Consider the following 144,179-nt stretch of genomic DNA (forward strand, 5'->3'; position numbering starts at 1 on the left):
ATGAAGGGGAAATCATGTTTAATCATTTACTGGAATTCTTTGAGGATATAACGAGCATGGTGGATCGAGGTGTACCGATGGATGTGGTGTATTTGGATTTCCAAAAGGCATTCGATAAGGTGCCACACAAAATATTACTGCAGAAGATAAAGGTATGCGGAGTCAGAGGAAATGTTTTAGCATGGATAGAAAATTGGCAAACTAACAGAAAGCAGAGAGTCGGGATAAATGGGTCCTTTTAAGGCTGGCAATAAGTGGTTAGTGGTGTGCCACAGGGATCAGTGCTGGGACTACAACTGTTTACAATATACATAGATGACCTGGAAGACGGGACAGAGTGTAGTGTAACAAAATTTGCAGATGACACAAAGATTAGTGGGAAAGCGGGTTGTGTAGAAGACACAGAGAGGCTGCAAAGAGATTCAGATAGGTTAAGCGAATAGGCTAAGCTTTGACAGATGGAATACAATGTCGGAAAATGTGAGGTCATCCACCTTGGAAAAAAAAAACAGTAAAAGGGAATATTATTTGAATGGGGAGAAATTACAACATGCTGCAGCACAGAGGGACCTGGGGGTCCTCATGCATGAATCTCAAAAAGTTAGTTTGCAGGTGCAGCAGGGAATCAGGAAGGTGAATGGAATGTTGGCCTTCATTGTGAGAGGGATGGAGTACAAAAGCAGGGAGGTCCTGCTGCAACTTTACAGGGTATTGGTGAGGCCGCACCTTGAGTACTGCGTGCAGTTTTGGTCACCTTACTTATGGAAGAATATGTTAGCTTTGGAGGGGGTACAGAGATGATTCACTAAGTTGATTCCAGCGATGAGGGGGTAACCTTATGATGATAGATTGAGTCGACTGGGTCTTTACTCGTTGGAGTTCAGAAGGATGAGGGGTGATCTTATAGAAATATTTAAAATAATGAAAGGGATAGACAAAATAGAGGCAGAGAGGTTGTTTCCACTGGTCGCGGAGACTAGAACTAGGGGGCACATCCTCGAAATACGGGGGAGCCAATTTAAAACTGAGTTGTGAAGGAATTTCTTCTCCCAGAGGGTTGCGAATCTGGAATTCTCTGCCCAAGGAAGCAGTTAAGGCTAGCTCATTGAATGTATTCAAATCACAAATTGATAGATTTTTAACCAATAAGGGAATTAAGGTTATGGGAAGCGGGCGGGTAAGTGGAGCTGAGTCCACGGCCAGATCAGCCATGATCTTGTTGAATGGCAGATCAGGCTCTAGGGGCTGTTCCTAATTCTCATGTTCTTATGTTCTAACAGAAGACAGAGTCGGGATAAATGGGTCAGTTTCCGGTTGTCAAATGGCAACTAGTTGGCGGTCATAGGGATTACTGCTGGGGCTGCAACTATTTACAATCTATATTGATGACTTGGATGAAGGGAACGAGTGTAATGTTTCCAAGTTTGCTGATGATACAAAGATGGGTGTGAAAGCACATTGTGTGGAGGACAGAAATAATCTGCAACGGTATGCAGACAGGCTAATTGAGTGGACCAATTGAGTGTAATGTGGGAAAGTGTGAGGTTATCCACTTTGGTAGAAAAAATAAAAATACAATTTATTATTTAAATGGAGAGATATTACAAAATGCTGCAGTACAGAGGGACCTGGAGGTCCTTGTGCATGAAACACAAAAAGTCAGGCACAGGAAATAATTATGAAGGCAAAGAAATGTTGGCCTTTATTGCAAGGAGGATGGAGTATAAAGGCAGGGAAGTCCTGCTATGATTGAACAGAGTATTGGTGAGACCACACCTGGAGTACTGCGTACAATTTTGATCTCCTTATTTAAGGAGTGATATACTTGCATTGGAGACAGTTCAGAGAATCTTCACTAGTTTAATTTCTGAGATGAAGGAGTTGACTTCGGAAGATTGGCTGAGCCTGTACTCATTGGAGTTTAGAAGTATGAGAGAAGATCTTATTGAATCATATGATACTGAGGCGGCTCAACAAGGTAGATGTAGAGAGGATGTTTCCACTCGTGGGGAATCTGGAACTAGGGGGCAGAGTTTAAAATAACAGGTAGCCGATTTAGAACTGAGATGAAGAGAATTTTCTTCTCTTGGAGTGTCGTAAAACTTTGGAGTTTCCTACCCCAGAGAGCTGTGGAGCCAGGGTCATTGAAAATATTTAAAGTGGAGATAGCCAGACTTTAGAGCGATAATGGACTGAAGGGCTATGGTGATCAGTAGGGAAGTGGAGCTAAGCCAAGATCAGATCAGCTATGATCTTATTATACGGCAGAACAGGTTCGAGTGGACAATGGCCTACCCCTGCTCCTATTTCTTATGTTTTTTAAAGGATGAATTATGGATGCAAACACAATCAGCATTATTTTTTTATCTGACCCTTTTCCCGTTGATTATTTTGTCAAATATCCCGAATATTAAACTCCAGTCCAGTTATAGGGGTAATCAGTATCAGCAGAATGAAAGCCCAACTGTCAGAATGGACACGATTCAGTCTGGAACAACAGCGAATCCAAACCCTGGAGTCACTTGTGAACTCGCTGGTGTGTCAGCAGGTTGGATGATGTAGTGAATCCATTCCCACACTCAGAGCAGATGAACGGCCTCTCCCTGGTGTGAACTTGCTGGTGTATCAGCAGGTGGGATGACCGAGTGAATCCCTTCCCACACTCAGAACAGATGAACGGCCTCTCTCCAGTGTGAACTCGCTGGTGCATCAGCAGGTGTGATGACCGAGTGAATCCCTTCCCACACTCGAAGCAGGTGAACGGCCTCTCCCCAGTGTGAACTCGCTGGTGTGTTAGCAGGTGGGATGACCGAGTGAATGCTTTGCCACAGTCAGAGCAGGTGAACGGCCTCTCCCCAGTGTGAACTCGCTGATGTCTCAGCAGGTGGGATGATGTAGTGAATCCCTCCCCACACTCAGAGCAGCTGAATGGCCTCTCCCCAGTATGAACTCGCTGGTGAATTAGAAGATGGGATGACTGAGTGAATCCCTGCCCACATTCAGAGCAGGTGAATGGCTTCTCCCCTGTGTGAACTCGCTGGTGTTTCAACAGGTTGGAATGGGCAATGAATCCTTTCCCACACTTGGAGCAGGTGAATGGTCGCTCCCCAGTGTGAACTCGCTGGTGTTTCAACAGGTTGGAATGGGCAGTGAATCCCTTCCCACAATCAGAGCAGGTGAACGGCCTCTCTCCAGTGTGGCAGCGCCGATGAACTTCCAGATTAGATGGGTAATTGAATCCCTTCCCACAGTCCTCACATTCCCACGGTTTCTCTGTGGTGGGGGTGTCCTTGTGTCTCTCCAGGTTGGACGATCAGTTGAAGCCTGGTACACACAGATCACCTTTACGGGTTCTCCCCGCTGTTAATGGTGTGATGTTTTGTCAGTCTGTGTAACTGGTTAAAGCTCTTTCCACAGTCAGTGCACTGGAACACTCTCACTCGGGTGTGTGTGTCTCGTGCTTTTCCAGTATCACTGATGTTTGAAACCTGTTCCCACAGACAGAACAGACAAACTTTTCTCCTTCCACATTGAAACGCCGATGATACTCAGGTCCTGAGGAATCGAGTGATTCCGTCAGATCTTGATGTGATGTTTGGTTTGAGTTCCCCGCCTGCAAATCCTGCCCCTCGAATAACCTGGAAAAGGAGTTTACAAAAATCATTACTGCAAGAAGAGGACAGAAATTCAGAACAGACAATTCTAGATTCTAGAGAACATTCTTTCCTCTCTTATTCCAGAAAGCAGAAAATCCCCACTCCATACTCTTCCTCATTCCTGTCCTGAAATTCAGCTTGTCCTCTGCTCCCAATTTTCATCACCATCTCTGGCTGGGTTCAGTTCTACACTCATTGGTTCCCCTCCCCTAAAGGTGCTGACTCTGGCTGGGTTCAGTTCTGCACTCACTGGTTCCCCTCCCCTGAAGGTGCTGACTCTGGCTGGGTTCAGTTCTACACTCACTGGTTCCCCTCCCCTGAAGGTGCTGACTCTGGCTGGGTTCAGTTCTACACTCACTGGTTCCCCTCCCCTGAAGGTACTGACTCTGGCTGGGTTCAGTTCTACACCAACTGGTTCCCCTCCCCTGAAGGTGCTGACTCTGGCTGGGTTCAGTTCTACACTCACTGGTTCCCCTCTCCTGAAGGTGCTGACTCTGGCTGGGTTCAGTTCTACACTCACTGGTTCCCCTCTCCTGAAGGTGCTGACTCTGGCTGGGTTCAGTTCTACACTCACTGATTCCCCTCCCCTGAAGGTACTGACTCTGGCTGGGTACAGTTCTACACTCACTGGTTCCCCTCCCCTGAAGGTACTGACTCTGGCTGGCTTCAGTTCTCCACTCACTGGTTCCCCTCCCCTGAAGGTACTGACTCTGGCTGGGTACAGTTCTACACTCACTGGTTCCCCTCACCTGAATGTGCTGACTCTGGCTGGGTACAGTTCTACACTCATTGGTTCCCCTCCCCTGAAGGTGCTGACTCTGGCTGGGTTCAGTTCTACATTCACTGGATCCCCTCCCCTAAAGGTGCTGACTCTGGCTGGGTTAATAGAAACACAGAAAATAGGTGCAGGAGTAGGCCATTCGGCCCTTCGAGCTTGCACCACCATTCAATAAGATCATGCTGATTATTCACCTCAGTATCCATTTCCTGCTTTCTCTCCATACCACTTGATCCCTTTAGCCATAAGGGCCATATCCTACTCCCTCTTGAATATATCTAATGACCTGGCATCAACAACTCTCTGCAGAAGAGAATGCCACAGGTTCACAACTCTGAGTGAAGAAGTTTCTCCTCAACTAATTGCTAAATGGCCTACCCCTTATCCTTAGACTGTGTCCCCTGGTTCTGGAACTCCCAAATATCGGGAACATTCTTCCCGCATCTAACCTGTACAGTCGTGTCAGAATGTTATTTGTTTCTATGAGATCCCCTCTCATTCTTCTAAACTCCAGTGAATACAGGCCCAGTTGATCCAAACTCTCCTCATATGTCAGTCCTGCCATCCCTGGCATCAGTCTAGTGAACCTTCGCTGCATTCCCTCAATAGCAAGAATGTCCTTCCTCAGATTATGAGACCAAAACTGAACACAATATTCCAGGTGAGGCCTCAGCAAGACTCTGTACAACTGCAGTAAGACCTCCCTGGTCCTATACTCAAATCCCCTAGCTATGAAGGCCAACATGCCTTTTGCCTTCTTCACCAGCTGTGCCAAACTGTATGCCAATCTTCAATGCCTGATGTACCATGCCACCCAGATCTCGTTGCACCTCCACTTTTCCTAATTTGCCGCCGTTCAGTTAATATTCCGCCTTCATGTTTTTGCCACCGAATTGGATAAGCTCACATTTAACCACATTATACAGCATCTGCCATGCACTTGCCCATTCACCTAACCTGTCCAAGTCAACCTGCAGCCTCTTCGCATCCTCCTCACAGCTCACACCACCACCCAGCTTTAGTGCCATCTGCAAATTTGGAGATATTACTCTCGATTCCTTCCTCTTAATCATTGATGTATATTGTAAATAGCTGGGTTCCCTGCACTGAGCCCTGCGGCACCTAACTAGTCTCTGCCTGCCATTCTGAAATGACCCATTTATCCTGACTCTCTGCTTCCTGTCTAAAAACCAGTTCTCTATCCACGTCAAACCATTACCCCCAATACCATGTTCTACACTCACTGGTCCGGTGATATTGTTTCTGTCACTTAATGGGAAAATGGGGCAGTTTCAAATTGCTTGGTTAGGGTAGACTAGATACTTTATGAATCACTCTCTGGTACTGTGTGTCAGTGTGTGATCGACAGGTGTGTATAGGACAGATACTGTCACTCACTCTCTGGTACTGTGTGTCAATGTGTGATTGACAGGTGTGTATAGGACAGATACTGTCACTCACTCTCTGGTACTGTGTATCAGCGTGTGATTGCCAGATGTGTATAGGACAGACACTATCACTCACTTTCTGGTACTGTGTGTCAGGGTGTGATTGACAGGTGTGTATAGGACAGACACTGTTACTCACTCTCTGGTACTGTGTGTCAGTGTGTGATTGACAGGTGTGTATAGGACAGACACTGTCACTCACTTTCTGGTACTGTGTGTCAGTGTGTAATTGACAGGTGTAAAAAGGACAGACACTGTCACTCAATCTCTGCTCCTGTGTGTCAGTGTGAGATTGACAAGTGTGTATAGGACAGACACTGTCATTCACTCTCTGCTCCTGTGTGTCAGTGTGTGATTGACAGATGTGTATAGGACAGACACTGCCACTCATTCTCTGCTCCTGTGTGTCAGTGTGAGATTGACAGGTGTGGAAAGGACAGACACTATCACTCACTTTCTGGTACTGTGTGTCAGTGTGTGATTGACAGGTGTGTACAGGACAGACACTGTCACTCACTCTCTGGTACTGTGTGTCAGTGTGTGATTGACTGTTGTGTACAACAAATAGCTGCCACTCATTCTCTGCTCCTGTGTGTCAGTGTGAGATTGACAGGTGTGTATAGGACAGACACTGTCACTCACTCTCTGCTCCTGTGTGCCAGTCTGGGATTGACAGTTGTGTACAACAAATAGCTGCCACTCACTCTCTGGTCATACATATCAGTTTAGGTATTGTTGTTGACTATAGAATAGATTGTGTACCTGTCACTCTCTGTTACTGTGTGGCAGTGTTTGATTGTCAGCGGAATACAAAATGCAGATACTTTAACTCCCATTCTGTAATACAGATTGACCAAACTGATAAATATATTATTTTTCCAAAAACGACCGATATTTTACTCTCTGCAAAAATGCGTCAGTGTGGGATAGAGGGAGAATATACGAAAGACCCTGTCACTCACTCTCTGGTACTGTGTGTCAGTGTGTGATTGACAGGTGTGTATAGGACAGACACTGCCACTCACTCTCTGGTACTGTGTGTCAGTGTGAGATTGACTGCTGAACATGGGATAGACGCTGTACATTTCATTCTGTGACATTGCTATCAGTTTGGGATAGAAACATAGAAACATAGAAACATAGAAAATAGATGCAGGTGTAAGCCATTTGGCCCTTCTAGCCTGCACCGCAATTCAATGGGTTCATGGCTGAACATGCAACTTCAGTACCCCATTCCTGCTTTCTCGCCGTACCCCTTGATCCCCCTAATAGGAAGGACTACATCTAACTCCTTTTTGAATGTATTTAGTGAATTGGCCTCAACTACTTTCTGTGGTAGAGAATTCCACAGGTTCACCACTCTCTGGGTGAAGAAGTTTCTCCTCATCTCGGTCCTAAATGGCTAACCCCTTATCCTTAGACTGTGACCCCTGGTTCTGGACTTCCCCAACATTGGGAACATTCTTCCTGCATCTAACCTGTCTAAACCTGTCAGAATTATAAATGTTTCTATGAGATCCCCTCTCATTCGTCTGAACTCCAGTGAATACAAGCCCAGTTGATCCAGTCTTTCTTGTGATGTCAGTCCTGCCATCCCGGGAATCAGTTTTGTGAACCTTCGCTGCACTCCCTCAATAGCAAGAATGTCCTTTCTCAAGTTAGGAGACCTAAACTGTACACAATACTCCACGTGTGGCCTCACCAAGGCTCTGTACAACTGTAGTAAAACCTCCCTGCCCCTGTACATAAAATCCCCTCGCTATGAAGGCCAACTTGCCATTTGCTTTCTTAACCGCCTGCAATACCTGCATGCCAACCTTCAATGACTGATGTACCATGACACCCAGGTCTCATTGCACCTCCCCTTTTCTGACTCTGTCACCATTCAGATATCTTGGTTGACATAGGACAGGTATTGCATCTCTCAATCTCTGGTACAGTGAGGCAGAGTTGGATTGCCAGTTGAGTTTTTTTTTTACAGATACTGCTCCTGTTTTTCGCTCATTCCACGTGACAAATTCTGATGACAGCTCAGTGTTGGAGAGATACTGCCTCTCTCATTCTCTAACACTATGTGACAGGTGAGTGTTGGATAGATACTGCCTCTCTCATTCTCTGACACGATGTGACAGGTCAGTGTTGGAGAGATACTGCCTCTCTCATTCTCTGACACTATGTGACAAGTGAGTGTTGGATAGATACTGCCTCTCTCATTCTCTGACACTATGTGACAGGTGAGTGTTGGATAGATACTGCCTCTCTCATTCTCTGACACTATGTGACAGTTGAGTGTTTGATAGATACTGCCTCTCTCATTCCCTGACACTAAGTGACAGGTAAGTGTTGGATAGATACTGCCTCTCTCATTCTCTGACACTATGTGACAGGCGAGTGTTGGAGAGATACTGCCTCTCTCATTCTCTGACACTATGTGACAGGTGAGTGTTGGATAGATACTGCCTCTCTCATTCTCTGAGACAGTGTAACAGGTAAGTGTTGGATAGATACTGCCTCTCTCATTCTCTGTCACTATGTGACAGGTGAGTGTTGGATAGATACTGCCTCTCTCATTCTCTGACACTATGTGACAGGTGAATGTTGGATAGATACTGCCTCTCTCATTCTCTGACACGATGTGACAGGTGAGTGTTGGATAGATACTGCCTCTCTCATTCTCTGACACTATGTGACAGGTGAGTGTTGGATAGATACTGCCTCTCTCATTCTCTGATAATATGAGACAGGTGAGTGTTGGATAGATACTGCCTCTCTCATTCTCTGATATTATGAGACAGGTGAGTGTTGGATAGATACTGCCTCACTCATTCTCTGACACTATGTGACAGGTGAGTGTTGGATAGATACTGCAACTCTCATTCTCTGATATTATGAGACAGGTAAGTTTTGGATAGATACTGCCTCTCTCATTCTCTGATACTATGTGAAAGATGAGTGTTGGATAGATACTGCCTCTGTCATTCTCTGACACTTTGTGACAGGTGAGTTTTGGATAGATACAGCCTCTCTCATTCTCTGACACTATGTGACAGGTAAGTGTTGGATTTATACTGCCTCTGTCATTCTCTGACACTATGTGACAGGTGACTGTAGGATAGCTACTGCCTCTCCCATTCTCTGACACTATGTGACAGGTTAGTGTTGGACAGACACTGCCTCTCTCATTCTCTGACACTATGTGACAGGTGAGTGTTGGATAGATACTGTCTCTCCCATTCTCTGACACTATGTGACAGGTGAGTTTTGCATAGAGACTGTCTGTCATTCTTTCACACAATGTGACAGGTGAGTGTTGTATAGATTAGTGCATCTCTCATTCATTGACACCATCCCACAGGTGAGTGTTGGATAGATACTGTCTCTCTCATTCTCTGACACTATGTGACAGGTGAGTTTTGCATAGAGACTGTCTCTGTCATTCTTTCACAAAATGTGACATGTGAGTGTTGGATAGATTAGTGCATCACTCTTTCTCTGTCAATATGTGACAGGTAAGTGTTGGAGAGGTACTGCCTCTCTCATTCTCTGACACTATGTGACAGGTGACTGTAGGATAGATACTGCCTCTCTCATTCTTTCAAACTTTGTGACAGCTAAGTTTTGGATAGATACTGCCTCTCTCATTCTCTGATACCATGTGACAGATGAGTGATGGATAGATACTGCCTCTCTCATTCGCTGATACAGTGTGACAGGTGAGTGGAGGGTAGATACTGCCTCTCACATTCTCTGACACTGTGTGACAGGTGAGTGTTGGATAGATACTGCCTCTCTCATTCTATGACACTATGTGACAGGTAAGTGTTGGATAGACACTGCCTCTGTCATTCTCTGACACTTTGTGACAGGTGAGTGTTGGATAGATACAGCCTCTCTCATTCTCTGACACTCTGCGACAGGTAAGTGTTGGATAGATACTGCCTCTGTCATTCTCTGATACTATGTGACAGGTGAGTGTTGGATAGATACTGCCTCTCTCATTCTCTGTGACTATGTGACAGGTGAGTGTTGGATAGATACTGTCTCTCTCATTCTCTGACACTATGTGACAGGTGAGTGTTGGATAGATTAGTGCATCGCTCATTCTCTGACACTATCTCACAGGTAAGTGTTGGATGGATACTGCCTCTCACATTCTCTGACACTATGTGACAGGTGACTGATGGATAGATACAGCCTCTGCCATTCTCTGACACTATGTGACAGGTGAGTGTTGGATAGATACTGCCTCTCTCATTCTCTGACACGAAGTGACAGGCAAGTGTTGGATAGATACTGCCTCTCTCATTCTCTGACACGAAGTGACAGGTAAGTGTTGGATAGTAACTGCCTCCCTCATTCTCTGATACTGTGACACGTGTGTGTTGGATAGATACTGCCTCTTTCATTCTCTGACACTATTTGACAGGTGATTGTTGGATAGATACTGCCTCTCACATTCTCTGACACTGTGTGACAGGTGAGTGTTGGATAGATACTGTCTCTCTCATTCTCTGACACTATGTAACAGGTGAGTGTTGGATAGATACTGTCTCTTTCATTCTCTGAAATTTTGTGACAGGTGAGTGTTGGACAGTTACTGCCTCCCTCATTCTCTGATACTGTGACACGTGTGTGTTGGATAGATACTGCTTCTTTCATTCTCTGATATTATGAGACAAGTGAGTGTTGGATAGATACTGCCTCTCTCATTCTCTGATATTATGAGACAGGTGAGTGTAGGATAGATACTGCTTCTCTCATTCTCTGACACTATGTGACAGGTGAGTGTTGGATAGATGCTGCCTCTCCCTTCTCTGACACTATGTGACAGGTGAGTGTTGGATAGATACTGTCTCTCTCATTCTCTGACACTATGTGACAGGTGAGTTTTGCATAGATACTGTCTCTGTCATTCTTTCACACCATGTGACAGGTGAGTGTTGGATAGATTGGTGCATCTCTCATTCACTGACACCATCCCACAGGTCAGTGTTGGATAGATACTGCCTCTGTCATTCTTTCACACAATGTGACATGTGAGTGTTGGATAGATTAGTGCATCACTCTTTCTCTGACAATATGTGACAGGTAAGTTTTGGAGAGGTACTGCCTCTCTCATTCTCTTGCACGAAGTGACAGGTGAGTGTTGTATAGATTCTGCCTCTCATTCTCTGACACTATGAGACAAGGGAGTGTTGGATAGATACTGTCTCTGTCATTCTTTCACACTATGTGACAGGTGAATGTTGGATAGATTAGTGCATCTCTCATTCTCTGACATCATCGCACAGGTAAGTGTTGGATAGATACTGCCACTCTCATTCTCTGATACTATGTGACAGGTAAGTGTTGGATAGATACTGCCTCTCTCATTCTCTGATACTATGTGACAGGTGAGTGTTGGACAGATTCTGCCTCTCTCATTCTCTGACACTAAGTGACAGGTAAGTGTTGGATAGATACGGCCTCTCTCATTCTCTGACACTATGTGACAGGCGAGTGTTGGAGAGATACTGCCTCTCTCATTCTCTGACACTATGTGACAGGTGAGTGTTGGATAGATACTGCCTCTCTCATTCTCTGAGACAGTGTAACAGGTAAGTGTTGGATAGATACTGCCTCTCTCATTCTCTGACACTATGTGACAGGTGAGTGTTGGATAGATACTGCCTCTCTCATTCTCTGACACTATGTGACAGGTGAGTGTTGGATAGATACTGCCTCTCTCATTCTCTGACACTATGTGACAGGTGAGTGTTGGATAGATACTGCCTCTCTCATTCTCTGACACTATGTGACAGGTGAGTGTTGGATAGATACTGCCTCTCTCATTCTCTGATAATATGAGACAGATGAGTGTTGGATAGATACTGCCTCTCTCATTCTCTGACACTATGTGACAGGTGAGTGTTGGATAGATACTGCCTCTCTCATTCTCTGACACTATGTGACAGGTGAGTGTTGGATAGATACTGTCTCTCTCATTCTCTGACACTATGTGACAGGTGAGTTTTGCATAGATACTGTCTCTGTCATTCTTTCACACTATGTGACAGGTGAGTGTTGGATAGATTGGTGCATCTCTCATTCACTGACACCATCCCACAGGTCAGTGTTGGATAGATACTGCCTCTGTCATTCTTTCACACAATGTGACATGTGAGTGTTGGATAGATTAGTGCATCACTCTTTCTCTGACAATATGTGACAGGTAAGTGTTGGAGAGGTACTGCCTCTCTCATTCTCTTGCACGTAGTGACAGGTGAGTGTTGTATAGATTCTGCCTCTCATTATATGACACTATGAGACAAGTGAGTGTTGGATAGATACTGTCTCTGTCATTCTTTCACACTATGTGACAGGTGAATGTTGGATAGATTAGTGCATCTCTCATTCTCTGACATCATCGCACAGGTAAGTGTTGGATAGATACTGCCACTCTCATTCTCTGATACTATGTGACAGGTAAGTGTTGGATAGATACTGCCTCTCTCATTCTCTGATACTATGTGACAGGTGAGTGTTGGACAGATTCTGCCTCTCTCATTCTCTGACACTAAGTGACAGGTAAGTGTTGGATAGATACTGCCTCTCTCATTCTCTGACACTATGTGACAGGCGAGTGTTGGAGAGATACTGCCTCTCTCATTCTCTGACACTATGTGACAGGTGAGTGTTGGATAGATACTGCCTCTCTCATTCTCTGACACTATGTGACAGGTGAGTGTTGGATAGATACTGCCTCTCTCATTCTCTGACACTATGTGACAGGTGAGTGTTGGATAGATACTGCCTCTCTCATTCTCTGACACTATGTGACAGGTGAGTGTTGGATAGATACTGCCTCTCTCATTCTCTGATAATATGAGACAGGTGAGTGTTGGATAGATACTGCCTCTCTCATTCTCTGATATTATGAGACAGGTGAGTGTTGGATAGATACTGCCTCTCTCATTCTCTGACACTATGTGACAGGTGAGTGTTGGATAGATACTGCCTCTCTCATTCTCTGATATTATGAGACAGGTAAGTTTTGGATAGATACTGCCTCTCTCATTCTCTGATACTATGTGAAAGATGAGTGTTGGATAGATACTGCCTCTGTCATTCTCTGACACTTTGTGACAGGTGAGTGTTGGATAGATACAGCCTCTCTCATTCTCTGACACTATGTGACAGGTAAGTGTTGGATTTATAGTGCCTCTGTCATTCTCTGACACTATGTGACAGGTGACTGTTGGATAGCTGCTGCCTCTCCCATTCTCTGACACTATGTGACAGGTTAGTGTTGGACAGATACTGCCTCTCTCATTCTCTGACACTATGTGACAGGTGAGTGTTGGATAGATACTGTCTCTCCCATTCTCTGACACTATGTGACAGGTGAGTTTTGCATAGAGACTGTCTCTGTCATTCTTTCACACTATGTGACAGGTGAGTGTTGGATAGATTAGTGCATCTCTCATTCATTGACACCATCCCACAGGTGAGTGTTGGATAGATACTGTCTCTCTCATTCTCTGACACTATGTGACAGGTGAGTTTTGCATAGAGACTGTCTCTGTCATTCTTTCACAAAATGTGACATGTGAGTGTTGGATAGATTAGTGCATCACTCTTTCTCTGTCAATATGTGACAGGTAAGTGTTGGAGAGGTACTGCCTCTCTCATTCTCTGACACTATGTTACAGGTGACTGTAGGATAGATACTGCCTCTCTCATTCTTTCAAACTTCGTGACAGCTAAGTTTTGGATAGATACTGCCTCTCTCATTCTCTGATACCATGTGACAGATGAGTGATGGATAGATACTGCCTCTCTCATTCGCTGATACAGTGTGACAGGTGAGTGGAGGGTAGATACTGCCTCTCACATTCTCTGACACTGTGTGACAGGTGAGTGTTGGATAGATACTGCCTCTCCCATTCTATGACACTATGTGACAGGTGAGTGTTGGATAGATACTGCCTCTGTCATTCTCTGACACTTTGTGACAGGTGAGTGTTGGATAGATATAGCCTCTCTCATTCTCTGACACTCTGCGACAGGTAAGTGTTGGATAGATACTGCCTCTGTCATTCTCTGATACTATGTGACAGGTGAGTGTTGGATAGATACTGCCTCTCTCATTCTCTGTGACTATGTGACAGGTGAGTGTTGGATAGATACTGTCTCTCTCATTCTCTGACACTATGTGACAGGTGAGTGTTGGATAGATTAGTGCATCGCTCATTCTCTGACACTATCTCACAGGTAAGTGTTGGATGGATACTGCCTCTCACATTCTCTGACACTATGTGACAGGTGACTGATGGATAGATACAGCCTCTGCCATTCTCTGACACTATGTGACAGGTGAGTGTTGGATAGATACTGCCTCTCTCATTCTCTGACACGAAGTGACAGGCAAGTGTTGGATAGATACTGCCTCTCTCATTCTCTGACACGAAGTGACAGGTAAGTGTTGGATAGTAACTGCCTCCCTCATTCTCTGATACTGTGACACGTGTGTGTTGGATAGATACTGCCTCTTTCATTCTCTGTCACTATGTGACAGGTGATTGTTGGATAGATACTGCCTCTCACATTCTCTGACACTGTGTGACAGGTGAGTGTTGGATAGATACTGTCTCTCTCATTCTCTGACACTATGTAACAGGTGAGTGTTGGATAGATACTGTCTCTTTCATTCTCTGAAACTTTGTGACAGGTGAGTGTTGGACAGTTACTGCCTCCCTCATTCTCTGATACTGTGACACGTGTGTGTTGGATAGATACTGCCTCTTTCATTCTCTGATATTATGAGACAAGTGAGTGTTGGATAGATACTGCCTCTCTCATTCTCTGATATTATGAGACAGGTGAGTGTAGGATAGATACTGCTTCTCTCATTCTCTGACACTATGTGACAGGTGAGTGTTGGATAGATACTGCCTCTCCCTTCTCTGACACTATGTGACAGGTGTGTGTTGGATAGATACTGTCTCTCTCATTCTCTGACACGATGTGACAGGTGAGTTTTGCATAGATACTGTCTCTGTCATTCTTTCACACGATGTGACAGGTGAGTGTTGGATAGATTGGTGCATCTCTCATTCACTGACACCATCCCACAGGTCAGTGTTGGATAGATACTGCCTCTGTCATTCTTTCACACAATGTGACATGTGAGTGTTGGATAGATTAGTGCATCACTCTTTCTCTGACAATATGTGACAGGTAAGTGTTGGAGAGGTACTGCCTCTCTCATTCTCTTGCACGAAGTGACAGGCGAGTGTTGTATAGCTTCTGCCTCTCATTATATGACACTATGAGACAAGTGAGTGTTGGATAGATACTGTCTCTGTCATTCTTTCACACTATGTGACAGGTGAATGTTGGATAGATTAGTGCATCTCTCATTCTCTGACATCATCGCACAGGTAAGTGTTGGATAGATACTGCCACTCTCATTCTCTGATACTATGTGACAGGTAAGTGTTGGATAGATACTGCATCTCTCATTCTCTGATACTATGTGACAGGTGAGTGTTGGATAGATTCTGCCTCTCTCATTCTCTGACACTATGTGATAGGTGAGTGTTGGATAGATACTGCCTCTCTCATTCTCTGACACTATGTGGCAGGTGACTGTAGGATAGATACTGCCTCTCTCATTCTTTCACACTTTGTGACAGCAAAGTTTTGGATAGATACTGCCTCTCTCATTCTCTGATACCATGTGACAGATGAGTTATGGATAGATACTGCCTCTCTCATTCTCTGATACAGTGTGACAGGTGAGTGGAGGGTAGATACTGCCTCTCTCATTCTCTGATACTATGTAACAGGTAAGTTTTGGATAGATACTGCCTCTCTCATTCTCTGATACTATGTGACAGGTAAGTGTTGGATAGATACTGCCTCTCTCATTCTCTGACACTATGTGACAGGTGAGTGTTGGAGAGATACTGCCTCTCTCATTTTCTGACACTATGTGACAGGTGAGTGTTGGATAGATACTGCCTCTCTCATTCTCTGAGACAGTGTGACAGGTGAGTGTTGGATAGATACTGCCTCTCTCATTCTCTGATATTATGAGACAGGTGACTGTAGGATAGCTACTGCCTCTCCCATTCTCTGACACTATGTGACAGGTGAGTGTTGGACAGATACTGCCTCTCTCATTCTCTGACACTATGTGACAGGTGAGTGTTGGATAGATATTGCCTCTCCCATTCTCTGACACTATGTGACAGGTGAGTGTTGCATAGAGACTGTCTCTGTCATTCTTTCAAACTATGTGACAGGTGAGTGTTGGATAGATTAGTGCATCTCTCATTCACTGACACCATCCCACAGGTCAGTGTTGGATAGATACTGCCTCTGTCATTCTTTCACACAATGTGACATGTGAGTGTTGGATAGATGAGTGCATCACTCTTTCTCTGACAATATGTGACAGGTAAGTATTGGTGAGGTACTGCCTCTCTCATTCTCTGACACTATATGACAGGTGAGTGTTGGAGAGATACTGCCTCTCTCATTTTCTGACACTATGTGACAGGTGAGTGTTGGATAGATACTGCCTCTCCCATTCTCTGACACTATGTGACAGGTGAGTGTTGCATAGAGACTGTCTCTGTCATTCTTTCACACTATGTGACAGGTGAGTGTTGGATAGATTAGTGCATCTCTCATTCACTGACACCATCCCACAGGTCAGTGTTGGATAGATACTGCCTCTGTCATTCTTTCACACAATGTGACATGTGAGTGTTTGATAGATGAGTGCATCACTCTTTCTCTGACAATATGTGACAGGTAAGTATTGGTGAGGTACTGCCTCCCTCATTCTCTGACACTATGTGACAGGTGAGTGTTGGAGAGATACTGCCTCTCTCATTTTCTGACACTATGTGACAGGTGAGTGTTGGATAGATACTGCCTCTCTCATTCTCTGAGACAGTGTGACAGGTGAGTGTTGGATAGATACTGCCTCTCTCTTTCTCTGATATTATGAAACAGGTGACTGTAGGATAGCTACTGCCTCTCCCATTCTCTGACACTATGTGACAGGTGAGTGTTGGACAGATACTGCCTCTCTCATTCTCTGAAACTATGTGACAGGTGAGTGTTGGATAGATACTGCCTCTCCCATTCTCTGACACTATGTGACAGGTGAGTGTTGCATAGAGACTGTCTCTGTCATTCTTTCACACTATGTGACAGGTGAGTGTTGGATAGATTAGTGCATCTCTCATTCACTGACACCATCCCACAGGTCAGTGTTGGATAGATACTGCCTCTGTCATTCTTTCACACAATGTGACATGTGAGTGTTGGATAGATGAGTGCATCACTCTTTCTCTGACACTATGTGTCAGGTGAGTTTTGGATAGATACTGCCTCTCTCACTCTCTGAGACAGTGTGACAGGTGAGTGTTGGATAGATACTGCCTCTCTCATTCTCTGATATTATGAGACAGGTGACTGCAGGATAGCTACTGCCTCTCCCATTCTCTGACACTATGTGACAGGTGAGTGTTGGACAGATACTGCCTCTCTCATTCTCTGACACTATGTGACAGGTGAGTGTTGGATAGATATTGCCTCTCTCATTCTCTGAGACAGTGTGACAGGTGAGTGTTGGATAGATACTGCCTCTCTCATTCTCTGATATTATGAGACAGGTGACTGTAGGATAGCTACTGCCTCTCCCATTCTCTGACACTATGTGACAGGTGAGTGTTGGACAGATACTGCCTCTCTCATTCTCTGACACTATGTGACAGGTGAGTGTTGGATAGATATTGCCTCTCCCATTCTCTGACACTATGTGACAGGTGAGTGTTGCATAGAGACTGTCTCTGTCATTCTTTCAAACTATGTGACAGGTGAGTGTTGGATAGATTAGTGCATCTCTCATTCACTGACACCATCCCACAGGTCAGTGTTGGATAGATACTGCCTCTGTCATTCTTTCACACAATGTGACATGTGAGTGTTGGATAGATGAGTGCATCACTCTTTCTCTGACAATATGTGACAGGTAAGTATTGGAGAGGTACTGCCTCTCTCATTCTCTTGCACAAAGTGACAGGTGAATGTTGTATAGATTCTGCCTCTCTCATTCTCTGACACTATGAGACATGTGAGTGTTGGATAGATACCGTCTCTGTCATTCTTTCACACTCTGTGACAGGTGAGTGTTGGATAGATTAGTGCATCTCTCATTCTCTGACATCATCGCACAGGTAAGTGTTGGACAGATACTGCCTCTCCCTTTGTCTGATACTATGTGACAGGTAAGTGTTGGATAGATACTGCCTCTCTCATTCTCTGATACTATGTGACAGGTGAGTGTTGGATAGATTCTGCCTCTCTCATTCTCTTACACTATGTGATAGGTGAGTGTTGGATAGATACTGCCTCTCTCATTCTCTGACACTATATGACAGGTGACTGTAGGATAGATCCTGCCTCTCTCATTCTTTCACACTTTGTGACAGCTAAGTTTTGGATAGATACTGCCTCTCTCATTCTCTGATACCATGTGACAGATGAGTGATGAATAGATACTGCCTCTCTCATTCTCTGATACAGTGTGACAGGTGAGTGCAGGGTAGATACTGCCTCTCACATTCTCTGACACTGTGTGACAGGTGAGTGTTGGATAGATACTGCCTCTCTCATTCTCTGATATTATGAGACAGGTGAGTGTTGGATAGATACTGCCTCTCTCATTCTCTGATATTATGAGACAGGTGAGTGTTGGATAGATACTGCCTCTCTCATTCTCTGATATTATGAGACAGGTGAGTGTAGGATAGATACTGCTTCTCTCATTCTCACACTATGTGATAGGTGAGTGTTGGATAGATACTGCCTTCCTCATTCTCTTATACTATGTAACAGGTGACTGTAGGATAGCTACTGCCTCTCCCATTCTCTGATACTATGTGACAGGTGAGTGTTGGACAGAAACTGCCTCTCTCATTCTCTGACACTATGTGACAGGTGAGTTTTGCATAGAGACTGTCTCTGTCATTCTTTCACACTATGTGACAGGTGAGTGTTGGATAGATTAGTGCATCTCTCATTCACTGACACCATCCCACAGGTCAGTGTTGGATAGATACTGCCTCTGTCATTCTTTCACACAATGTGACATGTGAGTGTTGGATAGATGAGTGCATCACTCTTTCTCTGACAATATGTGACAGGTAAGTGTTGGAGAGGTACTGCCTCTCTCATTCTCTTGCACAAAGTGACAGGTGAGTGTTGTATAGATTCTGCCTCTCTCATTCTCTGACACTATGAGACATGTGAGTGTTGGATAGATACTGTCTCTGTCATTCTTTCACACTCTGTGACAGGTGAGTGTTGGATAGATTAGTGCATCTCTCATTCTCTGACATCATCGCACAGGTAAGTGTTGGATAGATACTGCCTTTCTCATTCTCTGATACTATGTGACAGGTAAGTGTTGGATAGATACTGCCTATCTCATTCTCTGATACTATGTGACAGGTGAGTGTTGGATAGATTCTGCCTCTCTCATTCTCTGACACTATGTGACAGGTGACTGTAGGATAGATACTGCCTCTCTCATTCTTTCACACTTTGTGACAGCTAAGTTTTGGATAGATACTGCCTCTCTCATTATCTATCCCCAAACTAATCCCACTGTCCCGCTCTCTCCCCATAGTCCTGTATCAATCCCCAAACTAATCCTACTGCCCCGCTCTCTCCCATTGGTCCTGTATCAATCCCCAAACTAATCCCACTGCCCCGCTCTCTCCCCACAGTCCTGTATCAATCCCCAAACTAATCCCACTGCCCCGCTCTCTCCCATTGGTCCTGTATCAATCTCCAAACTAATCCCACTGCCCCGCTCTCTCCCCATTGTCCTGTATCTATCCCCAAACTAATCCCACTGTCCCGCTCTCTCCCCATAGTCCTGTAGCAATCCCAAACTAATCCCACTGCCCCGCTCTCTCCCCATAGTCATGTACCAATCCCCAAACTAATCCCACTGCCCCGCTCTCTCCCTATAGTCCTGTATCAATCCCCAAACTAGTCCCACTGCCCCGCTCTCTACCCATAGTCCTGTATTAATCCCCAAACTAATCCCACTGCCCCGCTCTCTCCATAGCCCTGTTTCAATCCCCAAACTAATCCTACTGCCCCGCTCTCTCCCCATAGTCCTGTGTTAATCCCCAAACTAATCCCACTGCCCCGCTCTCTCCCCATAGTCCTGTATCAATCCCGAAACTAATCCCACTGCCCCGCTCTCTCCCCATAGTCCTGTTTCAATCTCCAAACTAATCCCAATGCCCCGCTCTCTCCCCATAGTCCTGTGTCAATCCGCAAACTAATCCCACTGTCCCGCTCTCTCCCCATAGTGCTGTATCAATCCCCAAACTAATCCCACTGACCCGCTCTCTCCCCATAGTCCTGTATCAATCCCCAAACTAATCCCACTGCCCTGCTCTCTCCTCAAAATCCTGTATCAATCCCCAAACTAATCCCACTGCCCCACTCTCTACCCACAGTCCTGTATCAATCACCAAACTAATCCCACTGACCCGCTCTCTCCCCATAGTCCTGTATCAAACCCACAATCTATACAGAAAGAGAGAGAGAGTAGGGACACACACATTCTCTCTCTCTCTCTATGTCTCTCACTCTTTGTCTCGCTCTCTGTCTCTCTCTATGTCTGTCTCTCTCCCTCTCTCTCTCTCCATCTCTGTCTCTGTCTCACTCGATGTCTCTCTCCCTCTCTCTCTCTCCCTCTCTGTCTCTCTCTCTCTATGTCTGTCTACCTCTCTCTCCCTCCCTCTCTTTCTCTTTCTCACTCTATGTCTCTCTATCTCTCTCTCTCTCCCTCTCTGAGTATCTTTCTGCCCGCATCATCCGTGACCTCACAATGACTTGACCCCGCGCGGATAGGGTCAGGAGCAGAGGCCAGAGGTCGGGAGTTAGAAAATGTAATCCCAAATGACACATTGTAAATCCCAGTGAGACTGTAAATAAACCGATACAAATATATAATGTGAGAAGATTTTAATAAAAAGTAAACGCAGACAGGAGCTCCATCCCCGCCCTTTCTCATCACTGCCCCGCTCCTTTGTATTAAAAAGCAGCAATAAGTTGTGCTCTGAAAGTGAGCACTTTGCTCAGGTATCAGCACCACGCACCATTGGTGAAGGGAAATACACAAACTATCTCTCTTCACAGAGACCCGGAGTTTGTAAACCTTCGCTTTAAAGGGCTGAATGTTCACATTTCCTCCGTGCGGGCTGTAAAACTGGAGCCGATCCCCTAACACCCGAGTGGTGGGAGGTAAAAGTGAGAATTCACCCCAGAGTGTTTAACCTTCCCTTGTAGCCCATTGTAGACCACTGACAGTCAGGAGATGGGGATAGTGAGCTGGGCAAAGGTCTGTAAAGTTTTACAGTACAATATCACCCGCTGCTGGTGTACATCAGTACTGCAGTAATACCAACATTGGAGAAACATTCGCCTCATTTCACAATTCAGGCAAGGCCTTTCTTCAGAACTGAGAGATAATTGGATCAGAGAGAAGGTAAAATAAACATGGGCCTGGAAAGCTGTCATTAAATCCCCTCACCTTTCTGAGTACATAACTCACTCAGAGAATTGTGAACCTGCAGAATTCTCTGCCTAACTCCAATGACTGAGTGAATCCCTTCCCACACTCAGAGAGGTGAACGGCCTCTCCCCAGTGTGAACTCGCTGGTGTATCAGCATGTGGGATAACTGAGTGTATCCCTTCCCTCACTCAGAGGTGTGAACGGCCTCTCCCCAGTGTGAACTCGCTGGTGTATCAGCAGGTGGAATAACTGAGTGAATCCCTTCCCACACTCAGAGAGGTGAACGGTCTCTCCCCAATGTGAACTCACTGGTGTATCAGTAGGTGGGATAACTGAATGAATCCCTTCCCACACTCAGAGAGGTGAACGGTCTCTCCCCAGTGTGAACTCACTGGTGTATCAGTAGGTGGGATAACTGAGTGAATCCCTTCCCACACTCAGAGAGGTGAACAGTCTCTCCCCAGTGTGACCTCGCTGGTGTATCAGCAGGTGGGATAACTCAGTGAATCCCTTCCCACACTCAGAGGTGTGAACGGGCTCTCCCCAGTGTGAACTCGCTGGTGTATCACCAGGTGGGATAAATGAGTGAATCCCTTCCCACACTCAGAGAGGTGAACAGTCTCTCCCCAGTGTGACCTCGCTGGTGTATCAGCAGGTTGGATAACTCAGTGAATCCCTTCCCACACTCAGAGGTGTGAACGGCCTCTCCCCAGTGTGAACTCGCTGGTGTATCACCAGGTGGGATAACTGAGTGAATCCCTTCCCACACTCAGAGAGGTGAACGGCCTCTCGCCAGTGTCAACTCGCTGGTGTATCACAAGGTGGGATTACTGAGGGAATCACTTCCAACACTCAGAGGTGTGAACGGCCTCTCCCCAGTGCAAACTCGCTGGTTTATCAGCAGGTGGGATAACTGAGTGAATCCCTTCCCACACTCAGAGAGGTGAACGGCCTCTCCGCTGTGTGAACTCGCTGGTGTATCAGCAGGTGGGATAACTGAGTGAATCCCTTCCCACACTCAGAGAGGTGAACGGTCTCTCCCCAGTGCGAACTCGCTGGTGTATCAGTAGGTGGGATAACTGAGTGAATCCCTTCCCACACTCAGAGGTGTGAACGGTCTCCCCCCAGTGTGAACTCGCTGGTGTATCAGCAGGTGAGATAACTGAGTGAATCCCTTCCAACACTCAGAGGTGTGAACGGCCTCTCCCCAGTGTGAACTCGCTGGTGTATCACCAGGTGGGATAACTGAGTGAGTCCCTTCCCACACTCAGAGAGGTGAACAGCCTCTCCCCAGTGTGAACTCGCTGGTGTGTCAGCAGGTGGGATAACTGAGTGAATCCCTTCCCACACTCAGAGAGGTGAACGGCCTCTCCCCAGTGTCAACTCGCTGGTGTATCACAAGGTGGGATAACTGAGGGAATCACTTCCAACACTCAGAGATGTGAACGGCCTCTCCCCAGTGTGAACTCGCTGGTGTATCACCAGATGGGATAACTGAGTGAATCCCTTCCCACACTCAGAGAGGTGAACAGCCTCTCCCCAGTGTGAACTCGCTGGTGTATCACCAGGTGGGACAACTGAGTGAATCCCTTCCCACTCTCAGAGGTGTGAACGGCCTCTCCCCAGTGTGACCTCGCTGGTGTATCACCAGGTGGGATAACTGAGTGAATCCCTTCCCACACTCAGAGAGGTGAACAGTCTCTCCCCAGTGTGAACTCGCTGGTGTATCACCAGGTGGGATAACTGATTGAATCACTTCCCACACTCAGAGGTGTGAACGGCCTCTCCCCAGTGTGAACTCGCCGATGTGTTTCCAGCTGGGATGGGTAGTTGAAACATTTCCCACAGTCCCCACATTTACAGGTTTTTTCTCCAGTGTGACTGCACTTGTGTCTCTCCAGGTTGGATAATCGGCTGACTCCTTGCCCACACACACAGCACGTGTACAGTTTCTCCCCGCTGTGAACAGTGTTTTTTACTTCCATGGTCAAAGGCCGAAGATATTCAGGTCCCGATGAATCGAATCACTCCATCAGGTCTGGATGTGATGTTAGGTTCGAGCCTCTGGTCGACAAATCCTCCCCGTTTAATACCCTGTAAAGTGAACTTCTGTGAAGTAAAGTGAAAGAATAACATTAGAACATAAGAAATAGGAGCAGGAGTAGGCCATCCGGACACTCGAGCCTGCTCCACCATTCAATAAGATCATGGCTGATCTGATCATGGACTCAGCTCCACTTCGCTGCCCGCTCCCCATAAACCTTTACTCCCATAATCGCTGAAAAATCTGTCTATCCCCGCCTTAAATATATTCAATGTCCCTTCTTCCACAACTCCCTGGGACAGGGAATTCCACAGAATTATAACCCTCTGAGAATAAATTCCTCCTCATCTCAGTTTTAAAAGGGCGACCCCTTACTCTGACACTATGCCCCGTGGTTTTAGTTTCCCCTATGAGTTGGAACATCCTCTCTGCATCCACCTTGTCAAGCCCCCTCGGTATCTTTTATGTTTCAATAAGATCACATCTCATTCTTCTTAACTCCAGTGTTCATAGGCCCATCCTACTCAACCTTTCTTCATAGTTCAACCCCCTCACCTCAGGAATCAACCCTGTGAACCTTCTCTGAACTGCTTCCAATGTAAGTATATCCTTCCTTAAATACAGAGACCAAAACTGCACGCTGTACTCCAGGTGTGGCCTCATCGATACCCTATACAGTTGTAGCAGGACTTCTCTGCTTTTATACTCGATCCCCCTTGCATTCCCAGCTTCTCCAATCTATCCAGGTAACTGAAGTCCCTCATCCCTGGAATCATTCTCGTAAATCTTTCCTGCACCCTCTATAAGGCCTTCATATTCTTCCAAAACTGCGTTGCACTCAGATGGGTCTGGATCACTGGACCCTGCGGCTGCTGGTCACTCACACACTGAGCCTCACATTCACACACACTTCAGCTGGGTCTGGATCACTGGACCCTGAGACTGGTCCCTCACACACTGAGCCTCACATTCACACACACTTCAGCTGGGTCTGGATCACTGGACCCTCATTCTGCTGGTCCCTCACACACTGAGCCTCACATTCACACACACTTCAGCTGGGTCTGGATCACTGGACCCTGAGGCTGGTCCCTCACACACTGAGCCTCACATTCACACACACTTCAGCTGGGTCTGGATCACTGGACCCTGAGACTGGTCCCTCACAAACTGAGCCTCATATTTACACACACTTCAGCTGGGTCTGGATCACTGGACCCTGAGACTGGTTCCTCACACACTGAGCCTCACATTCACACACACTTCAGCTGGGTCTGGATCACTGGACCCTGAGACTGGTCCCTCACACATGAGCCACACATTCACACACACTTCAGCTGGGTCTGGATCACTGGACCCTGAGACTGGTCCCTCACACACTGAGCCTCACATTCACACACACTTCAGCTGGGTCTGGATCACTGGACCCTGAGACTGGTCCATTAGACACTGAGCATCACATTCACACACACTTCAGCTGGGTCTGGATCACTGGATCCTGAGGCTGGTCCCTCACACACTGAGCCTCACATTCACACACACTTCAGCTGGGTCTGGATCACTGGACCCTGAGGCTGGTCCATTACAAACTTAGCCTCACATTCACATACACTTCAGCTGGGTCTGGATCACTGGACCCTGAGCCTCGTCCCTCACACACTGAGCCTCAAATTCACACACACTTCAGCTGGGTCTGGATCACTGGATCCTGAGACTGGTCTCTCACACACTGAGCCTCACATTCACACACACTTCAGCTGGGTCTGGATCACTGGATCCTGAGACTGGTCCCTCACACACTGAGCCTCACATTCACAAACACTTCAGCTGGGTCTGGATCACTGGACCCTGATACTGGTCCCTCACACACTGAGCCTCACATTCACACACACTTCAGCTGGGTCTGGATCACTGGACCCTGAGACTGGTCCATTAGACACTGAGCCTCACATTCACACACACTTCAGCTGGGTCTGGATCACTGGATCCTGAGGCTGGTCCCTCACACAGTGAGCCTCACATTCACACACACTTCAGCTGGGTCTGGATCACTGGACCCTGAGACTGGTCCCTCACACACTGAGCCTCACATTCACACACACTTCTGCTGGGTCTGGATCACTGGACCCTGAGACTGGTCCCTCACACACTGAGCCTCACATTCACACACACTTCGGCTGGGTCTGGATCACTGGACCCTGAGACTGGTCCCTCACACACTGAGCCTCACATTCACACACACTTCAGCTGGGTCTGGATCACTGGACCCTGAGACTGGTCCCTCACACACTGAGCCTCACATTCACACACACTTCAGCTGGGTCTGGATCACTGGACCCTGAGACTGGTCCCTCACACACTGAGCCTAACATTCACACACACTGCAGCTGGGTCTGGATCACTGGACCCTGAGACTGGTCCCTCACACACTGAGCCTCATCTCACACACACTTCAGCTGGGTCTGGATCACTAGACCCTGAGGCTGGTCCCTCACACACTGAGCCTCACATTCGCACACACTTCAGCTGGGTCTGGATCACTGGACCCTGAGACTGGTCCCTCACACACTGAGCCTCACATTCACACACACTTCAGCTGGGTCTGGATCACTGGATCCTGAGACTGGTCCCTCACACTCTGAGCCTCACATTCACACACACTTCAGCTGGGTCTGGATCACTGGACACTGAGCCTCGTCCCTCACACACTGAGCCTCATCTCACACACACTTCAGCTGGCTCTGGATCACTGGACCCTGAGACTGGTCCCTCACACACTGAGCCCTCACATTCACACATACTTCAGCTGGGTCTGGATCACTGGACCCTGAGACTGGTCCCTCACACACTGAGCCTCACATTCACACACACTTCAGCTGGGTCTGGAACACTGGATCCTGAGACTGGTCCCTCACACACTGAGCCTCACATTCACACACACTTCAGCTGGGTCTGGATCACTGGATCCTGAGACTGGTCCCTCACACACTGAGCCTCACATTCACACACACTTCAGCTGGGTCTGGATCACTGGACCCTGAGACTGGTCCCTCACACACTGAGCCTCACATTCACACATACTTCAGCTGGGTCTGGATCACGGGACCCTGTGGCTGGTGCCGCACACACTGAGCCTCACATTCACACACACTTCAGCTAGGTCTGGATCACTGGACCCTGAGACTGGTCCCTCACACATTGAGCCTCACATTCACACACACTTCAGCTGGGTTTGGATCACTGGATCCTGAGGCAGATCCCTCACACACTGAGCCTCACATTCACACACACTTCAGCTGGGTCTGGATCACTGGACCCTGATACCGGATATGCAGCGAATGAGTTAGGACAATGGCGGGGTTTTCCTTCAGAAAGTGAGCCTCAGTATGTTTTTGGTGAAGGAGAGCTCGATAAAGCACCGCTATTTTGCTACTCACAAAGTTAGAATCACATTGCTGTCACAGTGCCCAATCTGACCTGCGGTCACAGATATCTGACAGCAGGCAATGGGCACCTTGGTCATTTCTTCCTGAGAAGAGTCTGCAGCTGCCCACACACCGTGCTACTGGTTCGCATTGCCAGTGGTGTTGTTACTCTGCAAACACCATTGTACATAGACAGTGGGAAAGGGGACTCGCTGCTGGAAACACCACCGTTCACAGACACCAGGACAATGGACTCACGTCCACAATCAACATCACTTCAGTTCCAATAAATTCCACAGAGCCGCAGGTGATGGAGAAGCTGTTCGTGAACTGGAGAATGTAAACTTTCAAAGACAATACATGCTGATTGATATAATGATCTGTTTATTATTCTCCAGGATTTTCCACACACAAAAACCAATACAGTTATCATTCACTTTCTGATATTCTTCAGCTATTAAATCGATAGATGTATTCTCCTTTTACACTCCCCTGGGGTAACCACGTGTTCTGATGTTCATCCGGCAATAAACATTCCATGGTCACAACATCCTAAACCTCAATGCTGGGACTTGTATCTCTCTGTGTCCAGGAGCATGATTTAATCCAATTCTACTCCTACCGCTATTATAACCCACTGTCTACATCATGGTCTTCTACCTTGTTCACAGACACTTACATAGCAAACCGCAGGCCTTGTCAGATATTGCCCAGTGTTATGTCTGAAGAAGCCTGGGCCTGAGTTGTAGCCTGCTGAGGTTCAGGTAAAATATAACTCAGGATACGATATGTGATGTAATGCAAATCTAATGTTGGGAATTGCTCTGAACTTTTCTTTCCTGAACTAAATTAAATATTATTCTCAGAGGATACTTCAACCCATTTTTCAGCTCATCTCTGAATTTAGTCTGGGTTACTGCATAAATACACGTGTTTGTACAGCAGCTTAAAAGCAGCAGCATGTAGCTGGTACTGTCTGCAATATACATCGGGTCATTGAAACTTGTATGATAATAGTGGTTTTTAATTCGGTATAATAAGAAATATATCACATACGCCATCCAGAGCAGTATGAAGTTACCGGATATAGCGAAGAGTAAGATGATGGATTTCCTTCGGTTCTCCATCTCCGGATCGTCGTGATTCACATCTCTCTTGCTGCCCCTCAGCCTCCTGCGGACTCTGCTGGCCGCCAAAATGTATCCTACAGTCAGAGCATTGAGCAGCAGTATCAGGAATATTGGGAGCAGTGGGGTTAAACATCGGTTAATCTAGCCAAATGCTACCCAAGCAGTTACAGTGTAATACTCGGGTTTTTCATGACAGCCCCAGGGTACATGGTCGATTGTATAGTAGGGTACATATATAAAGAACCAGGGGATGTTTTTTATAAAGAACAGCAGGCACACGGTTCCTATAACCAGGGATGCAGTTTTCTCGGTGCAATATTTAGTCCTCAGCTTCTGGCAACAAATGGTAACAAAACGATCGAAAGATAAAGCGATGGTTAACCAGACAGAAATATCGGTGACTGCACGCATCAGCGCTCGGAGGAAAGAACACACAGGTGTGATGTGCAGGAAGGTAGTCGGGAAATAATATCCATTAATCCGAACCAGTATCACATCAGTGATAATGACCAGTAGATCCGCCGCTGCCATGGTCACCAGGTAGCGAGTGATACATCTGGAGAGACCGCACTTTCCCCGGGACAGGATCACAATCGTCACCACATTAGCTGTAAAAGGGAAACACACAGGAACAGGGAATCAGCCGTCAGGTTACAGCAAGGGAGCCAGTTACACAGGATTTGGTCTGACATGTACTTTACTGCAGGATCTGGGGACTGGAACTGAACTCTTTACCGCTGCTCGAATTGTCTAGCAGAACAGGATTTTAACATACAATTGCAATGTTAAATATCTGTGAGTGTGGGGTAACTACCCGAAAATAAACGATTCACAAAGAGTATAGAATATACAAATAGACTCTGGAAATTTCCTCGGAGCTGTTACCCTTCTGCCACTGCAACTTCGTAGAAAGTGGTGCAGAAATCCACCGGAGATCCGAGTAAACTACTGGCCATTTAAATGTATGAATAAATGGACAGTGTGAGAATGAGTTATGGACAATTGTGAAAAGTAGCAGTTCAGTGACCGAGGAAGAAATGAACAGAAAACTATTTGAAAATAAGTCATGAATGGTCAATTCTAAATTGGGAGATGTTTGGGGAGCGGTGAGAATGAAGCCTGACCGAAATGCAGTGAATACTAAAGGTGAACAACCGAGGCTGAGACAAAGTGCGGGATTTGGGTCCGTGGACAGGAAAGGGGAGCGGATACAAGGTGTGGGTACGAAATGGCTCAGAGTTCTCATGTTGTATTCGCAGACTGGAGGCTATGAGTAAAGACCTTTGGACAAACTACTGTCAAACACCACGATAATAGGGGAGTTGGTATGTTTGAACTCAACCAAGTTGCAACAGTTACGTTTATAATCCACCAGATAAACATTTAATCTGAACAACTGACTTAGTGGCCAGAAGTCTCAGGTCTTTACATTGGTGTCTTGTACAGTGCAACCCCCCATCTGGACAAACTCTAACAATAACCACAAGGGGGAGAAGTTCAGATGTGATCATGAACAAACAATCTTATTTTGCACCTTCTTCTGTAATCCTAGGAAAAATATACATTCCAAAGTACACAATGGCACAAGGGGCATAATCTTCTCCTCGCTTTTGACGCCTCTAATAATGCGGCAAACTTCAGAGGGAGTTGTGGGTGGCGATCTCTAGACCGAAGCAAAGATACAGTACAAGTGACAATAGAGGCTGCAGTCCAGCCCAGGAGATACCTGCCGAGATTCAGCTTCAGAAAGGCTCCGTGGTAAGGTCTTAGCTCTGAATTGGCAGAATCCATCTTTAATATTAATCCGGCACATAGCAATATGGAGAATCTGTCTCTCTGGTGAGAAAGACTGGCAGAAAGTACATCCCAGGGGATGTGGGACATTATATGTACCTGAGCTTCCAGCACAATCTATCAACAATGTAAGATATGCTCAGAAGTGTTTGATTCGGATTCCTTTGGTGTGCAGGATAGTGTGACATATAGCAGTTGTTCCAACTTGATATCCGTGAAGAGCTCCATGTGATCATTTGTAAAGAAATAGAGACAGACAGAGAGCGAGAGAGAGACTACAGATACAAAAGAAACATCGGCACTGAAAAGATATCCTGAACAAGATAAGGCGGCTGGTGTAGAAATAATTAACTGCATTCCCGTTCAACTGTGTTTAGACAATACAGTCTTAGCTGGAAATTAAATCACATGGGTATATAAGATTAATATAGTTAAGTATGAGTGTGTGGTATGTGGAGTGGGGGCGGCGTGTGGTTACCATGGATACAGAAGTATAATGGAAATCTACAGAGATAAATGGACAAAGTAACTCTGAATCAAACACAAGAGATGGGCCGTCCTGTGCTGTTTACAAGATGGAGGTGGGCCTCCTTCTTGAACGGCTGCAGTCCGTGTGGTGACGGTGCTCCACAGAGTTGTAAGCTGGTGAGCTGCATGAAATAATGGCGAATATATGAGGAGATAATATTTCCGACTGGGCTTTGCAAATGGCCAAATCTGTCAGTAATTTATGTATCTGACGTATAGAGCCTCATAAAAGTTGCTAAAATCATGTTCCCTGTTCAGTATTTGTCAAATCACTGAATTAATTCAACAATTGTAACATTATTACAACAACAACAATAATTTCTACTTATATAGCGCCTTTATAAAACTTCTCGAGGCGCTTCACAGGAGTGTTATAAGACATAACAAATAAATTAGGCACCGAGCCACATAAGAATAAATTACGACCGATGACCAAAAGCTTGGTTAGAGTTAGGTTATAAGCACTGTCTTCAAGGAAGAAATGGAGGTATAGAGGCGGGGAGGATTTAGGGAGGCTGATCCAGAGCACAGGGCTCGGACAGCTGAAGGCACGGCCACTAATGGTTGAGCAGTTATAATCAGGGATGCACAAGAGGGTAGAATTTGAGGAGCACAGACATCTTGGGGCATTGCGATGATGAAGCAGATTACAGAGATAGCGAGGGACGAGGCCATGGAGGGATTTGTACACAGAAGGAGAATTTTGGAATCGAGGTATTGTTGAAGCGGGATCAGTGTAGCTCAGCGAGCACAGGTGGGATTTTGTGCGAGATTGGACATGAACTGGCGAGTTTTGAATGACCTCAAGTTTACAGAGGGTAGAATGTAGGTGGTCTGCCAGGAGTGTGTTGGAGCTGTACAAACTAGAGGTAATTAAGACATGGATGGAGGTTTCAGCAGCAGAGGAATTGAGGCGGGGCGGATACGGGCAATGTTATGGAGGTGGAAACAGGTGGATTTAGTTATGCTGCGGGTATATGGCCAGAAGACTATTTCCCATTCTAATAGGATAGTTAGATTGCGAGCTGTCTGATTCAGTCACAGACAGAACACGGGAGAGGGATCGAGTCGTTGGATAGTGAATACAGTTTGTGGCGGGACCCAAAGAAAATGTCATCGGTATTCCCAATATTTAATTGGAGAACATTTCTGCTCAACAAGTACTGAATGTCGGACAAGCAGTCTGCCAATTTAGAGACCTTGGAGGCCTCGAGAGAAGTGGTGGTGAGGTAGAGCTAGGTATCAGCAGCCAACATGTGGAAACTGAAGCTGTGTTTTCGGATGATGTCGGCAAGAGGCATCATATAGTGGAGAACAGGAGGGGGCCAATGATAAATTCCCGGGGAACACGATATGCAACGATTTATCGTGAGAATAGAAGCGAATGCAAGTGATATTCTGGCTATGATTAGCGAGATACGGATAGAACCAGGCGTGTGCACTCCCAGCCAGTTGGAGAACCATTGGTGGAAAATGGAGTACTCAACCATATCAAAGGCTGGGACTGGTCGAGAATGATGAGGAGGGAAAGTCTATCTTTGTAAATGTCACAAAGGATGCCATTTGTGAGTTTGATAAGAGCAGTTTCGGTAGTGTGGCATGGTCAATACCAGACTGAAGGGTTTCAAACATGGAGTTCCAGGAAGTGACAACATGTTCAAGGACTTTGGAGTGGAAACTAAGTTTGGAGAGGGGGCGATAGCTTGCAATCCCAGTGTGGTGAAGGGTTGTTTTTTGAGGAGAGGGGTGATAACGATAGATTTGAAGGAGATGAGAGGACATGAGCTGAGAGCACCACTAACAATGTCAGCTAACACGGGAGTCAGAAAAGAAAGTTGGGTGGTCAGCAGCTTGGTGGGAATAGGGTCAAGATCAAGTGAGCAGGAAGTGGGTCTCATGGATAAGATGAACATGGAGAGGCCAAGAGGGGCAGATCAGGGAGAGACTCGTGAGAGATGCGACTTCATGGCTAGGGGAGGGTGGAAACTTAGGGGATGTTTGACCCGTTGGGCTAGAGGAAGGAAGAGAAGTGGCAGAGGCAGCTGATTGGATGGTCTCAATCTTTGAGACAAATAATTCCATGAGCTACTCACACTTGTTGTTGGAGGTGAGTGTGGTGGAATGGGGAGAGGGGTTTCACAAGAAGGTTAACAGTCGAGAATAGTAGCCGGGGGTTATATTTGCATTCTAGAATGATGTTGGAATAGTGAGCAGTTTTAGCAGACACGAGTAGGGCCCGATAATAGTTTATGCAGTCTCGCCAAATCTGGCGTAGTAAGGTTAAATCAGTTGTCCGACACATCCATACAAGTCTGCGGCCCTTGTACTTGAGTGAGCGAGAATGAGGGCCGTACCAGGGAAAGGCCAGAGTGAGAGAGATTAATTGTTTTAATAGGAAATAGGGCATCAAAGGTGATGGTGAGGGGATATTTGGGGAGATTGATGGCTGCAGAAATGTCATTGTCAATTAATCATTATCTCCTCGGTTTAAACAGGGTCACAGTTCAAATATTGGTGATACCTGATTAACAAATATTCTCGTAACAAAACGATTTGACAATTATTCTTGTTTCTAATTGCAGCTGCTATAGAATGACAGGACAAAAAGGGAAAAAATGTCCTTCTCTCACTGAATCCAAACACCACTGTTGCCAGTTACAATAAATATATCATTATTACTGTGTCGTAATGTTTCTATTTTCCAAGCTCTCCATCCCTTCAGTCTCCGGTTCCACTGCCTGTGCAATGTCCCAAATATAATCATTACATGTGTGTATAACTGACAGCAAATATTTAAAAATGAAATTTGCGGCCACGGACCATAACTGTGCTTGGTGCACGAATTCAGCTCTGAATAAATACATCACCACTGTGGTTTCAGGATTTGCTTGAAAACACAACCGTATTTGTCAGAAATGGCATGAAATAAAACACGTGTATTTTACACTCCAGCAAAGTTAATATGGGCTTTCACTGTTTGTCAGAAGATGGTTTCTACAACTTCGTAACATACCTTGTAATGTAACTAAATGTATATATATACTACAGCAAGATCCACAAATATAACATCTGGTTGGTAAAGTTGGCTAAGGTTTGCGGTATTCGGAAACACTGCCATGGGAAAGTCAATGCATACGAATGTGAGCCTAGATTTTCGACAGAGTGTCAAACCCATAAACTTCTGATTCAGATGGGAGCCCCGGCTGTTACATTTAAAGGCGAGGTAGAAAAGTTACCCAGAGCATGCAAAGAGGAGAACATTAGCGAGGGGTTCCTGACGCTGCTAACGATTAACTGAAACAATTTCACACTCTAACGACATCCCACTATGTGAATACTGCGCTCATTCTCACTGAGAACCGCATTGCTCCGAGACATTCCATGTAAAACAATGTTAGATTTTGAGTTGGAGATTCAAAAACATTGTAATATCAATAAACATCTCGCAAAGGTTGGTGGAAATGGAGGAAAGATATTCTCAGAATTTCCGATAGTGACACAAATCTGACAAATAATCACCTCAGGACCGACAGAGCAATGAACAGGCCCTCCAGGTAATACAGCGAGACACGGATTTATGCAATCGGTAACCTGTTAAAATGAGTGCTGGAAACTCTATGGGCTGCAATAATATCATCGGACATTTTATCGTTTAGAACATTCAGATACACTGAAATTGGACCTGCGATTACCGGAAATCTCAATGCAGAAATGATGACTCTGGGTGCTTCACGAAAAGGAACGCAGGATTAGATCATTCTGCCCCACAAGCCTTTTCCACCATTCCAGTGATCGGCACCCTAACTCCAATTACCATCTTGGTTCAATACTCCTTGTTACCCTGACCTTAACAAATCTATCGATCAGAGTCTGTAAATTTACAATTAACCATGAATTGACAGGATTTTGGGAGAACGAGTTTAAGATTTCGACTAAACTTTGTGTGAGAAAGTGTTTAGCGATTTCACTCCTAAATGGCCCAGCTCCAATTTTAGGATAATGCCTTCTGGTTTAGATTAAACCGCCATCGGAAACAGTTTCTGTGCCAACACTATCGAACACCTTCATCTATTTAAGTAGCTCGGTTATATCACGCTTCACCCTTCTAAACACAATGGAATACAAGGCAAGGTTATGTAAACTTTCCTCATATTTGAATACTTTAAACGGTGATATCAGTCTGGTTAACTTGTGCTGAAACCCCTCGAAGGCCAATCCATCTATCCTGCGATTAGCTGCACAAAACTGAACGTATATATTCCAAATGAGATCTGACCAAATCTCTGTACAGCGAGAACAGCACTTCCTCAGTTGTAAATATCTTCCCCCTTGCGATAAAAGCCAAAATTCGCTTTACATTTATCCCTATTCTGTGGTTCCTTCCGGACAACCAACTATCGATCCAAGTCGTAAGATTACCGCTAATTACGTCGATTCCCATTTTTATGAATAATAACTGAAACACATTATCAAATCAGGGACTTAACTGACAATGTAATACAATTTGAGACGATGGGAACAGACATTCCAATGCACCGAGTACTGATCATATTTATTGTTAAAATTACCGCAGCTGACACAATATTGAATGGAAATAACAATTTGGCGCTTTTGCTTAACAAACTAAGCACGTCACCGGGAACACCAATTACCACGCCGAGAACTAGAACACCGCAAATGGTAATACAATAATTCAAACTGTATTGATCTCTGAGAAATGATGGGGACTCTTGGTGCGGCACATGTTACAACGGACCATGTGAGCTGATATGGTGAGAGATACTCTTAGTAATACAGGGGCGAAGCTTGCAGTCGGAGCATGAGGCTGCATTGATCCTGAGATTTGTGAGAGTCAGCGGGACAGTGAGACAACTCACTTCAATCTTTTCTCAATGAGTAACCTCTTCAAACATACTCTGCAGAGTGTTAAAAACAACAGCCGTAATATTGGACTTTAATGCTGATCATGTTTCTTCAAACACAAACATGCAAGGCAATTTATTAGTACAGGGTGGTGGGAACTCATAAGACAGAATGTGAGATTTCAGTTTCCCAACTGAAGTGGGAAAGTTAGTCAGTGGTACAATGGGTGATAAAACACACTGGTTCGATACCCTCGGCTCTGCCACATAAACTGTAAATATGAGATAGAGGAATGTAATACAGACACAGATTACAGGGCGATATGACAGATGTGTTTAAAATTATTGACAGGATGGAAGAAGGTAGATAGAAGCAGACTGATTCCAGTAGATGTATGTTGCAGAATGAGGCTCTGTAGAAAGTAGATGAAATAGAAGACAATGGAACAGAGAGAAGAGAGAGCGGGAGAAGCTTTTTTATACAGGGATTGGGGAGGAGGTGGAGTTCAGTCACATGGATAGAGGTTGAGGCAGAAACTGTCAGAATTCAAAGTAGATTGGGTCCGTGGCTGGAGGAAGAGGCGATAAAGGGATATGGATACCGGGTGGGTAAATGTGACTAGAAATTCCTCTATCCGTAAGTATCTGAAGCGAAATTAAAGTGAATATGTGTGGATCACCGAGCGGACAGACTTACTGAGGGTACAGTCGATGTTATATCACCCTGCAAGCGTTTGGTCTGAACAATAAATGTGTGCGATTAGTATAAAGGGACCATGACCCGGCATGGAGACGGTGTTTTGGTTAAAATGCAGGTATTGAATCTAAAACGGGTTTTTAAATGTCGACAAACCCAGGACAGCTGCATAGAGCGCCGCTGCCTTGTTCCAATCGCTCTCTCACAGCACGGATTCCCGGTCTGACCTGTACCGCTGCAGGAATGGATGTGACAGAAACAAGCTGCCTCCCACCGGCTGAAGGCAGAACAATCTCCGCCGGGAGGGTGAAGGCGGGTCTGAGAACAGGCTGGTCACCGGTCAGTGGAGAAGATGAGGGAGAGAGTCTGTGTTCCTGCATGGAGCACAATCCCACACTCGGCATGGATTGTGATCATTAGGAATAATATCCGGCACTTTGCTGGAACCAGACCGAGAACAGCGGGTAGATTCTGATTAACGGGACTGAACAAATCCCGGTCCTGACTGTCCGAATTCCCAGGTATATGTCCATGATCGGCTGTCAGTGTCTGTCTCCACAGCGGGAGTCAATGGAGCATTTTACAACACGCTGAATGTTCAGTGAAATATAATCTGTCAGATATTACCGAGTGTTACGGGAAAGGAGAGCAGGCACGGAAAAATGGGATTAAAATAATCCATTGAATCACTCATTGCACGATTCACAGATAAAACGGAACCAGTTTGAAAGACATTACATGGGGAAATAATCTGAAGCTTTTATGGGGTGTTAAAGAAAATTAGAAAGGCACCAAATGATCAGTCACTTAAAAAGCAAGAGCGGGAAATACAGTCACTGACTTTCAGCCTCTTAATTGAATTGAGAAGAATAGTTTAAAAATATAATTACTGACATCAGAGCAGGAATAAAGTTAATCCCAACTTTATTCACAACTTTAGTAACGGAATTAATCACTTACCGGGGATTCCCACGGCTGCTATAATCGGATAGTAAATCATTCCAGCCTGTAAAACTGGTGGTAACCAGGAAAATGGATAGTCGACGGCCACAACTCTCATTCTGTCCGAGAAGTGATGATGACTCTTGGCACTGAACACAGGGCTCGAACTGACTGTGAGATGAGAGCTGAAGAGAAAAACGTCATTATAATTGCGGGAGATTTCCCGTGGGACCATGAAAGATCAGGAGCATTGATATTACTTCCAGTCATTTGGCAGCGCGTCAACACCCTTCACAGTAATGTTTGTGCTGCACTAATTATATCCAAACTAATAATACAAGTGTTTGACGTGAAACCACCCAAAGATTGGAGTGATATTTTGCTCACATTTCTAACTAACAATGTACAGAAAGCCGGGCTCTGCCGGCAATGCTGCACCACATTTAACAGAAGCAGCAAGAGTTTTCCTCCTGGTATGTGAGAAGGTTAAATCCTGTCGATGCACCAACTGAATTCCCCGAATTCTGAAACATGTTTCAATGTTTACACCACTCCAGGCGTTCGTCACTCATCCGTTTCACTGTGGGAGTTCTGGTTGGCAATTGAATCAGAAATATATGTCTTTAGCATGGAAGAGGTCGGGCATTGCACCAGCACCTTGCAGAAAATTGAATCTAAATGATAGTGTAAAAAGTTGCTGAATTAATAGCGCAGAAAATGCAGTCTCATACTATAGCTCACACACTTATTTTGCCTGCATATCGTAAAATTGTCAAAATAATGCTTGGTGATCAAGCGCAACAAGAAATTGCAAAAATTCCGCTGTCTTTCAATTCGGAGAAGGATAAATGATATGTCATCTAACATTGAAGAAAATGTAGCCCAGAAACTTACAAACTCGAATTTTGTTTTGCAAATGGACGAGTCTGTCGACATTATTGGTAAAGCACAATTATTATCATTTGTTCACTTCATTAATGAAAGCGAGACATTGCACCAATTTCTGTGCTGTACAGAACTTCCAGAAAATACTAGAGGTCAAGACATGTTTGATTCTGTCAATTCATATTTAGAAGACTTCAAAATTTCATGGGACTCATATGTTGGTATCTGCACGGACGGTGCTCCATCTATGGTGGGACATGTCAAAGGATTCATTACCCTCGCAAAAAAAATAATCCAAATATATTATTCACCCATTGCTTTTTGCATAGAGAAACACTTGTTGCAAAGACATTACCACTAGAAATAAAATCTTGTTAGATCAAGTTGGTAATATTGTAAATTATATAAAATCAAGTGCTTCAAAAACTCGCTTGTTTAAACAGCTCTGCAAAGCTATGGATGCACAGCACGAATGTTTACTTTTGCATTCAGATGTAAGATGACTTTCAAGGGGATATTTCTTAAATCGTGTATTTGAACTTAAAAGAAGAATTCTCAGTATTTTTGAAAGAGAAGGAGACTATACCTTTTGCAAATACCTTTAGCATGAAATGTGGTGTGCTAAGTTAGCATATCTGGCAGGTTTTTATAATTGTTTTCACAGCGTTAATACCAGTATGCAAGGCTAAATGAAAACATTCTCACCTCTACAGACAAGATATTAGCTTTTCAGAAGAAAAATTTCTATCTGGAAAAAGAGAGCAACAGAAAACAATCTTGAAATGTTCCCTTTGATACCAAATCACAGTATTAGAAAGGTTGCTCCTATAGTGATAGAGCATTTGGCATCACTGGAAGACTACATCAACAAATATTTTCCATCTTTAGATGTGGAGAAGTGTGATTGGGTAAGAAATCCATTTTCTCCAATTACTTTGTCAGATTTTGATCTTACATTGCAAGATGAAGAATTGACTTCTATTTCTACAGACCGGGGTCTTAAAATGAAACATTCAGATATGTCTCGTGATGCGTTCTGGATTTCTATTGAAGAAGATTATCCTGAAATGTCAAAAAAAACCTTGATAATTCTGATGCAGTTTTCAACATCATATCTCTGTGAATTAGGGTTCTCAACTCTTACGAACATCAAATGTAAAAAAATGGGAAAAACTTGGTGAACTTGAACACGAAATGAGAGTCGCCTTATCGGTTATACGCCCTAATCCTAGAACATAACTAAAAAACGTCAGGCTCAAGTATCACGTTAAAATTCTAATTAATCTATAATTAACGTGAGGAATTATTATTATCGTTTATTAAGTTATTATTACTTTCAGAATGAAAAATAATTAATAATATACATGTGTACAATGTTGAATATCTTCATATACTGAGATTAATAAAATGTTTTTTACATTTTCTGAAACTTGCTTTTATGGAACCTTGTGTTCACCTTTTAATCCCTTCACTTGTGCTGCCAAAAATACTAGTATTCGAAAGTGTGCCGCGAACACAAAAAGGTTGAGAGCCACTGTTCCAGACAGTATCTCTGCTTATAAATAGAAGTATAGAGTACAAAAGTGTGGCTATTATGATGAACCTGCACAAAGCATTGGTTCGGCCTCAACTGGAGGATTATGCCCAATTGTGGGCAACGCACTTTAGGGAGAATATGAAGGCCTTGGTGCAGGAAAGATTTACGAGAATGATTCCAGGGATGAGGGACTTCAGTTACCTGGATAGACTGGAGAAGCTGGGATTGCAAGGGGGATACAGTATAAAAGCAGAGAAGTCCTGCTACAACTGTACAGGGGATTGATGAGGCCACACCTGGAGTACTGCATGCAGTTTTGCTCTCTGTATTTAAGGAAGGATATACTTGCATTGCAGGCAGTTCAGAGAAGGTTCACGAGGTTGATACCTGAGGTGAGGGGGTTGACTTATGAAGAAAGGTTTGAGTAGTTTGGGCCTTTGCACATTGGAGTTAAGAAGAATGAAAGGTGATCTTATTGAAACATAAAAGATACTGAGGGGGCTTGACAAGGTGGATGCCTAGAAGATGTTCCCACTCATAGGGGAAACTAAAACCAGGGGGCATCGTTTCAGATTAAGGGGTCGCCCATTTAAAACTGAGATTAGGAGGAATTTTTTCTCAGAGAGTTGTAAATCTGTGGAATTCTCTGCCCCAGAGAGCTGTGGAAGGCGGGACATTGAATATATTTAAGGCAGAGATATACAGATTTTTGAGCGATTATGGGAGTAAAGGTTTATGGGGAGCGGGCAGCGAAGTGGAGCTGAGTCCATGATCAGATCAGCCATGATCTTATTGAATGGGGGAGCAGGTTCGAGGGGCCATATGGCCTACTCCTGCTCCTATTTCTTATGTTCCAATGTTCTTCTTTCACTTTACTTTAATGAAGTTCACTTTACAGGGTATTAAACGGGGAGGATATGTCGATCAGAGGCTCGAACCAAACATCACATTCAGATCTGATGGAATCACTCGTTTCATCGGGACCTGAAAAACCTCGGCCTTTGACCATGGAAGCAAATAACACTGTTCACAGCGTGGAGAAACTGTACACGTGCTGTGTGTGTGGGCAAGGATTCAGCCGATCATCCAACCTGGAGAGACACAAGCGCAGTCACACTGGAGAAAAACTGTGTAAATGTGGGGACTGTGGGAAATGTTTCAACTACCCGTCCCAGCAGCACATCGGCGAGTTCACACTGGGGAGAGGCCGTTCACCTCTCTGAGTGTGGGAAGGGATTCACTCAGTTATCCCACCGACTGATACACCAGCGAGATCACACTGGGGAGAGACCGTTCATCCCTCTCAGTGTTGGAAGGGATTCACTCAGTTATCTCACCTGCTGATACACCAGCGAGTTCACACTGGGGAGAGGCCGTTCACCTCTCTCAGTGTGGGAAGGGATTCACTCAGTTATCCTACCTACTGATACACCAGCGTGTTCACACTGGGGAGAGTCCGTTCACCTCTCTGAGTGTGGGAAGGTATTCACTCAGTTATCCCACCTGCTGATACACCAGCGAGTTCACACTGGGGAGAGACCGTTCACCTCTCTGAGTGTGGGAAGGGATTCACTCAGTTATCCTACCTATTGATACACCAGTGAGTTAACACTGGGGAGAGACCGTTCACCTCTCTGAGTGTGGGAAGGGATTCACTCAGTTATCCCACCTGCTGATACACCAGCGAGTTCACACTGGGGGGAGACCGTTCACCTTTCTGAGTGTGGGAAGGGATTCACTCAGTCATTGGAGTCAGGCAGAGAATTCCGCAGGTTCACAATTCTCTGAGTGAGTTATGTACTCAGAAAGATGAGGGGATTTAATGGCAGCTTTCAAGGCCCCTGTTTATTTTACCTTCTCTCTGATCAAATTATCTCTCAGTTCTGAAGAAACACCTTGCCTGAATTGTGAAATGAGGCGAATGTTTCTCCAATGTTGGTATTACTGCAGTACTGATGTACACCAGCAGCGGGTGATATTGTATTGTAAAACTTTACAGACCTTTGCCCAGCTCACTTTCCCCATCTCCTGACTGTCAGTGGCCTACAATGGGCTACAAGGGAGGGTTAAACATTCTGGGGTGAATTCTCACTTTTACCTCATACAACTCGGGTGTTAGGGGATCGGCCCCAGTTTTACAGCCCGCACGGAGGAAATGTGAACATTCAGCCCTTTAAAGCGAAGGTTTACAAACTCCGGGTCTCTGTGAAGAGAAATAGTTTGTGTATTTCCCATCACCAATGGTGCGTGGTGCTGATACCTGAGCAATGTGCTCACTTTCAGAGCACAACTTATTGCTGCTTTTTAATACAAAGGAGAGGGGCAGTGATGAGAAAGGGCGGGGATGGAGCTGCAGTCTGCGTTTACTTTTTATGAAAGTCTTCTCACATTTTATATTTGTATCGGTTTATTTACAGTCTCACTGGGATTTACAATTTTCTAACGCCCGACCTCTGCCCTGTGCTCCTGATCCTATCCGCGCAGGGTCAAGTTATTGTGAGGTCACGGATGATACAGGCAGAGAGAGAGAGACAGAGAGGGAGAGAGAGAGAGGGAAATAGACATCGAGTGAGAGAGAGACAGAGATGGCGAGAGAGAGAGGGAGAGAGACAGACATAGAGAGAGACAGAGAGCGAGACAAAGAGTGAGAGACATAGAGAGAGAGAGAGTGTATGTGTCCCTACTCTCTCTTTCTGTATAGATTCTGGGTTTGATACAGGGCTATGGGGGGAGAGCGGGGCAGTGGGGTTAGTTTGTGATTGATACAGGACTATGGGGAGAGAGCGGGGCAGTGGGGTTAGATTGTGATTGATACAGGATTATGGGGAGAGCGCGGGGCAGTGGGATTAGTTTGGGGATTGATACAGAGCTTTGGGTAGAGAGCGGGGCAGTGGTATTAGTTTCGGGATTGATACAGGGCTATGGGGAGAGAGCGGGGCAGTGGGATTAGTTTGGGGATTGAAACTGGGCTATGGGTAGAGAGCGGGGCAGTCGGATTAGTTTGGGGTTTTATATAGAGTTTTGGGAGAGAGCGGGGCAGTGGGATTAGTATGGGATTGATACAGGAGTATGGAGAAAGAGCGGAGAAGTGTGATTAGTTTGGGATTGATACATGGCTATGGGGAGAGAGCGGGGCAGTGGGATTAGTTTGGGATTGACACAGGGCTATGGAGAAAGAGCGGGGCAGTGGGATTAGTTTGGGGATTGATACAGGACTATGGGGAGAGAGCAGGGCAGTGGGATTAGTTTGGGGATTGTACAGGGCTGTGGGGAGAGAGCGGGGCAGTGGGATTAGTTTGGGGATTGATACAGGCCTATGGGCAGAGAGCGGGGCAGTGGGATTAGTTTGGGATTGATACAGGACTATGGGGAGAGAGCGGGGCAGTGGGATTAGTTTGGGTGAGATTGAGAAGCCATTTTACATGAGATGTGTGATGACCATTTTGCACCAGGACACATGTTACAGAGAACGGGAGAGAGAGAGAGAGAGAGAGAGAGAGAGAGAGAGAGAGAGAGAGAGAGAGAGAGAGAGAGAGAAAGAGAGAGACAACAGAGTGAGAGTGACGAAAATCGAGAGGGAGAGAGGCACAGAGAGAGACAGACATAGAGAGAGACAGAGAGCGAGACAAAGAGTGAGAGACGTAGAGAGAGAGAGAGTGTATGTGTCCCTACTCTCTCTTTCTGTATAGATTCTGGGTTTGATACAGGGCTATGGGGGGAGAGCGGGGCAGTGGGATTATTTGGGGATTGATACAGGACTATGGGGAGAGAGCGTGGCAGTGGAATTAGTTTGTGATTGATACAGGGCTATGGGAAGAGAGCGGGGCAGTGGGATTAGTTTGGGGATTGATACAGAGCTATGGGGAGAGAGCGGGGCAGTGGGGTTAGTTTGTGATTGATACAGGACTATGGGGAGAGAGCGGGGCAGTGGGATTAGATTGTGATTGATACAGGATTATGGGGAGAGCGCGGGGCAGTGGGATTCGTTTGGGGATTGATACAGAGCTTTGGGGAGAGAGCGGGGCAGTGGTATTAGTTTCGGGATTGATACAGGGCTATGGGGAGAGAGCGGGGCAGTGGGATTAGTTTGGGGATTGAAACTGGGCTATGGGTAGAGAGCGGGGCAGTCGGATTAGTTTGGGGATTTATACAGAGTTTTGGGAGAGAGCGGGGCAGTGGGATTAGTATGGGATTGATACAGGAGTATGGAGAAAGAGCGGAGAAGTGGGATTAGTTTGGGATTGATACATGGCTATGGGGAGAGAGCGGGGCAGTGGGATTAGTTTGGGATTGACACAGGGCTATGGAGAAAGAGCGGGGCAGTGGGATTAGTTTGGGGATTGATACAGGACTATGGGGAGAGAGAGGGGCAGTGGGATTAGTTTGGGGATTGTACAGGGCTGTGGGGAGAGAGCGGGGCAGTGGGATTAGTTTGGGGATTGATACAGGCCTATGGGCAGAGAGCGGGGCAGTGGGATTAGTTTGGGATTGATACAGGACTATGGGGAGAGAGCGGGGCAGTGGGATTAGTTTGGGTGAGATTGAGAAGCCATTTTACATGAGATGTGTGATGACCATTTTGCACCAGGACACATGTTACAGAGAACGGGAGAGAGAGAGAGGGAGAGAGAGAGAGAGAGAGAGAGAGAGAGAGAGAGAGAGAGAGGTAAAGAGAGAGACAACAGAGTGAGAGTGACAGAAATCGAGAGGGAGAGAGGCACAGAGAGAGAAAAAGAGAGAGACATAGAGAAAGAGGCAGAGGGAGCGAGACAGATATAGACAGAGAGAGAGAGAGAGAGAGAGAGAGAGAGAGAGAGAGAGAGCGAGAAAGATAGATAAAAGAGACTGAGAGTGCGAGTCAGATAAAGAGAAAAAGATAGAGACAGATAGACAGAGTGATAGAGAGAGATAGAGCAAGGCAGAAACAGGGAGAGAGACGCAAAGAAACAAAGAGAGAGGGAGAGAGTGACAGAGAGAGAGAGAGAGAGAGAGAGAGAGAGAAAGAGAGAGAGTGCTACAGAGCAAGTTGGAGAGAGAGAGTCAGAGTGAGTCACACAAAAAATAGAGAGCGAGAGAGAGAGATCAACAGACAGGTAGAGAGAGATAGAGAGAGAGACTCAGAGAGAGGGGGGCAGAGAGAGCGAGAGAGAGGAAGACAACTTATAGAGAGAAACAGAGAGACAGAGAGATCGAGAGAGCAATAGAGAGAGAGTGATGGGGAGAGAGAGAGACAGAGATAGGCAGAGAGAGAGAGCTAGAGAGAGATAATCAGATTGAAAGGGACAAAGAGAGAGACAGAGAGAGACAGAGTGTAAGAGAGTGAGGCAGAGACAGAGAGAGAGTGAGAGACAGAGCGAGTGAGACAGAGAGAGAGAGACAGAGGGAAAGACATATATAGAGGCAGAGAGAGAGAGAGAGAGAGAAAAAGAGACAGATAGACAAAGAGAGAGAGAGAGATAGACACAGGGAGCGAGAGAGACAGATAGAGGGAGACCGAGAGAGAGAGAGACAGAGAGGCAGGCAGAAAGAGAGAGAGATAGACAGAGAGCGAGACAGAGAGTGAGAGCCATAGAGAGAGAGAAGTAGAGAGTGACAGTAATGGAGAGTGAGACAGAGAGCGAGAGACAGAGAGAAACAGAGAGAGAGAAAGAGAGAGAGTGTGTGTGTGTGTGTCTCTATCTGTCTCTCTGTATAGATTCTGGGATTGACACAGGACTAGGGGAGAGGGCGAGGCAGTGGGATTAGTTTGGTGATTGATACAGGGCTATGGGAAGAGAGCGGGGCAGTGGGATTAGTTTGGGGATTGATACAGAGCTATGGGGAGAGAGCGGGGCAGTGGGATTAGTTTGTGATTGATACAGGACTATGGGGAGAGAGCGGGGCAGTGGGATTAGTTTGTGATTGATATAGGACTATGGGGAGAGAGCGGGGCAGTGGGATTAGATTGTAATTGATACAGGACTATGGGGAGAGAGCGGGGCAGTGGGATTAGTTTGGAGATTGATACAGAGCTATGGGGAGAGAGCGGGGCAGTGGTATTAGTTTGGGGATTGATACAGGGCTATGGGGAGAGAGCGGGGCAGTGGGATTAGTTTGGGGATTGAAACTGGGCTATGGGTAGAGAGCGGGGCAGTCGGATTACTTTGGGGATTGATGCAGAGTTTTGGGAGAGAGCGGGGCAGTGGGATTAGTATGGGATTGATACAGGAGTATGGAGAGAGAGCGGAGAAATGGGATTAGTTTGGGATTGATACATGGCTAAGGGGAGAGAGCGGGGCAGTGGGATTAGTTTGGGATTGACACAGGGCTATGGGGTGAGAGCGGAGCAGTGGGATTAATTTGGGATTGACACAGGGCTATGGAGAAAGAGCGGGGCAGTGGGATTAGTTTGGTGATTGATACAGGGCTATGGGGAGAGGGCGAGGCAGTGGGATTAGTTTAGGACTGATACAGAGCTATGGGGAGAGAGCGGGTCAGTGGGATTAGTTTGGGGATTGATACAGGACTATGGGGAGAGGGCGAGGCATTGGGATTAGTTTGGTGATTGATACAGACTATGGGGAGAGAGCGAGGCAGTGGGATTAGTTTGGTGATTGATACAGGGCTATGGGGAGAGAGCGAGGCAGTGGGATTAGTTTGGTGATTGATACAGGGCTATGGGGAGAGAGCGAGGCAGTGGGATTAGTTTGGGACTGATACAGAGCTATGGGGAGAGAGCGGGGCAGTGGGATTAGTTTGGGGATTGACACAGGGCTATGGGGAGAGAGCGGGGCAGTGGGAGTAGTTTGTGGATTGATACAGGGCTATGGGGAGAGAGCGGGGCAGTGAGATTAGTTTGAGGATTGATGCAGGGCTATCGGAGGAGAGCGGGGCAGTGGGATTAGTTTGGGACTGATACAGAGCTATGGGGAGAGAGCGAGGCAGTGGGATTAGTTTGGGGATTGACACAGGGCTGTGGGGAGAGAGCGGGGCAGTGGGATTAGACCGAGAGAGAGCGAGCCAGAGCGACGGAGAGAGAGAGAGAGAGGCAGCGAGAGAGACAGAGACAGAGACAGAGAGCGAGACAGAGAAAAATACAAAATGAGAAATAGAGACAGAGAGAGTGAGAGACAGATCGAGAGAGTGAGAGAGAGACAGAGGCAGAGACAGAGACAGAGAGATACAGAGAGAGAGAGGCAGAGAGAGCGAGAGAGACAGAGAGAGCGAGAGACAGAGTTACAGGGAGATACAGAGAAAGAGAGACAGCGAGATACATAGCGAGAGAGAGAGAGAGAGATTCGGCGAGAGAGATGACAGAGATACGGAGAGACAGAGATGCAGAGAGAAAGAGAAAGAGAGATAGAGAGTGTGATGGTGAGAGAGAGACAGAGATAGGCAGACAGAGAGCGATAGAGAGAGAGAGAGACTCAGAGTGAGCGGGTCAGACAAACAGAGACAGAAAGCGTAAGAGACAGACAGAGATTGAGAGACAGACAGAGACCGAGCGAGAGAGAGATGATAGCGAGCCAAAGAGAGAGACAGAGTGAGAAGGAAAGACAGTGAGAGCGAGTGAGAGAGACAGATTGACAGAGAGAGGGTGAGGGAGATAGAGAGAGAAAGAGATAGAGACAGAGAGAGAGAGACAGAGAAAAATAGAGAGCGAGAGAGAGAGACAAAGAGAGAAAGACAGAGAGAGAAAGAGAGAGAGAGAGACATAGAGACAGATAGAGAGAGATAGAGATAAAGAGATTTAAAGATCGGGGGAGAGGCACAGAGAGAGAGAAAGAGAGTGAGAGAGAGAGAGACAGATAGAGACAGAGAGAGTGAGAGAAAGAAAGACAGAGAGAGAGGTTGAGCGAGAGTCAGAGAGAGAAAAACAGAGACAGATAGACAGAGAGACAGAGAAAGAGACAGAGCGAGGCAAAAACAGAGAGAGAGACAGAGAGAGACAAAGAGAGAGAGTGAAAGTGAGAGAGAGAGAGAGGCAGAGAGAGGCAGAGAGAGAGAAAGGGACAGAGACAAGATAGAGAGAGAGACCAAAAGAGAGAGACAGAGAAAAATACAAAGCGAGAGAGAGAGGCAGAGAGCGTGAGATACAGATCGAGGGAGAGAGACAGAGAGACAGTGATAGAGACAGAGAGGCAGGGAGATAGAGAGGCAGAGAGAGAAAGAGAGAGAGACAGAGAGAGAGAAAGACAGAAAAATACAGAGTGAGAGATAGTGAGAGACAGGGAGAGAGTGAGTGAGAGAGAGAGAGAGTGAGAGACAGGGCGAGGGAGAGAGTGAAATAGAGAGAGAGACAGAGGGACATCAACAGACAGACAGAGGGACAGAGAACAGGAGAGGGAGACACAGAGTGAGAGAGAGAGAGAGAGAGGGAGAGAGTTATAGAGAGATGCAGAGAGAGAGAGACAAAGAGATACATAGCAAGAGCGAGACAGAGAGAGAGCGAGAGAGATAGAGATGGCGAGGCAGTGGGATTAGTTTGGGGATTGATACAGGACTATGGTGAGAGAGCGGGGCAGTGGGATTAGTTTGGAGATTGATACAGGACTGTGGGAAGAGAGCGGGAAAGTGGGATTAGAGACAGACAGAGAGAGAGAGAGAGACAGAGAGAGACAGTGAGAGAGAGAGGGAAAGACAGAGAGAGAGACAGAGGGAGGGAGTCCGAGAGAGAGAAAAACAGAGAGACAGATAGACAAAGAGAGATAGAGAGACAGAGACAGAGAGAGACAGAGAGAGAGCGAGACAGAAATAGAGACAGACAGACAGAGAGAGAGAGAGAGAGAGAGAGAGAGAGAGTGTGCGTGTGTGTGTCTCTCTCTCTCTCGCTCTCTCTCTCTATATATATATATCTATGTGTCAGTGTGTGTTTGTCTCTCTATCTATCTCTCTCTGTATAGATTTTTGGATTGATACAGGGCTATGGGGAGAGAGCGGGGCAGTGGGATTAGTTTGGGGATTGATACAGGGCTATGGGGAGAGAGCGAGACAGTGGGATTAGTTTGGGATTGATGCACGACTATGGGGAGAGAGCGGGGCAGTGGGACTAGTTTGGGGATTGACACAGGACTATGGGGAGAGAGCGGGGCAGTGGGATTAGTTTGGGGATTGATACAGGGCTATGGGGAGAGAGCGGGGCAGTGGGATTAGTTTAGGGATTGATACAGGGCCATGGTGAGAGAGCGGGGCAGTGGGATTAGTTTGGGATTGATACAGGACTATGGGGAGAGAGCGGGGCAGTGGGATTAGTTTGGGTGAGATAGGGCAGCCATTTTACATGAGAGGTGTGATGACCATTTTACACCAGGACACATGTTACAGAGAACGGGAGAGAGAGAGATAGAGAGAGAGAGAGAGAGACAAGAGATTGAGAGTGACAGAAATCGAGAGGGAGAGAGACACAGAGAGAGAAAAAAGAGAGACATAGAGAAAGAGACAGAGGGAGCGAGACAGATATAGACAGAGAGAGAGAGAGATAGAGAAAGAAAGAAAAAAGAGACTGAGAGTGAGAGTCAGAGAAAGAGAAAAAGATAGAGTCAGATAGACAGAGTGATAGAGAGAGATAGCGCAAGGCAGAAACAGGGAGAGAGACGCAAAGAAACAAAGAGAGAGGGAGAGAGTGACACAGAGAGAGAGAGAGAGAGAGAGAGAGAGAGAGAGAGAGAACGAGAGAGAGAGCTACAGAGCAAGTTGGAGAGAGAGAGAGAGTCAGAGTGAGTCACACAAAAAATACAGAGCGAGAGAGAGAGATCAACAGACAGGTAGAGCGAGATAGAGAGAGAGACTCAGAGAGAGGGGGGCAGAGAGAGCGAGACAGAGGAAGACAAACTTATCGAGAGAAACAGAGAGACAGAAAGATCGAGAGAGCAATAGAGAGAGAGTGATGGGGGAGAGAGAGAGAGAGACAGACATAGGCAGACAGACAGAGCTAGAGAGAGATACTCAGATTGAATGGGACAGAGAGAGAAACAGAGAGAGACAGAGGGTAAGAGAGTGAGGCAGAGACAGACAGACAGAGAGTGAGAGACAGAGCGAGTGAGACAGAGTGAGAGAGAGACAGAGGGAAAGACAGATATAGAGGCAGAGAGAGAGAGAGAGAGAGAGAGAGAGAGAGAGAGAGAGAGAGAAAAAAAGAGACAGATAGACAAAGAGAGAGAGAGAGATAGACACAGGGAGCGAGAGAGACAGATAGAGGGAGACCGAGAGAGAGAGAGACAGAGAGACAGGCAGAAAGAGAGAGAGATAGACATAGAGCCAGACAGAGAGTGAGAGACATAGAGAGAGAGAGGTAGAGAGTGACAGTAATGGAGAGAGAGACAGAGAGCGAGAGACAGAGAGAAACAGAGAGAGAGAAAGAGAGAGAGTGTGTGTGTGTGTGTCTCTATCTGTCTCTCTGTACAGATTATGGGATTGACACAGGACTATGGGGAGAGGGCGAGACAGTGGGATTAGATTGGGATTGATACAGGACTATGGGGAGAGAGCGGGGCAGTGGGATTAGTTTGGGGATTGATACAGGACTATGGGGAGAGAGCGGGGCAGTGGGATTAGTTTGGGGATCGATACAGGACTATGGGGAGGGAGCGGGGCAGTGGGATTAGTTTGGCGATTGATACAGGGCTATGGGGCGAGAGCGGAGCAGTGGGATTAGTTTGAGGATTGATACAGGGCTATGGGGAGAGAGCGGAGCAGTGGGATTAGTTTGAGGATTGATACAGGGCTATGGGGAGAGAGCGGGGCAGTGTGATTAGTTTGTATGAGATTGAGCAGCCATTTTACATGAGATGTGTGATGACCATTTTATACCAGGACACATGTTACAGAGAAAGGAGGAGAGAGAGAGAGAGAGAGAGAGAGAGAGAGAGAGAGAGAGAGAGAGAGAGAGAGAGAGAGAGAGTGATGGAGAGCGAGAGGCAGAAACAGGCAGACAGAGAGAGATAGAGAGAGAGATTCAGAGAGAGAGAGATACAGAGACAGAGAGATACAGAGAGAGAGAGTGACAGAGAGAGAGAGACCGAGAGAGAGAGAGACCGAGAGAGAGAGACAGAGAGACCGAGAGGCAGAGAGAGAGAGAGAGATTTAGTCACAGAGAGAGAAAGACAGAAACAATGCAGAGTGAGAGAGAGAGAGAGAGAGAGAGAGCAAGTGAGACAGACAGCGTGACAGAGAGAGTGAGAGATAGATCGAGAGAGAGAGACAGGGAGAGAAAGAGAGATGGAGACAGAGAGAGAGAGATGGAGACAGAGAGAGAGAGGGGGAGAGAGAGCGCAAGAGAGGGTGAGAGAGAGAGAGAGAGATGGAGACAGAGAAAGAGACAGAGAAAAATACAGAGCGAGAGAGAGAGATAGACAGAGGGTGGGAGACAAGAGAGAGGCAGAGAAAGATACAGAGCGAGAGAGAGAGAGAGAAAGAGAGAGAGAGACATACAGAGAGACAGAGACAGAGAGACAGAGAGCGAGAGAGAGACAGATAGCAGGAGAGAGAGACAGAGTGAGAGAGAGAGTGAGACAGAATTGTAGAGAGATACAGAGAGTGAGACAGAGAGATACATAGAGAGAGGGAGACGGAGAGAGAGAGAGAAAGAGATCGGCAGACAAAGAGACAGAGAGATAGACTCAGAGAGAGGGGGACAAACAGTCAGAGTGAGAGAGAGAGACAGAGATAGAGAGAGAGACAGAGAGATGGAGAAAGAGAGAGAGTCAGAGTGAGAAAAAAAGATAGATACAGATAAACAACGCGAGAGAGAGAGAGAAAGAGAGAGACAGACAGAGCGAGAGAGAGAGAGAGCGAGAGAGAGACAGACAGAGAGAAACACACAGAGAGCGAGGGAGAGAGACAGAGAGACAGAGAGAGAAACAGATGGAGAGGCAGAGAGAGAGAGAGACAGAGACAGAGAGACAGAGAGCGAGAGAGAGACAGAGAGCAGGAGAGAGACAGAGTGAGAGACAGAGTGAGAGATTTATAGAGAGATACAGAGAGTGAGACACTGAGATACATAGAGAGAGGGAGACGGAGAGAGAGAGAGACAGAGATAGGCAGACAAAGAGATAGGGAGATAGACTCAGAGAGAGAGGGACAAACAGTCAGAGCGAGAGAGAGACAGAGAGATAGAGAGAGAGACAGAGAGATGGAGAGAGAGAGGGTCAGAGAGAGGGAAAAATAGAGAGATACAGATAAACAACGCGAGAGAGAGAGAGAGAAAGAGAGAGACAGACAGTGCGAGAGAGCGAGAGAGAGACAGACAGAGAGAAAGACACAGAGAGCGAGGGAGAGAGACAGAGAGACAGAGACAGAGAGACAGATGGAAATGCAGAGAGAGTGACAGAGAGAGAGAGAAAAACAGAGAGACAGATAGACAAAGAGAGAGAGAGAAAGAGATAGAAAGAGAGAGAGACAGACAGAGAGAAAGACACAGAGCGAGTGAGAGAGAGAGAGAGAGAGAGACAGAGAGGGAGACACACAGTGAGACAGTCAGCGGGAGAGAGAGAGACAGCTAGAGAGAGAGAAACAAGAGAGAGAGACAGACAGAGAGAGACACAAGAGAGAGAGCGAGATAGACAGAGAGCGAGAGAGAGAGACAGAGAGAGGGAGACAGTCAGAGAGAGTGAGAGACAGAGAGAGACACACACACAGAGGGGGAGAAAGATAGACAGAGAGCGAGAGAGAGCGACAGAGAGTGAGAGACAGACAGAGACAGAGAGGAGGAGAATGGGTGTGTGTGTCTCTCTATCTGTGTCTCTTCCTGCATAGATTCTGGGATTGATACAAGGCTTTGGGGAGAGAGCGGGGCAGTGGGATTAGTTTGGGGTTTGATACAGGACTATGGGGAGAGAGCTGGGCATTGGGATTAGTTTGGAGATTGATACAGGGCTATGGGAAGAGAGCGGGACAGTGGGGTTAGTTTGGGGATTGATACAGGAATATGGGGAGAAAGCGGGGCAGTGGGATTAGTTTGGGGATTGATACAGGACTATGGGGAGAGAGTGGGGCAGTGGGATTAGTTTGGATATTGATACAGGACTATGGGGAGAAGGTGGGGCAGTGGGATTAGTTTGGGGATTGATACAGGACTATGGGGAGAGAGCGGGGCAGTTGGATTAGTTTGGATATTGATACATGACTATGGGGAGAGAGCGGGGCAGTGGGATTAGTTTGGAGATTGATACAGGACTATGGGGAGAGAGCGGGGCAGTGGGATTAGTTTGGGGATTGATACAGGACTATGGGGAGAGAGCGGGGCAGTGTGATTAGTTTGGGTGAGATTGAGCAGCCATTTTACATGAGATGTGTGATGACCATTTTATACCAGGACACATGTTACAGAGAAAGGGAGAGAGAGAGAGAGAGAGAGAGAGAGAGAGAGAGAGAGAGAGAGAGAGAGAGAGAGAGAGAGAGAGAGAGAGAGAGAGTGACAGAAATCGAGAGGGAGAGAGGTACAGAGAGAGAAAAAGAGAGAGACATAGAGAAAGAGGCAGAGGGAGCGAGACAGATATAGACAACGAGAGAGAGAGAGAGAGAGAGAGAGAGAAAGAAAGACAAAAGAGACTGAGAGTGAGAGTCAGAGAAAGAGAAAAAGATAGAGACAGAAAGACAGAGAGATAGAGCAAGGCAGAAACAGGGAGAGAGACGCAAAGAAACAAAGAGAGAGGGAGAGAGTGTCAGAGAGAGAGAGAGAGAGAGAGAGAGAGAGAGAGCAAGTGAGACAGACAGCGTGACAGAGAGAGTGAGAGATAGATCGAGAGAGAGAGACAGGGAGAGAAAGAGAGATGGAGACAGAGAGAGAGAGATGGAGACAGAGAGAGAGAGGGGGAGAGAGAGCGCAAGAGAGGGTGAGAGAGAGAGAGAGAGATGGAGACAGAGAAAGAGACAGAGAAAAATACAGAGCGAGAGAGAGAGATAGACAGAGGGTGGGAGACAAGAGAGAGGCAGAGAAAGATACAGAGCGAGAGAGAGAGAGAGAAAGAGAGAGAGAGACATACAGAGAGACAGAGACAGAGAGACAGAGAGCGAGAGAGAGACAGATAGCAGGAGAGAGAGACAGAGTGAGAGAGAGAGTGAGACAGAATTGTAGAGAGATACAGAGAGTGAGACAGAGAGATACATAGAGAGAGGGAGACGGAGAGAGAGAGAGAAAGAGATCGGCAGACAAAGAGACAGAGAGATAGACTCAGAGAGAGGGGGACAAACAGTCAGAGTGAGAGAGAGAGACAGAGATAGAGAGAGAGACAGAGAGATGGAGAAAGAGAGAGAGTCAGAGTGAGAAAAAAAGATAGATACAGATAAACAACGCGAGAGAGAGAGAGAAAGAGAGAGACAGACAGAGCGAGAGAGAGAGAGAGCGAGAGAGAGACAGACAGAGAGAAACACACAGAGAGCGAGGGAGAGAGACAGAGAGACAGAGAGAGAAACAGATGGAGAGGCAGAGAGAGAGAGAGACAGAGACAGAGAGACAGAGAGCGAGAGAGAGACAGAGTGCAGGAGAGAGACAGAGTGAGAGACAGAGTGAGAGATTTATAGAGAGATACAGAGAGTGAGACACTGAGATACATAGAGAGAGGGAGACGGAGAGAGAGAGAGACAGAGATAGGCAGACAAAGAGATAGGGAGATAGACTCAGAGAGAGAGGGACAAACAGTCAGAGCGAGAGAGAGACAGAGAGATAGAGAGAGAGACAGAGAGATGGAGAGAGAGAGGGTCAGAGAGAGGGAAAAATAGAGAGATACAGATAAACAACGCGAGAGAGAGAGAGAGAAAGAGAGAGACAGACAGTGCGAGAGAGCGAGAGAGAGACAGACAGAGAGAAAGACACAGAGAGCGAGGGAGAGAGACAGAGAGACAGAGACAGAGAGACAGATGGAAATGCAGAGAGAGTGACAGAGAGAGAGAGAAAAACAGAGAGACAGATAGACAAAGAGAGAGAGAGAAAGAGATAGAAAGAGAGAGAGACAGACAGAGAGAAAGACACAGAGCGAGTGAGAGAGAGAGAGAGAGAGAGACAGAGAGGGAGACACACAGTGAGACAGTCAGCGGGAGAGAGAGAGACAGCTAGAGAGAGAGAAACAAGAGAGAGAGACAGACAGAGAGAGACACAAGAGAGAGAGCGAGATAGACAGAGAGCGAGAGAGAGAGACAGAGAGAGGGAGACAGTCAGAGAGAGTGAGAGACAGAGAGAGACACACACACAGAGGGGGAGAAAGATAGACAGAGAGCGAGAGAGAGCGACAGAGAGTGAGAGACAGACAGAGACAGAGAGGAGGAGAATGGGTGTGTGTGTCTCTCTATCTGTGTCTCTTCCTGCATAGATTCTGGGATTGATACAAGGCTTTGGGGAGAGAGCGGGGCAGTGGGATTAGTTTGGGGTTTGATACAGGACTATGGGGAGAGAGCTGGGCATTGGGATTAGTTTGGAGATTGATACAGGGCTATGGGAAGAGAGCGGGACAGTGGGGTTAGTTTGGGGATTGATACAGGAATATGGGGAGAAAGCGGGGCAGTGGGATTAGTTTGGGGATTGATACAGGACTATGGGGAGAGAGTGGGGCAGTGGGATTAGTTTGGATATTGATACAGGACTATGGGGAGAAGGTGGGGCAGTGGGATTAGTTTGGGGATTGATACAGGACTATGGGGAGAGAGCGGGGCAGTTGGATTAGTTTGGATATTGATACATGACTATGGGGAGAGAGCGGGGCAGTGGGATTAGTTTGGAGATTGATACAGGACTATGGGGAGAGAGCGGGGCAGTGGGATTAGTTTGGGGATTGATACAGGACTATGGGGAGAGAGCGGGGCAGTGTGATTAGTTTGGGTGAGATTGAGCAGCCATTTTACATGAGATGTGTGATGACCATTTTATACCAGGACACATGTTACAGAGAAAGGGAGAGAGAGAGAGAGAGAGAGAGAGAGAGAGAGAGAGAGAGAGAGAGAGAGAGAGAGAGAGAGAGAGAGAGAGAGAGAGAGTGACAGAAATCGAGAGGGAGAGAGGTACAGAGAGAGAAAAAGAGAGAGACATAGAGAAAGAGGCAGAGGGAGCGAGACAGATATAGACAACGAGAGAGAGAGAGAGAGAGAGAGAGAGAAAGAAAGACAAAAGAGACTGAGAGTGAGAGTCAGAGAAAGAGAAAAAGATAGAGACAGAAAGACAGAGAGATAGAGCAAGGCAGAAACAGGGAGAGAGACGCAAAGAAACAAAGAGAGAGGGAGAGAGTGTCAGAGAGAGAGAGAGAGAGAGAGAGAGAGAGAGAGAGAGAGAGAGAGATACAGAGCGAGTTGGAGAGAGAGAGAGTGTCAGAGTGAGACACACAAAAAATACAGAGCGAGAGAGAGAGATCAACAGACAGGTAGAGAGAGATAGAGAGAGAGACTCAGAGAGAGGGGGAGAGATAGAGCGAGAGAGAGAAAGACAAACTCATAGAGAGAAACAGAGAGACAGACAGATCGAGAGAGCAATATAGAGAGAGTGATGGCGAGAGAGAGAGAGACAGAGATAGGCAAACAGAGAGAGCTAGAGAGAGATACTCAGATTGAAAGGGAAAGAGAGAGTAAGACAGAGAGAGACAGAGGGTAAGAGAGTGAGGCAGAGACAGAAAGGGAGAGAGTGAGAGACAGAGCGAGTGAGACAGAGAGAGAGAGACAGAGGGAAATACAGATATAGAGGCAGAGAGAGAGAGATAGAGAGAGAGTGAGAAAAAAAGAGACAGATAGACAAAGAGAGAGAGAGAGATAGACACAGGGAGCGAGAGGGACAGATAGAGGGAGACCGAGAGAGAGAGAGACAGAGAGACAGGCAGAAAGAGAGAGAGAGAGAGCGACAGACAGGCAGAGAGAGAGAGATAGACAGAGAGCGAGACAGAGATTGAGAGACATAGAGAGAGAGGTAGAGAGTTACAGTAATGGAGAGAGAGACAGAGAGCGAGAGACTGAGAGAAACAGAGAGAGAGAAAGAGAGAGAGTGTGTGTGTGTCTCTATCTGTCTCTCTGTATAGATTCTGGGATTGACACTGAACTATGGGGAGAGGGCGAGGCAGTGGGATTAGTTTGGGGATTGATACAGGACTATGGAGAGAGAGCGGGGCAGTGGGATTAGTTTTGGACTGATACAGAGCTATGGGGAGAGAGCGGGGCAGTGGGATTAGTTTGGGGATTGACACAGGGCTATGGGGAGAGAGCGGGGTATTGGGATTAGACCGAAATAGAGCGAGCCAGAGCGACGGAGAGAGAGAGAGAGAGAGGCAGCGAGAGAGACAGACACAGAAACAGAGAGAGAGACAGAGAAAATACAAAATGAGAGCTAGAGAGTGAGAGACTGATCGAGAGATTGAGAGAGAGACAGAGGCAGAGACAGAGACAGAGAGACACAGAGAGAGAGCGAGAGACACAGAGAGAGCGAGAGACAGAGTTACAGGGAGATACAGAGAAAGAGAGACAGAGAGATACATAGCGAGAGAGAGTGAGTGAGAGAGTCGGCGAGAGAGAGAGAGAGACAGAGATACAGAGAGACAGAGATGCAGAGAGAAAGAGAAAGAGAGATTGAGAGAGTGATAGTGAGAGAGAGACAGAGATAGGCAGACAGAGAGCAATAGAGAGAGAGAGAGAGACTCAGAGTGAGCGGGACAGTGAGACACAGACAGAAAGCGTAAGAGACAGACAGAGATTGAGAGACAGACAGAGACAGAGCGAGAGAGAGAGGATAGTGAGCCAAAGAGAGAGACAGAGTGAGAAGGAAAGACAGTGAGAGCAAGTGAGAGAGACAGATTGACAGAGAGAGGGTGAGGGAGATTGAGAGAGAAAGAGATAGAGACAGAGAGAGAGAGACAGAGAAAAATACAGAGCGAGACAAAGAGAGAAAGGCAGAGAAAGAAAGAGAGAGAGAGAGAGATAGAGACAGATAGAGAGAGCTAGTGATAAACAGATTTAAAGATCGTGGGAGAGGCACAGAGAGAGAGAAAGAGAGTGAGAGAGCGAGAGACAGATAGTGACAGAGAGAGTGAGAGAAAGAAAGACAGAGAGAGAGGTTGAGTGAGAGTCAGAGAGAGAAAAACAGAGACACATAGACAGAGAGACAGAGAGGGAGACAGAGCGAGGCAGGAACAGAGAGAGAGACAGAGAGAGACAAAGAGAGAGAGTGAAAGTGAGAGAGAGAGAGGCAGAGAGAGGCAGAGAGAGAGAAAGGGACAGAGACAGAGATAGAGAGAGATACCAAAAGAGAGAGACAGAGAAAAATACAAAGCGAGAGAGAGAGGCAGAGAGCGTGAGAGACAGATCGAGGGAGAGAGACAGAGAGACAGTGATATAGACAGAGAGGCACAGAAATAGAGAGGCGGAGAGAGAGAGAAAGACAGAGAGAGAGAAAGACAGAAAAAATACAGAGTGAGAGATATTGAGAGACAGGGAGAGAGTGAGTGAGAGAGAGAGAGAGAGAGTGAGAGATAGGGCGAGGGAGAGAGTGAAACAGAGAGAGAGACAGAGGGACATCAGCAGACAGACAGAGGGACAGAAAACGGGAGAGGGAGAGACAGAGAGAGAGAGACAGAGAGAGAGAGAGAGTTATAGAGAGATGCAGAGAGAGAGAGAAAAAGAGATACATAGCAAGAGAGAGACACAGAGAGAGCGAGAGAGATAGAGAGAGAGAGTGATGGAGAGAGAGAGGCAGAAATTGGCAGACAGAGAGAGATAGAGAGATAGATTCAGAGAGAGAGAGAGAGAGACAGAGAGATACAGAGAGAGAGAGTGACAGAGAGAGAGAGACCGAGAGAGAGAGAGACCGAGAGAGAGACAGAGAGACCGAGAGAGAGAGAGGATGAGATAGAGACAGACAAAGAGAGAGAGAGAGAGAGAGGCAGAGAGAGAGAGAGAGATTTAGTCACAGAGAGAGAAAGACAGTTTGGGATTGATACAGGGCTATGGGGAGAGAGCGGGGCAGTGGGATTAGTTTGGGTTTGATACAAGACTATGGCGAGAGAGCGGGGGAGTGGGATTAGTTTGGGTGAGATTGAGCATCCATTTTACATGAGATGCGTGGTGACCATTTTACACCAGGACACGTGTCTGGGTGATCTGTGATAAAACCTGGTTTACCTGTCTGGACTCGGGGCTTTGTGTATTCGTCCCAGTCTCTGGGTCCTTCATGTGTTTGAAGTGTTTGAAGTCGGTCACACCTTTGTGAACCATTTCATTCTTTCAGGGCATTGATGGTAAACAGCTTCAATCCTGTGTATCTGAGGGGGCGACACAATCGAATTTACACCTTATTCAAACCAACAAAACTTGCTTCTCCATTTCCTGCCCTGCGAAGATATCCCACCGTTCCACAATGCAGCAATGTCTGAATCAGCCTTTGATCCCATATACTGCTCAATCTGAAACACTCAAAGCTTTCAGATGGAGAAACGAGATTTACCCCACACATTCCAACCCACAATTGAATGGTTAGCAAATCAAAAATGTCCCAGAAATGTGATTTGTTGCTGTGGGTTTAAACAGTCAGACTGCAATATGTCAGGGTACTTTTCAATCAAGGAAACATCACAATGGGAATGAGAGACAGGGAGAGAGAAAAAGAGAGGTGGACAGGGAGAAGCAGTGAGAGAATTAGGGATAGAGAGAGCATGTTGGCAGAAAAGAGAAAGAAAGAGAGAGATCGGCAATGGACAGTAGCAGAGACAGAGGAAAAAGTGAAAGAGAGATAGATGGATAGAAATTGGGAGCGAGGGAGAGAGTGAGGGAGCGAGATGGAGAGAGGGAGAGATAGACTGACAGAGAGCGAGAGAGAGAGAGAGAAGAACAGAGATAAAGAGAAGGAGAGAGACAGGGAGACTGGAAGAGCGAGCGAGAGACAGAGAGAGGAATAGAGATACAAAGAGGGAGAGAGACAGGGAGGCTGAAAGAGAGTGCGAGAGAGAGAAACAGAAAGAGAGAGAGACTGAAGGAGAGAAAGCGAGAGGGACAGAGTGAGTTGGGCATTTAATCTCCCTCCACACTGTCCCATCAAATACTCCCAGGGCATGTAAAGCACGGGGTTAGATTAAGAGTAAAGCTCCATCTACACTGTCCCATCAAACATTCCCAGGGCAGGTACAGGGGTTTAGATACAGAGGAATATCCCTCGACACTGTCCCATCAAACACTCCCAGGGCAGGTACAGCACGGGGTTAGATATTGAGTAAAGCCCCCTCTACACTGTCCCATCAAACACTCCCAGGGCAGGTACAGGGGGTTAGATACAGAGTAAAGCTCCCTCTACACTGTCCCATCAAACACTCCCAGGTCAGGTAAAGGGGGTTAGATACAGAGTAAAGCTCCCTCTACACTGCCCCATCAAACACTCCCAGGGCAGGTACACTTTAAGAAGGAAAGTTAAATTAGAGAGTAATCGGTCTCTGTAACCAATCTCCCAGTGTTAACATAAAATGGCGACCATTAACAAATGTAAAATGGATGGCTGAAGATCGGTGTGTGCATTGTCACTGTGGTTCTGGGAGATCTTCAGAGAGACAGAGAGAGGGAATGAGAGAGGGAGAGATATACAGAGAGATTGAAAGAGAGAGAGAGAGGGAGGGGAAAGACAGAGAATGACAAGGAGGGGTAGAGAGAGAGACAGAGAGAGAGAGCGAGGCAGAGCAAGACAGAGAGAGCGGCAGAGCGAGAGAGACAGTAAGACAGAGGGGAAGACAGAGAAAGACAGAGAGACGGAGAGATAGAGAGAGAGAGAGAGATAGACAGAGAGAGAGAGAGAGCGGGAGAGAGAGTGAGAGAGAGAGAGAGAGCTGGAAACAGATAGAAAGAGATAGAGAGAGAGGGAAAGAGATACAACCAGAGAGAGAGAGAGACCGGGAGAGACAGAGAGCGAGAGAGGGAGAAAGATAGAGATCGACACAGCGACAGAGATAGAGGCAGAGATATATATAGAGGCACAGAAGCACAGAGAGAGCGAGACATAGAGAGAGCGACAGAGAGAGAGTCAGAGAGAGAGAGACAGAGAGAGATAGAGGCAGAGAGAGAGAGAGAGAGAGAGAGCGATGGAGAGAGAGAGAGAGAGAGAGACAGAGAGAGTGAGGAATAGAGAGAGACAGAGAGAGAGAGAAAGGCAGAGTCAAAGACAGAGGGAGATAGAGACAGAGAGAGAGAGAGAGACAGACAGAAAGAGATTGCGCGATAGAGAGATAGCGAGTGAGAGAGAGAGAGAGACAGAGTGAGAGAGAAAGAGACAGAGCGCGACAGAGCGAGACAGAGAGAGACAGAGTGACAGGGAGAGGCAGACAGAGAGAGATAGAGAGAGAGAGACAGAGAGAGACATTCGGAGAGAGAGCCAGAGATAGGCAGACAGAGGGAGATAGAGAGAGAGACAGAGAGAGACATTCGGAGAGAGAGCCAGAGATAGGCAGACAGAGCGAGATAGAGAGAGACAGAGAGAGAGAGACAGAGAGAGAGACACACACAAAGAAAAATACAGAGCGAGAGAGAGAGACAGAGAGAGACCGAGTGAGAGAGAGAGAGAGAGAGAGAGACAGAGACAGAGAGAGAGAGAGAGAGAGAGAGAGAGAGAGGGAGAGTGATAGGGAGACTGCACGAGAGAGCGAGAGGGAGAGAGAGGGACAGAGATATACAGAGGGAGTGAGACAAATAGACTGGAAGAGAGAGCGAGAGAGAGAGAGGAACAGACAGAGTGAGAGACTGACAGAGAGAAAGCGAGAGGGACAGAGAGAGTTGGGCACTTAATCTCCCTCCACTCTGTCCCATCAAACCTTCCCGGGCAGTTAAAGCACGGGGTTAGATATAGAGTCCCTCTCTCTCGCTGTCTCTTTCAGTCTCCCTGTCTCTCTGTCAGTCTCTCTCTCTGTCTGTTCCTCTCTCACTCTCGCTCTCGACACTATCCCATCAAACACTCCCAGGGCAGGTACAGGGGTTTAGATACAGAGTAAAGCTCCCTCTACACTGTCCCATCAAACACTCCCAGGGCAGGTACAGCACGGGGTTAGATATAGAGTAAAGCTTCCTCTACACTATCCCATCAAACACTCCCAGGGCAGCTACATGGGGTTAGATACAGAGTAAAGCTCCCTCTACACTATCCCACCAAACACTCCCAGGACAGGAACAGGGGCTTAGATACAGAGTAAAGCTCCATCTACACTGTCCCATCAAACACTCCCAGGGCAGGTACACCTTTAAGCAGCTAACGTTAAATTAGAGAGTAGTCGGTCTCTGTAATCAATCTCCCAGTGTTAACATCAAATGGCGACCATTAACAAATGCAAAATGGATGACCGAAGATCGGTGTGTGAATTGTCACTGTGGTTCTGGGAGAGCTTCAGAGAGACAGAGAGAGAGAGAGAGGGAGAGATATACCGAGAGACTGAAAGAGAAATAGAGATAGTGAGAGGGAGATACAGATTGGGAGAGAGACAGAGAGAGAGAGAGATTGATAGAGAGAGAGGGAAAGGCAGAGACAGAGGCATGGAGAGATACAGAGAGAGAGAGAGAGAGAGAGAGAGAGAGAGAGAAAGATTGCCAGAGCGAGAGGGAAAGGCAAAGAGAGAGAAAAACAGAGACGGAGAGAGAAAGAGAGGGCGAAAGATAGAGAGAGAAAGAAACAGACGAAAGAGAGAGAGAGGAGTTGAAAGACACAGAAAGATAGAGAGACAGAGAGAGAGACAGAGAGAGACAGAGAGAGAGCGAGAGTGAGATATAGAGAGAGATCGACAGACAGATAGAGAGAGAGACAGAGATAGGTAGACAGACAGAGAGAGACAGAGAGACTCAGAGAGAGAGGGTGAGAGAGAGAGGCAGAGAGAGAGAAAGAGGCAGAGAGAGACAAACGGAAAGAGAGGCAGAGAAAGAGATAAAGAGACAGAGATAGAGACAGAGATAGAGAGTGTGAGGGAAAGACGGAGATAAATTCAGAGAGAGGGAGAGACAGAGCGAGATGGAGAGAGAGAGACATAGAGAGGGAAAGACAGATAGAGAGTCAGAGAGAGAGTCAGAGAGAGAGAAATACAGAGAGACAGATAGACAGAGAGAGAGAGAGAGAGCGACAGGGATACAGACAGAGAGCGAGAGCGAGGCAGCGTGAGAGCGACAGAGAGTGAGAGAAAGAGACAGAAATAGCGGTGGAGAGAGAGAGGGAAACACAGTGATTGAAACACAGAAAGAGCGAGAGGCAGAGAGAGAGAGACAGAGAGAGAGAGAAACAGGGAGAGACAGATACATCGATAGATAGAGAGAGACAGAGAGAGAGAAAGAAAGACAGAGAGAGAGACTGAGGGAGAGAGTCAGAGACATGGAGAGATAGAGACAAAGAGAAAGAGATTCAGAGAGTCAGAGAGCACGCGGGAGAGAGACAGAGATGGAGAGAGAGAGATAGCAAGAGAGGGAGAGGGAGAGACACAGAGTGAGAGAAAAAGAGACAGAGAGACAGAGAGTGACAGAGAGAGAGATAGAGAGACAGAGAGAGTCAGTCGGAGAGAGAGCTAGAGATAGGCAGACAGAGATAGAGATAGAGAGATAGAGCAAGACAGAGAGTGACAGAGTGAGAGAGCAAGACAGAGAGTGACAGAGTGAGAGAGAGAGACAGAGAGAGACAGAGTGAGAGAGAGAGAGAGAGAGACAGGGAGAGAGTGAAACAGAGACAGAGAGAGAGAGACAGAGAGAGATCGCGAAAGGGAGGGAAAGACAGATAGAGATATTGAGAGAGAGTCAGAGAGAGGGAAACACAGAGAGAGAGAGACAGAGAGAGAGCGAGAGAGAGACAGAGAAAGAGGGAAAGATGGAGAGCGAAACAGAAAAAGAGAGAGAGAGACAGAGCGAGATCGACAGACAGATAGAGAGCGAGACAAAGAGATAGGCAGACAGACAGAGAGAGAGACAGAATTATAGAGAGACACAGAGAGAGAGAGACAGAGAGAGAGGGAGAGACGGAGCGAGAAAGAGGGAGACTCAGAGAGTGAAGGTGAGCGAGCGAGAGAGAGAGGGACAGAGAAAAATACAGAGCTAGAGAGAGAAAGAGAGAGACAGAGAGAGACAGGGTGAGAGAGAGAGAGACAGGGAGAGAGTGAAAGTGAGAGAGGCAGGGAGAGAGTGAATGAGAGAGAGAGAGAGACAGAGAGACAGTCAGAGAGAGATGACAGAGAGCGAGACAGAGAGCGAGAGAGACAGATAGAAAGACATAGAGAAAGACAGAGAGAGAGATAGACGGAGAGAGAGAGGGAAAGACAGATAGAGGGACAGAGAGAGAGAGAGAGAGAGAGAGAGACAGAAACATATTGAGAATAATAGAGATACAAAGAGAAGGAAAGAGATACAGACAGAGAGAGAGCTAGAGACAGATACAAAGATATAGAGAGACAGAGAGAAAGAGAGACTGGGAGCGAGAGAGAGAGAGTGACAGAGAGGGAAAGATAGAATGAGAGAGAAACTGTGATGGAGAGAGAGAGAGAGAGAGAGAGAGAGAGGTAGAAAGACAGAGAGAGAGAGACAGAGAGAGACAGAGACAGAGAGAGAGACTGACAGAGAGAGAGACAGAGAGACAGAGCGAGAGGGAGACAGCGACAGAGAGAGAGCTAGAGAGAGACAGACAGAGAGAGACAGAGAGAGAGCTAGATTGGAGATTGATACAGGGCTATGGTGAGAGAGCGGGGCAGTGGGATTAGTTTGGGGATTGGTACAGGACTATGGGGAGAGAGCGGGGCAGTGGGATTTGATTGGGATTGATACAGGGCTATGGGGAGAGAGCGGGGCAGTGGGATTAGTTTGGGATTGATACAGGGATATAGGGAGAGAGCGGGGCAGTGGGATTAGTTTGGGATTGATACAGGGCTATGGGGAGAGAGCGGGGCAGTGGGATTAGTTTGGGGATGGATACAGGTCTATGGGGTGAAAGCGGGGCAGTGGGATTAGTTTGGCAATTGATACAGGGCTATGCTGAGAGAGCGGGGCAGTGGGATTAGTTTGGGGATTGATACAGGACTTTGGGGAGAGAGCGAGGCAGTGGGATTAGTTTGGGGATTGATACAGCGCTATAGGGAGAGAGCAGAGCAGTGGGATTAGTTTGGGGATTGATACAGGACTATGGGGAGAGAGCGGGGAAGTGGGATTAGTTTGGGTGAAATTGAGCACCCATTTTACATGAGATGCGTGGTGACCATTTTGCACCAGGACACGGGTCTGAGTGATCTGTGAACAAATCTGGTTTACCTGCCTGGGCTCGGGGCTTGGTGTATTGGTCCCAGTCTCTGGGTCCTTTGTGTGTTTGAAGAGTTTGAAGTTGGTCACATCATTTCATTCTTTCAGGGCTTTGATGGTAAAATCTTCAATTCTGTGTATCTGTGAGGGGGCGACACAATCGAATTTACACCTTAATCAAACCAACAAAACTTGCTTCTCAATTTCCTGCCCAGCGAAGATATCCCACCGTTCCAGAATGCAGCATTGTCTGAATCAGCCTTTGATCCCATATACCGGTCAATCTGAAAAACTCAAAGCTTTCAGATGGGTAACGAGATTTACCCCACACATTCCGACCCACAATTGGATGGTTAGCAAATCAAAAATGTCCCAGAAATGTGATTTCTTGCTGTGGCTTTAAACAGTCAGGCTGCAATATGTCAGGGTACTTTTCAATCAAGGAAACAACAGAATGGGAATGAGAGACAGGGAGAGAGAAAAAGAGAGGTGGACAGAGAGAAGCAGTGAGAGAATTAGTGACAGAGAGAGCGTGTTGGCAGAAAAGAGAAAGAGAGAGATCGGAAATGGACAGCAGCAGAGATAGAGGAAAAAGTGAAAGAGAGATAGATGGATAGAAATTGGGAGCGAGGGAGAGAGTGAAGGAGCGAGACGGAGGAAGGGAGACAGAGGAACTGACAGAGAGCGAGAGAGAGAAAGGAACAGAGATACAGAGAGGGAGAGAGTCAGGAACCCTGAAAGAGTGAGCGAGAGAGAGAAGAACAGACAGAGATAGCGACTGACAGAGAGAAAGCGAGAGGGACAGAGAGAGTTGGGCATTTAATCTCCCTCCACACTGTCGAATCAAATCTCCCCGGCCAGGTACAGCATGGGGTTAGATACAGAGTAAAGTTCCCTCTACACGGTCCCATCAAACACTCCCAGGGCAGGTACAGCACGGGGATGGATACAGAGTAATTCTCCCTCTACACTGTCCCATCAAACATTCCCAGGGCAGGTACAGCATGGGGTTAGATACAGAGTAAAGCTCCCTCTACACTGTCACATCAAACGCTCCCAGGGCAGGTATAGCACGGGGTGTTATACAGAGTAAAGCTCCCTCTACACTGTCCCATCAAACACTCGCAGGGCAGGTACACCTTTAAGCAGCTAACGTTAAATTAGAGAGTTGTCGGTCTCTGTAATCAATCTCGCAGTGTTAACATAAAATGGCGTCCATTAACAAATGTACAATGGATGACTGAAGTTCGATGTGTGCATTGTCACTGTGGTTCTGGGAGAGCTTCAGAGAGACAGCGAGCGAGAGAGGGAGTGATATACAGAGAGACTGAAAGAGAGAGAGAGAGCGACAGAGAGAGAGAAATACAGAGTGGGAGAGAGACAGAGAGAGAGAGAGAGATTGATAGACAGAGAGAGGGAAAGGCAGAGATAAAGACATGGAGAAATACAGAGAGAGAGAGAAAGACAGAGAGAGAGAGAGATCGATAGATAGAGAGAGAGACAGAGATAGGCAGAGATAGGCAGACAGAGAGAGAGAGAGAGATAGTTATAGAGAGATAGAGAGAGAGAAAGACAGAGAGAGAGGGAGTGATGGAGCGAGATAGAGGAAAACTCAGAGAGAGAAGGTGAGAGAGCAAGAGAGAGACAGAGCCAGAGAGAAAGACAAAGAGAAAGACAAGAGAGAAATAGACAGCGAGAGAGATGGAAAGACAGATAGAGAGCCAGAGAGAGAGAGAGAAAGAGGGAGAGAGAGAGAGACAGAAAGAAAGCCAGATAGAGAGAGAGAGAGAAAGAGAGAGAGAGACAGAGAAAGAGAGAGAGAGACAGAGAGAGAGAGAGACAGAGACAGAGAGAAAGAGAGAGAGAGAGAGAAAGAGAGAGAGAGACAGAGAAAGAGAGAGAGAGAGACAGAGAGAGATTGAGTGACAGAGAGAGAGAGAGAGAGAGAGAGACATAGCGAGAGAGAGCGAGGCAGAGCAAGACAGAGAGAGAGTGAAACACAGAGAGAGAGAGACAGAAAGAGAGAGAGGCAGAGCGAGACAGACAGAGAAAGAGAGAGAAAGACAGAAACAAAAGAGAGAGAGAGACAGAGAGAGAGAGAGATAGAGAGATAGAGAGAGAGACATAGCGAGAGAGAGCGAGGCAGAGCAAGACAGAGAGAGAGAGAGAGATAGAGAGAGACAGGGAGACAGAGGGGAAGACAGAGAAAGACAGAGGGGTAGAGTGAAAGAGAGACAGAGAGGGAGAGAGAGAGTGAGAGGGAGAGAGAGAGCTAGAAACTGATAGAGACAGATAGAGAGCGTGACAGAGATATATAGAGAGGGAAAGAGATACAGACATAGATAGAGATTGAGATAGTGAGAGAGAGAGAGAGAAAGATTGAGATAGACACAGATTGAGAGAGATACAGAGACAGAGATATATAGAGATACAGAGAGGCATAGAGAGAAAGAGAGATAGAGAGAGCGACAGAGAGAGACAGATCGAGAGAGACAGAGAGAGGGACAGAGCGAGAGAGACGGAGAGAGAGAGAGACAGACAGAGAGAGAGATAGAGACAGAGAATGAAAGACAGAGCGATAGAGACATGGAGAGAGAGAGACAGAAAGTCAGAGAGCGCGCGCGAGTGTGAGATAGATAGAGATAACGAGAGAGGGAGAGGGAGGAACACAGAGTGAGAGAGAAAGAGATAAAGAGACAGAGAGCGACAGAGAGAGACAGTCGGAGAGAAAGACAGAGATAGGCAGAAAGAGAGAGATAGAGAGAGAGAGACAGAGAGAGACACTGAGAAAAATACAGAGCGAGAGAGAGAGAGGCAGAGAGAGACAGAGCGAGAGAGAGAGCGAGAGAGACAGGGGGAGACTGAAACAGAGAGACTGAGAGAGAGAAACATAGAGAGAGAGACAGAGAGAGAGAGACCGAGTGTCACACAGAAATATACAGAGTGAGAGAGAGAAACGGAGAGAGAGAAAGAGATAGGGAGGCAGAGCGAGCGAGAGAGAGAGATAGAATTATAGGGATAGACAGAGAGAGAGAGAGACGGAGAGAAAGAAAGAGAATGAGAATCAGAGAGAGAGATAGTGAGAGAGAGGGAAAGGCAGATAGAGACAGAGAGAGAGAGAGAAAGAGAGAGCGAGAAAGAGACAGAGACAGAGAGAGAAAGATTGATGGAGAGAGGGGGAAACATAGAAACATAGAAACATAGAAAATAGGTGCAGGAGTAGGCCATTCGGCCCTTCTAGCCTGCATCCCCATTCAATGAGTTCATGGCTGAACATTCAACTTCAGTACCCCATTCCTGCTTTCTCGCCATACCCCTTGATCCCACTAGTAGTAAGGACCTCATCTAACTCCTTTTTGAATATATTTAGTGAATTGGCCTCAACAACTTTCTGTGGTAGAGAATTCCACAGGTTCACCACTCCCTGGGTGAAGAAGTTCCTCCGCATCTCGGTCCTAAATGGCTTACCCCTTATCCTTAGACTGTGACCTCTGGTTCTGGACTTCCCCAACATTGGGAACATTCTTCCTGCATCTAACCTGTCTAACCCCGTCAGAATTTTAAATGTTTCTATGAGGTCCCCTCTCATTCTTCTGAACTCCAGTGAATACAAGCCCAGTTGATCCAGTCTTTCTTGATAGGTCAGTCCTGCCATCCCGGGAATCAGTCTGGTGAACCTTTGCTGCACTACCTCAATAGCAAGAATGTCCTTCCTCAAGTTAGGAGACCAAAACTGTACACAATACTCCAGGTGTGGCCTCACCAAGGCCCTGTACAATTGCAGCAACACCTCCCTGCCCCTGTACTCAAATCCCCTCGCTATGAAGGCCAACATGCCATTTGCTTTCTTAACCGCCTGCTGTACCTGCATGCCAACCTTCAATGACTGATGTACCATGACACCCAGATCTCTTTGCACCTCCCCTTTTCCTAATCTGTCAACATTCAGATAAAAGACGGAGATGAAGCTACGGAAAGATACAGAGAGAGAGAGAGAGAGAGAGAGAGGGAAAGTTGGAGAGAGAAACAGAAACAGAGAGAGAGAGAGAGAGAGAGAGAGATCGACAGACAGCTAGAGAGCGAGACAGCTAGGCAGAGAGACAGAGAGAGAGAGAGTGACAGAATTATAGAGATACAGAGAGAGAGAGACACACACAGAGAGAGGGAGAGACGGAGCGAGATAGAGAGACTCAGAGTGAGAAAGTGAGAGAGCGAGAGAGAGAGAAACAGAGAAAAATACAGAGCGAGAGAGAGAGACAGAGAGAGACAGAGCATGTGAGAGTGAGGCAGGGAGAGAGTGAAAGAAAGAGAGAGAGACAGATAGACAGACAGACAGTGAGAGAGACAGAGAGACAGACAGAGAGAGAGAGACAGAGATATAGACTGATAGAGAGACAGAGACAGAGAAAGAGAGATTGAGAGGAGAGGGAAAAATGGTGATGAAGACACGGAGAGATACAGGGAAAGAGACAGATACAGAGCGAGAGGGAGAGAGAGACAGAGAGGGAAAGATGGAGAGAGAAACAGAGAGAGGGAGAGAGAGAGAGAGAGGGAAAGACAGAGAAAGACAGTGAGGCAGGGAGAGAGACAGCGACTGAGACAGATAGAGACAGGGAGAGAGGGAGAAAGAGATAGAGACAGAGTGAGAGAGAGAGACAGAGACAGAGGCAGAGAGAGACAGGGAGAGGGGGAGAAAGAGAATGAGACAAAAAGTGAGAGACAGGGACAGACAGTGAGAGAGAGGGGAAAACATAGAAAGACAGAGATAGAGAGAGACACACAGAGAGAGTGGAAAAGAAACAGACAGAGAGAGAGAGAGAGAGAGATAGAGAGAGAGAGACAGAGACAGATAGAGAGAGATAGAGACAGAGATATATAGAGAAGGAGAGAGATACAGAGAGAGGGAGACCGAGAGAGACCGAGAGAGACAGAGAGCGAGACAGAGAGTAAGAGGGAGAGAGACAGAGAGAGATAGACAGAGAGAGGGAGAGAGAGAGATAGACAAAGTGAGACAGAGAGAGAGAGAGATAGAGACAGAGAGAGAAAGACAGAGGGTCAGAGAGAGCAAGAAAGAGAGCAAGACAGAGATAGATAGCGAGAGAGAGAGAGATGCACAGGGAGAGGCAGAGAGAGAGAAAAAAAAGAGACAGAGAGATAGGGAGATAGAGAGATAGAGAGAGATAGAGACAGAGAGAGAGACAGACAGACAGAGAGTCAGAGTGCACGCGAGAGAGAGAGCGAGACAGAGACAGGTAGCGAAAGGGATGCAGATACACAGGGAGAGACAGAGATAGAGAGAGACAGAAACAGAGAGAGACAGAGAGACAGAGAGAGAGAGTCAGAGATAAGCAGATAGAGAGAGATAGAGAGTGAGAGAGTGAGAGAGACAGAGAGAGATAGACAGAGAGCGAGAGGCTGAGAGAGACGGAGACAGAGGCAGAGAGAGGAAGTGAGATAGACAGATTGAGAGAAACAGAAATACAAAGTGAGAGACAGAGAGAGACAGAGAGAGAGAGTCAGAGACAGAGGCAGAGAGAGAAAGAGAGACAGACAGAATGAGATAGAGAGAGAGACACACACAGAGTGAGAGAGACAGAGAGAGACACAGACCCTTGTAGGACTGGAATGTGACTCTTGTGAGACAGGAATGTTTCCGCTGTGGGACTGGACTGTGATCCCTGTGGCAGTGGACAGTGATCCCTGTGTGACTGGACTGTGATCCCTGTTGCACTGGACTGTGATCCCTATGGGACTGGACTGTGATCCCTGTGGGACTGGACTGTGACCCCTGTGGGACTGGACTGTGATCCCTGTTGCACTGGACTGTGATCACTGTTAGGACTGCATTGTGATCCATGTGGGACTGGACTGTAACCCCTGTGGGACTGGACTGTGACCCCTGTGGTACTGGACTGTGATCCCTGTGTGACTGGACTGTGATCCCTGTTGCACTGGACTGTGATCCCTGTTGGACTGGACTGTGATCCCTGTGGGACTGGACTGTGAACCCTGTTGGACTGGATTATGATCCATGTGGGACTGGACTGTAACCCCTGTGGTACTGGAGTGTGACCCATGTGGGGCTGGACTGTGATCCCTGTGGGACTGGACTGTAACCCCTGCGGTACTGGACTGTGTTCCCTGTGGGACTAGACTGTGACCCCTGTGGGACTGGACTGTATCCCCTGTGGGACTGGACTGTAACACCAGTGGGACTGGACTGTTATCCCTTTGGGGCAGGACTGTCACCCCTGTGGTACTGGACTGTCACCCCTGTGGTACTGGACTGTGATCCCTGTGGGACTGGACTGTGTCCCCTGGGAGACTGGACTGTGATTCCTTTCGGACTGGACTGTGCCCCTGTAGAACTGGACTGTGATCCCTGTTGGACTGGACTGTGATTCCTGTCGGACTGGACTGTAACCCCTGTGGGACTGGACTGTGACCCCTCTGGGATTGGACTGTGACACCTGTTGGACTGGACTTTGATCCCTGTCGGACTGGACTGTGACCCCTGTGGGATAGGACTGTGATCCCTGTGGGACCGGACTTTAACCCCTGTGGGACTGGACTGAGATTCCTCTGATGACTGGACTCTGATCCCTTCGGGACATGATTGTGATCCCTGTGGGATTGGACTGTTATCCCTGTGGGACAAGACTGTGAACCTGTGGGACTGGACTGTCATCACTGTGGGATTGGACTGTTATCTCTGTGGGACTGGACTGTGAAACTGTGGGACTGGACTGTTATCCCTGTGGGACTGGACTATGATCCCTGTGGAACTGGACTATGATTCCTTCGGGACTGGACTGTGATCCCTGTGGGACAGGACTGTGATCCCTGTGGGACTGGACTGTGAGCCCTGTGTCACTGGACTCTGACCACTGTGGGCAGGGCTGTGATCCCTGTGTGACTGGATATTGATCCCCGTGAGATTAGACTTTGATCCCTGTGAGACAGGAATGTGACCGAAGTGGGCCTGGACTATAAACCCTGTGGGACTGGACTGTGATCCATGTGGGACATGACTGTGATCCCTGTGGGACTGGAATGTGACCCCTGTGGGACTGGACTGTGATCCCTGTGGGACTGGACTGTGATCTTTGTGGGACTGTACTGTAACCTCTGTGGGACTGGACTGCGATCCCTGTGGGACTGGACAGTGATCCCTGTGGGACTGGACTGTGACCCCTGTGGGACTGAACTGCGATCCCTGTGGCACTGGACTGTGATCCCTGTGGGACTGGATTGTGATCCCTGTGGGAATGGACTGTGACCCCTGTTGGACAGGACTGTGATCACTGTGGGACTGGATTGTGATCCCTGTGGGAATGGACTGTGACCCCTGTCGGACTGGATTGCGATCCCTGTGGGAATGGACTGTGACCCCTGCTGGACTGGACTGTGATCCCTGTGGGACAGGAATGAGATCCTTGTGGGACAGGACGGTGATCAAAGTGGGATTAAACTGTTTTTCCCTGCGTACTTGACTGTGAACCCTGTGGCACTGTACTCTGACCCCTGTGGGCAGGACTGTGATCCTTGTGGGACTGGACAACTGCACTGTGGGACAGGACTGTAATCCCATTGGGACTGGACTTTGATCCCTGTGGGACTGGAATGTGATCCTTGCGTGACTGCACTGTGACCCCTGTGTGACTGGACTGTGATCCTTGTGGGACAGGACGGTGATCACTGTGGGATTGGACTGTGTTCTCTGTGGCACTGGACTGTTATCCCTTCGGGACTGGACTGTGATCCCTGTGGGACTGGACTATGATCGCTTCTGGACTGGTCTGTGATCCCTGTGGGACAGGACTGTTATCCCTGTGAGACAGGACTGTGATCCCTGTGGGACTGGACTGTGATCCCTGTTGGACTGGATTGTGATCCATGTGGGACTGGACTGTAACCCCTGTGGTACTGGAGTATGACCCCTGTGGGACTGGACTGTGACCCCTATGGGACTGGACAGTGACCCCTGTGGGACTGGACTGTCACTGGTGTGGTACTGGACTGTGTCCCCTGTGGGACTGGACTGTGACCCCTGTTCGACTGGACTGTGACCCCTGTGGGACTGGTCTGTGATCCTGTGGGAGAGGACTGTGACCCCTGTAGGACTGGACTGTGAACTCTGTGGAACTGGACAATGATCCCTGTGGGACTGGACTGTGACCCCTGTGGGCTGGACTGTGATCCCTGTGGGACTGGACTGTGACCCCATTGGGACTGGACTGTAACCCTTGTGCGACTGGAATGTGACACGTGTGCGAATGGACGTATCCCGTGAGGGACTGGACTGTGATCCCTGTGCGACTATACTGTGATCCCTGTGGGACGGGATTATGATCCCTGTGGGACTGGACTGTGATCCTTGTGGGACTGGACTTTGATCCCTGTTGGACTGGACTGAGATTCCTCTGATGACTGGACTGTGATCCCTTCGGGACTGGATTGTGATCCCTGTGGGATTGGACTGTTATCGCTGTGGGACTGGACTGTGAACTTGTGGGACTGGACAGTGATCACTGTGGGATTGGACTGTTATCCCTGTGGGACTGGACTGTGAACCTGTGGGACTGGACTGTGATCCCTGTGGGTTTGGACTGTGATCCCTTCGGGACTGGACTGTCATCCCTGTGGGACTGGACTGTGATTCTTTCGGTACTGGACTGTGATCCCTGTGGGACAGGACTGTGATCCCTGTGGGACTGGACTTTGATCTCTTTGGGAATGGACTGTGATCCCTGTGTTACTGGACTCTGACCACTGTGGGCAGAGCTGTGATCCTTGTGGGACTGGACACCCGCACAGTGGGACAGGACTGTAATCCCATTGAGACTGGACTGCGATCCCTGTGGGTCTGGACTGTGAACCTTGCGTGACTGAACTGTGACCCCTGTGTGACTGGACTGTGATCCTTGTGGGGCAAGACGGTGATCATGTGGGATTGGACTGTGTTCCCTGTGGCACTCGACTGTTATCCCTTCGTGACTGGACCGTGATCCATGTGGGACTGGACTGTGATCCCTGTGGGACTGGACTGTGATCCCTGTGGGACTGGACTGTGACCCCTGTGGAAGTGGACTGTGATCCCTGTGGGACTCGACTGTGATTCCTGTCGGACTGGACTGTGCCCCTGTGGTACTGGACTGTGATCCCTGTTGGACTGGACTGTGATTCCTGTCGGACTGGACTGTAACCCCTGTGGGACTGGACTGTGACCCCTCTGGGACTGGACTGTGACACCTGTTGGACTGGACTGTGATCCCTGTCGGACTGGACTGTGACCCCTGTGGGATAGGACTGTGATCCCTGTGGAACTGGACTGTGATCCCTGTGGGATAGGACTGTGATCCCTGTGCGGCTGGACAGTGATCCCTGTGGGACCGGACTGTTACCCCTGTGGGACTGAACTGTGATCCCTGTGGGACTGGACTGTGATTCCTGAGGAACTGGACTGTGATCCTTGTGGGACCGGACTGTGACCCCTGTGGGACTGGACTGAGATTCCTCTGATGACTGGAATGTGATCCCTTCGGGACTGGACTGTGATCACTGTGGGATTGGAGTGTTATCCCTGTGCGACTGGACTGTGAAACTGTGGGACTGGACTGTGATCCCTGTGGGACTGGACTGTGATCCTTTGGGACTGAACTGTGATCCCTGTGGGACTGGACTATGATTCCTTCGGGGCTGGACTGTGATCCCTGTGGGACAGGTCTGTGATCCCTGTGGGACTGGACTGTGAACCCTGTGTCACTGGACTCTGACCACTGTGGGCAGGGCTGTGATCCCTGTGTGACTGGATATTGATCCCCGTGAGACTAGACTTTGATCCCTGTGAGACAGGAATGTGACCGAAGTGGGCCTGGACTATAAACCCTGTGGCGCTGGACTGTGATCCATGCGGGATTTGACTGTGATCCCTGTGGGACTGGAATGTGACCCCTGTGGGACTGGACTATGATCCCTGTGGGACTGGACTGTGATCTTTGTGGGACTGTACAGTAACCCCTGTGGGACTGGACTGCGATCCCTGTGGGACTGGACTGTGATCCCTGTGGGACTGGACTGTGATCCCTGTGGGACTGGACTGTGATCTTTGTGGGACTGTACAGTAACCCCTGTGGGACTGGACGGCGATCCCTGTGGGACTGGACTGTGATCCCTGTGGGACTGGACTGTGACCCCTGTGGGACTGGACTGTGATCCCTGTGGCACTGGACTGTGATCCATGTGGGACTGGATTGTGATCCCTGTGGGAATGGACTGTGACCCCTGTTGGACAGGACTGTGATCCCTGTGGGACGGGATTGTGAGCCCTGTGGGAATGGACTGTGACCCCTGTCGGACTGGATTGCGATCCCTGTGGGAATGGACTGTGACCCCTGCTGGACTGGACTGTGATCCCTGTGGGACAGGAATGAGATCCTTGTGGGACAGGACGGTGATCAAAGTGGGATTAAACTGTGTTCCCTGCGTACTGGACTGTGAACCCTGTGGCACTGTACTCTGACCCCTGTGGGCAGGACTGTGATCCTTGTGGGACTGGACACCCGCACTGTGGGACAGGACTGTAATCCCATTGGGACTGGACTGTGATCCCTGTGGGACTGGAATGTGATCCTTGCGTGACTGCACTGTGACCCCTGTGTGACTGGACTGTGATCTTGTGGGACAGGACGGTGATCACTGTGGGATTGGACTGTGTTCTCTGTGCTACTGGACTGTTATCCCTTCGGGACTGGACTGTGATCCCTGTGTGACTGGACTATGATCGCTTCTGGACTGGACTTTGATCCCTGTGGGACAGGACTGTGATCCCTGTGGGACTGGACTGTGATCCCTGTTGGATGGATTGTGATCCATGTGGGACTGGACTGTAACCCCTGTGGTACTGGAGTATGACCCCTGTGGGACAGGACTGTGTCCCCTATGGGACTGGACTGTGACCCCTGTGGGACTGGACTGTCACCCCTGTGGTACTGGACTGTGTCCCATGTGGGACTGGACTGTGACCCCTGAGCGACTGTATTGTGACCCCTGTGGGACTGGTCTGTGATCCTGTGGGACAGGACTGTGACCCCTGTGGGACTGGACTGTGATCCCTGTGGAACTGGACTGTGACCCCTGTGGGACTGGACTGTGATCCCTGTGGGACTGGACTGTGACCCCATTGGGACTGGACTGTAACCCTTGTGCGACTGGAATGTGACACGTATGCGAATGGACGTATACCGTGAGGGACTGGACTGTGATCCCTGTGGGACGGGACTATGATCCCTGTGGGACTGGACTGTGATCCTTGTGGGAGTGGACTTTGATCCCTGTGGGAAAGAACTGAGATTCCTCTGATGACTGGACTGTGATCCATTCGGGACTGGATTGCGATCCCTGTGGGATTGGACTGTTATCCCTGTGGGACTGGACTGTGAATTTGTGGGACTGGACAGTGATCACTGTGGGATTGGACTGTTATCCCTGTGGGACTGGACTGTGAACCTGTGGGACTGGACAGTGATCACTGTGGGATTGGACTGTTATCCCTTCGGGATGGACTGTCATCCCTGTGGGACTGGACTGTGATTCTTTCTGGACTGGACTGTGATCCTGTGGGACAGGACTGTGATCCCTGTGGGACTGGACTTTGATCTCTTTGGGAATGGACTGTGATCACTGTGGGACTGAAATATGATCCCTGTGGGACAGGAATGAGATCCTTTTGGGACAGGACGGTGATCACTGTGGGATTGGACTGAGTTCCCTGTGTGACTGGACTGTGAACCCTGTGGCACTGGACTCTGACCCCTGTGTTACTGGACTCTGACCACTGTGGGCAGAGCTGTGATCCTTGTGGGACTGGACACCCGCACAGTGGGACAGGACTGTAATCCCATTGGGACTGGACTGCGATCCCTGTGGGTCTGGACTGTGATCCTTGCGTGACTGCACTGTGACCCCTGTGTGACTGGACTGTGATCCTTGTGGGGCAAGACGGTGATCATGTGGGATTGGACTGTGTACCCTGTGGCACTCGACTGTTATCCCTTCGGGACTGGACCGTGATCCATGTGGGACTGGACTGTGATCCCTGTGGGACTGGACTGTGTTCCCTGTGGGACAGGACTGTGATCCCTGTGGGACTGGACTGTGACCCGTGTGGAACTGGACTGTGATCCCTGTGGGACTGGACTGTGATCCCTGTGGGACTGGACTGTGATCCCTGTGGTACTGAACTGTGATCCCTGTCGGAATGGACTGTGATCACTGTTGGACTTGACTGTGATACCTGTGGGACCGGAATGACATCCTTGTGGGACAGGACGGTGATCACTGTGGGATTGGACTGTGTTCCCTGTGGCACTGGACTGTGACCCCTGTGGCACTGGACTCTGACCCCTGTGGCACTGGAATCTGACCCCGATGGCACTGGACTCTGACCACTGTGGGCAGATATGTGATCCGTGTGGGACTGGACTGCGATCCCTGTGGGACTGTACATCCGCTCTGTGGGACTGGACTGTGATCCTTGTGTGACTGGACTGTGATCCCTGTGGGACTGGACTGTGATCCCGGTTGGACTGGATTGTGATCAATTTGGGACTGGACTGTAACACCTGTTGTCCTGGAGTATGACCCCTGTGGGACTGGACTGTGACCCCTGTGGGACTAGACTGTGACCTCTGTGGGACTGGAATGTGATCCCTGTCGGACTGGACTGTGACCCCTGTGGGATAGGACTCTGATCCCTGTGGAAATGGACTGTGATCCCTGTGGGATAGGACTGTGATCCCTGTGCGACTGGACAGTGATCCCTGTGAACTGGACTGTTACCCCTGTGGGACTGGACTGTGTTCCCTGTGGGACTTGACTGTGATCCCTGTGGGACCGGACTGTGACCCTGTGGGACTGGACTGAGATTCATCTGATGACTGGACTGTGATCCCTTCGGGACTGGATTGTGATCCCTGTGGGATTGGACTGTTATCCCTCTGGGACAAGACTGTGAACCTGTGGGACTGGACTGTGATCACTGTGGGATTGGACTGTTATCCCTGTGGGACTGGACTGTGAAACTGTGTGACTGGACTGTTATCCCTGTGGGACTGGACTGTGATCGCTTTGGGACTGGACTGTGATCCCTGTGGGACTGGACTATGATTCCCTCGGGACTGGACTGTGATCCCTGTGGGACTGGATTGTGATCCCTGTGGGAATGGACTGTGACCCCTGTTGGACAGGACTGTGATCCCTGTTGGACGGGATTGTGATCCCTGTGGGAATGGACTGTGACCCCTGTCGGACTGGATTGCGATCCCTGTGGGACAGGAATGAGATCCTTGTGGGACAGGACGGTGATCAAAGTGGGATTAAACTGTGTTCCCTGCGTACTGGACTGTGAACCCTGTGGCACTGTACTCTGACCCCTGTGGGCAGGACTGTGATCCTTGTGGGACTGGACACCCGCACTGTGGGACAGGACTGTAATCCCATTGGGACTGGACTGTGATCCCTGTGGGACTGGAATGTGATCCTTGCGTGACTGCACTGTGACCCCTGTGTGACTGGACTATGATCCTTGTGGGACAGGACGGTGATCACTGTGGGATTGGATTGTGTTCTCTGTGGCACTGGACTGTTATCCCTTCGGGACTGGACTGTGATCCCTGTGGGACTGGATTTTGATCGCTTCTGGACTGGACTATGATCCCTGTGGGACAGGACTGTTATCCCTGTGGGACAGGACTGTGATCCCTGTGGGACTGGACTGTGATCCTTGTGGGACTGGACTTTGATCCCTGTGGGACTGGACTGAGATTCCTCTGATAACTGGACTGTGATCCCTTCGGGACTGGACAGTGATCACTGTGGGATTGGACTGTTATCCCTGTGGGACTGGACTGTGAACCTGTGGGACTGGACTGTGATCCCTGTTGGATTGGACTCTGATCCCTTCGGGACTCGACTGTGATCCCTGTGGGACTGGACTGTGATTCTTTCGGGACTGGACTGTGATCCCTGTGGGACAGGACTGTGATCCCTGTGGGACTGGACTTTGATCTCTTTGGGAATGGACTGTGATCCCTGTGGGACTGAAATATGATCCCTGTGGGACAGCAATGAGATCCTTGTGGGACAGGACGGTGATCACTGTGGGATTGGACTGAGTTCCCTGTGTGACTGGACTGTGAACCCTGTGGCACTGGACTCTGACCCCTGTGTTACTGGACTCTGACCACTGTGGGCAGAGCTGCGTTCCTTGTGGGACTGGACACCCGCACAGTGGGACAGGACTGTAATCCCATTGGGACTGGACTGCGATCCCTGTGGATCTGGACTGTGATCCTTGCGTGACTGCACTGTGACCCCTGTGTGACTGGACTGTGATCCTTGTTGGGCAAGACGGTGATCATGTGGGATTGGACTGTGTTCCCTGTGGCACTCGACTGTTATCACTTCGGGACTGGAACGTGATCCATGTGGGAATGGACTGTGATCCCTGTGGGACTGGACTGTGATCCCTGTGGGACTGGACTGTGACCCCTGTGGAACTGGACTGTGATCCCTGTGGGACTGGACTGTGATCCCTGTGGGACTGGACTGTGAACGCTGTGCGACTGGACTGTGTCCCCTGTGGGACTGGATTGTGAACCCTGTGGGACTGGATTGTGAACCCTGTGGGACTGGACTATGATCCCTGTGGCACTTGACTGTGATCCCTGTTGCACTGGACTATGATCCCTGTGGGACTGGACTGTAACCTCTGTGGTACTGGACTGTGTCCCCTGTGGGACTGGACTGTGACCCTGTGGGACTGGACTGTGACCCCTGTGGGACTGGACTGTGACCCTGTGGGACAGGTCTGTGACCACTGTGGGACTGGACTGTGAACTCTGTGGGACTGGACAGTGATCCCTTTGGGACTGGACTGTGACCCTGTGGGACTGGACTGTGATCCCTGTGGGACTGGACTGTGAACTCTGTGCGACTGGACTGTGATCCCCTTGAGACTAGACTGTGACCCCATTGGGACTGGACTGTGACCCTTGTGTGACTGGAATGTGACACGTGTGCGAATGGACGTAACCCGTGTGGGACTGGACAGTGAACTCTGTGGGACTGGACAGTGATCCCTGTGGGACTGGACTGTGACCCCTGTGGGACTGGACTGTGATCTCTATGGGACAGGACTGTGAACCCTGGGAGACTGGACTGTGACCCCTCTGGGACTTGACTGTGACACCTGTTGGACTGGACTGTGATCCCTATCGGACTGGACTCTGATCCCTGTCGGACTGGACTGTGACTCCTGTGGGATAGGACTGTGATCCCTGTGGGTCTGGACTGTGAACCCTGTGCGACTGGACTGTGTCCCCTGTGGGACTGGATTGTGAACCCTGTGGGACTGGACTGTGATCCCTGTGGGATAGGACTTTGATCCCTGTGGGACTGGACTGTGATCCCAGTGGGACTGGACTGTGATCCCTGTGGGACGGGACTATGATCCCTGTGGGACTGGACTGTGATCCTTGTGGGACTGGACTTTGATCCCTGTGGGACTGGACTGAGATTCCTCTGATGACTGGACTGTGATCCCATCGGGACTGGATTGTGATCCCTGTGGGATTGGACTGTTATCCCTGTGGGACTGGACTGTGAACTTGTGGGACTGGACAGTGATCACTGTGGGATTGGACTGTTATCCCTGTGGGACTGGACTGTGAACCTGTGGGACTTGACTGTGATCCCTGTGGGACTGGACTGTGATCCCTTCAGGACTGGACTGTGATCCCTGTGGGACTGGACTGTGATTCTTTCGGACTGGACTGTGATCCATGTGGGACAGGACTGTGATCACTGTGGGACTGGACTTTGATCTTTTTGGTAATGGACTGTGATTCCTGTGGGACTGAAATATGATCCCTGTGGGACAGGAATGAGTTCCTTGTGGGACAGGACGGTGATCAATGTGGGATTGGACTGAGTTCCCTGTGTGACTGGACTGTGAACCCTGTGGCACTGGACTCTGACCCCTGTGTTACTGGACTCTGACCACTATGGGCAGGGCTGTGATCCTTGTGGGACTGGACACCCGCACAGTGGGACAGGACTGTAATCCCATTGGGACTGGACTGCGATCCCTGTGGGTCTGAACTGTGATCCTTGCGTGACTGCACTGTGACCCCTGTGTGACTGGACTGTGATCCTTGTGGGGCACGAAGGTGACCATGTGGGATTGGACTGTGTTCCCTGTGGCAGTCGACTGTTATCCCTTCGGGACTGGACCGTGATCCATGTGGGACTGGACTGTGATCCCTGTGGGAGTGGACTGTGATCCCTGTGGGACTGGACTGTGACCCCTGTGGAACTGGACTGTGATCCCTGTGGGACTGGACTGTGATCCCTGTGGGACTGGACTGTGATCCCTGTGTGAATGGACTATGTTCACTGTTGGACTTGACTGTGACACCTGTGGGACCGGAATGACATCCTTGTGGGACAGGACGGTGATCACTGTGGGATTGGACTGTGTTCCCTGTGGCACTGGACTGTGACCCCTGTGGCACTGGACTCTGACCCCTGTGGCACTGGAATCTGACCCCGATGGCACTGGACTCTGACCCCTGTGGGCAGGTCTGTGATTCGTGTGGGACTGGACTGTGATCCTTGTGGGACGGGACTGTAACCCCTGTGGTACTGGAGTTTGACCCATGTGGGACTGGACTGTGATCCCTGTGGGACTGGACTGTGACCCCTGTGGGACTGGACTGTGACCCCTGTGGGACTGGACTGTGAACATCGGAGACCAGACTGTGACCATTGTGGGACTGGACTGTGAACTCTGTGGGACTGGACAGTGATCCCTGTGGGACTGGACTGTGACCCTGTGGGACTGGACTGTGATCCCTGTGGGACTGGACTGTGAACTCTGTGCGACTGGACTGTGATCCCCTTGAGACTAGATTGTGACCCCATTGGGACTGGACTGTGACCCTTGTGCGACTGGAATGTGACACGTGTGCGAATGGACGTAACCCGTGTGGGACTGGACTGTGAACTCTGTGGTACTGGACAGTGATCCCTGTGGTACTGGACTGTGACCCCTGTGGGACTGGACTGTGATCTCTGTGGGACTGGACTGTGAACCCTGCGAGACTGGACTGTGACCCCTCTGGGACTGGACTGTGACACCTGTTGGACTGGACTGTGATCCCTGTCGGACTGGACTCTGATCCCTGTCGGACTGGACTGTGACCTCTGTGGGATAGGATTGTGATCCCTGTGGGACTGGACTGTGAACCCTGTGCGACTGGCCTGTGTCCCCTGTGGGACTGGATTGTGAACCCTGTGGGACTGGACTGTGATCCCTGTGGGATAGGACTTTGATCCCTGTGGGACTGGACTGTGATCCCAGTGGGACTGGACTGTGATCCCTGTGGGACGGGACTATGATCCCTGTGGGACTGGACTGTGATCCTTGTGGGACTGGACTTTGATCCCTGTGGGACTGGACTGAGATTCCTCTGTTGACTGGACTGTGATCCCTTCGGGACTGGATTGTGATCTCTGTGGGATTGGACTATTATCCCTGTGGGACTGGACTGTGAACTTGTGGGATGGACTGTGATCCCTGTAGGTCTGGACTGTGATCCCTTCGGGACTGAACTGTGATCCCTGTGGGACTGGACTGTGATTCTTTCGGGACTGGACTGTGATCCCTGTGGGACAGGACTGTGATCCCTGTGGGACTGAAATATGATCCCTGTGGGACAGGAATGAGATCCTTGTGGGACAGGACGGTGATCACTGTGTGATTGGACTGAGTTCCCTGTGTGACTGGACTGTGAACCCTGTGGCACTGGACTCTGACCCCTGTGTTACTGGACTCTGCCCACTATGGGCAGGGCTGTGATCCCTGTGGGACTGGACATTGATCCCCGTGAGACTAGACTTTGATCCCTGTGAGACAGGAATGTGACCCCAGTGGGACTGGATGTAAACCCTGTGGCGCTGGACTCTGATCCATGTTGGACTGTACTGTGAACCCTGTTCGTCTGGAGTGTGATCATTGTGGGACTGGACTGTGATTCCTGTGGCACAGGAATGAGATCCTTGTGGGACAGGACGGTGAACAATGTGGGATTAAACTGTGTTCCCTTTGTATTGGACTGTGAACCCTGTGGCACTGTACTCTGACCCCTGTGGCACTGGACTCTGACCACTGTGGGCAGGACTGTGATCCTTGTGGGACTGGACACCCGCACAGTGGGACAGGACTGTAATCCCATTGGGACTGGTCTGTGATCCCTGTGGGACTGGACTGTGATCCTTCCGTGACTGCACTGTGACCCCTGTGTGACTGGACTGTGATCCTTGTGGGGCAAGACGGTGATCATGTGGGATTGGACTGTGTTCCCTGTGGCACTGGACTGTTATCCCTTCGGGACTGGAATGTGATCCATGTGGGACTGGACTGTGATCGCTTCGGGACTGGACTGTGATCCCTGTGCGACTGGACTGTTATCCCTGTCGGACTGGATTGTGATCCCTTTGGGACAGGACTGTGACCCCTGTGGAACTGGACTGTGATGCCTGTGGGACTGGACTGTGATCCCTGTGGGACTGGACTGTGATCCCTGTGGTACTGGACTGTGACCCCTGTGGGAATGGACTGTGATCACTGTTGGACTTGACTGTGATATCTGTGGGACCGAAAGGACATTCTTGTGGGACAGGACGGTGATCACTGTGGGATTGGACTGTGTTCCCTGTGGCACTGGACTGTGACCCCTGTGGCACTGGACTCTGACCCCTGTGGCACTGGACTCTGACCCCGATGGCACTGGACTCTGACCCTTGTGGGCAGGTCTGTGATCCGTGTGGGACTGGACTGTGATCCCTGTGGGACTGTACACCCGCTCTGTGGGACTGGACTGTGATCCCTGTGGGACTGGACTGTGATCTCTATGGGACTGGACTGTGGTCCCTGTGGGACTGACATGTGATGCCTATGGGTCTGGACTGTGATCCCTGTGGGACTGAACTGTGATCCCTGTGGTACAGGACTGTGATCCCTATGGGACAGGACTGTGATCCAATGGAACTGGACTGCAATCCCTCTTTGACTGGACTGTGGTCCCTGTGGAAGTGGACTGTGATCCCTGTGGGACAGGACTGTGATCCAGTGGGACTGGACTGCTATCCCTGTGGGACTGGAATGTGATCCCTGTGGGACTGGAATGTGAGCCCTGTGGAACTGGACTGTGATCCCTCTGGGACAGGACTGTTAACCCTGTTGATGGGTTGCGTAAAATTCCCATGAGTCCCTCTCCCTGAAAATTAAAGAAAATGGACTGTTAAAAATGAGCGTTGGTTTTTCAAGTGGAGATCTAAGTTTAAAAGGAAAAATACAAAAGGAGGCCAACCTCATGGAAACCGCCCGCGGCTCCCCCGCACCCCTCCCTCTGCCCTGCCAGCGTTAGGACTTTTTGGAAATAGATTTCAAAATGGACCTAAATTACAGAAGCCTAAGATCCCTTAAACATCAATGGGAAGGAGCATTTTGGCTGTGAAAAAGAGTTACCGAATACAGGAGGTGAGTCCAGTGCCATCGGGGTCAGAGTCCAGTGCCACAGGGGTCAGAGTCCGGGGTCGGCGAGAGGCCTATAAAGGCCAGCGGGAGCTCGGAGCAGTCAGTCGAGGAGGCGGGTGCTCGGAGCAGCGCGAGTCCGGGGTCGGCGAGAGGCCTATAAAGGCCAGCGGGAGCTCGGAGCAGTCAGTCGAGGAGGCGGGAGCTCGGAGCAGCGCGAGTCCGGGGTCGGCGAGAGGCGTACCGGTGCAGCTGCAGGGAGAAGGCAAAGATACAAAGGTGACGTCACAGCCTAGGGGGTAAGTGATTGGCTGGTGATTGGTGAGTAGTTTTTCTTTTTCTTCTTATATTGGTCAGTAACTTTTAACATTGTTATTACCAGTTTAAGTGTATCTAAGGTTAAGACATGGCAGGAGAGCTCAGTCGGGTGTTATGCTCCTCCTGTACCATGTGGGAACTCAGGGACGCTTCCGGTGTCCCTGACGACTACGTGTGCGGGAAGTGTGTCCACCTCCAGCTCCTGACCGACCGCGTTGCGGAGTTGGAGCTGAGGGTGGATTCACTCTGGAGCATCCACGATGCTGAGAATGACGTGAGTATCACGTGTAGTGAGTTGGTCTTACCGCAGGGAAAGGGTCCACAGCCAGATAGGGAATGGAAGACCAGCAGGAAGAGTAGAGCAAGGAAGGTAGTGCAGGAGTCCCCTGTGGTCATCCCCCTGCAAAACAGATACACTGCTTTGGGTGCTGTAGAGGGGAATGACTCATCAGGGGAGGGCAGCAGCAGCCAAGTTCATGGCACCGTGGCTGGCTCTGCTGCACAGGAGGGCAAGAAAAAGAGTGGGAGAGCAATAGTGATAGGGGATTCAATTGTGAGGGGAATAGATAGGCGTTTCTGCGGCCGCAACCGAGACTCCAGGATGGTATGTTGCCTCCCTGGTGCAAGGGTCAAAGATGTCTCGGAGCGGGTACAGGACATTCTGAAATGGGAGGGAGAACAGCCAGTTGTCGTGGTGCACATTGGTACCAACGACATAGGCAAAAAAAGGGATGAGGTCCTACGAAACGAATTTAAGGAGCTAGGAGCTAAATTAAAAAGTAGGACCTCAAAAGTAGTAATCTCGGGATTGCTACCAGTGCCACGTGATAGTCAGAGTAGGAATCGCAGGATAGCGCAGATGAATACGTGGCTTGAGCAGTGGTGCAGCAGGGAGGGATTCAAATTCCTGGGGCATTGGGACCGGTTCTGGGGGAGGTGGGACCAGTACAAGCCGGACGGTCTGCACCTGGCCAGGACTGGAACCAATGTCCTAGGGGGAGTGTTTGCTAGTGCTGTTGGGGAGGATTTAAACTAATATGGCAGGGGGATGGGAACCAATGCAGGGAGACAGAGGGAAACAAAAAGGAGACAAAAGCAAAAGACAGAAAGGAGATGAGGAAAGGTGGAGGGCAGAGAAACCCAAGGCAAAAAACAAAAAGGGCCACTGTACAGCAAAATTCTAAAAGGACAAAGGGTGTTAATAAAACAAGCCTGAAGGCTTTGTGTCTGAATGCAAGGAGTATCCGCAATAAGGTGGATGAATTAATTGTGCAAATAGATGTTAACAAATATGATGTGATTGGGATTACGGAGACGTGGCTCCAGGATGATCAGGGCTGGGAACTCAACATTCAGGGGTATTCAACATTCAGGAAGGATAGAATAAAAGGAAAAGGAGGTGGGGTAGCATTGCTGGTTAAAGAGGAGATTAATGCAATAGTTAGGAAAGACATTAGCTTGGATGATGTGGAATCTATATGGGTAGAGCTGCAGAACACCAAAGGGCAAAAAACGTTAGTAGGAGTTGTGTACAGACCTCCAAACAGTAATAGGGATGTTGGGGAGGGCATCAAACAGGAAATTAGGGGTGCATGCAATAAAGGTGTAGCAGTTATAATGGGTGACTTTAATATGCACATAGATTGGGCTAGCCAAACTGGAAGCAATACGGTGGAGGAGGATTTCCTGGAGTGCATAAGGGATGGTTTTCTAGACCAATATGTTGAGGAACCAACTAGGGGGGAGGCCATCTTAGACTGGGTGTTGTGTAATGAGAGAGGATTAATTAGCAATCTCATTGTGCGAGGCCCCTTGGGGAAGAGTGACCATAATATGGTGGAATTCTGCATTAGGATGGAGAATGAAACAGTAATTTCAGAGACCATGGTCCAGAACTTAAAGAAGGGTAACTTTGAAGGTATGAGGCGAGAATTGGCTAGGATAGATTGGCGAATGATACTTAGGGGGTTGACTGTGGATGGGCAATGGCAGACATTTAGAGACCGCATGGATGAAGTACAACAATTGTACATTCCTGTCTGGCGTAAAAATAAAAAGGGGAAGGTGGCTCAACCGTGGCTATCTAGGGAAATCAGGGATAGTATTAAAGCCAAGGAAGTGGCATACAAATTGGCCAGAAATAGCAGCGAACCTGGGGACTGGGCGAAATTTAGAACTCAGCAGAGGAGGACAAAGGGTTTGATTAGGACAGGGAAAATGGAGTACGAGAAGAAGCTTGCAGGGAACATTAAGCCGGATTGCAAAAGTTTCTATAGGTATGTAAAGAGAAAAAGGTTGGTGAAGACAAACGTAGGTCTACTGCAGTCAGAATCAGGGGAAGTCATAACGGGGAACAAAGAAATGGCGGACCAATTGAACAAGTACTTTGGTTCGGTATTCACTAAGGAGGATACAAACAACCATCCGGATATAAAAGGGGTCAGAGGGTCTAGTAAGGAGGGGGAACTGAGGGAAATCTTTATTAGTCGGGAAATTGTTTTGGGGAAATTGATGGGATTGAAGGCCGATAAATCCCCAGGGCCTGATGGATTGCATCCTAGAGTACTTAAGGAGGTGGCCTTGGAAATAGCGGATGCATTGACAGTCATTTTCCAACATTCCATTGACTCTGGATCAGTTCCTATGGAGTGGAGGGTAGCCAATGTAACCCCACTTTTTAAAAAAGGAGGGAGAGAGAAAACAGGGAATTATAGACCGGTCAGCCTGACCTCAGTAGTGGGTAAAATGATGGAATCAATTATCAAGGATGTCATAGCAGTGCATCTGGAAAATGGTGACATGATAGGTCCAAGTCAGCATGGATTTGTGAAAGGGAAATCATGCTTGACAAATCTTCTGGAATTTTTTGAGGATGTTTCCAGTAAAGTGGACAAAGGAGAACCAGTTGATGTGGTATATTTGGACTTTCAGAAGGCTTTCGACAAGGTCCCACACAAGAGATTAATGTGCAAAGTTAAAGCACATGGGATTGGGGGTAGTGTGCTGATGTGGATTGAGAACTGGTTGTCAGACAGGAAGCAAAGAGTAGGAGTAAACGGGTACTTTTCAGAATGGCAGGCAGTGACTAGTGGAGTGCCGCAAGGTTCTGTGCTGGGGCCCCAGCTGTTTACATTGTACATTAATGATTTAGACGAGGGGATTAAATGCAGTATCTCCAAATTTGCAGATGATACTAAGTTGGGTGGCAGTGTGAGCTGCGAGGAGGATGCTATTAGGCTGCAGAGTGACTTGGATAGGTTAGGTGAGTGGGCAAATGCATGGCAGATGAAGTATAATGTGGATAAATGTGAGGTTATCCACTTTGGTGGTAAAAACAGAGAGACAGACTATTATCTGAATGGTGACAGATTAGGAAAAGGGAAGGTGCAACGAGACCTGGGTGTCATGGTACATCAGTCATTGAAGGTTGGCATGCAGGTACAGCAGGCGGTTAAGAAAGCAAATGGCATGTTGGCCTTCATAGCGAGGGGATTTGAATACAGGGGCAGGGAGGTGTTGCTACAGTTGTACAGGGCCTTGGTGAGGCCACACCTGGAGTATTGTGTACAGTTTTGGTCTCCTAACTTGAGGAAGGACATTCTTGCTATTGAGGGAGTGCAGCGAAGGTTCACCAGACTGATTCCCGGGATGGCGGGACTGACCTATCAAGAAAGATTGGATCAACTGGGCTTGTATTCACTGGAGTTCAGAAGAATGAGAGGGGATCTCATAGAAACGTTTAAAATTCTGACGGGTTTAGACAGGTTAGATGCAGAAAGAATGTTCCCAATGTTGGGGAAGTCCAGAACCAGGGGTCACAGTCTGAGGATAAGGGGTAAGCCATTTAGGACCGAGATGAGGAGAAACTTCTTCACCCAGATAGTGGTGAACCTGTGGAATTCTCTACCACAGAAAGTAGTTGAGGCCAATTCACTAAATATATTCAAAAGGGAGTTAGATGAAGTCCTTACTACTCGGGGGATCAAGGGTTATGGCGAGAAAGCAGGAAGGGGGTACTGAAGTTTCATGTTCAGCCATGAACTCATTGAATGGCGGTGCAGGCTAGAAGGGCTGAATGGCCTACTCCTGCACCTATTTTCTATGTTTCTATGTCTATGTTAACCTCTATGAATCAAATACGTGTGTTATGGATCTCAGACTGTCGTGGGGAGCTATGCAGCAACAATTCACCACCTAAAAGATAATCAAATTACTAGCCATTATCTAAACTACAGAACTCATCCAAATATGCAGGAAGCCAATTACCCAATCAACCAATCTGGAAATCATGGGCACAACTCGATGTCCAGGAAACGGGACAATCCTAAAACAGTGCAAAACCAGTGATAGCACATTATCACACCCTAATCGAGTTACTGCTGACTAGCCCACCAAAAACACTGACAAAGGAGACATTTGAAACTCAATGGACAGAACAGTTTAAACAAAGCCCAATAACTCATTAGGAGCGAAGATAAGGAAGCCTGTTTTAGTATAACTGAAGGCCTGTTTGGCATTTAAGGGTGCACCTCGTGACACTCTTCAGGTCGCAGTCTCGTGGCATAAGTTTAACCTCAGCCTCGAAAAGTGGTACCACGAAATATCGGCGTGAAGAATCTCTAAAAACTAAAAGGACAGCACCACGACAGCAAACATGTTTTCACAACAACTATCGGAAAGTTCCAGACTGTCACGTCCAATCGAATCGTCAACGGGAACCAACGCGACAAAACCAAAGAAAAACCGAACATTGTTTCCACTCTACAAGCTGGTCCAACGCTACCAAGGGGTAAAACATTACCTATCTGAACTTTTAAGACTACCCTGACCAAGGAAAAGTGAATACTCAGCCCACAAGTCCGATAGACCAGGACAACTAAGGCAAACCCTGGAGTTGGAACTGACAAAAGGGAATTGTTGTGTATGGTCCCTGAAACCCCAGAATTCTAACCTAGCTAGATCATGTGTCTGGGAGGTTGGGGTTTTTCTTACTGTTCCTACCTGTTGATGTTCTGGTGTGTATTCCCCTTCCAGGTTTAGTGCAGAAGTATTTTGGGAGGTGCGAGGACTGTGTTCTTTTAATCTGTTATATGTGTTATGTGTTCTTCTCAAATATACAGCATTTGAGTTGCCATTTCTCCCTATTTGTACCTGCTTACTGTGATTATTAAAAACGTGCCTTTTTACTCTGTCTGAACACAATAAAACCAGTTTTGCATCGTACGCAACTGACTCTGTCTCAGTTTCTCACAACCCCCAAATCAGTACATAGTCTAGAATCCAGGGTGTGGGGCGCCTCGAAAACGCCAAGGTGTCAGAGAAACCTGACCAAAAACCAATCCTACATAATGGCGACCACAAAGGGACTGTTGCAAAAGGGATGAGAGGAGACAGACTTTGGTTGTGAGAAAAGAAGTAAAGTGGAAGCGAGGATTGCTTCCTATGTGGTCAGAAGAGTGAATGTAACAAAGAAGTGGGTCCGCGATCTGTTGCGTGCTGAGCCTCCAGGGGACGCTGCAGCCCAGTGGACAGAGGGTCAAACTCACAAAAAGGCAGTGGAAAAGGCAATGTGGCTGGTATGTCTGCATAAACAGGTCCAACTCTTAGATTTGTCAGTAGAGAAACTAAGGGCTGAACTGAGAGCGGCAGAGGAACAGCCTAGTGCACAGACAATCATAGGGGAAAGGTTAAGGAGAGAGTTACATGAGCACAACAAGGAAAGGCTTTACACAGAGAAGACGTTCAGGAATGGGTTGGATTAAATGCAGTGTCAGGTCACATAGGCTAAGAAAAATGAATGGGGACTGCAAGCAGAGAATGCTCGCCTTAATAGTCAAATTAAAGAGCAGGAGGAGAGAGTCAAAGACATCCAGGCAGCCTACAGAGTAATCAGCACTAAGGGGTTTGAGTCGGGAGATCACAGCCCCTGCCAGCAGCAAATTGAAAGTTTAAACCGCGCCCTGTCCAGGGCAAGAGGCATGGTGTGCTTCATAATTCCGGGTACAACCCGGACAGACCTGGAAGAGCAGGAGAAGACTGTTCAGTCACACCCTGTATGGCCGGGCAACAACCCGGTTGGTGCAGCAGGAGGGAGGGACAATTGCTCAGGCAGGCAGGGAGTACGGAGCACCACCACCTGTGGTGCCGGGGTTTAACTCGGTTTGGCAGCAGGGAGAGAAGGGTGAGACAGAACTGAAAGGGTCGGAGCCGGGACCAATGTGTCTGGTCCGGCAGCAAAAGTTCAGCGAGTGTGGGTGGAGCACCGGGGGGTTCTTGAGAGCCAATTCGTTGTTCCCCACACGACCCAGCAGTGGAGGGCTATGGTAAGCCACCTGAGTAAGCTCACACGTAAGGGAGACCCCTCAGTCCACTTCATGGAAGTGGAACAGGCAGCCGAGATTAGCGGGTGTGATGATTCAGAGCAGGTAAAACTGTACCTTTTTTCCCTGGACAGCAAGCTGTACCAGTCCCTTTCGGCGGAGTGCTGAAAGGGCAGGGGTACACATGATGATGTCCGGGATGAAGGTCTGGAGGCCATGGGTCTAAATGAGGGAAGACCCTTCTCCCGAGTGGACAAGACAGTGCAGTTCGTGAGCGAATTCCCTCATGCTTCCGCTGACAGGCTGTGACTTGTGTATCAGCGAGCCTGCAGTATGGCTCTCGATCGGGCTAACCTTACACCGGGAGAACGGGCACAATGGCTCTGGAGCATAGTGGCGAACAGCCTGCTCCGGATCACAGCCAGAACAGAGCTTTGGTTTGACCAAAGGGACCCCCAAGCCACCGAGGAAACAGTGATCAGGCAATTGACCATGGCATATCGGAACTGCAGAGGGGAAGAGCACCACCCAAGGGAAAGGTACATGAGTTAAAACACAGTCAGGGAAAGAAAGAATGGCACCAGGAAGCGGGTAACCCTCGGAAACCAAGCGCAACTTCTTTGGGTGCGGGAAGCATGGACATTGGCGGAAGGACTGTCGGAATCCCTGGAAGGACAGGGTAGGAAAGAATCCCACAGTCCCAGCCAAAAAGACCGAGCCGTCGGTCTCTCCCCAAACATTTGAGACCATGGTGGCCGCATTCCGAACCGTACTAATGGGTCCGGGGAAGGTAGCCACGACCACCGGTACAGTGATACCACCTATCTCATCTCACCCAGATTTATGATTAGATCCAGCGCAGCCTGTCTACCTGTGTCCCGAGTGTACGGTGCCTGGAAGCGACCGTATGTCGAAATGGAGGTGGGGAGAGTCAAGGGGACTTATTTTCTGGACACTGGAGCAGCATGCACCATAGCCTATGCAGGTGACCCCACAGCCTCACACTATCAAACGGGACCTCGTACAGCCTAGTGGGATTCACGGGCAATGAAAAGGCTGGGTCATTCTCCATCCCGCTGTCCATTCAATTAGGAACACTGCACACTCAGTGGACGTGTGTCCTGATGAAGTGGGAGCAGGAGGGAAAAGGAATCCTTGGGGCCGACTTTATTATAGGTCACCGGATTCTAGTGGATAGAAGAAGCCATTGTCTGTGGGGGCAGCCTGTACCGGTAAAGAAAGTGAGGTAGCTGTCATCCCAGAGAAACAAGGAAAGGGGACCCTGTGTACAATGAAGAAAAGGGAGGGTTACGACCTTGAATTACTGGTCACTAACTCTCCGGTGGAGTAGCAGGCTGCTGTGCGAGTACACCTCGCTACATTTGCCACTCACAAACATGATTGTTGGAGAATAAATCGGATCGAGGTCAGTGTGGGTGGGAACCCCATGACCCGACCACAAAAGCTGAACAATTTCCCCAGGGAAGCAGAGGCAGACATGGAAACGACCAAATGTTCTTTGGTTAACTAGGGGGTATTGAGACCAATAGCCACCCATGTGAAGTCTCCACTGTGGCCGGTTAAGTAACCGGAGTATTCCTGGAGAGCCACGGTGGACTACCGGCTACTCAACCGTAACATCCCGGCCTTTCACCCATGGTCGTAGCTGTCGCCGACCTCATTGGAAGTATCCCAGCATCCGCAACCACCTTCACGGGGCTCGATATTTCCAACGGGTTTTGGTCCATTCCCTTGCGAAGGGAGGACCAGTACAAGTTCGTTTTTACATTGGAACTGCCTGCCCCAGCGTTTTCACAACAGCCCCAACACTTTTCATCAATGCATGGCTAACTGCTAAAAGGGCAGACCCCGGCAGCTGGTCCAGTATGTGAACAATCTGCCCCTATTCACCGATGAGGGTGAGCAGCATGGCCCACTGCTGGCCGGGCTGCTGGAGCTACTTAGGGAGGAAGGTTTTAACGTTAACCCCAAGGCAGCGCAGATCGGCCAAAACGAAGTAAAGTTCCTGGGACTGACAGTGCGCGCTGGGGAAAGAGCCTTTGATAAGGCTAGAACGGAGGCAGCAGAGGAATTACCAGCCCCCAACTCAGTAACGGGAGTGAGATCTTTTCTGGGACTAACAGGGCACTGCAGAGACTTCATTGAGGATTATGCTGCTATAGCAGCCCCTCTGCTCCGGCTCCTACACAAGGGAGTGGAGCGGGATTGGGACCAGGGTTGCGAGGTAGCATTTAAACAACTCAATTAAAGGCTGCAGACCACACCGGCCCGAGGAGCGATTGATCGGCGGAGAGAGTTTTTCCTGGAGGTGGCAGCCAGCGGAGACAGTCTGAACGCAGTGCTGCATAGGAACGGCACGGCCAGCTGAGACCGGTGGTTTACTCCTCCAGGATACTCACCAATGTGGAAAAGGGATACCCCAACTGTGAGAGGCACCTACTGGCCACTCACTGGCTGTGAAGAGATCTTTAATCTTCACAGGAGGGTCCCCTATCACACTCCTCACCCACGATACGCCTACCCAGATGCTGCTGAATGGGAGGATTAAGGATGGGACAGTCAGCAGGGCTCGCATTGTTCGCTCGACCCGACTCCTCTCCCAGATGGACCGAAGGGTAAAAGGCCTGTGCGAGCCAAGGCTCGCAGCTAACATGATCTACCTGGGGACAGCCCACCACTGCTCTGTAGAAGGGGTATGGAAAGTCAACGTAGGTTTTCGGGCTGGGATAGTCTCCACGGGCCGCGAAATCTACGTGGACGGTTCGAGCACAGCAATTGTTGATGAACGACTCACAGGGTGTGGAGTCTATGACCCAGAGGCGAACATTGCCCTGGCTATTAAACTCCCCAGCACCATGAGCGCCCAGCATGTCGAACTGTCAACGGTGGTATTTTTGGTCACACACCCCGAGAAATTACCTACACAGTACACGATTAGCTCGGACATTATGTTTACATACAACTCGTGTCCGGAGTACTTGGCCATCTGGTCCCGTCAGGAGACCTTTGGCAATCAAGCCCATGCTGGAAAAGATCATGACGGCCTTCGGGGAGGAAAGGGAGAAATATATTCACAATGTGAAAGACCACTGAACCACTGAACCTCGAGGTCAAGGAAACCAGCAGGCAGACATGCGGCTAAGGAGAGTGCTCGCACAGGGAAGTTTTGGGATCCTTACGCCCTGGACCCCATAGCAGCAGTTAGGGGCAGGGTATGAACGGCAGACAGGGCAGGAGTGGTATTAGCGGTGGACTTGAAAACAGTTCAAACCCAGGATCCAGTCCTAAGACCCGTTTTAAATGCACTAACCAAGGGAGAAAAGGTAGAAGGATGATACGGCGCAGCAGCCATGACCATTAAAGAAGGCATGCTGTTCAGGGGAGAGCAATGGGTAATGCCACAACAACACAGGAGGGAATTCCTCCACTTGCCCATGAGGGTCCAGGAGCGGGGCAGCCCGGACCTGAGACCACGTGGCAATGGGTGGAACAGGCAGGGTGGTGGCCGAGCCACAGGGAGGATGTCCGCGAGTTCTGCGCCGACTGCCTAGTGTGTGCTGCTGACAACTCTGACCCCCAGAAAAGGAAGGTTTCTATGTGACACATCAGGAGGGTAGAGGGACCATGGCAGTCGATTCAGATCGACTACATTGGGCCCCTACCCACCGCCCAGGAAGGCTATAATTACTGCCTAGTCCTGGTGGATGTGTTCTCCAAATGGTTTGAAGCCTCTCCATGCCGAACAGCCACCGCTTTAGGAACGGCTAGGATCCTTGTGAATGAGGTAATCCCCGGTGGGGGCTACCACAGTATGTGGAGTCTGACCAGGGGAGTCACTTCACAGGTCACCTAATGCAGGCAATCTTTAATACGCTCGGCATTCAAGGGAAATGGCATGTTACCCACAACCCACAGTCATCAGGTATTATGGAGCGTTAAACCGCACCATTAAAGGAAGGCTGCGGAAGGAGACGGGAGACTCACCCCAGAAATGGTCAGAGGTCTTACCGCTGGTCCTAATGGGGATCCGGGGGAGCCAGTCACAGAGCACGGGGTATTCCCCACACGAGCTCATGACTGGGAGGACCATGCGAACCCCCACCCATGTCCTAGCCCCGGTGCTCACGGAAGGTCAGCTCAGAGAGGTGAACCAGGACCGTTTTGTCACGAATCTGTTTGAACACCTCAAACAGATACACTGGCAAGCTGCTGATAACATGTGGAAGCAGCATCGGCGCAACCGATTGCTGCTAGAACCCCGCAAGCACCACGAATGGGAGTTAGCGGATCAGGTGATGCTTAGGAATTTGGCCCGGGTTGGAACATTTGAAGTCCTATATATGGGAACATACCACATTGTGGACAAGGCAAGATCCATGGTCTATGCCATAAAGATGACCCGCTGCACGAAGTGGTTCCATATCAACCAGTGTAAGCTGTTTAAACCAGGGGAGCCCGAAAAACGTAAGAAGCAGTCAGTAGTCCCAAAGGGGGCGGGGCAGCCAGACAAACAGGGCAGGTGGGAGCGGGGAACTGTGTTACTGGAGGGGCGATCCCCCCAATTGCTTGGTGTCGAGGAAATATTTAGCTTAAATTAACTCAGGCGGAGACTTTCAGAAGTTGCTTCGAGAGAAGTTTATTACTAAAGCTAACAAGATATCTTGGAGAGCTTGCTTGGACCGTACCAAGGCAGAACTCTCTCGTACAAGCAAATTGCACTTATCTTTATACAGAAATTGAATACAGAAATAGAAAAGGAATCTTATTCATTCGTCCCGCGAGTACAAAGGTCGTCTCGGGAGGTACACACTCTATCTGTCCTTGCATAGTTTTTCTCTGTTCACAGTCTAATAAGCAGAATCAAAGGAGACTCCCTTTTAATATCAGATAGTCATTTAATTGCATCTGTAAGTTTCAAGGCTATAAAGCGTGGCTATTTTCTAGTCTTATTATTTCTTTAAGCATAGCTAATAGAAAAAGAATTTAACCCTTCCCTCTTTCATAAGCCATGGATTCATAGATTCTTTCTTCCACAATTCCCTCCTTGTTGATCTTTTTATTTTTTAGATCAACACAATTTCCTATATCTTCTTCTTTATCAAAAGGGGGTGTATACCCTTCCGGATAGGGTCGCATTTGGAGATAATCGACTTCATCAACCTTTTCCTCTAAGCGACTTAACCTTCCTTTCATGCATACACCTTTTCTTTCTATTTCGGAGAGCAGGCCTATTACTTGACTAATTACGTTTTTTAATTTTATCCACATTCCGCAAAGGATTATTAATAATATAAGCATAACCACACCTACGATTACTATGGGGTGTATAGCAAGCTTCAGTACTGCTGTAGCTTTTGGGGACCATCCGGTAAACACATCCCACCAGTGGTGTACTGTCAAAGAGGTGACTTCGTCTGCGATTCTCACTAGCTGCCCCTTCTTGTAACTCATTTCGACTCTACATTGGTGGATGTCTCTGCCTTGCTTTGACAGAGCGTCCTCAATGTTCTTGTCATTCCGTATCAAATTGTGCAGTCTGGTCAAATTAATTACAGGGGGTAAGGATTCAATTGTGTGCATAGACAGATATTTGTCTACATTTTGCCACTGCCCAAAGGTATAAGTTATTTTTACTGCAGGATCATACAGGGTGTAGACTCTGCTTACGCATTTATTAATGGGGGGTTTATACAAAATTCCATCCAGATAGACAGGTTTATTTCCTGTCACGCAGATCTCATTCTGTCCTATTTCCGTTATCTCAGTGTCATTGGTTAGCTTTAATTCCCATTTACATACTCCAATGGAGTGCTGCAGTGAGCATGGTTCGTGTATGGCGGTCTGATAGGGACATACCATTCCGAATGGCCACCTAGCACATCCCCTCTGGTGATGTGTCATATTCTTCTCATCGACCCAATCTCCTTTAAATTCTGGGTGCCAGAAGTTCTGTCCAAACAGCTGGGGCATTACTTGGAACTGACACCAAATTTATTTTCGTGTCATACTTACTATCTCTCCAGTAATGTTACATCCTTTTGAATTACAACTGGTATATCTTTTTTGAGGGTTAATGGTTAAATTAAGAAGCTTATCCCTTTTGTTAATTTCCAGCAACCTTTCCCATGTGTTAGCATGGAAGGATAATATTTTCCTTTCTAACTCGGCTCTTAATAGCGGTCTGATCATTTCTTTAAACAGGCAATGGGTGTACTTGTTTACTCCCTGTTGTTCCTTCATTAGGTTCTCTATTTCCTTCTCTATCCCTTCATTCTGTTCCCAGGTCATTTCATTTATGACGTAACCTGATATCTGCAACTGCTGTAATCCTTCATCCCAGGCATTTCTGAGTTTTATATCTTCCCCTACCAGTCCCCCGACAGCCTGGATTTTATTTTGTAGGGTCTCGATATCCATGGAGTTCAATGCTCCTATTCCTGCTCCTACTCCACCTAACACAGTCTCGAACACATCCCGTTTCTTTCTTTGGGGTCTTTCTTTTTCAAAAGATACCTTAACACTGGTTGTGTGGCAACCATCTTCTTTCTTTGGGGGATATTTAATTCGTATTGTTAGATTTAATACACCTGGGGATCTTACCACTGGGATGCAAGTGGTCAGTATCCTTTTTAGATGTCCCGGGTCCCGGTCTTCTGGGTGGCCGGATTCTTTTACTGACCATTTTACCACAAATGGGTTTCCTCCATTCACCGGGGTGTTATTCATGCACAACATCCGCTGGCCATCTCCCATACTTGTATATGAATAACGGAGGAAGTCTTTTCTCTCGTCCGGCCCTCCTATGTACCCCCATCTCTTGTTTTTCCCTGTGCTCCGGGTACACTTCATCCACACATCGGCCTGGTATTCTATGAACAACTGATACCCTTTCCCCAATATAAACTGAAATTCCCCTCTTTCTTCCTTCATTCCACATGCCTCACATCGTGCCGTGAAATTCCCTACTTTACAACTTTGGCCTACTGGGCATATAAAATTGCCTTGCTGCCTTATACTATTACTTCTTTCCCATACCATATTTCCCTTCCATACTCTTCCTTCTTTTAGGACTTCTTTCTCCTGCCGGGAGTTCCCTGTCGCTAAAATGATCAGTATACCTAACGTCCATTTATTTTTCCAAGAGTCCCTTCCCATCTTCCCTTTCTTGTTTGTTTCTATACCACTCTTGAAATAAGTCGTTACAATAATAACACGTCCACACGATAGTAACAGTGACCCAAATAATAAAGGCCCAAACTTGCACACAAAGGAGCTCTGACATTCGTCTGTGAATTTTGTGCAATAATTTAAAGTCCAAATATTTAATACAAGAGCAGGTACAGTTCTTCAGCGAGAAGATGGCTGTTTTCTTAATCGGGCGACCGTAGTACGTCCTGGCTCAATGCCTTTTCCTTCGGCTGTGATTCGTCGGGGAAATAATGTTTACAGCGGGTCGCATGCACCCAGTTCGTGTGCTTTTCCAATTTCAAAGCGGTTCGTGTTGTGAGAATTATCTGATATGGTCCTTTCCACCTAGGAGAAAAGAATTCTTTGTTTAATGTTTTTACCAACACTTGATCTCCAGGCCTGAAAGGGTGCATATTTCCTTCCGATGGGGGCACCTGTGTCTGCTTTATTTGTTCATGCAGACTTCTTGCTATTTCACACATGGCCTGAGCATACTTTAGTGATTTTTCATCGTTCCAAATTAATGCTATTTTTTCATCTGACAGTGGTGGTTTTACGCCGGTAGGCATTGGTCTTCCCAATAAGGCTTCATGTGGTGTCAAATCAGTGTTTCGGTTTTTCTGGTTTCTCATTGTATACACTACTAATGGTAAGGCTTCTGGCCACTTCAGTCCAGTCTCCTGACATATCTTGGTAAGGGTAGATTTTATTATCCCATTTACTCTTTCTACCATTCCCGAGCACTGTGGCTGATATGGTATATGTAACTTCCACTGGAAGCCTAACGCTTCTGCAAGGTTCTGCACTATTTTTCCGGTGAAGTGGGTTCCCCTATCACTGTTGATTCCCATAGGTATCCCATATCTTGGTACTATTTCTTTAAATAGAATTTTTACTACGGTTCGGGCATCGTCTTTCCTAGTGGCGTACGCTTCTACCCACCTTGTGAACATATCTACTATGACTAATAGATATTTAAGACCTGATACTGGAGGCATGTGAACAAAGTCAATTTGCAAATTTTCAAAGGGCATACTTGGTTGGGGTAGATGATCATATCCAGCAGGTGATTTACCTCTGTTATTTTGTTGACAAATTTGGCATGTTCTAGCAACTTTCTCAATTACTACTGTTATTCCTGGTGCATACCACTGTGCATTAATAGCATGTATCATCCCTCCTTTGCCCCTGTGAGCCTGACCGTGTGCTAGGCGAGACAGGGGCAAAAATAGAGATCTAGGGCAAACAGTTCGCCCATCAGGGTGATACCAAATGCCGTTTTTTAGAAAACAACCCTGGTTTTCCCAAGTTCTTCCTTCTTGTATAGTAACTTGTTGTTGGGCTGTTTTAAGTTGTTGGATGTCAAGTACCTGTGGAGGGGTGACTGAGACTGCTTGAAGGCAGTCTGCCTGTGCCGAAGCGGCCTGTTTGGCTGCCTCGACAGCCCTCCTATTTCCTGCTGATACTTCATCCTCACCGTTTGTGTGAGCTGCACATTTGATCACGGCTACCTTACTTGGCAACTGAATGGCGTCTAATAGATTAAGCACCAGTTGAGAATGCTTAATATGCTTTCCACCAGAGGTGATAAAGCCTCTGTTTTTCCACAGTTGTCCAAAATCATGGACCACACCGAATGCATATCTGGAATCAGTATAGATATTAGCAGTTTGATCTTTAGCTATTATACAAGCTCTAGTTAGGGCAAACAATTCAGCAGCCTGAGCCGAGGTTCCGGGAGGCAGGGCGAATGATTCACCAGTTTCGTGGGGAATTACAATAGCATAGCCTGCCAAAAACAAATCATCCAACGGCCTATGTGATGATCCATCCGTATAGAGAATAAGATCAGGATTGTCCATGGGCTCTGTGAGCAAATCTGGTCTTGGTAAGGTGGCTACTTCCATCGTTAACAGACAATCATGCTGGTCTGGATCCTCTACTTCTTTAGTAGGAAGAAAGGTGGCTGGGTTCACTACTGGTGCACGTCGAAAGGTATAGTTAGGGTGTGACAACAGTAATACATCATAACCTGTTCTTCTAGATGCTGTAAAGTGTTGTGTGGCAGCTGAATTCAAAAGTATAACACAGCATGGGCTGTAATGACAGTACATGGATGATCCAAAACAATAGGTACCGATTTCTCCACCATGACCGCAGTAGCAGCTACAGCACGTCGACATGCTGGCATTCCCCTTACTACTGGAGGCAGCAAAACCGAATAATAAGCAACTGGTCTATTTCCCCCACCATGTTCTTGGGTTAGTACTGCTGTTGCAAATCCTTCTTTTTCATTCACATGCATCTGAAAGGGTTTACCATAATTCGGAAGTCCCAACGCCGGAGCATTAGTAATGGCTTTCTTTAACTGTTTAAATGCCTCCTCTCTCTCTGGGGTCCATTCCACCTTGGGTGGGGCATCATTTAGGGCAGCTGATCTTAGGACCGCATCCCATTCTCAATAATCGGGGATCCATTGTCTACAGTACCCAACCATCCCCAAAAATGACAAGATATCCTTCTTTGTCTTTGGTATGGTGGCCCTTTGAATTGTCTGAATTCTTTCGGGTCCTAGCTGCCTTTGCCCTTGAGAAATGTGAAAACCCAGGTACTGGACTTGAGTCTGACAAAATTGTAGCTTTTGTAACGACACTCGGTGCCCTCTCTCACATAGGTGCTGTAACAGTTTCAAGGAATCTTGTATGCACCTGTATCCGTGGCTGGAAGCCACAAGCAAATCGTCCGCATACTGCAGCAGTACAGACTGGTCTGATAATGAACAGTCTTCGAGGTCTCTTTTTATTGCTGCTGCATATACTGCGGGGCTTTCGGTATATCCTTGGGGCAACCTGGTCCATGTGTACTGCTGTTTCTTGTGGGTGAAAGCAAACAGATACTGACTCTCTTGATTTAACGGGATGGAGAAAAAAGCTGAACACAGGTCTATCACAGTAAAGACAGTTGCTGTTGGTGGTATAGCAGATAGTATAATGTTGGTGTCCGGTACCACAGGGGTGATAGGGACTACTATCTTATTAATAGCTCTCAAATCTTGCACAAATCTCCATTCATTCGGCCTATTAACCTTTGGTATGGGCAGTATCGGAGTGTTACACGGGCTCTGTGTCTTTTCTAAAACTCCTTGTTCCAACAATGCAGAAATGACTGGCTCTATCCCATTTTCTGCCTCTGGGGGCAGTCTATACTGCCTAATGCTTGGTAACACGGCGTTCTTTATCAATTGTACCCGATGGGGTACTGCAGAATGTACTTGCCCAACATGATTCTTATGCTTTGCCCAAAGTTCAGAAGATACTTGATTCAATGCCATTGGCAGCTTAGGGCTTGGTTGTTCCGGGGGTTGCTGTTTTTTTAAAAATGGAAGCATGATTTTTACCTTTCCACTGGAGAATCCCCCTGTTGTGGGTGATAAAGTCTATCTGAAAACTTTGTAATTTTATTACTGCCCAAGGTCGATAGCCGTGTTGCTGTTTTTCTCTTTCTATTCCTACAATCATCGGACCAATATCTTTAGGTTTCGCTGGCGGTTTTACAGCCAAGGTCAGATGAGGTGTCGAGTTCGCTTCCCTAAACCGCTGTTGCTGTAAGGGTGTCAAATCGATGGCTACTCCCAATCCTTCTGGTCCAAAATAAATGCGGGGCGTAGCTTCGACTATTTCTTCTCTATTTAAAAAGGATTGTACCAAACACTGGTAAGTTTCAGCTTTTTGACAAGTGTACCAGGCTGTACAGTGAATCTGAACTGTCTCAAAGCTTGTCAAAATCAAGGGGGAATAGAAGTTGCCAATCAATTGCCAACAATAGAGGGCAGCCTTTTCTTTGTTATCCTCCCTTCTCTCTTCTTCAATCCCATTATAGAACTGATGGATTTTATTTGGAGGGAGCTCCATGCACATTCCTTCCTTTGTGCAATAAATTGTGGCTCCTAGTTTGCACAAAGTCTGTCTTCCCAATAAAGGGAGAGGTGTTGTTTTAGAGATTATCAAAGTCTCATCATTAACCGATTGTCCTTCAATTATCAATTTGGTAGGTTCCGATAAAAATTCTTTCATGGGGATACCAGCCACACCCATACTTAAGACGGTGGTGTTGCTTACAGGTAATCCCACAGAGGATGGTACAGAAGACATAGTAGCACGGTATCCACCAGGAATTTCACATAAGTATCTCCTACTTTTACTACTGCCAGAGGGTTTTCTTCTATGTCCGCTGATAGGCGGAGGGCTGCCGCCTGTACCACTAAGCCTCCGGGGCATCCCTATGCTGATTGGTGCGGGTTGGGGTTAGAGAACGAAAACTGATGGGCCAATGAAGGTGGAGGTTCGGGGAAACCCCCTTGCAATCTTCCACCCTGTTTCGGGGGGCATCTGCAATCGCGAGCCCAATGCCCTTTTCTGCCGCAATTTCTACACTCATCTTGAGAGCGGTCTCTTTGGGGCCACTGTCCTCTCCCTCTTCCTCGTCCTCCATATCCTCTATTATTCTGTGCCTGTCCTCTTCCCTTTTGCTGATAGTACTGACCTGCTGTTTTTGCCTTATTTTCCTTATAGGTAAATAGTCCCTCCCTATCCATGTTGGCCAAGACGGTAATTGTTTCCTCCCAACTTTTTCCTTGCCAGTCCAAAACCTTTATTTTGTATGTTCTTGCTTGTTGTGGTAACATACAATTTAACAAGGTTTGCACTGCCAAAGGTTCATTTTGATCCATTGGTATTCCTGCATGCTCGTCCCAACTATTTTTCCATCTGCCTGCAAAATCTATCATCGATTCTTCTGCTTTCTGCAAGCAGCGGGTGACTTCTCCTATATCTCCATGTTTTTTTAGCTCCCTTTAATATGGCATCCTTGCCCCGGTGTTGTAACCAATGTTCCCGGGACTCATTTCCTTCTATGTAATTATCTTCCCGCCAATCTCCATTTTCGCCGGCGGGTTTGGGAACATATCTTTTACCCCCTGCCAAGAGGACCCATATGCTAACTGCAGTAATAATTTCACATCTCCGGGGAGGGGGTTATAAATGGTACAGGTTTGTTCAAGCCAGTTGTGAAAGGCTACTGGCTTCTTAACAGGATTAGGGGCGGCTGATATCATATCTCTGGCTTCTCCAGGGGACCATGGTTTTAAAACTGCCGTAGTTCCTATCATTACCCTAGGATTTTGGCCGACGGGGTTTTGGGAAGTAGAGTCAGCGGCTTCTCTTTGAGCCGCTTGCCCTCTTGTTTCTACCCCATATCTGTGGTCTATGCCCTCTTGTCCAGAGGCTCTGGCGTCCCCTGACGCAGATGCTCCCGGGTCTCCTCCATCGGCTCCTCCACCTGCTCCGTTTTCATTTTCTAGTGGGTTTTGTGGATTTTCTCGTCGCCTAGAGGCCTGATCCAGCTGAGCGGCCACTATTTCTATAATCTCCTGCCAATCATCTGGCTTGGTGGTTGGAAGACGGGGGTATAAGCTGACAGGGGAAGTGGTCATAACCGGGGCACTCGGGGGGCTGTAAGTGGGAGGGGGCTTCTCCTTACTCTCCTCCGCCTTCTTTTTAATTTTAGGGGGCTGGTGCCTCTTTGCCACCTCTGTCCATTTTTTAAAACAATTCTCCATATAATCCTTATCCCAAGTGGGGTCCCCCGCGCCATCTTTGGTGGTCTGTCTCCATTCCTCAATTAAGGACAATTTAAAACTTCCTCCATACGGCCAATCCCCATCAGACCAACCGTAGAAATCGCTACTTTAATTACAGTGTCCGCCGGCGAGCCGGGCGGCACAATGGGATCTCCTACCTTCTCTCGTTGCTTTACTACCTTACTGATTCTTTTCTCAGTCTTAGGATGTACTTTCATTCTTTCAGTTGAGAGGTCGTCCGTCTTTCCTTTTCTAGGAACTGGGCGCGAGCGCCCTGCTCGACTAGAGCCGTTTCCCATTCTTCTGGATGCAACGCCTTGCGATCTTTTCTGAAATGAGAGTTAGGACAATCCTACAAAATAGACAATAATTTACAAAGCGCTCACCGGTGTTCTCTTTTCCGCTCAGCTCGGGGTCTCCTTTTGCCTTTTTGTTATTTTAGCTTCTTAGCGGTAGCTACCTTATGCCTCACCCCCTAGGGGATCTTGGTGGCCCGTCCCCCTTTTGCTAGGACGGCCTAGGCACCATCCTTCTTTTAGCTAGGAAGGTCCTTTAAAATTCCTCTTTTCTCTCTTTAAAAGTTAAATTTAGTTCTTTTGGATCTCGTTATCAGAGATCCTGCCGACTACGCCAGAATCTGTCGAGGAAATATTTAGCTTAAATTAACTCAGGCGGAGACTTTCAGAAGTTGCTTCGAGAGAAGTTTATTACTAAAGCTAACAAGATATCTTGGAGAGCTTGCTTGGACCGTACCAAGGCAGAACTCTCTCGTACAAGCAAATTGCACTTATCTTTATACAGAAATTGAATACAGAAATAGAAAAGGAATCTTATTCATTCGTCCCGCGAGTACAAAGGTCGTCTCGGGAGGTACACACTCTATCTGTCCTTGCATAGTTTTTCTCTGTTCACAGTCTAATAAGCAGAATCAAAGGAGACTCCCTTTTAATATCAGATAGTCATTTAATTGCATCTGTAAGTTTCAAGGCTAAATAGCGTGGCTATTTTCTAGTCTTATTATTTCTTTAAGCATAGCTAATAGAAAAAGAATTTAACCCTTCCCTCTTTCATAAGCCATGGATTCATAGATTCTTTCTTCCACACTTGGAACTTGGATGCACCCCCAGTAACAGTAGCCCCAAGAAGGACTACCCACACAACACAGCCAAAAGCCCCGTGGTCACCAGCGCCCCAGTTCCAGTGGCTCGGTCCAGGTAAGGCCGCCACCGGAAAGGGGACACCCAAGGTCAGGAAGCGTTGTAAAGATAAGGGCCCCCAGCCTGCAGCTTCAGGCTGCGCAAAACCTACAGAGCAGGACACTGTGGCCACACCAAAAGGGGCAGAGTGCTGCATCATCGAAGTGAACAATTCCCCGATCGTCTGGGACACAGGGCAAACCCCAGTAACATTAGTGAGAGCCCTCTGGATGCTGTGGCTCAGGCCGCCTTACTTGCAGCCCTACAAGATGCCCAGGAGCTGTCCCAAGTGGAGGTAAACAGGAATTAGCCTGGCCACCCGGAGACGGCTGGCAGATGTACATAAATAGCGATGTGAATTTAAGGATGTTTAAAATATGAATTTATGTATGTTTAGTGAATGATTTAGAATAGTGTAAGATTTATCTGTGTAATGATAAGTATATATGTATTAGTTAACTGGGGTAAGGAAAATAATCTTGCTGTGCAGCTGGTAAAAGAAGCACAGGACGGGTAATACCCGGGAGGAAGAGGAATCTACTGGTATGCGTATTAAGGAAGCACCGGTAAGATAACAAGCAGAACGATTGTGAGACAAAGTTAAAAGCAATCAGTCCACCTGGAACTGAATAAGACAGCCAGTTAATTAAAGACTATGAGCCCAACTTGGAACTCAGTCACCTTTGTCAAGCCAGAGAGCTTTCTCAGGGCAAGACAATCTGTTTTACGTGCCGCTACAGGAAAGAGGACAGTATGAGAAGGATCCTGTTCCTGCTCGCACTGATAAGGATGAGCAGCAGCGACTGAGGTGACATGGAAGAATCCCTCATTTATGGGTGTCCAGTTAGTGAGAGCAGTCTTTGGTTAGTGAGAGCAGTCTTTGCATTAAATGCGAGGCACCAGTTAAAGTGGCCCAAGAATGGATTGTACCCATTCCTGAGCCCTATACTGTTCACCTCACAGTCACCGACAATTTCACACATCTACAAGACTATGGAACACATTTTGGTTCTGCAATTCCTCCTCTACCCGAACATCTTACCTCCTTGCTGCAATCTGTGAAAATATCGCAGAAACATTTGTACATTCTGGAACAAAAGATATTTAAGATAGGGAGTGAGATCTTGGCTATCATAGTTCCACCCTGTTGGGACATTTTCGGATATATAGAAGACCCTTCTTGCATCAGGATAGCCTCCCCTCTTTTGATTGTATGTCAGCTCGGGATAGTTCTGTATCTGTGTTGTTCCAAGTGCAAAGGGGAGAACCGAAGGCACCAATCCCGATGGTGGACAAATCTTAGGAACCCGATTAGCAATTTAAATTTATAATGTTGTGTGATGTATTTGAAATGTGTATTATGCTTGTGAAGTGCAGCGTAACTTGCCTATATGACTGTAAAGGGAAGAGAATGAAACTGAATGCTATATCGTGTAAAGCGGAATGTATGCTATGGCTGCGGGAAGGTTAGCTCTTGAGAGGCAGGAATCTTTGCTCACGTGTAAAGTGTCACTATGGTTGCATAGTGTCATAGCGGGGACTGAACGGGTCCCAAAAATTCCCATGAATCCCTCTCCCTGAAAATTAAAGAAAAGCTCCTCTTGGAATGTTAAAAATGAGCTTTGGGTTTTTCAAGTGGGAATCTAAGTTTTAAAAGGAAAAAGGCAAAAGGAGGCAAACCTCATGGAAACCCCCCCCCCCCCCCAGTGTTTGGCCTTTTTGAAAAGAAAATACAAAATGCACCTAAATTACAGAAGCCTGAGCTCTCCTAAACATCTATGGGAAGGAACATATAAATTTTAAGATTCCACAACATTTTTTCTCCTGCGAAACAGAGTTACCGAATACACGAGGTGGGGCTAACCTCTGTGAAGCAACTTCGTGTGTTAAGGATCCCAGAATGTCTGGGGGAACGATGCAGCACCAATTCACCCCCTAAGAGATAATCAAATTACCAGCCATTATCTAAACTATAGAACTCATCCAAAATATGGAAGAAGCCAATTACCCAGTCAACCACTATGTAAATCATTGGCCCAACTAGGTTGCCAGGAAACTGGACATTCCTAAAACAATGCAATGCCAGTGAGAGCACAGTATCACACCCTAATCGATTTACTGCTGACTAGCCCACCAAAAACACTGACAAAGGTGACATTTGAAAATCAATGGACAGAAGAGTTTAAACATAGCCCAAGAATTGATTTGGCGCGAAGATAAGGAAGCCTGTTTAAGTATAATTGAAGGCGTGTTCTGGCAGTTAAGGGTGCTTCTAGAGACACTATTAAGGTAGCATTCTCGTTGCATAAGGTTAACACCAGCCTTGAAAACATCCATGAAAGGAATCTCTAAAACACATAATTACAGCACCACGACCGAAAACAGGCTTTCAAAATGACTACCGGAAAGTGTCGGATCATCGCAACCAATGAAACAGTCAACCGGAACCTACCCGACAAAACGGAAGAAAATACGAAGGTTTTTGCAATCTACAAGCTGTTCCTAAGCTATCAAGGAGAAAAGCATTACCTAATGGGACTTTTAAGACTACCCTGACCAAGGAAAAGTGAATACTCACCCCACAAGTCCAATACGCACCTTACTGCACCAGCGGACTCAGCCCAATTGAAGAAGCGACGCAGGTTGAGTTCCCCAACGAGGTCCGAGGTACAGACTACAGAACGCTGACAACTAAGGTGAACCCCAGAGTTGGGAACAGGACCAGGACAACTAAGGCGAACCCCGGAGTTGGAACTGTCAATCGGGAATTGGTGAACATGGTCCCTGAAACCCCAGATTTCTAACGTAGCTCGATGGTGGGTTTGGGAGGTTGGGGTTTTTCTTACTGTCCCTACCTGTTGATGTTCTGGTGTGTTTTCCCCTTCCAGGTTTAGTGCATAAGTATTTTGGGAGGTGGGAGGACTGTGTTCTTTTAATCTGTTATATGTGTTATGTGTTCTTCCCAAATATAGAGCATTTGAGTTGCAATTTCTCCCTATTTGTACCTGATTACTGTGATTATTACAAACTTGCCTTTTTACTCTGTCTGAACACAATAAAACCAGTTTTGCATTCCCAACTGACTCTGTCTCAGTTTTTCAGAGGCCCCAAATCAGTCCACAGTCTAGAATCCAGGGTGTGGGGCGCCTCGAAAACGCCAAGGAGTCAGAGAAATCTGCCCAAAAACCATCCCCTACACTAAGCATTCATTTCTCTATCCTGCTATTTCTGTACCCACCATCACATGGTACCGGTAGCAACCGTGAGATTAGAACCTTGGAGATAGAAACATAGAAACATATAAAATAGGTGCCCTTCGAGCCTGCCCCACCATTCGATAAGATCATGACTGAAGATTCCTCAGTACCCCTTTCCTGCTTTCTCTCCATTCCCCTTGATCACTTTTGCCGTAAAGACCATATCTAACTCCCTCTTGAATATATCCAATGAAATGGCATCAACAACTCTCTGCTCCAGACAACTCTCTGAGTGAAGAAGTTTCTCCACATCTCAGCCCGAAATGACCTACTTCTTATCCTAAGACTGTGTCCCCTGGTTCTGGACTTCCCCAACATCGGGAACAATCTACCCGCATTTAACCTGTCCCGTCCCGTCAGAATCTTGTATGTTTCTACGAGATCCCCTCTCATCCTTCTGAACTCCAATGTATAAAGGCCCAGTTGATCCAGTCTCTCCTCATATGTCAGTCCGGCCATCCCGGGAGTCAGTCTGGTGAAGCCTCGCTTCACTCCCTCAATAGCAAGAATGTCCTTCCTCAGATTAGGAGAGAAAAATAGAACACAATATTCCAGGTGAGGTCTCACCAAGGCCCTGAACAACTGCAGTAAGACCTCCCTGCTCTTTTACTTAAATCCCCGAGCTATGAAGGCCAACATAACACTTGCCTTCTTCACTGCCTGCTGCACCTGTAGGCCAACTTTCAATGACTGATGAACCATGACACCCAGGTCTCTTTGCACCACCCCTTTTCCCAATCTGCCACCATTCAGATAATATTTTGTCTTCGCGATTTTTCCCCCAAAATGGATAACCACACATTTGTCCACATTGTACTGCATTTGTCATGCATTTGCCCACTCACCTAACCTGTCAGATCACCCTGCAGCCTCTTAGCGTCCTCCTCACAACTCACACCGCCACTCAGTTCAGTGTCATCTGCAAACTTGGAGATATTACACTCAATTCCTTCACCCAAATCATTGATAAATATTGTAAAGAGCTGTGGACCCAGCAATGAGCCCTGCGGCACTCCACCAATCACTGCCTGCCATTCTGAAAAGGACCCATTAACCGACTCTCTGCTTTCTCTCTGCCAACCAGTTGTGTATCCACGATAGTATATTACCCCCAATACCATGTGCTTTGACTTTGCACACCAATTTCTTGTATGGGATCATGTCAAAAGCCTTTTGAAATTCCAAATACACCACATCCACTGGTTCTCCCTTGTCCACTATACTAGTTACATCCTCAAAGAATTCCAGATTTGTCAAGCTTGATTTCCCTTTCATAAATCCATGCTGACTTGGACCGATCCTGTCACTGCTTTTCAAATGCGCTGCTATTTAATCCTTAATAATTGATTCCAACATTTTCCCAACACTGATGTCAGGCTAACCGGTCGAAAATTACCGGCTTTCTCTCGCTCACGCTTTTTAAAAAGTGGTGTTACATTAGCTACCCTCCAGTCCATAGGAACTGATCCCGAGTCGATAGACTGTTTGGTAATTATCACCAATGCATCCACTATTTCTAGGGCCACTTCCTTAAGTACTCTGACATGCAGACTACCAGACCCCGGGGATTTATCGGCATTCAATCACATCAATTTCCCTAACACAATTTCCCGCCTAATAAGGATATCCTTCAGTTCCTTTTTCTCACTAGACCCTCGGTCTCCTAATAATTTCGGAAGGTTATTAGTGCCTTCCTTCGTGAAGACAGAACAAAAGTATTTATTCAATTTGTCTGCCATATCTTTGTTCCCCATTATAAATTCACCTGAATCCGACTGCAAGGCACCTACTTTTGTCTTCGCTAATCTTTTTCTCTTCACACATATCTGTAGAATCATTTGCAGTCAGTTTTTATCTTCCCAGTAAGCTTCTTCTCGTACTCTGCTTTCGCCTTCTTAATTAAACCCTTTGTCCTCCTCTGCTCAATTCTAAATTTCTCCCAGTCGTCAGGTTTGCTGCTTTTTCCCGCCAATTTATATGCCTCTTCCTTAAATTTAACACTATCTTTAATTTCCCTTGTTAGCCACGGTTGAGCCACCTTCCCTGTTTTATTTTTACTCCAGACAGGGATGTACAATTGCTGAAGTTCATCCATGTGATCTTTAAATGTTTGCCATTGCCTATCCATCGTCAACCCTTAAAATATCATTTGCTAGTCTAATCTAGCCAATTCACGCCTCAAACCGTCGAACTTACCTTTCCTTAAGTACAGGACCCTAGTTTCTGAATTAACTGTGTCACTCTCCATCCTAATAAAGAACTCTAACATGTTATGGTCTCTGTTCCCCAAGGGGCCTCGCACAACAAGATTGCGAATTAGTCCTCTCTCATTACACATCACCCAGTCCAGTATGGCCAGCTCCCCGGTTGATTCCTCGTCATATTGGTCTAGAAAACCATCCCTAATACACTCCAGGAAATCTTCATCCACCGCATTGCTACCAGTTTGGTTAGCCCAATCAATATGTAGATTAAAGTCAACCATGATGACTGCTGTACCTTTATTGCATGCATCCATTATTTATTGTTTGATTCTGTCGCCAAACTTACTATTGCTGTTTGGTGGTCTGTACACAATTCCCACTAGCGTTTTCTGACCCTTGGTATTCCGCAGCTCCACCCATACCAATTCTCATCATCCAATCTAATGTCCATTCTTACTATTGCATTAATTTCCTCTTTAATGAAAAATGCCACTCCGCCTCCTGTTCCTTCCTGTCTATCCTTCCTAAATGTTGAATACTCCTCGATGTTGAGTTTAATCTCTGTCCTAGCTGCTAACTTCTGCCTGCAGGACCTCCTCCCTCTTTCTACCAGTGTCATTGTACTGATATGGACCAGGAGATCTGACTGTTTACCCTATCCCCCAGAATGGTTTGCAGCATCTCGGTGACATCCTTGATCCTGGCACCAGTTAGGCAACATCCCAGCCTGGAGTGACCTCTACGGCCGCAGAAACTGCTGTCTGCTCGCCTGATTATCGAGTCCCCGACCACTAATGCTCCTCCATTCTCCTTCCTCCACCTGTAAAGTTGTGCCATCCATGGTGGCGTGGACTTGTCTCGCTCTTCGGTCCCAGAGTCACCATCGCCCTCACCAGTACTCAGAAAAGAATACGGGTGAAATTCTGAGTGAAATAGACCTAGTGAGAGAGGAGATTTGGGGGTTTTGCTGCTTTGAATGTGGAAACGTGCCCAGGCCCAGATGCAATGCATCCTAGGCTGTTGAGCGAATCAAGAGAGGAAATAGCAGAGGGGTTGACCTTAATTTTCGAATCCTCTTTGGATTCGGGCTTAGTGACAAAGCACTGGACGATTGTTGATGTGCAACCCTTGTTTGAGAAGGGAGAAAGAGTTAGCCCGAATAATTACAGGCCTGTCATCCTGTCCACAGTGGTGGGAACATGATTGGAAAAAATCTTGAAGGACAACATAGATACAGATTTAGAAAGGCAAGGATTATTCAGGGACAGTCAGCACGGATTTGTAAAGGGAAGATCCTGTGTTACTCACCTGATTGCAATTTTCAAGGAGGCAACCAGGCGGATCGATGAGGGCAGTGCATATGACTTAGTGTATATAGACTTTAGCCAAGCTTTTGATAAGGTCCCACGTGGTAGATTGGTCCAGATGGTAAAAGCCCATGGGATCCAGGGTAAAGTGGCAAGTTGGAGCCAAAATTGGCTTAGAGTTAGGAAGCAGAGGGTAATGTTTATTGGATGTTTTTGTGGCTGGAAGCATGATTCCAGTGCGTTTCCGCGGGGCTCAGTTCTGCATCCCTTGCTTTTTGTGGTACACATCAATGATCTAGATTTGAATCTGATGGGTGTGATTAAATAGTTTGCAAATGAAAGTAAAATTGGCTGTGTGGTTAAATATGAAGAGGCAAGTCATGGACTGCAGCAGGAGGATTGCAATCCACTGGTCAGGTGGGCAGAACAGTATCAAATTAAATTTAATTCCGAAAAGTGTGACGTAATTCCCTTAGAAAGGGTATATACATTAAAAGGTAGGCCACATAGAAGTGTAGAGGAACAAAGGGAACTTGGAGTGCTTCTCCACAAGTCCTTGAAAGTCGCATACGAGGTGGATAAGATGGTTAAGAAGACATACGGTCTGTTTATCTGTATTTGTCGAGGCATAGAATACAAGAGCAGGGAGGTTATGCTTAATTTATAAAATACACAGGTTAGGCCACAGCTGGAATACTGCGTGCAATTCTGTTCGTGGTATAGTAGGAAGTACGTGATTTCACTGGAGAGGGTGCAGACGAGATTAACGAGGATGCTGCCTGGAATGGAGAATTTTAACTTTGAGGGCAGAGTGGATAGGCTGGGTTTGTTCTCCTTGGAACATAGGACGCTGAGGGGAGATCTCATTGAGGTATATAATATTTTGAATGGCCTGGATATAGTGGATAGCAAGAGCCTCTTTCCCTTTCCGGACAGATCATTTACGAGCGAGCATAGGTTTAAGGTGGTTAGTTGTAGAATTAGAAGCGATTTGAGGGGAGAATTCTTCACGCAGCGGATTGTGTGGGGTTTGTAACTCGCTGCCTGGAAGGGTGTTGAAGGCAGAAACACTTTCCACATTTAAAATGTGCTTGCATGGGCACTTGAAGTTACTTAACCAACAGGATGACGGACCTCGAGCAGGTAAGTGGGACTAAACTGGATAACCTCTTGTTGGCTGGTGCAGACACGATGGTAAGTACATCATGGAAACTATTAAGGCCAGAGTTATCTCCTTGCCTAGTTTCGATCGCCTAGATGGGTAGGAAAGGAATTTTCCCATATTTTTTTGCCCAATTCGCCAGGATTTTGACCTGTTTTTTTGGCCCTCCCATGAGATCACATGGTTCCAGGTGGGGTGGAGTGTAAATTGTTGCAATGCATGGGTTATCGCATGACTGTTTGAGCATTGTACTCTTTACCTGTCCAGCGTTGTTCATTGTTCATAGATTTATATGTAACCTTCAGGGCTGCTGCCGAGGGCCGTGTGTCTTTGTCAGCTGGTGGGGACACAATGGGCTAAAGTGGCTTCTTTCTCCGCTTTAAACTACTATGTTCTTAAGTCCTATGTTTCTATGTTAGCGAGTGAGATGGACTCAGGGGACTCCGTCACTACCTGTCTGGATCTGCTCTGCTGTTTGGTCCTCAACCACTGCCTCTCTGCCTGCAAAGGTTGAAGCTGCGGGGTGACCACCTCTAGAATTGTGCTATCCCCGATATTCTCAAACTTGCGGATGCACCGCAGTGACTCCAGCCGCCACTCAATCTACGAAACGCGGAGCTCGAGTTGCTGAAGCCGGTAACACTTTCTGCACAATTGGTCGTATAAGCTATATGGAGCATCCAGGACTTCCCAAATGGCACAGGATGTGAACTCCACGGGCCTGAGCTGTCCCGCCATGCATCTATTTAATAGACTAGGATCTAACCCAGCAGATATAAACTTAAACCTTAATAAAGAAACACTCACCAGCTGCTCACCAAACAGCTCCTTCCCTTGTGTCGACGTCAGTTTTCCAACTCTGACACCACTCTGTCGCATTAAGTCTATAACAGGAAAGGGGTACTGAGGTGAATGATCAGCCATGATCTTATTGAATGGTGGTGCAGGCTCAAAGGGCCGAATGGCCTACTCCTACACCTATTTTTGTGTTTTTCTATGTTTCTATGTTTCTATTCTGCCTCTGTTGAGTTGCTCCCACTCTCGCTCTGTTCCGCTCTGGTCTCGTCCAGGTCTGCTGCCTCCTCCGGTCTGGGGCCTGCACGCAGAAACACAACTACTGCCCAATACCGGGACCTGTATACAGAAACTCAACACTTGTACAGAGCAGAACTGAGCAGCAGCAACTGGCCTATTCAGCGCACGCATAATATACACCCTGCATGTGACCTCTGTCGGCTGGAGCATACATATACTGACCCTCTGTCCACAAATAGACTGAACACTCACAAATTGACCAATTGTCCGCATCATGACCAAACATTGAGAAACTGAGCAATTCATCAAAGCTCACTGAATACCCAGAAATTGACTACTAAGTGACGAATGAATGAAAAGATTAACTTTTCCCCCTTGGACATTACATTTGGAAATTTAAAGATAAACTGAAAGGCAGAAATTTGCAGAAACTTCGAGCAGCTTAAAATAGGCTTTTGGTTCACAAAACTATTTTAGTTGGCAAAGCAACTGAGTTGCAAAAAGAGTGCTGAGATGGACAGAAATCCAAAAAATCAACAAAAATACAACATCTTCGTTCTCATGGTCCAGACAAACTTCCAACATTTTAGGAACACAGCCGAGTGGTCAAAATGGGACTTTTCTTGCTTTTCGTTCACACCTCAACTGAAAGAAATCGCCTAAAAATGTTCCTTGAGGATGCCTAATCAAAATGTAATTTCTAAGTGCACAATTACCCGCTCCTTAATAATGGAATCCAGCATTTTCCCGACGACTGATATCAGGCTAACTGGCCTATAGTTCCCTGTTTTCTCTTTCCCTCCTTTCTTGAATTTTACATTTGCTACCTTCCACTCCGCTGGGATCATTTTGGAATCTCGGTACATTTGGAAAATCACTACCAATGCATCGACTATATCTGCAGCCACTTCTTTTTAGAACCCTCGGATGTAGACCATCAGGTCCATGGGATTTGTCACTTTTTAGTCTCCTTAGTTGCTCAAGTACTTTTTCTACTCTTCTTAATTATGTTATGTTCCTCATAAAATTAACCCCTTGTCCCCACTCTTCTTTGTATGTTAATGTATCTCCGACTGCAAAGCAGATGCAACAGATTTGTTTAAATCTCTTCATTTCCTCATTCCCCATTATAATATCTCCTGGCCTAGCTGCTGCGTGACCACTTCTTACTTTTGCTCCTCTCTTCCTTTTCACATACGTTCAAATGTTCTTACAAGCTGTTTGGAAAAGTCTTGCTAGTTTACTCTCATATTCGATGTTATCACATTTTATCAATTATTTGTCATCGTTTCTTGTTTTCTGAAACTCTCCGAATCCTCAGGCTTACTGCTATTCTTGCTATTCTTCACAACATTATAAGCCTCCCCTGTTAATCTAATACTATCCCTACCTTCTTCACTTATCTACGGATAGATCACATATTCCATTGAGCTTTTATTTATCAATGGGATCTATGTTCGTTGTGAATTTTCAAACATTTCTTTAAAAGATTGCAACTATTTATCTGCAGTCTTAAATTGTAATCACATTTGTCAACCTACAATAGCAGCTCGCCCCTCAAACTATATAAAAACAAAATATCGCGGCTACTTGAATCTGAAATAAAAACAAACTATATCATTGGCTTTATTTATTTTTAAGAATCTCGTTTCAGAACTAATAATTCACTCTCAAAATCAGCGTGAAATTCTATCATACTGTGATCATTCCTCCACAGCGGATCCTTTACTATGAGATGAATAATTAACCCCGTCTTTTCTAACAAAACACCCTGTAAAACAGCCTGTTCGCAGGCTGGTTCCATGAAGTATTATTCCAGGAAACTGCCTCGAACGCATTCCATGAACTTAACCCCCAGACTACCCTTGCCAATTTTATTTGCCTTGTCTATCTGTTGATTCAAGTTCCCCAAGATTAATGTATTACCTTTGTTACAAGCTCCAATTTTATGTAGATTAATAGTCTGTCCAACGGTATAGTTCCTACACACATCCCATTAGTGTTTTCTGCCCCTTGTAATGTATTATCTTTTTCCTTACTGATTCTACCTCCTGGTCTTCTGAGCCATGATCCTTTATCACTACTGAGCATATGTCATCCGTAATTATCAGGGCTACCACAGTCCTTTTATATTCTGTCTGTCTTTTGTAAATATCAAGAACCCTCGAATAATTGGTTCCCACCATGTTCATCTTGCAAACATTTCTCTGTAATGGCTATTAAATCAAAGCTATTTATCTCTATCCGTGTCACGGATTCGACGATTTTGTTACAAACGTGGTTTACTATTATTTCCTATTTTACCTTATTTGCTGATGCACTGCAGCCACTAATCTCTCTGTCGCTGCCTGCCAAGGATATAAACTTGGTTCTTAATGCCCTGTTGGGACCAGAAGCACACCTCGTGAGATGAAATCTGTATTTCGCTCTGTGCCTAACACTGTGAGCAAGTTTTTGTGCTCAAGACCATTTATTGAAAGATCTCGTGGCTCGAACAGGGAACAGACGGGTGTGTGTGTGTGCAGAGGATATGGGATTGTGTTCTGATCCCTGCCTGCTTCTAGATTAAAAGGAATAAAGGGTGAATGAGAGAGTGAAGCACAGTGAGAGATGGGTTGGTAGAAGAATGTGTGCATGGACCTGATTAAAATGTCCCAAACACGAAGCAATATAACGATATCATCAGTAGACTAGCATAACCTCAGCTCCGAGATCTGATCGGGGCTCATTCTGCTTAAGTGAGGAAGCAGCGGGAGGGACAATTCTACACTGGGTAACATTGTCCTCCAAGAGCATGTAATATAATTCAAGTTCTCTGAGGCAGAAAGTGTTCATTGCGAGAGCGTTGTATCTAAAGGTCCCTGCATCTATCCTTAGAAGGAGAGGTTTCGTTTTGTGCCTCCTTCTAAAAGGGGAGAAGCGAAAGGGGTATTTTCTGCTCCTAACCCCGCTTCTCTCTGAAAGTTGGGAGCAAAACCACATCTGACCATAACCATGTGTTTACAGTCAAAGAATCTTCTCTGGAACTTGTCTTCATTAACCTTCACTGACTGGAAATGTCTGGTTGACAATCATTTCGTTTATATTAATGGAGCGGAGGAGGAGTTGCGAGATGCTGTTCAATGAAGAGGTTTGTAGGGGTGAAGGGGCAAAAGGACAGAGGGACGGTGTGTGTGAGAGGGGGATCGAGTCGGCCACGGTCACTGGAACCGAACTAGTGAAGTCCAGAGGAGTAGAACAGGCTGGAAACAAGGAGCAAGTTAGGAGCAGCCAATGTGGAGACAAGTGAGTGAACAGCCTGTCAGTCTGGTTGTTTGGAGTTGGGTAGTTATAATTGCGGTTTGCAGGGTTCACTCCCGCTTTGCGTTAGAAGCAATTGTGCTCAGATTCCCAACTCTGAATTTCACAGCTTAGAGCTCAAGAAGTGTTTGATACCAATGAGTTTCAACGTCAGTTTCAGGAATTGGAGCCATGCTTCGGGACTCTCTCCAGCATCTCGCTGTTAAAGATTGAACATTATAGAATTTCACCTGCTGCTTGGGGTAAGTACGGCTCACTGTGGTTTCAGACACATCTCCATTGACAACAAACCAGTGCCGAGAAGACAAAGGTCACATTTATGGGCACAACTTTGGTGTCATTACCTACGAAAGGACAATATTTTTTGGAGATTAAGTATAATATACCTATATTCTCAGTAAGTGAGATGAATGTGAGGTGATCTCTCATCAAAACGTATAAAATATATATATAAGGCGTGAACCTTCTATCTCAGAGGCGGTTGCACTCCCAGTGGAGTCACGGCAGACAGATGGCGGTTCAGACAATATTAAGTCAGTGATGCAACACGAACCTCAGTATGGCCAATCCATCTGCTTCGGGAGATGGAGAGGTTCATTGCTTGTTGATTTCCTCCTTGCTGTTTTTCTTGACTCTTTCCGAGTACTGCACCCTGCTTCTCTGTAACCTGTAATGTCCCACGGGCAGTGTTCCCCTTGTCACTTTAGAACAGCTACTTTGATTCCATTACTGCTGCAATAAACAGTAACTTCCTGTAACTTTCAATTCGCTCCCCAGATGGGTTACACAGACTGACGCTACCAGACAGCACCTGGTGTTTAAATCAATAGGCCACAGTTCTTGAGTCATCCCTATCTGTAGCTTTCCACATGGCCTGAATCATACATTGGGCTTTGGCCAAGCTTCCCAGAATGCAATCCTAAACAGTTGATTTATACATCATTTTTTGAATTAATATCTTTAACCAAACTCAGCTCCTTTAGCAGGGCAGTAATGCAGGTTGACATCCAGTCATTTCGTATTTTAAATGTACGAGAAATGCCTTCTAGAGGAAGGGGATTATAGAATATCAACTATCACAAGCATTGCGTCCAAAAGTCAGCAGATCCGCTGCGAGCAAGATTTAAACCTCGGCGAGAAAGAAAGGCAGCACCCAGTACTTTACATTTTCAAATCATCGAGCCTGCACTGTGTGCTAATTCTCTGAAATATTAAGACAATGAAAAGTGTAGAGGAATAGTGGGACCTTGGAGAGCGGGTCCACCGATGCCTGAATGAAGCAGGCCAGGTAGAAAAGTTTGTTAAGAATGCAAATGGAAAACTTGCCTTTATTAGTCGAGGGATGGAGTAAAAGAATAAGGATGTTATGCATCAACCGTATAAATAAATGTTTAGGCGGAAGCTGGAGTACTGCATGCAGTTCTGGTCACCACATTGCAGAAAAGCTGTGATTGCACTGGAAAGGGTGATGAGGACATTTACAAGATGTTTTCTGGACTGGAGACTTTTATCTATGAGGAAATATTGGAGATGCTGGGTCTGTTTCATTGGAACAGAGGAGGCAGAGGGGAGAACTTATCGAGGTTTATCAAATTATGAGCAGCCTGGATAGTGGGTAGGAATGAACTGTTTCCATTGGCAGAGGAGTCAGTAACCAGGGAACAGAGATGTACATTAATTGGGGGGAGGATTCGAGGAGATATGAGGGGAACTGTCTTCATCCAGATGGTGCCGGAGGTCTGGAACCCACTGCCTGAAAGGGGGGTTAGAGGCATGTCCCCTCACCACATTCTGGAACTACTTGTATAAAGACGTAAACATATTTTCTTTATTTCTATGTAAAGTGCCGTAACCTACAGAGCTACGGAGCAAGAGCTAGAAAGTGGGATTAGGCAGAATAGCTGTTGGTCGGCCGGCAGGGACACAATGGACCGAAACTATCTCCTTCAGTGCTATAAAGGTATATGTTTCGATGTTTCTAAGAAAGGACTATTATACTGTTTTCTGCATAATAATAAAAAGCGAAAGAATTGCAGTGACAGTTAACATAATCTGAACACGTCACATATGTAACAGCTGTACAATGTGTGAAAACAGCTGAAACCCACGTTTCATTTTATTCATGTTTATTGCGATGTGATTTCCAGGACTGAGATTTGTGGCACCTCTTTAAGCCACAGGTACAAAAATGAGGATCTAATTCCCTGATCTGCATTAACTGACACTGAGCTGGCACTGTTCCAGCAGCTAGAGTACTCCTTGCAGTACACTGAGTCGTGGATTTAAATGTTTACATTTTTCAGCCCAACTGAGGTTGCATTCATTTATATTACCCGGAAACATTATTGGTAAAAAGGAGTTGTTTGAGAAGCAGAAACTCTCGCCCCATTGTTTGGAATTTAATCTGCATTACTGAGCTAGACTGCTGCAGTTAAACAGGTGAGTTTACCTGTCTCCGTGTGATCTACATGTCTTAGGGATGTCCACTCAGGGAGTTTGATGATTGAAGTGACATGGATTGTACTGTTGAATGGCTCTGAATGTCCGTGCCCAATATCTCTGGTTTAATATATTATGCTGTGTTGTAACCATCGGTGGGAATATAATCTCACGCTGCTGGGCCCACCTGACTGTCACTAATAAGATAACAATACCTGACAGTCCAAGCGCAGGTTTCCTTTGTGTGTGAATTAGGTGTCCAGTCAAGTGATCAGTAGGCTCTGCAAAAACGAATGAAATCAACGCATCTCAGAGAAAATGCGACAAGATTCAATCATTAATAGGCCCGAAGAATCTTTCTACCTTACGCCAACATGCGGCATGGTGAGTGAGTGTTTCTTGGCAGTTCCTAATTCTACAAATATGTATGCCACAGTGTGATCGCTTCTTTACCGCCCTTTTGACTATTCAGCCCCTTTGTTCTGAGTTGTTTCTTACACAGGCTGGGTGGGTGGGGTGTGCTGTTTAGTGATGTCAGTGCCGAGAGTGTCGTGCTTTTATATTTCATTAATTATTCCTGTGGCCGCCTTATTCAGATTAGAATACTCTTGGAATCTCCGACATCAGTAAGGTAACCAGGTTAATGTTTTCATCCAACCTTTTAACAAACTCAGAATCAGGCTGAACTCTGGGAACATGTATGGATGGTCGGTAACTTTAAGTTTCCGGTTCAGTTAATTGGGTCTGGAACTGTTTCTGGGTGCTGTGTAGGTGTACAGTGCGATGGGTTCAGTAATGGTTACTTATTCAGTTTCTGTTCCCTGGCTCATTTTACATGCGTCGGTTTATTGATGGTCACTTGGCCTGTATCCACCATTGTATAAGGCCGGGCTGCCTCAGTCAGTAGAGCAGCGAAATCTTATTTATAATCTCGTAGCTTTTAAGCACCTCATTGGATGGTTGGAGCTCTGTGGTTTTCGGTTGATTTCACAGGGCTTCCCTAAGAATTCCAGGGCAAAGATATCAAGGAGTGTTTGATATAAATGAGAACAGTATCAGGAAATATATATCGGATTAGTGACACTCTCCAGCATCTCGCTGCCCAAGGTTGAGGTTTATTTAATGTCACGGAGAATTTGGTGTCAGTGGACCAACCCACATTCATGACCCTTCGCTGCCGGGAAATCAGCAGGGAAGGTGTACTGTGCACCTTTTTGATCTCCTTACCGAAGGAACGAAAACGCTGTTTTAGTGGGGATGCAACAAAATATTCCTAGATCTATTTCTGGGCCAAAAGGTTTGTCTTACGAGGAGAGATTGAGTAGAATGGGCCTACATTATCTGGTGTTTTGCTTAATTTTTTAAAATTTCAAAATATACTTTATTCATATAAAAATTTGCACAATACATTGGTAGACAGTTCAGTACATTTGGATGCAGTCAGCAATTCCTTACAATACATTTCGATGCTAACGGCAGTTCTGTTCAATAGATTTGCTAGCTTCACATTTCGAGGTACATTTCAGTACAATCCAGGATACATTGTAATACAGTCATCATATTGCTTTTCTAGTGGCACTATACGGTACACGGAATGGGTGAGGATACAGTTACATCTCTTTGCAACATACATTACTGAACAGAACTTGCATTATACATGGCACTGCATAGGTTTTTTCAGATCCTGGTGTTCTATGTATACAAAAAGTTTGCAAGTACAGTCCGAGGGGAGTTTTATACTGATTCCAGCCCCTGGGTTTACCATGACGGTAGGGCTTTAAACTGTGGCTCTTTCCCACCGTGCCTTTGCGGCGACTGCACTAATTTTTAGAACATCCCTCAGCACGTACTCCTGGACCTTGGATTGTGCCAGTCTCCAACACTTGCTCTGGAAGACCAGCAAGTTTCGGCAAGTCCAAAGTGCGTCTTTCACTGAGTTGATGGCCCTCCAGCAGCAGATGATGTCTGTCTCGGTGTGTGTCCCTTGGAACAGTCCGTAGAGCACAGAGTCCTGTGTTACAGAGCTGCTTGGGATGAACCACGACACCAACCACTGCATCTCCATCCAGGCCTGCGTTTCATAGGGGCAATCCCAAAATAGATGGATGACAGTCTCATCTGCACCACGGCCAACTCGGGGCAGAGTGCCACATCAAGTGTTTTGCTTAATGAGAGGAAATCTCATTGAAACTTGTAAAATTTATAGGTGGAATGAACCTTCGAACTCAGCGGAGTGCGCTCACAGCTGAACCACGGCTGACTGATGGTGGTTCAGGCAACCTTTTTCTCAGTGGTGTAAATCGGAACTCAAAACAGCCAATTCTTCTGATTTGGGAGCCAGAGAAGTTCGTTACTTGTTCATGTCCTCCTTCGTGGTGTTATTATCGGTCTTCAAATGTTTCTCCCTGATTGTCTATCACCTGGACTGTCCCATGGAATGTGTTCTCTTTGTCACTTCAGATTTTCCGCTTTGATACCTTTCCTACTGACAAAAACAAGCTTTCCAGTGTATTTTTATTTGTCGCCATGGTTACACAGACTGAGGCTACCTGATCGCACTTGGTGTTAAAAACGGTTTCCCACAGTGTCATTTATCCTCCTGATCTCTCGCTTTCCAGACGGATTGAATGACACTTTTGGACTTTGGCCAGGCTTCCCAGAATGTGTTGGTGTATAGTTAGTTTAATCGTTCCTTTTTTGAGTTATTACAATTAACTAACCTCAGCTCCTTTAGAACATCAGTAATACAACAATCCTAAATTATCCTCAACAGCATTATTGGAATGTCCAACACATTTCTAGAGAAAGTGTTTGAAGTATATAAACCATTACAGGAATTGAAGCCAACACTGGGCAGAACCGCTTCGAGCAAGGTCTGAACCTCTGGGTGGAAACAAAAGCAGCGCCCAACAGTTTACATTCTCCAATCGCTGACCTGCTCTGTCTGTTAAATCGGTGCAATGTTTATTGTGCTACGCTCCTGATGTTCAATTTGCTGCAGTTTCGTGATATCGAAAAGATTGGCAGCAACCATCAAAATCTCTCCTCTCTGAAGTGCTATAGTAATGTCGCATGTTGAGAACAGTTACAAACACACATTACATTGTATTCATATTTGGTACAATATGATTTCCATTACTGCGAATGTTGTTCCCTCTGTCAGCCACAGATACACAGAGGAGAATCTCTGTTCCTATTATCTGTCTACGTGACACTAAGCTGGCGCTGTTCTACCAGAGAGGGCTTTCCCACCAGGTCACTTACTCCCATTGGTAAATCAATCCCCATCCTTCATCTCCATGGAGACTGGTGTCGGGAGAACTTTCCCTTTCGTGAGACATTACTTTTAAAAGTAATTTTTTTTTGAAAGAGTAATTTGTTCTCCACTGCGGAGAATCTATGATCCATTGCTGTGTCTGTTCCCGCAGTTAAACAGGTGGGTTTTCCTGTCTCTGTGTGATCCACATGCTTTAGGGTATCCACTCGGGGACTTTGAAGATTGAAGTGACATGGACTGTATTGTTGAATTGCTCTGAGTGTCCAATCTCAATATTTCCCTTTAAATATATTGTTCTGTTGTAACCATGAGTGGCAATAACGCTGCTGTGTGTAACCTACTGTGACTAATAGGGGAATGTAACATGAGAGTCTCAGTGCAGGTTTCCTTTGTGTGTAAATCAGACATCCTGTCAAGCGCTCAGCAGCCTCTCCAAGAAGCAGAGCAATCACCAGTTCTCACAGCAAATGCGAGACGATTCGGTGGTTTTTGCTGCTAAAGATGATTTCTGCGTTTCTACCTCAACCAGTGAGGTGAGTAAGTTTTCCTGCACAGTTTGTACTGTGTAAATATCTATCTGTTTCTCTCCGGGCGATCTGAGGTGTCAGCCCCTTCGTTCCTAGATGATTCTTAAACAGGCGGCTGTTTAGTAGGGCCAGTGCTGAGAATATTGTGATTTACCTTTTATGAATTAGTCCATATGATCGCGTTGTCCAGGCTGGAATAATTTTGGAATTTACAACATCAGTAATTCAAGTTTTAGTTCAACTTTTAACGGTTTCTGACTCAGGTCAAGGTCTGCCATTATTTTCGGGCGATGGGTTATTTAATGTTTCTGCCTCAGTTCATTGATACAGGGGCAGTTTCTGGGTGTTGAGTAAGTTTGCATGTGTTTGGGCAGGTGGTCATTTTTCACTGTTTGTGTACTGGGTCAGTTTACTTGTGTCGGTTTAGATGATGGTCACTCGCTCAGTTCCTGTGTAATGAGTAAGCTTTCATATGTTGGTTTAGATGATGCTCAATTGGTCAGTTTCCAGGTGAACGATCTGTTTACTTATGCAGGGTTATTTTCTGCTCACTTGTTAACTTTCCGCTGTTGTTCAGGTCTGGCTCGATCAATGGATAGAGCTTGAATCTCTTCATTTCAGCGTCAATGGTTCAAGCCTCCATTGGTCGGTTTGAGCTTTCCAATTTTTGTCAGATTTCACAGGTGGTCACCAGTTCTGAATTTTTCGGTACAGTTCAAGGCATGTTTGCTAAAAGTTAGCTTCAGCAACAGGATCTGAAAATATCTCCCTGATCCTGGACCCGCTGCTGGTGATTAAACTGTATTTATGTTCGCCTGCAGCTGGGGATCACACTGCCTCAATGCATCTTCGGGCCCATCTCTCCCTTTACGACCCATCGCATTGGTGCCAAGAAAATAATGGGGAATGTGCACTGTGTATTGTTTTAGTCTGCTTACTGAAGAAAATGAAAAATCTTCTTCAGAGGTGAAGGTTTACTGGATTAATTCCTCGGACAATTGTTCTCTCTGATGAGTAGAGTTTGAGTAGAATTGGCCTATATTCTCTGGTTATTGGAAGAATTAAGAAGAAAACATATTGAGAATTAAAACATTTGTAGAGCGCTTGAACCGTCTAATTCTGATGCGAGCCGCTACCTGCTGACCCGGGGCAGACAGATGACCATTCAGACAAGCTTTAAGTTAGTGATGCAATTCAGAACTCAAAATTGGCAATTCACCTGCTTCGCGTGACCTCATTAATTGTTGACGTCCTCCTTGGTATTATGTTTAATGCCTCTTCAAGGTCTTTACCTGTTTGTCTTTCTCCTGGTCTGTCCCAAGGAATGTGGTCTCTTTCTCCATTCAGAATGGCTGCTCTGATAACATTCCTGTTGACAGAAACATGTGAATTACATCAAGGCAAGTGACTGTCAATTCTATCTTCCCCATGGCCACACATGCTGAAGCTAAGAGACAGTATCTGCTGTAGACAGCGATGCCCCACAGGCTCGTGAGGCCTCCACATCTGTATGTTTCCAGACAGCCTGAGTCAAACTTTTGGAATTGACCAAGCTTCCCAGTAAGCCTTCTTGAACAGTTAGCTTCACAGTTCATTTCTTGAATTAATATTTGTAACCGACCTCAGCATCGATAGCAGGTCAGTAATTCAACAATTCTTTCGTACCCTTAAAAGCGACATTGAAATGACTAAACCCTACTAGAGTAATGGATTAAAGAATATAAACTATTACACACATTGAGGCAAACAATGAGCAGATGTGCTGCGAGCAAGGTTTGAACCTGTACGGGGAAACAAAGGCAGCGCCCACGAGTTTGAATTCTCACATTGCTCTCACTTCACTGTGTGTCTAATCGCTGCAATGGCTATTGTGCTGTGTACGTGATGTATAATTTGTTGCAAATTCGTGAAATCCAAAAGAATCGGAGAGATCATTAAAATAGTCTAACCCCCCCGAAGTAATATATAACATATTGAGAACATTTGCAAACCCATATTTTTCATGACTGCGATTTTTGCCAGATCTTTGTGCCAGAGTCTGTTTCCCTATTCTCTGTGTACCTGGTACTAAGCCGCCACTGTTCCCGCAGAAAGGGATTTTCCTGCAGCTCACTTGCTCATATTTATAAATCATTATTGATTCTTGAGCTCAATACAGACTGATGCGGGGATAACTTTTCAGTGCCTGAGACATTACTCATAAATGTAATTTTATTGAGAAGCAGGAATTTCCTCCCCCACTGCCGGGAAACTAAAATCTTTCCTGACCCTGTTTCCGCAGTTGAACAGGTGAGTTTACCTGTCTCTGTGTGATCTACATGCCTTAGCGTTTGTCCATTCTGGGACTTTGATGTTTGACTTGACATTGGATGGACTGTTGAATTATTCTGAGTGTCCATCTTCAATATTTCAGTTTAAATATATTTTGTTCGGTTGTAACCATGAGTGGGAACAATGCTGCTGCCTGCATCCGACTGTCATTAATAGGCGAATGTAACCTGAGAGTCTCAGTGCAGGTTTCCTTTGTGTGTAAATCAGGCATCCAGTCAAGCGCTCAGCAGCCTCTCCAAGAAAAACATAAATCACCAGTTCTCACAGCAAATGCGCGAAGCTTCGGTCGTTATTACCACTAAAGATGATTTATGGATTATTTCCTCAACCTGTGCAGTCAGTAAGTTTTTTCTGGACAGCTTCGTACAGTGTAAATATATATCTGCTTCTCTCCGGTCGATCTGAGTTTTCAGACCATTCGTTCCGAGCTTTTTCTTAAACAGGCGGCTGTTCAGTGAAGTAACTGCCCAGAATATCCTGTTTTTACCGTTTACTATTTATTCCAAGTGGTCGCATTATTCAGACTGGCATTGTGTTGGAATCTGCAGCATCGGCTAATTAATGTTCTAGTTCAACATGTAAAGATCTCTGACACAGTCCGAGGTCTGCCATTATTTCCGAGCTCAGGTTAATTTAATTGTTTCTGGTTAATGTTAATATTTAAGAAGAAGTTCAGTTCATTGGAACCCCAGCGGCCTCGAGATCCTGGGTCAGTTTTCATGCGCTGGGTTCGGTGTTGGTCACTTTTATTGTTTCTGCTACTTGGTTAGTTTTCAAGTGTTGGGTGAGGTGATTGTCACTTGGTCGGTTAAAGGTTATTTGGTCGGGTTTGTTCCACTTGGTTAGTCATAGGTCACTTGGTCAGTTTCTCGAAGTTGGTTCAGTTAACGTCTGCTTGATGATGTGCAGGTCAAGTGCTCATGTTTCTGGCGGTGGGTCTGTTTACACGCATTCGGTTAGTTGCTCACCTAACAGCTTCTCGGTGATGGGTAGCTTTACGTGACCTGTGTTAGGTGATGGTTACTTGCTTAGTTCAAGGAAGCTGGTTCAACTTAATTTCTTGGGTTTGGTTGTGATTAACTTATCAGTTACCTCATACTAGCTCTGCTTACATGTATTGGCTTAGTTGATGGTCACTTAGACACATTCTGAGTGCTGGGATCATTTTCGTATCCCGGCGTGGTAATGTAAAGTTGGTAGTACCAGGGTGTTGTGTCAGTTTAAGTCTGCTTGGTTCGGTGATTTACAACTGACCATTCCACGGGTACTTATTGAGTTTTCATTTACTGCGATGCCTGTGGTTAACATGGTCAGTTAATGGGCGATGTGTCAGTTGATGCATCTGTAGTAGGATATGGTTAATTTATCAATTTATGTGTATTGTGACAGATAATTTGTGTTTGGTTCGGTGATGATCTATGGGTCAGTTTCTGGGTGCTGGTTAAGTTGATGTGTGCTGTGTTTGATGTTGAACCTTTCGTCAGTTTCTGGTACTGAGTACTGAGTTAGCTTATATGTGCTAATTTAGGAGATGGTCAATTGGTTAGTTTCTGGGTGTCGGCCAGTTTACCAGTAATGGATGATGTGCTGGTGATGCGGTCATTTTAAACTGTGTGGGTAAGTTTATGTGTGCTTGGTTAGATGATGTTCATGTCTTCATTTCCACATTCTAGGACAGTTTCCCTGTGATTGGTTATGTGATCACCACTTGGTCAATTTCCAGCTGTTGGATCATATAACTTGTGTTGCTTTAATTGATCATTATTTTCAGGATACTTGGTCAATTTTCTTTCATTGGATGAGTTGATAGTAACTTCGGCAGTGTGTTGGTGCAATTAACTTAAGCTGGGTTATATGATGGTCAATTGGCCAGTTTTAGGGCACTCGGTCAATTTAGCTGTGTTGATATAAGTTATGATCACTTACATAAGGAATTGGAGCCGCATTGGGCCATTTGGCCAGTCGAGCCTGCTCTGCCATTCACCACGAGTGTTCACCTCAACTCCACCTTCCACTACTTCCCAAATTACCTTAACTCTGTTAGTTCAACAACATGTATTGTCCTCTATCTTGAATATAGTCAACGACTCAGCATCCACAGCCGTCTAGAAACAAAGAAACATAGAAACATAGAAAATAGTTGCAGGAGTGGGTCATTCGGACCTTCGAGCCTGCACCACCATTCAATGAGTTAATGGCTGAACATGCAACTTCAGTACCCCATTCCTGCTTTCTCGCCATACCCCTTGATCCCCCTGGTAGTAACATAAGAACATAGAACATAAGAATTAGGAACAGGAGTAGGCCATCTAGCCCCTCGAACCTGCTCCGCCATTCAGCAAGATCATGGCTCATTTGGCCGTGGAATCAGCTCCACTGACCCGCCCTCTCCCCATAACCCTTAATTCCCTTATTGGTTAAAAATCTATCTATCTGCGATTTGAATACATTCAATGAGCTAGCCTCAACTGCTTCCCTGGGCAGAGAATTCCACAGATTCACAACCCTCTGGGAGAAGAAATTCCTTCTCAACTCGGTTTTAAATTGGCTCCCCCGTATTTTGAGGCTGTGCCCCCTTTTTCTAGTCTCCCCGACCAGTGGAAACAACCTCTCTGCCTCTATCTTGTCTATCCCTTTCATTATTTTAAATGTTTCTATAAGATCACCACTCATCCTTCTGAACTCCAACGAGTAAAGACCCAGTCTACTTAATCTATCATCATAAGGTAACCGCCTCATCTCCGGAATCAGCCTCGTGAATCGTCTCTGTACCCCTCCAAAGCTAGTATATCCTTCCTGAAGTAAGGTGACCAAAACTGTACGCACTACTCCAGGTGCGGCCTCACCAATACCCTGTACAGTTGCAGCAGGACCTCCCTGCTTTTTTCCTCCATCCGTCTCGCAATGAAGGCCAACATTCAATTCGCCTTCCTGATTACCTGCTGCACCTGCAAACTAACTTTTTGGGATTCATGCACAAGGACCCCCAGGTCCCTCTGCACCGCAGCATGTTGTAATTACTCACCATTCAAATAATATTCCCTTTTACTGTTTTTTTTCCAAGGTGGATGACCTCACATTTTCCGACATTGTATTCCATCTGCCAAACATTAGGCCATTCGCTTAACTTATCTAAATCTCTTTGCAGCTTCTCTGTGTACTCTACACAACCCGCTTTTCCACGAATCTTTTGGTCGTCTGTAAATGTTGTTACACTACACTCTGTCCCCTCTTCCAGGTCATCTATGTCTATTGTAAACAATTGTGGTCCCAGCACCGATCCCTGTGGCACACCACTAACTAACGATTTCCAACCCGAAAAGGATCCATTTATACCGAGTCTCTGCTTTCTGTTCGCCAGCCAATTCTCGATCCATGCTAATACATTTCCTCTGACTCCGCGTACATTTATCTTCTGCAGTAACTTTTTGTGATGCACCTTATCGAATGCCTTTTGGAAATCTAAATACACCACATCCATCGGTAAACCTCTATCCACCATGCTCGTTATATCCTCAAAGAATTGCAGTAAATTAGTTAAATATGATTTCCCCTTCATGAATCCATGTTGCCTCTGCTTGATTGCAGTATTCGTATCTAGATGTCCCGCTATTTCTTCCTTAATGATAGCTTCAAGCATTTTCCCCACTACAGATGTTAAACTAACCGGCCTATAGTTAACTGCCTTTTGTCTGCCCCCTTTTTTAAACAGAGGAGTTACATTAGCTGCTTTCCATTCCGCTGGTACCTCTCCAGAGTCCAGAGAATTTTGGGAGATTATAAAGAATGCATCCGCTATAACTTCCGCCATCTCTTTTAATACCCTGGGATGCATTTCATCAGGACCAGGGGACTTGTCTACCTTGAGCCCCATTAGCCTGTCCAGCAGTACCCCGCTAGTGATAGTGATTGTCTCAAGTTCCTCCCTTCCCACATTCCCGTGAACAGCAATATTTGGCATGGTTTTTGTGTCTTCCAATGTGAAGACCGAAGCAAAATAATTGTTTAAGATATCAGCCATTTCCAAATTTCCCATTATTAAATCCCCCTTCTCATCTTCTAAGTGATCAACATTTACTTTAGTCACTCTTTTCCGTTTTCTATATCGGTAAAAACGTTTACTATCTGTTTTTATTTTTTTGTGCAAGTTTATTTTCGTAATCTATCTTTCCTTTCTTTATTGCTTTGTTAGTCATTCTTTGCTGTCGTTTAAAATTTTCGCAATCTTCTAGTTTCCCACTCAAATTGGCCACCTTATACGCATTGGTTTTAATATGATACTCTCCTTTATTTCCTTGGTTTTCCACGGCTGGTTATCCCTTCTCTTACCGCCCTTCTTTTTCACTGGAATATAGTTTTGTTGAGCACTATGAAAGAGCTCCTTAAAAGTCCTCCACTGTTCCTCAATTGTGCCATCGTTTAGTCTGTGTTCCCAATCTACTTTAGACAACTCTGCCCTCATCCCACTGAAGTCCCCTTTGTTGAAGCATAGTACGCTCGTTTGAGACATTACTTCCTCACACTCAATCTGTATTACAATTTCAACCATACTGTGATCATTCATTCTGAGAGGATCTTTTACTAGGAGATTGTTTATTATTCAAGTCTCATTACACAGGACCAGATCTAAGATAGCTTGCTCCCTTGTTAGTTCTGTAACATACTGTTCTCAGAAACAATCCTGTATGCATTCTATGAATTCATCCTCAAGGCTACCCCATTCGATTTGATTTGACCAATCGATATGTTTGTTAAAATCCCCCATGATTACTGCCGTTCCTTTTTCACATGCCTCCATTATTTCCTTGATGTCCTTGAAATTGTCCACCCCACTGTGAAGTTATTATTTGTGGGCCTATAAACTACGCCCACCAGTGACTTTTCCCCCTTACTATCACTAATCTCCACCCACAATGATTCAACATTTTGTTCATTAGCGCTAATATCGTCTCTCACAACTGCCCTGATACCATCCTTTATTAGCAGAGCTACCCCACCTCCTTTCCCTTCTTATCTACCTTCTCGGGTAGATAATTCCAATTATTCACAACCCTTTGACTGAAGACATTTCTCCTCATCACAGTATTAAATGGCTGACCCTTAATCTGAGAAGTGACCTCCTGTTTTAGGTTCCCCAAACAGGAGGAATATTTACTCAGCATTAACCCTGTAAACCCACGTTTATATGTTATATATTTTTCTATGCTTCAATAAGATCACATCTCATTCTTCTAAACTCGAGGGAATATAGGGATAGTCTACTCAATATCAACACATAGGGCAATTCGCTCATCACATGTACCAGTCAAGCGAACATTCATTGCACTCTCTCTAAGGCAAGTTTATCTTTCCTTAGTAAGCAGTAATCTGAAAACGTCCCATTTATTCCTACTCTCAACTTTCTGTCCATAAAACAACCCTCAATCCATGCAAATATATATCCCAAATCATGAGTCCTAATTTTGGGTAATAACCTCTTGTGTAGCACCTATCGCATGCTTCTTTGGAAATCCAAATAAACCACACCACTGAGACCCCCTTGTGCATCCTGCTAGTTACATTTTCAAAAAAAGTGAACAGTTTTGTCAAACACGATTTCCCTTTCAAAATTCCGTGTAAACTATGCCTAACCATATTAAGACTTTTAAAATCCATTCAACCATGTCTCTGATAATGGATTCTGCCATTTTCCTACTTATGATGTCATGCTAACTGGACTATAGTTCCCAGTTTTTTTCTCTTCCTTCTTTCTTAAATAAGCTGTTATTTCCTTCTACATTACAATCCTTAGGAACTGTTCCAGATTCTATGGAATTATATACGGTTAATATCAGTGAACCCACTATGACTGCAGCTACGTGCTTTCAAACCCTAGGATGTAGGTCGCTTGTTCCAATGGATTTGCTGCCACTTACTCCCATTAATTTTTCCAGTACTATGTATTTATTAAACTAATTTCTTTAAGTTCCACATTCTTACTTATCCCTTGGTTCCCCCTTATTTCTGGAATTTTAACGTAGCTTAAGAACATAAGAAAGATAGAAACATAGAAAATAGGTGCAGGAGTAGGCCATTCGGCCCTTCTAGACTGCACCGCCATTCAATGAGTTCATGGCTGAACATGAAACTTCAGTACCCCATTCCTGCATGTCCCTTGATCCCCCTAGCAGTAAGGACTACATCTAACTCCTTTTTGAATATATTTTGTAAATTGACCTCAACACATTTCTGTGGTAGAGAATTCCACAGGTTCACCACTCTCTGGGTGAAGAAGTTTCTCCTCATCTAGGTCCTAAATGCCTGACCCCTTATCCTTAGACTGTGACCCCTGTTTATGGACTTCCCCAACATTGGGAACATTTTTCCTGCATCTAACCTGTCGAAACCCGTCAGAATTTTAAACGTTTCTATGAGATCCCCACTCATTCTTCTGAACTCCAGTGAATACAAGCCCAGTTGGTCCAGTCTTTTTTGATATGTCAGTCCATCCATCCCGGGAATCAGTCTGGTGAACCTTCGCTGCACTCCCTCAATAACAAGAATGTCCTTCCTCAATTAGGAGACCAAAACTGTACACAATACTCCAGGTGTGGCCTCACCAAGGCCCTGTACAACTGTCTGCCCTTGTGATCAAATCCCCTCGCTATGAAGGCCAACATGCCATTTGCCTTCTCGACCGCCTGCTGTAACTGCATGCCAACCTTCAATGGCTGATGTACCATGACACCCAGGTCTCGTTGCACCTCCACTTTTCCAATCTGTCGCCATTCAGATAATACTCTGTCTCTGTTTTTACATCCAAACTGGATAATCTCACATTTATACACATTATACTTCATCTGCCATACATTTTCCCACTCACCTAACCAATCCAAGTCATTCTGGAGCCTCATAGCATCCTCCTCGCAGCTCACACTGCCACCCAACTTATTGTCATCCGCAAATTTGGAGATACTACATTTAATCCCCTCGTCTAAATCATTAATGTACAATTTAAAAAGCTGGGGCCCCAGAACAGAACCTTGCGGTACTCCACTAGTCACTGCCTGCCATTCTGAAATGTACCCATTTACTCCTACACTTTGCTTCCTGTCTGACAACCAGTTCTCAATCCATGTCAGCACACTACACACAATCCCATGTGCTTTAATTTGCACATTAAGCTCTTGTATGGGACCTTGTCGAAAGCCTTCTGAATGTCGAAATACAGCACATCAACTGGTTCTCCCTTGCACACTCTACTGGAAACATCCTCAAAAAATTCCAGAAGATTTGTCAAGCTTGATTTCCCTTTCGCAAATCCATGCTGACTTGGACCTATCATTTCAGTTCTTTCCAAATGCGCTGCTATGACATCCTTAATAATTGATTCCATCATTTTACCCACTACCGATGCCAAGCTGAAGGGTCTATAATTCCCTGTTTTCACTCTCCCTCCTTTTTTAAAAAGTGGGGTTACATTCGCTACCCTCCACTCCATAGGAACTGATACAGAATCAATGGAATGTTGGAAAATGCCGCTCAATGCATCGGCTATTTCCAAGGACACCTCCTTAAGTACTCTGGGATGCAGACCATCAGACTCTGGTGAATTATCGGCCTTCAATCCCATCAATTTCCCCAACACAATTTCCCGACTAATAAGGATTTCCCTCCGTTCCTCCTCCTTACTGGACACTCTGACCACTTTTATATCCGGAAGGTTGTTTGTGTCCTCCTTAGTGAATACCAAACCAAAGTACTTGTTCAATTGATCTGCCATTTCTTTGTTCCCAGTTATGACTTCCCCTGATTCTGACTGCAGGGGACCTACGTTGGTGTTTACTTACCTTTTTAACTTTAAATATCTATAGAATCTTTTGCAGTCCATTTTAATGTTGCCTGAAAGCTTCCTCTCGTACTCTATTTTCCCTGCACTAATCAAACCCTTTGACATGCGCTGCTGAGTTCTAAATTTCTCCCAGTCGCCAGGTTCACTGCTATTTCTGGCCAATTTGTATGCCACTTCCTTGGCTTTAATACTATCCCTGATTTCGCTTGATAGCCACGGTTGAGGAGATTAATGCAATAGTTAGGAAAGACATTAGCTTGGATGATGTGGAATCTATATGGGTAGAGCTGCAGAACAGCAAAGGGCAAAAAACGTTAGTAGGAGTTGTGTACAGACCTCCAAACAGTAATCGGGATGTTGGGGAGGGCATCAAACAGGAAATTAGGGGTGCATGCAATAAAGGTGTAGCAGTTATAATGGGTGACTTTAATATGCACATAGATTGGGCTAGCCAAACTGGAAGCAATACGGTGGAGGAGGATTTCCTGGAGTGCATAAGGGATGGTTTTCTAGACCAATATGTTGAGGAACCAACTAGGGGGGAGGCCATCTTAGACTGGGTGTTGTGTAATGAGAGAGGATTAATTAGCAATCTCATTGTGCGAGGCCCCTTGGGGAAGAGTGACCATAATATGGTGGAATTCTGCATTAGGATGGAGAATGAAACAGTAATTTCAGAGACCATGGTCCAGAACTTAAAGAAGTGTAACTTTGAAGGTATGAGGCGTGAATTGGCTAGGATAGATTGGCGAATGATACTTAGGGGGTTGACTGTGGATGGGCAATGGCAGACATTTAGAGACCGCATGGATGAAGTACAACAATTGTACATTCCTGTCTGGCGTAAAAATAAAAAGGGGAAGGTGGCTCAACCGTGGCTATCTAGGGAAATCAGGGATAGTATTAAAGCCAAGGAAGTGGCATACAAATTGGCCAGAAATAGCAGCGAACCTGGGGACTGGGAGAAATTTAGAACTCAGCAGAGGAGGACAAAGGGTTTGATTAGGACAGGGAAAATGGAGTACGAGAAGAAGCTTGCAGGGAACATTAAGGCGGATTGCAAAAGTTTCTATAGGTATGTAAAGAGAAAAAGGTTGGTGAAGACAAACGTAGGTCCACTGCAGTCAGAATCAGGGGAAGTCATAACGGGGAACAAAGAAATGGCGGACCAATTGAACAAGTACTTTGGTTCGGTATTCACGAAGGAGGATACAAACAACCTTCCGGATATAAAAGGGGTCAGAGGGTCTAGTAAGGAGGGGGAACTGAGGGAAATCTTTATTAGTCGGGAAATTGTTTTGGGGAAATTGATGGGATTGAAGGCCGATAAATCCCCAGGGCCTGATGGATTGCATCCTAGAGTAATTAAGGAGGTGGCCTTGGAAATAGCGGATGCAATGACAGTCATTTTCCAACATTCCATTGACTCTGGATCAGTTCCTATGGAGTGGAGGGTAGCCAATGTAACCCCACTTTTTAAAAAAGGAGGGAGAGAGAAAACAGGGAATTATAGACCGGTCAGCCTGACCTCAGTAGTGGGTAAAATGATGGAATCAATTATTAAGGATGTCATAGCAGTGCATCTGGAAAATGGTGACATGATAGGTCCAAGTCAGCATGGATTTGTGAAAGGGAAATCATGCTTGACAAATCTTCTGGAATTTTTTGAGGATGTTTCCAGTAAAGTGGACAAAGGAGAACCAGTTGATGTGGTATATTTGGACTTTCAGAAGGCTTTCGACAAGGTCCCACACAAGAGATTAATGTGCAAAGTTAAAGCACATGGGATTGGGGGTAGTGTGCTGATGTGGATTGAGAACTGGTTGTCAGACAGGAAGCAAAGAGTAGGAGTAAACGGGTACTTTTCAGAATGGCAGGCAGTGACTAGTGGAGTGCCGCAAGGTTCTGTGCTGGGGCCCCAGCTGTTTACATTGTACATTAATGATTTAGACGAGGGGATTAAATGCAGTATCTCCAAATTTGCAGATGATACTAAGTTGGGTGGCAGTGTGAGCTGCGAGGAGGATGCTATTAGGCTGCAGAGTGACTTGGATAGGTTCGGTGAGTGGGCAAATGCATGGCAGATGAAGTATAATGTGGATAAATGTGAGGTTATCCACTTTGGTGGTAAAAACAGAGAGACAGACTATTATCTGAATGGTGACAGATTAGGAAAAGGGAAGGTGCAACGAGACCTGGGTGTCATGGTACATCAGTCATTGAAGGTTGGCATGCAGGTACAGCAGGCGGTTAAGAAAGCAAATGGCATGTTGGCCTTCATAGCGAGGGGATTTGAATACAGGGGCAGGGAGGTGTTGCTACAGTTGTACAGGGCCTTGGTGAGGCCACACCTGGAGTATTGTGTACAGTTTTGGTCTCCTAACTTGAGGAAGGACATTCTTGCTATTGAGGGAGTGCAGCGAAGGTTCACCAGACTGATTCCCGGGATGGCGGGACTGACCTATCAAGAAAGATTGGATCAACTGGGCTTGTATTCACTGGAGTTCAGAAGAATGAGAGGGGATCTCATAGAAACGTTTAAAATTCTGACGGGTTTAGACAGGTTAGATGCAGAAAGAATGTTCCCAATGTTGGGGAAGTCCAGAACCAGGGGTCACAGTCTGAGGATAAGGGGTAAGCCATTTAGGACCGAGATGAGGAGAAACTTCTTCACCCAGAGAGTGGTGAACCTGTGGAATTCTCTACCACAGAAAGTAGTTGAGGCCAATTCACTAAATATATTCAAAAGGGAGTTAGATGAAGTCCTTACTACTCGGGGGATCAAGGGTTATGGCGAGAAAGCAGGAAGGGGGTACTGAAGTTTCATGTTCAGCCATGAACTCATTGAATGGCGGTGCAGGCTAGAAGGGCTGAATGGCCTACTCCTGCACCTATTTTCTATGTTTCTATGTTGAGCCATCTTCCCTTTTTTATTTTTACGCCAGACAGGGATGTACAATTTTTGGAGTTCATCCATGCGGTCTCTAAATGTCTGCCATTGCCCATCCACTGTCAACCCCTTAAGTATCATTCGCCAATCTATCCTAGCCAATTGACGCCTCATACCTTCAAAGTTACTCTTTTTTAAGTGCTGGACCCTGGTCTCTGAATTAACTGTTTCATTCTCCATCCTAATGTAGAATTCCACCATATTATGGTCACTCTTCCCCAAGGGGCCTCGCACAACGAGATTGCTAATTAATCCTCTCTCATTGCACAACACCCAGTCTAAGATGGCCTCTCCCTAGCTGGTTCCTCGACATATTGATCTCGAAAACCATCCCTTATGCACTCCAGGAAATCCTCCTCCACCGTAATGGTTCCAGTTTGGTTAGCCCAATCTATCTGCATATTAAAGTCACCCATAAGAACATCAGGAATCGGAGTAAGATACTCCCTAAGGCCCATCGAACTTGCTCAGAAATTCAATAAGATCATGGCTGATCATCGACCTCAGCTCCACTGCCCCACCAGACTTCCATATCCCTCGATTCCCCAAGACTCCAAAAATATATCTATCTCAGCTTGACTAAAAGCAGAGATTCAGCATCCATAAACCTCTGGGGCAGATAATTCAAACGATTTCCCACACTCTGTGTGAGGAATTCCTCCTCGTCACGATTTAAATGGCCTTCCCCTCATCCTGAGAAAATGTTCCCTAATTATATAAACTCCAGCTAGGGGAAACAACCTCACAGCATGTACGATGTTAAGCCCTTTCAGGATATTGTACGTTTCAATGTGATCGCCACCTATTCTTCTAAATTGCAGAGAGTATAGGCCCATTCTGCAGAAACTCTCAGCATAAGACAGCCTCTCATCTCAGGAAATAATCGAGTGAAGCTCTGTTGTACCATCTCTAAGGCAAATATATACTTCCTTAGAAAAGGAGACCAAAACTGTGCACAGTCTTCCAGGTGTCGTCTCAGCAATGCCCTGCATAATTGTAGCAACACGTCCCCACACTTGTACTCCAATCCCCTTGCAATAAAGCACACAATTCCATTTGCCATCCTTAATACTTGCTGCAGCTCTCTGCTGGCTTTTTGTGTTACTTTCACAAGGACACACAAATCCCTCTGAAGACCAACATTGAAACGTGTCTTATCATTTAAAAGATTTTCAGTTTTTCTAGGCTTTCTACCAAAATGAATAACCTCCCATTTCTCTACATTCTGCTCCATCTGCAAGCATACTGCCCCTCACTAATTCTATCTGTATCCCTTTGCAGACACTTTGTGCTCCCATCACCGCTTAGTCTCTCACCTAGCTTTGTATCATGAGCAAGCTTGGATACAGTGCACTCAGTCCCTTCATCTGGGTCATTAATATAGATTGTAAATAGCTGAGGCCCCAGCATTGATCCTTGCTGCACCCCACCAGTTACAGCCTACCAATCTGGAACACACCCGATTATCCCAATTCCCTGTGTTTTGTCCGTTACCAATCATCTATCCATGCTAATACATTACCTCCATTCCCCTGATTACTTATCTTGTGTAATAAACTTTAACGTGGCACTTTCTCGAATGTCTTTTAGAGTTTCAAATATATGACATCCTCTGATTGCCCTTCATCCACAATTCTAGTTACATCCTCAATTTGTCAACACGATTTTCCTTACATAAAACCACGTTGACGCTGCCTAACCTTGTTTTGATTATCTCAGTGGCCTGTCCCCGTCCTTATGATTGGATTCCAGCCTTTTCCCGATGACTGATGTCAGTCTAACTGGCCTGTAGTTTCCTGTGTTCTCTCTCCCTCCTTTCGTTAATAGCGATGTTAAATTTGCGATATTACCATCCACTGGGACCAGTTTAGATTCTAGGGAATTTAGAAAGATTAAAACCAAACCATCCATTAATTCTGCAGCCACCTCTCGGCTTTTAGCCCCAACAGCATCTCCAGATATGTTTCCTCAACTTATATTAATTACTCTGAGTTATTCGCCTTTTGTTTCTCACCATTGTAAGTATGCTTTTTGCGTCTTGTACTCTGAAGACAGGTACAGAATATTTGTTTACATGTTCTGCCATTTCCTTACTGCTCATAATCATTTCTGCTGCCTCAGTCTCTAAGGGACCAATGTTTATCTTAACTACTCTCTTCATTTTTAAAGAATTGTATAAGTTCGCACAATATGTTTTTAAGTTTCCTGTTAGTTTTCTCCCATCGTCTATTGTTTCCCTTTTTATCAAGAGGTTGGTCACCTTTTGTTGGTTTCTGAAATTCTCCCAATCCTCATGCTTACTACTATTTATCGCAACATTATTCGCCTCTTCTCTCAATCAAAAGTTATCCTTAACTTCTTTAGTTAGCCACGGATGGACCACTTCCACGATAGTGTTTTTGCTTCTCAATTGAATGTATTACTGTTGAGAATTATGAAATGTATATTTAAGCGCTGGCCATTGCTTATCTATTGCCATAGCTTTTAATCTATGTTTCCACTCAACTTTCACCAACACGATATTCATCAATATTCTTATTTAAGTTTTAAGAATCTAGTGTTGGACTTGGGCAAATCACTCTCCAACGTAAAGCCAAATTCTATCGTATTGTGTACACTCTGCCTGATAGGATCCTTCACTATGAGATTGTTAATGAACATTGTCATATTGCCGAATACAATATCCGAAATAGCCTGTCTCCTGGTTGGTTTCAATACGTAATGTTCTCGAAAACTGACCGGAATGAAGACCTTGAACTCGTCCTCCAGGCTACAGCAACAAATTTGATTTCTCCAGTCTATATGCAGATTAACGTCCCCAACCATTGTTGCATTCTTTACAAGTTCATACTATATCTTGGTTAATCTTCTGTCCAACGGTATAGCTACTTTTAATGATTCCTCCTACCTGTGTTTTCTGTCCCTTGTTATTCCTTAACTCCACCCTTTCTAATTCTACTTCCTGATGTTCCAATCCAAGATCCTTTCTCACTTCTGTCCTTATTTCATTCTTTATTCTCAGGGATACACCCACCCTTTAGCATTCTGCCTGTCTTTTCGAAACTTAAATACCCTGGAAGATGTAGTTTCCAACCTTGGACAACATGTAAACACGTCGCTTTAATGGCCATTCGATCAAAATCATTCATCTATATTTGAGCCACTAGTTCAATCATCTTATTATGAAAGCTACGTGTATTCAGATAAATATTTGTTTTACCATTATTCCCTGCTTTGCAATTATTCTCTGCTACATTGTTACCATTAAAATGTTTATCTCTTACTTTCTTACTATGCCTATTTTTACCCAAATAGCTAGGTCACTACCCATCCAGATATATCACTGAATTCACTCACTCTATAACTACCCATCCAGGTTCATGACTGACATCACTCATACTGTCATTACCCATCCAGATACATCACTGACCTCACTCATACTGTCACTACCATCCAGATACATCACTGACCTCACTCATACTGTCACTACCCATCCACATACATCACTGATCTCACTCATACTGTCACTACCCATCCACATACATCACTGATCTCACTCATACTGTCACTACCCATCCAGATACATCACTGACCTCACTCATACTATCACTACCCATCCAGATACATCACTGACCTCACTCATACTGTCACTACCCATCCAGAGACATCACTGATCTCACTCATACTGTCACTATCCATCCAGATACATCACTGACCTCACTCATACTGTCAATACCCATCCAGATACATCACTGACCTCACTCATACTGTCTCTACCCATCCAGATACATCACTGATCTCACTCATACTGTCACTACCCATCCAGATACATCACTGACCTCACTCATACGGTCACTACCCATCCAGATACATGACTGACCTCACTCATACTGTCACTTCCCATCCAGATACATCAGTGACCTCACTCATACTGTCACTACCCATCCAGATACATCACTGACCTCACTCATACTGTCACTACCCATCCAGATACATCACTGACCTCACTCATACTGTCACTACCCATCCAGATACATCACTGACCTCACTCATACTGTCACTACCCATCCAGATACATCACTGATCTCACTCATACTATCACTACCCATCCAGATACATCACTGACCTCACTCATACTATCACCACCCATCCAGATACATCACTGATCTCACACATACTGTCACTACCCATCCAGATACATTACTGACCTCACTCATACTGACACTACCCATCCAGATACATCACTGACCACACTCATACTGTAACTACCCATCCAGATACATCACTGACCTCACTCATACTGTCACTACCCATCCAGGTACATCACTGACATCACTCATACTGTCACTACATATCCAGATACATCACTGACCTCACTCATACTGTCACTACCATCTAGATACATCACTGACCTCACTCATACTGTCACTACCCATCAAGATACATCACTGACCTCACTCATACTGTCACTACCATCCAGATACATCACTGACCTCACTCATACTGTCACTACCCATCCAGATACATCACTGACCTCACTCATACTCTCACTACCCATCCACATACATCACTGTCCTCACTCATACTGTCACTACCCATCCAGATACATCACTGACATCACTCATACTGTCACTACCCATCCACATACATCACTGTCCTCACTCATACTGTCACTACCCATCCAGATACATCACTGACATCACTCATACTGTCACTTCCCAACCAGATACATCACTGACCTCACTCATACTGTCACTACCCATCCAGATACATCACTGACCTCACTCATACTTTCAATACCCATCCAGATACATCACTGACCTCACTCATACTTTCACTACCCATCCAGGTACATCACTGACCTCACTCATACTGTCATTACCCATCCAGGTACATCACTGACATCACTCATACTGTCACTACCCATCCACATACATCACTGATCTCACTCATACTGTCACTACCCATCCAGATACACCACTGATCTCACTCATACTCTCACTACCCATCCAGGTACATCACTGACCTCACTCATACTGTCACTACCCATCCAGATGCATCACTGATCTCACTCATACTTTCACTACCCATCCAGATACATCACTGACCTCACTCATACTGTCACTACCCATCCAGATACATCACTGGCCTCACTCATACTGTCACTAACCATCCAGTTACATCACTGACCTCATTAATACTGTCATTACCCATCCAGATAAATCACTGATCTCGCTCATAAAGTTACTACCCATCCACATACATCACTGACCTCACTCATACTGTCATTACCCATCCAGATACATCACTTACCTCACTCATACTTTCACTACCCATCCAGATACATCACTGACCTCACTCATACTTTCACTACCCATCCAGGTACATCACTGACCTCACTCATACTGTCATTACCCATCCAGGTACATCACTGACATCACTCATACTGTCACTACCCATCCACATACATCACTGATCTCACTCATACTGTCACTACCCATCCAGATACACCACTGATCTCACTCATACTCTCACTACCCATCCAGGTACATCACTGACCTCACTCATACTGTCACTACCCATCCAGATGCATCACTGATCTCACTCATACTTTCACTACCCATCCAGATACATCACTGTCCTCACTCATACTGTCACTACCCATCCAGATACATCACTGGCCTCACTCATACTGTCACTAACCATCCAGTTACATCACTGACCTCATTAATACTGTCATTACCCATCCAGATAAATCACTGATCTCGCTCATAAAGTTACTACCCATCCACATACATCACTGACCTCACTCATACTGTCACTACCCATCCAGGTACATCACTGACCTCACTCATACTTTCACTACCCATCAAGATACATCACTGAACTCACTCATACTGACAATAGCCATCCAGTTACAACACTGAACTCACTCACACTAACACTACCCATCCAGATACATCACTGGCCTCATTAATACTGTCATTACCCATCCAGATACATCACTGAACTCGCTCATAAAGTCACTACCCATCCAGATACATCACTGATCTCACTCATACTGTCACTTCCCATCCAGATACATCACTGACCTCACTCATAATCTCACTTCCCATCCGGATACATCACTGACTTCACTCATAATTTCATTACCCATCCAGATACATCACTGATCTCACTCATACAGTCACTCCCCATCCAGGTACTTCACTGACCTCACTCATAATCTCACTTCCCATCCGGATACATCACTGACTTCACTCATAATTTCATTACCCATCCAGACACATCACTGACCTCGCTCATAAAGTCACTACCCATCCAGATACATCACTGACATCACGCATACTGTCACTACCCATCCAGATACATCACTGACCTCACTCATACTGTCACTACCATCCAGATACATCACTGACCGCACTCATAATCTCACTTCCCATCCGGATACATCAATGACTTCACTCATAATTTCATTACCCATCCAGATACATCACTGATCTCACTCATACAGTCACTCCCCATCCAGGTACTTCACTGACCTCACTCATAATCTCACTTCCCATCCAGATACATCACTGACTTCACTCATAATTTCATTACCCATCCAGATACATCACTGACCTACTCATACTGTCACTACCCATCCAGATGCATCACTGATCTCACTCACACTGTCACTACCATCCAGATAAATCACTGACCTCACTCATAATGTCACTACCATCCAGATACATCACTGACCTCACTCATATTGTAACTACCCATCCAGATACATCACTGACCTCACTCATACTGTCACTACCCATCCAGATACATCACTGACCTCACTCATACTCTCATTATCCATCCAGATACATCACTGACCTCACTCATACTTCCACTACCCATCCAGATACATCACTGATCTCACTCATACTGTCATTACTCATCCAGATACATCACTGATCTCACTCATACTGTCACTACCCATCCAGATACATCACTGACCTCACTCATACTGTCACTACTCATCCCGGTACATCACTGACCTCAATCATACTGTCACTACCCATCCAGAACATAACTGAAATCACTCATACTGTCACTACCCATCCAGATACATCACTCACCTCACTCATACTGTAACTACCCATCCAGATACATCACCGACCTCACTCATAATGTCACTACCATCCAGATACATCACTGACCTCACTCATATTGTAACTACCCATCCAGATACTTCACTGACCTCACTCATACTGTAACTACACAGCCAGGTACATCACTGATCTCACTCATGCTGTAATGTCCCATCAAGATACATCACTGACATCACTCATACTGTAACTTCCTATTCAGATACATCACTGACCTCACTCATACTCTCACTACCCATCCAGGTACACCACTGATCTCAGTCATACTGTCACTACCATCCAGATACATCACTGTCCTCACTCATACGTCACTCTCCATCCAGATACATCACTGACATCACTCATACTGTCACTACCCATCCACATACATCACTGTCCTCACTCATACTGTCACTACCCATCCAGATACATCACTGACATCACTCATACTGTCACTTCCCATCCAGATACATCACTGACCTCACTCATACTTTCACTACCCATCCAGGTACATCACTGACCTCACTCATACTGTCATTACCCATCCAGGTACATCACTGACCTCACTCATACTGTCACTACCCATCCATGTACATCACTGACATCACTCATACTGTCACTACCCATCCACATACATCACTGATCTCACTCATACTGTCACTACCCATCCA

At 46.6% G+C, this 144,179-nt stretch overlaps 1 protein-coding gene across 1 annotated transcript; it reads right to left on the bottom strand.

The window, feature by feature from the left end:
* Positions 1-2,387: 2,387 nt before the first annotated feature.
* On the bottom strand, positions 2,388-103,550 carry LOC139256326 (zinc finger protein 239-like). Its single transcript, XM_070874200.1, has 2 exons — positions 103,104-103,550; positions 2,388-3,298 (listed from the first exon to the last, which is right to left on the bottom strand). The coding sequence occupies exons 1-2, from the start codon at positions 103,548-103,550 to the stop codon at positions 2,519-2,521; spliced, it is 1,227 nt and encodes a 408-aa protein (XP_070730301.1). The 3' UTR covers positions 2,388-2,518.
* Positions 103,551-144,179: the final 40,629 nt, after the last annotated feature.

The sequence above is a fragment of the Pristiophorus japonicus genome, unplaced genomic scaffold, assembly GCF_044704955.1.
Source record: "Pristiophorus japonicus isolate sPriJap1 unplaced genomic scaffold, sPriJap1.hap1 HAP1_SCAFFOLD_71, whole genome shotgun sequence".
Lineage (NCBI taxonomy): Eukaryota > Metazoa > Chordata > Chondrichthyes > Pristiophoridae > Pristiophorus > Pristiophorus japonicus.

What these genes read in the sequence shown, in the direction of transcription:
- LOC139256326 (XM_070874200.1), bottom strand. Translation starts at nt 103,550, where the DNA reads ATGGAGAATTGTTTTAAAAAATGGACAGAGGTGGCAAAGAGGCACCAG. An exon ending in CCGTCGGCCAAAATCCTAGG is followed by an intron (nt 3,299 to 103,103) that starts GTAATGATAGGA and finishes TCCAACCTGGAG; the next exon opens with AGACACAAGGACACCCCCAC.